The sequence below is a fragment of the Akebia trifoliata genome, unplaced genomic scaffold (assembly GCF_017979445.1).
Source record: "Akebia trifoliata isolate Shusen 1 unplaced genomic scaffold, ASM1797944v1 Contig00362, whole genome shotgun sequence".
In the NCBI taxonomy this organism is placed as follows: Eukaryota; Viridiplantae; Streptophyta; class Magnoliopsida; order Ranunculales; family Lardizabalaceae; genus Akebia; species Akebia trifoliata.
In genome coordinates, this window is record NW_028236983.1 from 1 (window position 1) to 136,046 (window position 136,046).

The 136,046-nt window shown below is 34.2% G+C and overlaps 8 protein-coding genes, 1 non-coding gene and 1 pseudogene across 14 annotated transcripts; 3 read left to right on the top strand and 7 right to left on the bottom strand.

The window, feature by feature from the left end:
- Nucleotides 1-6: 6 nt before the first annotated feature.
- Nucleotides 7-7,108, bottom strand: LOC147381545 (leucine-rich repeat receptor protein kinase HPCA1-like). The gene is made up of 15 exons (XM_086430277.1): nucleotides 6,992-7,108; nucleotides 6,821-6,892; nucleotides 6,640-6,714; nucleotides 6,477-6,548; nucleotides 6,018-6,179; nucleotides 5,710-5,784; nucleotides 4,920-4,991; nucleotides 4,746-4,817; nucleotides 4,567-4,635; nucleotides 4,338-4,412; nucleotides 4,179-4,250; nucleotides 3,025-3,159; nucleotides 2,371-2,852; nucleotides 2,111-2,278; nucleotides 7-1,008 (listed from the first exon to the last, which is right to left on the bottom strand). Exons 1-15 carry the CDS (start codon nucleotides 7,099-7,101, stop codon nucleotides 854-856), a joined length of 1,866 nt encoding a protein of 621 aa, XP_086286403.1. The 5' UTR covers nucleotides 7,102-7,108; the 3' UTR covers nucleotides 7-853.
- Nucleotides 7,109-25,036: 17,928 nt separating this feature from the next.
- Nucleotides 25,037-29,736, top strand: LOC147381546 (ferric reduction oxidase 7, chloroplastic-like). The gene is made up of 9 exons (XM_086430273.1): nucleotides 25,037-25,369; nucleotides 25,462-25,555; nucleotides 25,709-25,906; nucleotides 26,134-26,365; nucleotides 27,491-27,821; nucleotides 27,909-28,182; nucleotides 28,542-28,797; nucleotides 28,888-29,305; nucleotides 29,403-29,736. The coding sequence occupies exons 1-9, from the start codon at nucleotides 25,138-25,140 to the stop codon at nucleotides 29,570-29,572; spliced, it is 2,205 nt and encodes a 734-aa protein (XP_086286399.1). The 5' UTR covers nucleotides 25,037-25,137; the 3' UTR covers nucleotides 29,573-29,736.
- Nucleotides 29,737-30,064: 328 nt separating this feature from the next.
- Nucleotides 30,065-37,453, bottom strand: CENP-C (centromere protein C). 2 transcript variants are annotated; one of them, XM_086430274.1, is made up of 11 exons: nucleotides 37,226-37,453; nucleotides 36,366-36,571; nucleotides 36,192-36,280; nucleotides 35,983-36,079; nucleotides 35,690-35,877; nucleotides 35,339-35,586; nucleotides 35,159-35,258; nucleotides 33,816-34,126; nucleotides 32,288-32,387; nucleotides 32,067-32,174; nucleotides 30,065-30,560 (listed from the first exon to the last, which is right to left on the bottom strand). In XM_086430274.1, the coding sequence occupies exons 1-11, from the start codon at nucleotides 37,376-37,378 to the stop codon at nucleotides 30,433-30,435; spliced, it is 1,728 nt and encodes a 575-aa protein (XP_086286400.1). In that variant the 5' UTR covers nucleotides 37,379-37,453; the 3' UTR covers nucleotides 30,065-30,432. The 2 variants fall into 2 exon arrangements, with proteins under 2 accessions (XP_086286400.1, XP_086286401.1); XM_086430275.1 differs by having other exon boundaries at nucleotides 33,816-34,111; nucleotides 37,226-37,452.
- Nucleotides 37,454-55,595: 18,142 nt separating this feature from the next.
- TRNAI-AAU (transfer RNA isoleucine (anticodon AAU)) lies at nucleotides 55,596-55,669 on the top strand. Its single transcript has one exon. It is a non-coding gene; the product is annotated as a tRNA-Ile (tRNA).
- Nucleotides 55,670-55,804: 135 nt separating this feature from the next.
- On the top strand, nucleotides 55,805-70,186 carry OEP37 (chloroplast outer envelope protein 37). Its single transcript, XM_086430283.1, has 6 exons — nucleotides 55,805-56,294; nucleotides 63,261-63,350; nucleotides 63,635-63,805; nucleotides 67,418-67,512; nucleotides 68,688-68,808; nucleotides 69,886-70,186. Exons 1-6 carry the CDS (start codon nucleotides 55,902-55,904, stop codon nucleotides 70,015-70,017), a joined length of 1,002 nt encoding a protein of 333 aa, XP_086286409.1. The 5' UTR covers nucleotides 55,805-55,901; the 3' UTR covers nucleotides 70,018-70,186.
- Nucleotides 70,187-71,053: 867 nt separating this feature from the next.
- On the bottom strand, nucleotides 71,054-78,302 carry LOC147381550 (thiocyanate methyltransferase 1-like). 2 transcript variants are annotated; one of them, XR_015174484.1, is made up of 9 exons: nucleotides 78,087-78,302; nucleotides 76,450-76,580; nucleotides 74,147-74,233; nucleotides 73,746-73,846; nucleotides 73,560-73,659; nucleotides 73,380-73,426; nucleotides 73,183-73,261; nucleotides 71,408-71,482; nucleotides 71,054-71,268 (listed from the first exon to the last, which is right to left on the bottom strand). XR_015174484.1 is itself a non-coding variant. In XM_086430284.1 (8 exons), exons 1-8 carry the CDS (start codon nucleotides 78,289-78,291, stop codon nucleotides 71,215-71,217), a joined length of 804 nt encoding a protein of 267 aa, XP_086286410.1. In that variant the 5' UTR covers nucleotides 78,292-78,301; the 3' UTR covers nucleotides 71,054-71,214. The 2 variants fall into 2 exon arrangements, 1 of the variants encoding a protein (XP_086286410.1); XM_086430284.1 differs by lacking the exon at nucleotides 71,408-71,482 and having other exon boundaries at nucleotides 78,087-78,301.
- Nucleotides 78,303-85,874: 7,572 nt separating this feature from the next.
- Nucleotides 85,875-93,899, bottom strand: LOC147381551 (uncharacterized). Of its 2 annotated transcripts, none has more exons than XM_086430281.1 (6): nucleotides 93,537-93,899; nucleotides 91,641-91,835; nucleotides 90,698-90,814; nucleotides 87,824-87,973; nucleotides 86,995-87,053; nucleotides 85,875-86,226 (listed from the first exon to the last, which is right to left on the bottom strand). In XM_086430281.1, the coding sequence occupies exons 1-6, from the start codon at nucleotides 93,711-93,713 to the stop codon at nucleotides 86,091-86,093; spliced, it is 834 nt and encodes a 277-aa protein (XP_086286407.1). In that variant the 5' UTR covers nucleotides 93,714-93,899; the 3' UTR covers nucleotides 85,875-86,090. The 2 variants fall into 2 exon arrangements, with proteins under 2 accessions (XP_086286407.1, XP_086286408.1); XM_086430282.1 differs by having other exon boundaries at nucleotides 91,641-91,866; nucleotides 93,537-93,677.
- A 1,694-nt stretch (nucleotides 93,900-95,593) lies between these two features.
- LOC147381552 (FRIGIDA-like protein 3) lies at nucleotides 95,594-102,475 on the bottom strand. 3 transcript variants are annotated; one of them, XM_086430280.1, is made up of 5 exons: nucleotides 102,245-102,475; nucleotides 99,698-99,744; nucleotides 97,161-98,199; nucleotides 96,868-97,040; nucleotides 95,594-96,211 (listed from the first exon to the last, which is right to left on the bottom strand). In XM_086430280.1, exons 3-5 carry the CDS (start codon nucleotides 98,185-98,187, stop codon nucleotides 95,795-95,797), a joined length of 1,617 nt encoding a protein of 538 aa, XP_086286406.1. In that variant the 5' UTR covers nucleotides 98,188-98,199; nucleotides 99,698-99,744; nucleotides 102,245-102,475; the 3' UTR covers nucleotides 95,594-95,794. The 3 variants fall into 3 exon arrangements, with proteins under 3 accessions (XP_086286406.1, XP_086286405.1, XP_086286404.1); XM_086430279.1 differs by having other exon boundaries at nucleotides 99,698-99,818; XM_086430278.1 differs by lacking the exon at nucleotides 99,698-99,744 and having other exon boundaries at nucleotides 102,245-102,474.
- A 3,138-nt stretch (nucleotides 102,476-105,613) lies between these two features.
- LOC147381553 (ankyrin repeat-containing protein At5g02620-like) lies at nucleotides 105,614-113,040 on the bottom strand. Its single transcript, XM_086430276.1, has 3 exons — nucleotides 112,010-113,040; nucleotides 107,764-108,173; nucleotides 105,614-106,837 (listed from the first exon to the last, which is right to left on the bottom strand). Exons 1-3 carry the CDS (start codon nucleotides 112,368-112,370, stop codon nucleotides 105,974-105,976), a joined length of 1,635 nt encoding a protein of 544 aa, XP_086286402.1. The 5' UTR covers nucleotides 112,371-113,040; the 3' UTR covers nucleotides 105,614-105,973.
- A 13,588-nt stretch (nucleotides 113,041-126,628) lies between these two features.
- Nucleotides 126,629-131,702, bottom strand: LOC147381554 (polygalacturonase-like; annotated as a pseudogene).
- Nucleotides 131,703-136,046: the final 4,344 nt, after the last annotated feature.

Consider the following 136,046-nt stretch of genomic DNA (forward strand, 5'->3'; position numbering starts at 1 on the left):
AAGAATATCAAATTGAAATTCTTATCTTCTTCTTTGATAGCTTTATGATTTCCTTCATAGCTGTTTGAATATGATAATGAAACTTCTTTACAGTGTTATTCTCTGGTGGGCTAGAGCCTTATATGGTGCACGGTATGAATACAAAAAAAACTTGAAAGGTTTCTGTTGTGACAGGTTTCTTGAGTAAAGTTGGTAATTGATCACCAAGAAGGGCCTATTGGGATGTGACGTCAAACCTAGCATCATTCAAGGACCTCCATGTTATCAGATATAGTTCCCTTTATTTATGTTTATGTCATGCCATTTTTCTTCATTTCCTATTTATCATGTAACTTATGTAAGTAGGAATGAAGAAATAATAAACACAACTTTTCTCTGGAATTTCTTCTCTCTTTTTTCTCTCTTTATCTTCTCTAAACCCCAGATCACTTTCTACATAGTATCAGAGCTTTGGTGACAACTGAGAAGATCAAAGAGTGCTCCGAAACAAGTAGAGAAGTTTTGCGATCACTCAAACAGGGCTACAAGGGTTCAATCTCCACCTTTCTACAGCCCTAGTGTTGTTGCCCACCTTCCTAGGGTTATCACCAGCCACCATCTAGGGGTTGTATTCATCAAGAGCAGTCATCTAGGGGCTGTCACACATCAGCAGCAGCCATCTAGAGCTGCCGCACATCAGCAGTAACCATCTAGGGGCTGCTGCACATCAGCACCCACCATCTAGGGCTGTCGCACCACTTGAGCCACCTCCTAGGGCTGCTGCCAGACACCTAGGGTTGTTGCCACCTCCCACAGACCATCCTAGATCCATCATTTCCCTTCAAAACCTCTTCCGGGTTCTTCATCCAACCTACTAGGGAAAAAACCTTACCTTTCCATAACCACCGGTTCCAATTTCATTGGCCTCTGAGAAATTATTGGTGCTTTTATTAAGTTCATCAAAAGAGAACCATCTTGCTCCTTTTAACTGGGGAACACTCCCACTGCTTTTAGTCGGATCCCAAGAACCTGTAGTGGAATGAAGAAAGAAATCAAAATAAGACATTCTAAATTTCATGTGATTTTATGGAAAAATAAAAGAAATTATCTTACACATTAAACTTTACTTATAGCACACCAACCTTATCAAATTAAATGATTTATAAGGAAGTAGATAGCTGTTCTTGTATTTTTTCGTATGGCTCCCTTTTCTCTTGTTCTCCTAGAAAATCAGCTAATCCATTTATTCTTCTCTAAATACTCTTTTTAATATCTTTTGTATATTACATACACACATACATTCAGAGGTTTATGAAAACTATGATGCCATAAAAAATTTGGTATGAAAAATGAATTTTTTGAAATATAGGTTTCTTATAGGAATTTTTTTATATCAAATACATTCTCTCTCTTCCCATCATTTTCCCATGGATTTTGAATCCATGGGAAAATAAATAGGGTGGGAAAAGGAGTTCCACCATTTGATTGCATTTATAGGGAAAGAACTAAAAGGAGGACGAGATAGAGAGAGAAGGGGAGCCCTTACTTTGGAGAGAAACAAGGGTAGTGGAGAGTGGCAAGAAGAAGAAGAAGAAGTTGTGGTAGATCTCATTTTCTCATGAGGTTGGTTGGGAAAATGAAATCCAGAGAAGAATGGATTTTTCGAGGAAGGTGGAAATTTATATTTCACGGAAAATAAGCAATCAAACCATCAAAAATGCAATTTTCTAAGAAAAATACATTTCCTGCCCATTTTCCATGCATGATCAAACTACCTAACTCAGCCAAAGAAATATGATGGAGAGTTGACCAAAATGGGCACTAAATACTTTTCGAGAGATCTCCAAATCACTGGTATGGCTAACAAAATCTTGAGCATAGGCATGTAGGTTCCAGATCCAAGTGGTAGTATCAGGACCCTTAGCTATTGTTCTTGAGAAATGACCGGGTCTGGCCCATTCCTCGAAAGAAGTTTTTCCATGCATAATCATTATTCCCAAGTTTTTCCAAAAATATCTTAAAAGAAGACTTTGATGTTTCGTAAGTCTTATGTGATGTGTGATTTCATTAATTTTTGTTTTTAAGTAAAAGTTAGCATGCCAATAGAAGTTTTCAAAAATCGTTGTCTTACCAAAAGGTTTGCTCTGGTCAGGGACATTTTTCGCTCTCTTCCTTCGACGAAAAACATAAATTCCCACACAGATTAGTACCAGAAGCACAAATCCACCCGCACCTACTGCTCCAATAATAATTCCAAGGCTCACTGACTTTTTCGACTTTATTACAGGAGTTTGAGTTTCTGAATGACAAACATAGAGAAAAATCTACATTACAGTGGAACAACTGAAGCAAATTAGTTCCATGAGTTATTTAAGTGAGATTTCTTATTACCTGAAAAATTTATATAATCTGAAGCAATGAAAAAGAAGGGCCCAAAAGTTTTAGCGGGTTTAAAAGTTTGGTTGCTGAGCATAAACCCAATCATTGAAACATCAGATCGATTGAAACGTTCTTTGCCAGATGGAAAGACAGATAGACTCAATTCAAGGTAGTTATCTGAATCCTTGGTTGGGTTACTAAGAGAAACTGAATCTACAGGAAGTTGGTAGGTCTGAAATGAAATCATAAGCGAGTTTTCGAGAGAAACATAATGGGAGGAGTTTTCCAAGTCTGAGAATGAAGGAGCTCTGAAGAATAAGGTACCCATGTATGGGTATGAACATTTACAGTTGGGGCTGGGCTTTTGATCTGCAGAACAGAGAACCTGCACACAGTTTTTTGTGTTGGTCACATATGAAGGAGATGATTCTTGTGGAAGAACACAGTATTTGGTGGCCATTCCTGATTCTTGACAAACTGGATTGCCCACTAGTCTGCAAAACAATACAAAATGACGGAAAAAAAAAAGTGAGAAATTACAATCACCCCGAACTGGTATATCGGGTATAATCACGGGGTGGAGAAGACAATGATGAAGTTATTTTTTTAAGTCAATGAATAATAACCGAAACAGAGGATCCTGACTTGGTCAGAAGAGTGGCTTACATTAACTCATTATGCAAATCTCCCCTTTCCATGTACCCAGAGATGAAGTTATTCTGCAAATCAACGAGCTGCAGCTGATTGCTATAGTCGGTGCCCATGTCCAAGGTACCGTTTAAAAGGTTGTTTCTTAAACTCCTGCCATCACATTTTTGAACTATCAGCTTCCAAACATCTTTCTACACACACAAATATAGTTCATTTATTTGTTTTGGAATTTTTTTCCCTTATTATGGCAATCATAGTAACCAAGTTCTGATTTGGAAATAATACAACGTGCCGGGGGAGGGTGGGGGTGGAGGGGTCGGTTCAGTTTAATTTGGATAAGTCAGGGAATCAGAAAAAAAAAATCATTAAAAAAATAAAGTAAAATAAAATAAAATTGGGGATTGTACAAATCATGGTTTTAAGTTTCTTCCCAAGAACCCATAATCTTCGACCTCCCTAAAAGACCTGGTCTTGTTCTTGTGATTTGAATGTTGAATAGGTTAGGATTTTTACAATAGGTGTTGAAGACAATGGGTTTTCAGGAATAAATCAAGGTTCTTATTTAGAAATGAAAAATTCATCAGTTTAGCTGGCTGGTCCCTTGTTCGGCACATTTTTCGGAAAAATTCGTGAATTTTGTGACAGTGCTGATAATACATAGTAATTATTGCCGACCCTAAATCTTTTGGACAAGGCTTTGTTGTTGTTGTTGTTGCTCCTATTGTGGTGTTATACATTCTTATTTGTATTGAGAAGAGAAGGGGAACATCCTCAACATCCAAGAGGATTATCAACAAGGGGACAATAAATGAGGGAGACCCTCACTATATAAAGAAAATAAAATAAAACAACACTACGCCAAGAGAACTAGATAGCACCACAAATGATCTCGCCCGATTAAAAGATGAAGTCCTCAAAATGCCATTCTTTAAGGATAGACACAATCAATGAAATCTTCGAAAGTATATGATCAATGTTGCTACAAGCCTCAGAAACCAGCCAAGAAAGACCATCACGCTGTTAGGCATGTTTCAACTTGTGCCAACAATGAGGGAAAATCTAGCCCTGTAGCATCTACGCTTGGGTTCATTTGTAGACTATAGATCATATTAATTAGCATGGACTTATGCCTACTATTTCGTATTACTTGAGAGTCAGCAGATACTCACAAGGTCTGTAATTGAGGGAAACTGAACAGTGTCTGTGGTAGTTGTCCTTGAAGTTGTGTGTATTCCATGGCCCTGCATGACAAAATTCATAACTTATTGAAAGTAGATATGAACCTTCTTTTTTGTGAGAGAACTTGAGAGAGAGGTAGAGAGAGATACACTGTAGTTAAGGACTGTATGGTTGAAAACCATGGAGGAATATCTGATACATCAAAACTATTATTGCTCATGTCCCTGCAAGGCACAAATCATTTTGGGTTGGAGATGACGATTAACATTACTTCGAGGTTATTAGGTAAAAAAAAAAACAAATTGATCCATCATCAAAAAAGCTTTTTTTCCTCTAATCTTTTATCTAGATAGAATTCATAAAGTTGTTCATACTTACACATAGTTGAGGACATTCATGCCTGATAGGTTGGGTATGGAGCCAGTCAGTTTATTATTGGACAAATGCCTGAAAATGGAAAACAACCATCTTTTTTAAGAATTGCAACTTGTAGCGGAGGATGAATCTTCTTCCCTTAAACAAGTCTTAAAATTAGGTAGAAAGTTTTAAGTGCTGACAGCTCACTGACGCTCGTAAGGTTGTTGAGGTTTGAAGGGACGGGCCCAGTTAACAAATTCCTATCAAGTCGTCTGTTTCCAAGATAAAACAATGAAAACAGAAACTTCAGGCATATTTACAAACAGCAGACTGATTATCGAAAATTTTCTCAGTTAGGTGGTAGAGATACTCACACAACTTCCAGAGCCTTCACAAGTCCTAGAGTAGATGGGATGCTCCCAATGAGTTGATTCCCTTCAAAAAGCCTGTCCACCATATTTGATTAATATACTGAAGGCAGTTCAATCCACATATAACAATTTGGTGTTAATGCAGGATTGTCCTACGTCAGGATTCTCACCCTTTCATGATCTTGTGTTGTATCCTGTTGGCATGATCATAGTGGCAGAATTTTGGGGTATATTTTCACTCAATTTTGAAACTTTTTCCCATAGTGGCAATTCATCTTTGTATGGTCTATATATTTATACGAAACTCGCTTTAGGGTTACTATGAGGGATTTTCATCATCACCCGTGGACAAAGGCAATGTTGCCGAATCACGTAAATTGTGTCATGTTCTCTTTACTTTTGTTTGCGTTTTTATTATGATTGTTATATTTGTTTCTTGCACCTATTTTTCTACATACTCAATATTTCAAGCCTATTGAGACCCAAATATCTTCAGCTCTTTTATGTGAAACATTAGATATAACTCTTATATACTCTTTATGTTTTGTTTAACATATAGGATTATAATTGTTATTGTCCATATTTCCTATGTTCATTGAACAAAATGAATGAAAAACATTTTGAAATTCTGAAATTTTTTAAAAAGACATTAGTTGAATTTCAAATAATGTGGAGACCAAAAAGAATTGGTAGTGAAATAAAGCTAAAACAGTAGAATGAATCGAAATGAGGTTACAAACTGCAAATGAGAAACGAACAACTGGATCCATTAAAGCAGTTCGATGGAACTTACACATGTATCAGAACCATGTTTGAGCTGAAAAGTTTAGATGGGATTGTGCCGGAGAGCTGATTCTTGCCAAAATGACTGCAAAATCATGGAACAAAGCTTAGTGTTTGTGATTCAAAAATGTCAAAATAATTACCATCAACATAAACGATCAAAATGAAATGATGGATCAGATTCATGCTAAGATATGACGAAATTTGTACACAGCCTCCTAACCTGACATAACCCACCCGCTTTATCCTCGGCAATGCAAGTAAGAAAAATTAATAACAGAAATAATTAATTCCAAACTATGAAGACTTGGGACTTACAAGTGCTTGGTATGAATTAGCAAATCCAAACCAGGACTATTTCCATTGGAGACTGGAATGGTTCCCGTAAGCTTGTTGTCAGCCAGATCCAACCAATATAGAGAAGATAGATTCCCTATTGAAGGAGGTATATTTCCACTGAAGCTGTTAGAATTTAGAGATCTGCCAAGGAATGACAATGTCGAGATTCAGCAAAATACTCTTAAAGATTGGACTAAAACAATCGAAGAAGAAAGTAGATGTGAGCTTAAAGATTGGCACTTTTCAAAACAAAACTCTTCAGAACATAGCTTGTAATAGCGTTAAAAGATGGGCAGTTTTGATTTTGTCTCTCAGTTAAAGATTCTATCTTAACTCTTGCATAATCCATGGCTGATTTCATGATTAAGAGACTTTAAAAAAAAAAAAAAAAAATCTCTTCATTGAAACAGAAAAATTAGCTCTAAATGAAAATCTTACAAAAATATAAGCTGTTGTAGAGAGCCTATCGAATCTGGGATTGCACCAGAGAAACTGCAACCAACCAAGATTCTGAAATGCAAAGAAAACTATTAGTAACGTTACAGGATTTGAATTAAGCAAGTTAAGAGTACTAATCTACCAAACATCAGGATTTTCTCACAAGTTTGACAGTTTCTTCAAATTCCCAATTGTTTGCGGAATAGGACCTGTCAGACCCTTGTTGTAAGATAGATCCCTACATAGATCAATCGGTAATCAGATATGAATCTATTCAGAAAAATTAAAATAGAATTAGTCTTCTATTACAGGGGAAGAAAGTGAACTACAAAGAGAAGACATACAGGACTTGTAACTCGGACAAAGTCTGAATATCTCCAGACAACTGACCTTTCAGTCCCATACTCGATAATTGTCTGAGACAAAATCAGTTGGGTAAGTATTTCAAGTATTCCAAAATGAAAGATTGAAGAACCAACATAAGTGATAGAGAAGAAATTATAACAAAGACCTACATGACGATTACACGTGAATTGGTGCAACGGATTCCCTCCCAACCATCACCACAAGGATCTGATCCCTGCCAATTTGGTGGAACGTTCTGCCATAGATTCTTGAAGGACATTAGAGCAGCACCTACATCATTATAACAAGGACTTACATCGAATTAGTGAGTTTTTCTTTGTGTCAAATGTGTTCAAATTTCAAAGCAAGATTTAACTCCCTCTCATTAGTGCATGAATGAACTACAAACGCACCATATTTGAAGTTTAATGCGTATAATTGATGAAGAACTAGAGACAACAATGGTACCACATACCATCCCCAAAGTTGGTCTCTGCCATTACAGCCAAAAGTTGGAACATGAGAGCGAGCAAACAGGCCTGGATTGTTCGACCCATTGGTCGAGTAAATTGTTTCAATATCATTGCTTTGGTGAAGATCTCGTCTGTGGGAATTACCAATATCGTAGACTTAATGCTCTTTCCATTGCCTTCTCTCTTAACGGCAAATTTTTGCGGCAACTTGAAATTAATAATTATGTGAAAAAGACTTGGATGGAAGTTGTTCCTTTCTACAATGTATGTAAGCATAGTTAATCATGATCGAATAGTTTTCTTAAAAAACATAAACAATAATCTGACTTGACTTAGTCTGAGGTGGTGATGTTTACTTAATGAGATGTTTTCAAGAATTGAAGTCACCATATATACTCAATAGTTTAAGAGGCTGAGAATATGAAACTTGTTTGTTCCAAAATTATACAAAATCTCCATTGGGGCTCTAGCAATGACCACAACCTCAACTTTTCTAAAAATGTCTCCAATTTATTTTCTGGGTTATATCTTTTTCTGCATAAAAAGGAGTTTTTCTGCATTTTGCAGTGACATGTTGCATATGTAAACGCACATGTATCAAAAGGGTTTATTTATAATTTGAAAATATTTATTAAAGGGTTTTTGAAGATTATTAAAAGGATATTATTGTAATTTTGAAAATCGACCCACGTGAAATGAGTACAACCCTGATTATATCAGATTTAAATATAAAAGTGGGGACATTTATGACTACTCAAATTTTGATGTCGAAGTGGACTTGTTCTACTCCACCTTCTCACATTATATAATACTAAAGATATATTTTTGGGCAAGAGAAGGGTAGAGCATCAATATGCTTTGCAGCAAATTTCCATGATTTGAATTTTAGTTTTTCTTGAAGAACCACACGACCCAACTACCACAAAAAATAAAATAAAATAAATCAAAACGTTTGATCCGTCTATCTAGTTTTTGTTGTTTATTACAGATGGTGCTATTAGAAATAAATTGTTTAAGGCTACTTATCGTAGATGTTTATCCATAGTAATCTTCATGAAAAAGACACCAATTCAGATTATATAGATTGTAATAAAAATAAAAATAAATAAATAGATCTTTCAACTATTGGTTTTATTTTACATAAAACCAAAAGCAATATAGACTTGGTCCCCAACTTATACAAAATATTCAAAATTAACAATCAAGCCTTCAAGTAATATGGGTAACCATTGTTTTGAAAACTCGATTTTCCATCGAATCGAGTAAAATCAATGATGTCAACTTAGACAAATCAACTGAAATACATTAAATTTATAACCACTTAAAAAGTGTTGTTTTGTATTTTAAAATAAATAAATAAAAATTAATATAACAGCATAAATTTTGGTCAAAATTTTACTTTCAAGCTGACTTGGCCAAGTCAATGAGTTGACTCAACAAGTTAGTTCCATCAAGTTTTGGCACTGAGTCACCTTCAAGACCACATCCCATTTGTTCCAAAAACAAAAAAAACAAAAAAGGAGCTCTGATTATTAAAAATTAAAAAGGGTAAGTAGTTGAGATGTGCAAATCTTTTAATCCAATGTCAACTACGTACTTATCACCAACTTAACCTTAAGATTTATAATATAATACCTAAAGAAAGAACAATTCAACACCACCAATAAACAAGATAAGATAATAAGCAATTTTCTTGGTTGGTTTTCACAAGACATTCCATCCTTACGACTTAGGACAAATAAATTAACAAAACCTAAGTCAACTGCTCCCATGATCCTAAATTTCACTTGCCCATCCCCTAAACAAATTAAAATAATAATAATAATAATAATTTAAAACCCATTCCATGTGGAAAATAAGAGTCGTGATAATTTGACGCCCCCATCACAAAATCGTAGATTGTTTGCCTTGGGATACACTAGAAAAAGATTTGTGGTTCTACGTATCTAGAGGTAAATGATCTACGCTTTTGGTTATGTGATGAGGGCATATTTGTCAGAGAGAGGAGTCAGAAAATCATTATTTGAAAAATAATCCACAATCAATATCGTCTAATTCCATGGCACATTTATGAGATTGGTGTTGGATGAATTGGAGTTGCAACAAGAAAAGATAAAGTCGATTCAAAGAATGGAAAATATTGTTATTTTTAAAATCGATATCTACCCCTAATGCAAAAAAATCATGATCAACAAAATTGATTCCATAATATAATGGATTGAATCTGGATACTTGTAATAGGTTTGTTGAATCTATTCATACTCGCCGAATACCAAAATATTGATAAACTACTTTGATTAACAATATAATTGTGAGGAGACAAATAAAAGAATTATCCAATAATGCATAAAATTTGAGTGAAATCAGACCCCTTTAAATAGAATGGAAGCTATTGAATTTCAATGATTGAGATTAAGAAACAATTAGAAAAAATCGTCTAAGAACCATTTTAAGACAACAAACAAACTCAAAGATACAACTCTTAAGAAAATTAAAAACATTTGTTTAACTTCCTAGAGATTGCCCCTATTAGGACAAAACAATTACAACCCACTTTTTTAAAAACAAATTAAACCAAAACCTACCATTTGGGTACCAAAAAAAACCTTTTTAACAACACCAAAAGTCTAATATTTATAAACTTAAAAATTTCTATCAATCCTCCATAATTTTTTGAATTTTAAATCAAAGCATACGATGAAGGTGTATAACGTGAAAATAGCTTATATTTGATGGTCCAAGGCCGTCGAATTTCATAAAATTTGATGGACCAAGACATCAAAAAATTTATTGTCAGTTTTTTTTTTTTTTTTTGATGGACCAAAATCATTAAATTAATGGAGGATGGGAGAAATTTGATGGTTCTAAGCCGTTGAATTAGGGATCATCAAAATTTTCAACGGCCATAGGCCGTCAAAATTCTCTTTTTAAAATTTTAGGGCTTTGGCCCATTGAATTTTCTTATCAAAATTTTCAGTTTTCACATGGTTAAAAGACTTGGAACCTTAACCTAGTATAATAGTGCAAAGTTTGTAACAATTCTTATCGATCCAAGTCTTAAAGTAATGATCTTATATAATAAATTGAAATCATTTCATGCATATCCTTCAAAACTATTATAGTATTTAGTATAATATTAGCACATTTTATGTCCTGTGCTAGAACCCTGATTTTCATAAATGTCTATCAGATAAAATCATTTTTTTATATAAAAAATGATTGCACTTTTCCACTTTTGTAGGTAGTACAATACTCACCCTAACTTAAATTATAATGAAACTTTTTTCCCCCAATTTTGTAATATCCCTTTATCCATGACATATTTAAAATTTGATCTTTTCATTGCTCTTAACATTGGATGTATATATATATATATATATACATGGATTAGGATATGTGTATACACATATCTACTCATATATCTACAATTTGTTTTGTCCTATGTGGGCTAAAAGTTTCTGATTGAGCTGATTTTTGGTGAGGATGATCTCTATGACGAAGAGATCATCCTCACTAAAAATCAGCTAATTCTAAAATTTTTAATCTCATATTTATGAGTTGAAGAATCATGGACCGTCCATTTTTTTGTAAATCACTTTTGACGAGGTTTAAAATTTCGGATTGGGCTGATTTTTAGTGAGGATGATCTCCTCATCATAGAGATCATTCTCACCAAAAATCAGCATTTTATAAAATTTCTAACCCTATGAAAAGTGATTACAAATAAACAGTAAAAATAAACGGTCCACGATTCTTCAACTTGTAAACTAGCAATTTTAAAATGGGAGGATTTTTTCCAAGGGTGATCCGCTCACCATATAGATCATCATCACAAAAAAACAGCCCATTCCGAAACTTTTTGCCTATATAGGACAAAACACGTTGTTTACAAAACCCAATATTTATATATAGGGTCGCGTTCTGTGTACACATATATATACTCGTATCTCCACAAATTAGTTCATTCATAGGATTAAACAAAGATCCAACGGTCAAGATCTAATTTCATCTTTTAAGTGAATGACTTCCGTGTTTTAACAGTGCCCTTCCTCAAATTTTTTTTATGTACTTAGACCTCCCTCACACAACTTAGGACTTGTGAAGAAAAATTTGATCAAACCTTCTCTACTAGTCTCAGGAAAAAAAAAAAAAAAAAACTAACCCTCTTCTTGCCTCATTTCTCTCTCTGAACTCCCAAGCTCGATCTCTCTCTACAACTCTAACTCTCGAGGTGGGGGTGAAATCGTTGTAAATGGCAGAGAGGGTTGCGTTAGGATTGTTAACAAGTTGAGATGAGGGGTTTTGTCATCGTCATAATCGCAAATCATTGAGCTATTCCTAAACTTGCAGAAGAGAAGAGTGGAGACGAAAATCTGATTGTCGTCGCTATCACAAATAGTCGATGAGTGGAAAAAAAACACGAAACTAGTTAAGTTTCCATTTGGAGTCACATAAGAGAAGAAAGGAAAGGCCGAAATCAATAGGAAAAATATTTTTCCATTTTATTCTTTGTTCATCTGAAAAAGAAAAAGAACTCTTTATTCTCTAAAAGTGTTTTGGGTTTTATGTTGTTGAAAGGGTGTAACTAAATAGATAAAAGTTAAAGGAGGGTAGAATAAAAAATATTAAAACTTATCACTTAAACTTAAAATAGATTTGAATCGCTAGATCGAACGCGATCTAACGACTGAGATCGTTTGTGCGAATATGAGTAGATATATGTGTAAATAGAACGCGACCCATATATATATATATATGGGGAGTGCTAACTTCCAAGACCTTACAAGGACGTTAGCATTATCCAAGACTTTTTTTTTCAATAATATCCCTCTTTGTTTTGTTTTTTAGTGAAAAAGACATTGTCATATTAGTTTTTCACCCAATAAATACATTTATTGTCAAAACATTGATTGTCAAAGCATTTACTTTAAAAAATATATTTAATTCAAAATACTTAAATGCTCATAGTCATGAGATTTATTATGGAAACAAGCATTTATTGTGTAAAAGATCAATACACCTTTGTCTTTTCCACTAAAAGACAAAATGAGGAGTGGTATTATTGAACAAAAAAGTGTTGGACAATACTACCATCCCCATGAAGTATTAGGAGTTAACATTCTCTTATATATATATATGAGGACGGATCATAGACATATGTAAAAACAATGTAATAATAAAAAAAATTCAAAATACGGGTTAGAGGTTTTGAATCGATCTGATTTTTTGTGAGGATGATCTCTATGATGAGAAGATCACTCTAAAAAAAAAAATCAATCTAATCTGAAACTTCTAACCCCATCAAAAGTGATTTAGAATGTGGACCGTCGATTTTTTACCAATAATTTGTAAACCACTTTTGATGGACTTACAAATTTCAAATTGAGCTGCTTTTTTGTGAGGATGATCTTCTCATCATAGAGAACATCCTCACCAAAAATTTTAACCCATATTTTGAACAACCATTGTTTTTACATGTCCCACAGTAAGTGATTGTTTAGGGAATTGATTTTAAATCCATGAATTTTGTTGTCTCATCCACCCTTTCTTTCTAAAGTTTTTTGGCAAATTGAGCAATTAGATTTTGGACAAACCTAACTTTAGTAACAAAGATTATTTCATAATTTAATAATTATTTTATGTAGCTATGTCTTAAACCATTATGTCTATTATTTCCCGATATACATTTTATTATAAATCTTTGATAGTGTTACTTCGTTATCACAACAATGTATATATAAATTGCAATGATTTCATTACTAGTGGAATTTCTAAGAACAAATTGTATATCCAATTTGCCTATTTTCCTCATGTTGCCAAGGTTATGAGTTATGATTCATGGTTGATTATGTGAGCCAAGGTTTGCCTCTTCGATTCAGACAAAATTGTATCACCTAACCCACTAATAATAGACTTTAATTCTTCTTAATTAGTTATCTAATTGGCATAAGTATATCCTTCAGATACATTATGATATTCAAAATAATACAAATTATGGTTGTAATTATTTTCAAATGTCTAAAAACATGAGTTAGTTCATTCCAATGATCAGAGCTCGAATTACTGATATACCTATTAAACTTTCCAATCACATATTCATTTTTACTAAAATTAGTAAACTGTACATATAATAATTTTTATTAATCTTAGGTTTTTCCTTGATATTTACTTTGTCCAGGTTAACCAATAATGTTATTATCACTAATTGAATGTCCTTAGTTTTGGAAGTTTCATGATCTTTACTAGTTTTTTTTTTACTAACTTCAATAGTCAAATAGTTTTTTTCTTTTTTCTATTTTTAAAAGCCGGTATCCCTGTAGACAGCGACTGGGCTAGTATTTTAGCTTTACCCAGTCCATAGACCATGGTCAAGTCCAAGGAGTAGTCCAGGGCACGTGCAACTCCCGCATATCACTCTATGACACTCATCTATCAATAACATTATTATATCTTATGACAAAAGTCTAATAAGTGTTAGTTATTTTGAATGTATCCAAATAATGTACATTCAACCATAGTAACAAAAAACGATGCTTGCATCTCTAACAATTAAAAAGCATGACTTTCATTTGTGAAAAAAAAAAAAAACATTGTTTTATTCATGTTTTTTTTTTAACAAGATAGAAAAATTAAACTTAAACGATTCTTAATTTTTTTCAATGTGGGATTTGATATAAAATAGAATTTAGTGATTCATAAATGTAAAAATATGGGATTTGATGATAATAACTTGATTTATGAATTTTCATTAAATAGATATATTTTTTATAACTTTTAATATTTTTTATCATTTTTTCCCCTTTTTTCTAATTTTTTTTTTCGTTTTCAACATTTTTTCCCAAGTTTTCCCTTACCATTTTAAACCCGTACTCCAACTTTGTGACTATGCATCCAACAGCTTTAAATTCTACTTTAAGCATTTTAGGACCAGTTAACCAACCAATGATACACATCTCCATTCTTTAAAATTATTTAAGTTGGATTTTTTACTTATTAATTGTTCATCAGTAATTTTTGAATTTTTATGAGGTAGTCTGGTAGATATATGTATTGCAATTAATAATTATTTACACCAACAACCACCCCTCCCAAAAAAAAAAATTGAAGTTATTAACATAACTTCTATCAAACCCACCCATATTTATATTTTTCTCATTACTCCACTATGTTGTGGATTATAAGGGGCTGTTACTTTATATTGAATGCTATTTGTTTAACAAAATTTCGAGAATTAATTTGCATTATATTCTCCACTCCTATTGGATCTTAAGGTTTTAATCTTTTATTTAATTGATAACCAACTACTAATAATTATAAACTTTGAATTTATCTAAACACCTATTGTTAGTATCTAATAATTATACATGAGCAAACTAAATGATCATTTATAAATGTTACAAAGTATTTTTTTTACCTCCTCTAATTAGAATATAGCTTACATCACAAACATCATTAATATAAATTACATCTAATAGGCATGACCTTCTCATAAGCTAGGATATGCTTTCTAGTTAAGTTTTGGCAAATACAATGCGCTTATCATTTTTCATAAATTTAGGGTTTCAAATTGATTCTAAGTTAACCATATGTTTTATAGATTTAAAATTAATATATCCTCATCTTCATGACACAAAAGAGAAAAGAAGTAAGAAGATTAAAAGTTTCGTGACTACTTTCCATTTGAACATTTCTCCAAATTAAAGCATAGTCTTTTCTCTAATGAATACATCATTCAAGAATAAAACAAACTTATACGATTTAAACACTAACTTAAAATCTTGCTTGACAAGCAAATCGATCAACAGAAGTTTCTTTTCGAATTTTGGGTACATGAAGAACATTAACTACCATGCCACTTTGGTGAGGAGGGTAAAGTTTGGGTGGGGTAATATTGCATACTTACTCAAAAGATTAGATACAAAACCATATCAAGGAATAAGTTTAAGCCAAGGGGTTGGCCTAGTGGCAAGCCGAGCCTTGATAATCTCCTCAAGAAGGGTAGATCAAATGTTCAAAACCCCATGAAGTTATGAATTCCTTGGTGCCACCCTCCAGGATTCGACTAACCCTTGATTCAACTAGTTGCATGTAGGACTTTTCGAAGGGACGGTGCATGTGAACATAGGATTAGTCTCACCTGAAGGGTGGGGATATCCACGATAAGCAAATATATATATATATATATATATAGGGTCAGGTTCAAGGGCCATATGAGAAAACATATGTAAAAACTTTTGTTTTTAATAAAATTTTAAAATATGAGTTAGAAATTTTGAATTGAGCTGATTTTTTGTGAGGATGATCTCTATAATGGGAAGATCATCCAAAAAAAAAAAAAAAATCAGCCCAATCTGAAACTTCTAACCCCATTAAAAGTGATTTAGAATGTGGACCGTCGATTTTTTACCAATTTTATCACTAATTTGTAAATCACTTTTGATGGATTTAGAATGTGGACCGTCTGATTGTAAATCATTTTTTATGACCATCCTTGCAAAAAATCAATCCAAAACCTCTAACTCTTATTTTGAAAAACGAAAGTTTTTTCATATGTTTTCTCATATGGCCCTTGAACCGCCCCCATATATATATATATATATTTATTTATTTATTTATTTATATAGAATAAGTCATATAACATTAGATACAAAAACAATTTACTTTTTATTTTATATTTTTGGATTTTTTGAGAATTAAAATCAAGAATCAACTAGGCCAATATTCTCTCCTAAGCCGTCCATGTTTGTCTTGTTGCCCATACTACCCATGCCACTCTAACCGATGTCACAAACAAATGTTGTAGCTTTTTTCTTTTCCTCAGTGCAATTAACACAAAAATTCTATGTTAATACACATTATTTTTATAGGGATAGAGTGATCAATAACAGAGAGTAATAAAACGGCAATGCACACTTATGAATTCTTTCATTTTCTCTCAAATTTTATATATATGTCGACTTATCCTGAATTCGCATTGCCCATAAAATATATGCTCATGGTAAGAAATCCTTGAGTCTTTGATACGATCAACAGATACTAAGATCCATAGGCCCACACCTTTTTCAATGTGAACACCAGTGGTTGCTGTTGGTCAGAATGAATGGTAGCACCCCTTCCTTATGACAAACGGTAGACACAATTGAATGTGCTAAGTAATGGGAAATTTCTACATGGTGATTCGATCAAGAAATTTCTATTTTCCACAATGGCAGAAGAGAGAAATTTCCTCTTATTGCTGATGTCATTTGCACCACATGTCAAACGGCTGTTGAGCTGTTGTGAGCGAAAAATCACACCACTTCCAGGTGCCATGTCATAGGCGTCCTACATGATGGAACCAACAAGACCACCTAATGGTTGCATTGGTCAACAAGTTAAAGATAGGAGTGACATTTCGCAGAAAAGAAAATGTCGCGCAAGCTTCTCACAACACTACTCATGTGAAGTGCAAAGAGCGTCTCATAAGCACCCAAATACACTATGCATGGGCTCCGAAGCGGGGACTTCACTTTCTAAGTCCCGTAGTCTAGTATTTATTTTAGAGCATATAGAAAAAAAAAAAAAAAAGAGCGAAGTCTGTGTACCAAACAATATGAGACAACTTTTAAGTCAAAAAGGGTAAAAGAGGTATTTAAAATGAACTAGGAAGTTCAAAATTTTGTGTAAACAGCTATGAATTTTGCTGAAAAATATTGAATCAGCCATATGTCATGTACCCAATTTCATAAATATTTTAAGAAAATATTATCTGACGCACAATTTTTATTTTTTTTTTAAAGGTCAACAAGACTAAGGCAAACCTAGACCAACTACAACGGCAAAATAGGGGCACCCCTAGCATCATGACGCACGATTGATGTACTAATAGAGTTGTAATTTTTTGACACCCCCTCTGACACACTCACCCTGACGTGACATGGGTTAGAATCATAGATTATTTGTTTTCTCCTCAAGATACACAACTATACATCCCCATAAATATGTGCAATTGTATATCTCGAGGAAAATTTATGGTTTTAGCACATGTCCTATCAAGGGGTGTGTGTCAGAGGGGGGCATTAGAAAATCATTATTCATATAAATAACTTGATCAATTTACCTTTATGCCCTTGAGTTAAATGTCGATTGGCAAAATAGGGTAAATAAGTAAATAGCATACGTGACTGTAGTCTAGGGTTGGCAATGATCCGATATATACCTGATGTCTGAATCGGCCTGAACCAATCCGATCCCAAAAAAAAGGAAATTTTGGATTCTCGGATTGAAATCTTAGATCTTATACAATTTCATATCGGATTCGAATATACCTCTATCCGCTTCGAAAAAATCCGATCTGAACATGTTTAATATTTTTTTTATTCTAAATTTTATATAAATACATATAGATAAAACATTTTAGTCTTTTTTATCCCCCTCTATATTTTTAATTGAAAACTAGATTTTTTTTTTTTTAATTTAATATGATTTTTTTTTTTTTTTTTTTTTTAATTTAACATTGATAATTTGAAAATAAGGCATGTGTTCGGATCGATTGAGGATTGAGGATGAAATGAAAACTAACCGGATTCAGTTCACACATTCATTAATCAAATCAGATCGGTAATGAAGTGGTACTAATCCGGTACCAAACCAATCCATTGCCAACTCTAATCTTTGCCATGTATTCCCCTCTATATTTTTAGTTGAAAACTAGATTTTTTGTTTTTTAAATTTAATATGATTTTATTTTTTATTTTTTATTTTTTATTTTTTATTTTTAATTTAACATTGATAATTTGAAAATAAGGCATGTGTTCGGATCGATTTCGGATTGAGGATGAAATGAAACTGACCAGATTCAATTCACACATTCATTAATCAAATCAGATTGGTAATGAAGTGGTACTAATCCAGTACCAAACCAATCCATTGCCAACTCTAATCTTTGCCATGTATAATTGTAAAGGGACAATGATGCCAAAGGCCAACTTTTTGAAAATATGTACCCAAAAATCCATACATAAAAAATATTGACTCTTTAGGACATACCTTTTAAAATATTATTCTAGATAGGATCTTTGAAAATCTTTATATAGAAAATACCACAACTACCCTTTAACAACAACTAAAAAAAAGCTAGGGGAACTATGATTATTTGAGAGGTGACCCCTTGACCATAGTCTTCTCTTATAAATTAATGAAAAATCATTTAAATGACCAAAAAGCCCTTATTTTATCTTTTCAAAATTGTCATCCTACTCTTTTAGAAGAGGATAATGTTGATGATCATCAAATTAATTTTTGAGGTATAGGTAGATCAATCTAAGATCTAGAATACTTAGACCCCTTTAAATATAATATTAAATTATTTAAACATAGTTTTAAAACTCAAGTCCAATATTCATCTGATCAAACCAACAAAAAACTTGTGGGTAGACTCAAATGAATCAAATATAATTATATTAATTATATGAATATATATAACAAATAATTTTTTATATATAAGTAAATAAATATATTTATTTTTTGTTCTCCACAAAAGATATTATTATATATAAACAAATAACTCAGCCAAATTTCTAACTTGACTTAGTGCATTTTCAAGCTAACTCGGAAAGTTAGTTCCATCAAGTTTGGGACTGAGTCATTGAGAAATCCAATTAAGTTGATGGTGATGTACAGAAAAAATTTTATCAACTCAATTGGATTGCATAATGAGCTTGATCCAAAGTGTTGAAAATGAACAGCCACCAAATTGTCATATTTAAAATTAAAATTTAACAATGAAAACTAAAATTTTTTTAATCAAAGTACTTAAAATTTCATCCTCTACAATTCTATGGCATTGGATCATGTTTTTGAATGCTACAAGGTGATGCAATCATGAGACATGTTTTAGCAATTTTTGCAAAATCCTAAACTGTTTTTGTAAAATATTATTTTCATTTCCAACCAGCTATTGGGCTGTTTTGGTAAAGATTAGGGATCGAGTCAGGTGTCCCGGTCCTAACAATCAGGTGGCACCGTATTTTATGCCATGTGGCATTTTTGGTGACCCATTGACCGTATGGATATGTCGCCCATCCCTTGGTGAATATACACACAAAAGATCAGTTTGATTGGTGATGTGCATCCATTGAATATAACATTGTCTTAAGAATGATTTCTAATAGTTGGATTTGAGTTCTTTTTCAAGAGGCAAGATCTATTGCATATAAATTATCAAACACTGATTTTTCGTAGGATTACAAAGAGATCGACCACATACCTATACGGTCAATGGGTCTCAAAAGTGCCACACGGCATAAAATGGGGTGCTACCTGACCTTGGTTAGGAATTGGACACCTTCCTAGATCCCTACTCTTTGGTAATGTGATATTAGCTTGAAAACTGAAATTGGAGTTTGGTTCCAAATCAATAATAATAATGAAAATGCTGAAGTAACATTAAAATTGATATCATTTCAAACATTGCTGATGTAGATGTGCCTATAGAACCATAGATGCTTTATCGAGATATGAGTGAGAAGCATCTATGGTTCTATGCACACCAATGTCCCAAATGATGTCAATTTCAATGTTACACCAGCATGACTCTAATAATACATACATACATACATACATACATACATATATACATACATACAATATTATATTGGGAAAGGAATCAACTATAAATGTTTATCCCGAAGAAAAAGATCTATGATTCTGTGCCCTTGCCACGTCAGCCACGTACTGACCGCGCATGTTTTGCCACGTTGATTTGTCACAGCTCTATAATATCTTGGCTGTTTTGGTAAAAATATCATTTTTCATTTCTAGGTGGATATTAGGTTTTGTTTGAAAACAATAATAATAATAAGGGTGATTTAGACACCCCTATCTAGTAAATATTAGAGATACCCCTATGTTTTGAAATTGATGGCATGGCTCCCTTGACTTCAATCTTCTTAATAGATTAATAGAAAAAGATTTAAATACCCTCATCGTCATCATCTTGATAAAAGTCTTTGATTTTTCTTCCAAAAACCAATCAACTTTGAATTCTTCAATCTCTATGATTTTTTTTTTTTCTTTTCAATAAGCTACTTAATCTTCTCTTCAATTAATTGTTCTCAACTCAGGATTAACTCTTTATAGAAAATCTAGAGTTTTTTAATAAAAAATTCATCGTTTTCTTCTTCTTCTTAAAAATCCTATTTCATTTTTCTTTTCAAAATCTAAAACATTCAAGTTCTTCGATTTTCGTGTTAAAGTAACTCAATCTATTCAACCTTATCCTCTTTCCATCAATTTCTAACTTGTCTTAATCCATGGTAGAAAATCATAGATTTTTACACCCCAAGTTCATTCATTCATTCTACACTTCAAAAAATCGTTCACTCTTGCCTACAAATTTGAAGGTTGAAGTAAATAGAATTTTAAGGTTAAAGATGGGATTATAAATTTTGGAGATTGAAGGGACTGATTTTGGAAAAACAAATTAAGGGTCTTTTTACTAAAGATTGAAGATAAGGGCGTTTGGATCTTTTTCTATTAATATACCAACACGACCGAGGTCAAAGTAGGCATGTCATCAATTTCAAAACATAAGGATATCTCAAATATTCACCAAAGTAGGTGGTATGTCTAAATCACCCTAATAATAATACAGACAACACTATAACGAAAAAGGAATCAATCATAAATGTTTAAAGCGACTCCGATGGTTTTCATTTATTTAGTTCTCATTCTCACTCTCACTCTCAAGTCTTATCACTTTATGGGATAGTGGAAATAAGTTGTGGAATTGTTGTGATAATAATAGTGGGTGGCAAAACGAAGCTTTCTATACTCGACGAATGTGGCAAGGGCACAGAATCATTGATCTTTTTCTTTGTGTATCCCAAAGAAAAAGATTTGGGGTTATGTGTCATTGCCGCATAAGTCGTGCATGTATAAATCGTGTATGTTTTGCCACGTCGATTTATCATGATTTTTATAATTTTCTTGTGAGCCACCACTTTCTAAATATTAGAGATAAGCCCCCATTATTTTTCAAACTAAGGACATGGCCCTTCATGATGTATAGGTTAATAACAAGTAAGTCTTGCCTTATTTACTTAGTAAGTGTGGTTTGAACTCACCTTGTGGCATCCAAAAACATGAGCCGATGCCACCATCGAACAAAATTCTATAAACTTCAACAACAACAAAAAAATTATTTTTAAACCTCAAATTTTAATCATAAATTTGGCAGTTCAATGGGAGTTCAGTTGTCATCCATTTTCAAAACCTTTGATGAAGTCAAAAAACGAATATTTTTTTTTTAATTTATTTTGGATTTGAGTTTTTCCATGAAATCAAGAGCGTTGTGGTATTGAATTGCCAAGTTAATCACCCATTTGAGCTCAAGGGCAAGGGCAGGTGTTTCTCATTGTTCAATATGGTAACATTTTTATCTTTCATTCACAAAATTTCTCCTTTTTTTCTTAAACTTTCAAATGTCACGAACAAAATAAGATTTTTAGGAAAGTTAAAAATGAGGGATTCTGATAAGAAAACTACAATATTCTTCAAGGAGTCATGATAATCTAACTATCCCACATGGCATACTCAATCGACTCTCCTGACGTGACTAGTTCGGGAACCATAGATCTATAAGCCTAGGGATACACATTTTTATGGGGAAGTGCAATTTTGTATCCTAAGGCTTACAGATCTGCGGTTTTCGAACTTGTCACATTAGGAGAGTCGATTGAGTGTGCCATGTGGGGTCGTCAGATTATCACGATTCTTCTTCAAAATTTTTCAAATTAGAATATTTTCAAAATTTATCCGAAGTAACGTTATTGCAACCCACCAAATAATCACTCAAATCCAAACTGTGTTACTATGGTTTACATTTTCGCTTGGGCCCTCTACTTTTTGATCAATATTAGAGATACCCCTCATGTTTTGTTTGCAAACTTATGACATGCCCTTTGACCTAGGTCTTTTCTGAGAGATTAATATAAATGACCTAAATGTCCTTATCTTCAACCTCTAACCAAAAATCAATTTGTCATATTCAAGTTGTTAACCTCTAGGTTAAACTATTTTTAACCTATTCAAGGAGATAGAATCTTGATATTAAAGAGGAGGGTTAAAAAAATTTATCCTAAAAAACTGTCATTTCGAGTTGTCAACCTCTTGGGATAAACTATTTTTAACTTATTCAACCACATCTCGAATGTTTTGTAGAAAATCCTTGATTTTTTATACCTGAAAAATCTCATCTTTGTTCTTGAGGTTTGAAGGTTGATGGTTGATGGTTGAAGGAAAGAGAATGTTAAGGTTGAAAATGAGGGTAAAAATATTTACCATAAGGTGTAAGATAACAGATTTCCTAAGGGAAAATCAAGGAGTTTCCGGTTTTTGGTTGAAGATGAGAACATTCAGGTCATTCATGTTAGTCTATTAGAGAAGACCTAAGTCAAAGGGGCAAATCATCAGTTTGAAAACACAGGGGTATCTCAAGTATTTACCAAAATATGTAGGGGCATTTTTAAATCACCCCTTTTCGTTCTATGTATACGTCAATCCATCAATCCATCCCTTTCTTTCTTTGTTTGTTTGGTTAGATCTTTCTAAGAAATGCTGTGGTGAGAATTCGTACAACATGTCTCATTGAAATTTTATTGATTGATTGATTAATTTTTTTTTTTTCTTTTTCTTTTTCTTTTTCTTTTTCTTTTAGTGATTGATCATAGTCTTTTGTACAAACATTATCTTTTTCTTTTAGTGATTGATCATAGTCTTTTGTACAAAAATTAGGATTGAAAAATGTTCCAATTCAATGAAGAAGAATAACCTTTTCCGAGACAACTCGTCCGATTTTGTACAAAAATTAGGATTGAAAAATGTTCCAATTCAATGAAGAAGAATAACCTTTTCCGAGACAACTCATCCAATACATCTCGATATCGTCCACCAATTAAATGGATAGACAGTTCAAATGTATCAAACAATATTTAAAACCAGCGTTCATTTTTCTCATTGTTGAACTAGACAACTCAAACATATCGAAAAACTAATATGAGACAAGCTGATTTCGTTCATGGACGAGACGTCAAAATGAGTTTTAAAACCATGCATGATCCCAACGACTTGAAAGCAAGTAAAAAATTATCATAAAATAGACATCGGGGTATTAGTTGGTGGGACAACGTAAAAGACAATATGTTGATGAAAAGAAGAGTATTAAAGTGAAAACCACTATAAAGTGGGATTGTTGCAGAGGTCATCTGCAAAATATTTTAGTATATTATGACCTCAAATATATGAGCTTAACTTTCCGTACCACTAACACCTAAGTATTTTTTGTGTATTAGTTAGATTTGAATTAGGGTTGAGGTTAAAAGAAGAGTACCAAAGTGAAAGTCTCTATAGAGTAGACCACCACATATGTCTGTTGCTGAGTATTGTAGTATGTTCCAACCTCAAAAATAAAAATAAATAAGAGATTAACTTTTTGCACCGTTAAATACCTAGGTATTTTTTATATATTTTGGTTGGGTTCGTAAAATAGAGTACCTGAAGGAGACATGATTCTTATTGGGTCCCTAAGATAAATATTTAGAACCAAATCAAAAAATAATTGTGTCCATGATGGTAGGCCCAAAACCAACTAATCGATTGCATAATCGGACATCCTTAATTTCAAATCAGTCTACAAGATTCTTTCTTTCCACTATGGAGTTGCCTTCCATGTTCAATTTTGTTCTCAATGGTTTTGTGTACTTTTTTATTATTGGAGGGGAAAAAAATAGACAGTTGAAAAATAGCTATCGTGAGCAATCACAAATAAATAGAAAAAAATACGATACAAAATATACATGGTTTGACAAGATTGCCTACATCCATAAGCGGTGGTGGTGAGATATTTTCACTATTTCCATGAAAACCAGAGTTACAATCTCTCAATCTCATTTCCTCTCCAAAAAAAAATTCTGAAAATCCCTAATAGTAGACCTAAAGAGTTTGCTATGAATATATAAATCATACAAAGACAAGATTATCCCTAGGACAAAAATTTACAAAATTGAATAAAAAGTCACCCCCAGAGTCACTCCGTGTAGTCCATCTGCCAATATAATCATACCAATGTAATGGCTGAGGTTAGGGGCACTCACGAACTATTGAAAACTTAAATTTTACCATGATTAGAACACCCCACCTATGTCGACATGTTCATGTTGATATTGCTTGGTCAATGAAGACATGAACATGTCCCCCCAAAAAAAAAAAAAACAGGGTGCCCTGATTGTCAAAACAATTTGTTGGGGTGCCCTAATTAACACTGGTCCAACATAATAGAAAGCACAAATATAATAATAATGATGATATAAGGTGAGTGTAAGACAGCAGGCTCCTTCCTCTTATATGTTTGTATTTATTGAGGAAAAATTGATGGGTGGATTTCAAATCTTTTCATTTAGTGTTGTCAGTGACAGTTTTTTTTTTTTTTTGGTTGGTTTTAATCTTAATATTTCATTTTTTGTGGGTAATCTGCCAGTGTCACCACACAAGGTAGATAATAATAAGTGGTGTCTCTTTCCTAAATTCCCATTTTTATCAATTCAAGATAACTTGCTATTTATCTTAGTTAATTGGATGCAATTGCATGGAATATTAAGTGGTGCTAAGTTTCTTAATAATTTATGGAATTTTCATTTGTTGGTATCTGTAAACATGTGGTCTAAAATGGTGTTGGCTCACTTTTTATTCCAATTGCTTAAAGGAAATGCAAAGTCAGTTGAGTAAGTGTGCTCCTCTTTGCATTATCTGTTTACACACTTATTGTTGTTGTTGTTGTTGTTGTTGTTGTTGTTATCTTAATTCCCATGGATGGAAACTCAACTCATGTACCCCTTCTTTCCAACCGAGACGTCAAACTTGATTACGCCAAGAAGACACCCTTATTGTTGTGTTTGGTTAAATGGGTCCTCAAATATCTCATGTGGACAATTTTAATTGCATGGGTTACAATTATTTTTCTCTACCCGACCGAGTTTTTTAGGGGAGTGCTTCAGAAATGGAACAATGCCACCAGTGGAACTGTTTTCGGGATCACTGGTAGACTATTATATATCATGGTTGATTTTTCTCTGTAAGTCATGTTTGCGAGTTTTGTATAGTAATATTGTGCTTTATCTTGCAAAGTGCAGGAAGTATATTTTTGTTATTCAGCGGCCCAATTCTCGTGATCGCATTTCTTTCGATTATATATCTAATTGCATCACCAGAAGAGGACTTCCACAAGTATGTATTTAGTACAGTAATATTAATAATACACTTAATGCGACGGTGCCCACTTTTGTTGTTGTTTTGTAACTTTTGAAGTTTTAGTTTTGTTTATCGACAGTTTTGTTAGTTACCTTTCAATTAACTCATAAGCCTTTTGATTCCCTTCAGGAAGACGAAAGCACAACTTCCAAAGTTCCGCTTGTGGACGTTCCCTGTTCTTGTTGATGGACCATTTGGGGTTGTTTCCGCCGCTGAATTGATCGGGATATTCCTGTTCACGGCGTATATTCTTTGGACGGTTTCCTTTTATACCATAAAGAATCTTAATTCGCTATCCAAGTTTGAATTGCCTTCTAGAAAGGAAAGGTATACTATGAGATTGATCATTAATGGTTGATAATGTTCTACAAGTTTTACTCTCACTTTTTTTTTTCTTTCCTTTTGTTTTCTCTCCCTCTATGTAGTTAAGCATTGGTGGTTGATCCCTTATACATTCTCCCTCTTTTAGTTAGAGCATGAGTAGATGACTTGATCATGTCAAAATATTGGTTTAGTTAGCTATGACTTACTAATCCTAATTACTTATTTTTCAGTTCTTTTTTTTTGGAATTGACGGGGCTTCGTTTTGGTACAATCGGATTATTTTGCTTGGCATTTTTATTTCTACCAATATCAAGGGGTTCCTTTCTTCTTCGTCTCATAGATATTCCTTTCGAGCATGCTACAAGATATCACGTATGGTTAGGACATCTCACGATGCTGATCTTTACTTTACATGGACTATTTTACATAGTGGCATGGGCCATGAACGGTCACCTATATGAAGTGAGTTATCTCGGTGAATTTCTACATGTGTATCTGTGTATTATCGTTCTATCTTGACATATATGTGCATATATACTTCTATGTAGTGAGGGGAAACTAGACCCCATATTGTTCTAAATGGTTGGTGAAAAAATGAAATTTTATATGGACTTAATAGAGAGTGGGGAGTGAAAAAGAGAGGGAAGAAAGAAGCGTTAGGAAAACAGATAATCGAAACAAAACAAACACAAATCACACTAAGATTTACGTGGTTCTCTCAAGACTGAGGTACAGCCACCAATCACACCGATTCCACTATGAAGAGAAAACTTGCAGTTACAAATAACACCCTTTCACCAGGAAAAAAAAGAAAGAAATATAGAATCCCATTTGGCAGCCAACTCATCCTATATGGCTTAAAAGTTTCAGATTGAACTGATTTTTGTGAGGATGATATCTATGGTGAGGAGATCATCCTTTCAAAAAATCTGCCCAATCTGTAATTTCTAACCCCATCAAAAGTAGTTTAGAATTGTGGACTGTTAATTTGTAAATATCAGCCCAATTTGAAACTTTTTAAGTCATATAGGACAAATTTTGGCTCCCAACTTTTGCTGTCAAACGCTACCTATATATATATATATATATATATATATATATATATATATACAATACTAGTAAAATTACAAAACTACCCTTGGGAAATGATGAACAGTACCTCATTGATGACCAGTACCATCAAGCACGACTAACAATAACAAGAAGATAGAGGAGAATAAGAACTAGATTATGAGAAATTGAGTAACATCGACCAGTTATTGATACCTTTGCTAGGTATTATGTAATAATAAAAATTAATTTTTCAATTGCATAAGTACCCCTTTACATGAACTAGCAGGAAAATAAAATAATATGTGATTACATGATCTCAAAGAGATTACTAGTTCATTGTATCCTACCTCATGATCCAATGGAACTCAAAATGCTTCCACTACTTGTTTCATACCTGTCCAATATTGCCCATATTGCTAAGTACATCATGATGTTGAAAATATTTCCAAGGGCGAGTAGTTGATGATGCTCTTACCCATACGTGTGCAACTATGTCGAAGTTATTTATATTGGTTTATTGGTTTGTCGATGCAGTTGTTGTTCCAATGGAAAGACATCGGTGTTGCTATCTTTCCTGGGGTGGTTAGTCTTTTAGCAGGACTAATGATGTGGGTAACATCACTTCATCCAGTGAGGAAGAATTACTTTGAGCTCTTCTTCTACACCCATCAACTATATATAGTATTTGTCGTGTTCTTAGCCTTGCATGTCGGAGACTTCGTATTTAGTATAGCTGCTGGAGGGATATTTCTTTTCCTGCTTGATCGCTTTCTAAGATTCTGCCAATCACGAAAAACTGTCGAGATAACTTCAGCAAAATGCCTTCCATGTGGAACAGTAGAATTGGTCATTTCAAAGCCCGCACGTAATACTAGTGTTTCTTGAGCAAGCAATTCTCTTTAGCTTATGTTAGTATGCTTTTTATTTTAATTTCTGTTTTTCGATAATGCAGATCTACGGTACAATGCTCTCAGTTTTGTTTTCCTTCAAGTAAAGGGATTATCTTGGTTACAATGGCATCCTTTTAGTGTTTCTTCAAGTCCTTTGGATGGTAGACATCATCTTTCAGTTCTTATAAAGGTACTCGGGGAATGGACGAAGAAGCTGAGAGATAATATCTCTAGAATTCCTGAGGAGCCTCAGGAGGAATCACCTTTCCTACCGCATTCTACGATAATGGCTTCTGTTGAAGGGCCATATGGGCATGAGTTGGCATACCACTTAATGTATGTGCCCTTCTTTCCGGATTACATTCGTGTTCATTGCAGATGTTCGCATCTATGGTTTTATTGATGTATGTGCCCTTTTTTAGGATTATAAACAAGGTTATGTTTTTATCAGATGAACTTAACTTTGTAAGGCTAGATTTAGTCCAATAATGATTTTCAAATTACGAAAGATTAGCCGAATAATACCATCTTTACCCAAGTTTCACTGGATTTTTATGAACCAAGTTAGCATCTAATAATAATTTGTTATGGAATATTTCTCAATATAATTTGAAACTTGTAACATTTTTACAAAGTAACACCTATTATTTCCTTCCATCAAGTTTTTCTAGATAACTAGCATTTCTTCCGTTTAGGTATGAAAACCTTGTTTTGGTGGCTGGAGGCATTGGTATCTCACCTTTCTTGGCTATCTTGAGAGATATTCTCTGCCGAATTAAAGAGAAGAAACCTTGCCTTCCAGAAAACTTATTGATTGTTTGGGCTGTGAAACGCTCGGATGAACTTTCTCTTCTTTTATCACTTGATGCGGAGTCAATCTGTCCATCTTTCTCCGATAAACTTCATCTTGAGATTCAAGCATACGTCACTCGAGAAGCAGAGCCCCCATTGGTAAATTTAATTTCTAAGATTATCCTTCATTAGATTAATCTATTTTTGGCACGAATTAACAAAATTCTTTGTGTTTTTCTTTAATTTTAGGAAGACGGTAAAGTTTCCAAGAGCATGTTATGCTCCAACTTCCCTATTGCCAACAATTGTAGCATGTCGGGTTTGGTTGGAACGGGAGATAATATATGGTCTGGGATGTACGTTATCCTATCAACAATTGGATTTATCATCTCTCTGGCTTTGATCGACTCGTTTTACATAAATCCTTTTGGTATAACTTCTTGGTGGTTTAAAGGACTTGTATTTGTAGCATGCATGGTTGCAAGTGTAGTCGTCTTTGGCGGTCTCGTTGTGTTGTTATGGCATTATTGGGAAAAACGAGATTTGGGCAACGAGAAATGTGTCGAAGACGATAAAAGAAGTGAATCAGAGCAGTATAGTAAGCCAAATCAGTCGACTCTAGCTAATTATACTACTACTCGATATGGATGCCGACCAGACTTCCAAGGTAAGGCTCTAGCAAATGTTTATTTTGACTAACTTGACCATGTACACGGTACATTTTAATGATTCCATTGTGTTACATACCATTTTTTCTTGTACAGAAATTTTACAATCCGTGTCAGAGAGTTGGGGTCACGTTGATGTGGGTGTCATTGTTTGCGGTCCTTCAACCCTTCAGTCAAGTCTTGCAAAGGAATGCAGGTCACAGAACATAAGGGGAAGACGAAATGATGCATTTTTCCATTTCAATAGCCACAGTTTTGATCTGTAAACGCTCTCCGATTGAAGAAGCCTCCACATTAAATGCCTTATAGAACATATTCCAATCCAAGAGTATGAAGCCGCATATATGCCATATTATTAGTAGTACATGTTATGTATCAAGATAAGCTACTATTTTTACTCTTATTAATGAAGCATTTGTATTTATATGTACATATTCTGGTCAAATCTTCTGTTTAATATCATATTACTTGTTGCTTTATGTGGTTGGCATACTAATAAATGGAAAAATATCTAGAGAAAACCAAGAAAGAAATTTTGAAATTAAAGACATAGTGAAGCATCATTTGTGTTTTAATTAGCCTCATTTTCCCACCAGAGTAAGACCTAAATGTTTGGATTCCAAAACCAAATCTAGCTGTTATTACAAAGGAACCTAAGTATAAGTGCTTATCAAATGTAATTACTGCAACAACAACGACAACAAAGAAGTTTCCTTTTAATTTGATTATCTCTGGATGAAAGTATCGGTGTCCCAAAATACAAAAATCAACTACTTGATTTTGATAACGGGTAAGCTTACATTTTTATCGAAATACATAAAATCAGTAAATAGCTGAAGGTGTCCACGAGTGTTGATTCCACAACCTGGGATCAAAACCTGTGTTCAACCACTAATTACTAATCACGAATCATTTTTTTTTCTTTTGATATCTCCGGAATGATTAAAATTCACTCCTAATATAAGAGATTCAAACTGTATCAGCTCCTTACCCAAACGAGAAAAAAAAAAAAAAAAAAAAAGGTATGAATATAGTATCAACTTATAAGTGCAGCCATGATGAGAACTTCGACAACCCCAGCAAACAGAGGGACAGATAAAGGGTGCTCAATGCAAACAAGGAGATCTTAATGCAAAGCAGCTTTCTCAACAAGCTCTTTGTACTCATCAGAGACGAACGACTCCACCTTTAATGTGGTCTTTCCATCGCCCTTTGCTGGAGACCCATACTTCACTCCAATTACCGTCAACAGAGCTGCAATATGATACCAATTCAATTAGTTCCATTGCTAAAATCTGGTAAACGGATATCTTTTCCTTTTTTTTCTTTTTTTCTTTTTTTTTTTTTTTTTGTAATTGTAAATCTGACTAATGAAGAGAGGGATGCATAGGAGGTCAAGAATACTTTTCCTACCAACAAAAGGCGGGAATAACAAATACTGAAATAAGGAGGACACGAATTTGGGAAGGGAGAAAAAATTTGAGAATAGAGATTAGAAATGAAACTAAAGACTTAGCAAAAGATAACAAGAATTAATAGACGTGATACCCCTTGCAATGACATTATTAAGGTCAAAATCTCGCCCAAGACCGCTGACCATTTAAAAGAGACCTTTGAAGGAAGTTCATCGCACCAAATTGCTGATGCCAGAAACAGAGAATCATAATAGGAATTTAAGACCCTATAGAAAAATTAGGGGAAAAAAAGCTATTTCAAATCCTGCATTATAAATTTGACAAAGAAAGGGTTGAGGAGAAAATCTGAGAAATAAGATCAGTATTAGGCTCAACCTCTCAATCACTAAAGTTCACATATTACCAGATTGGCTCCCTATCAGATCATGACATGGCTGATCCATAACATGTCCAACAAAATATTGGACCCTTAATGGATTGGTTTTTATTGGATCCCAAGTCCTCGACCCATACGTAAAGTTATGGATCATTTAGATCGAATTCCAGATCTGATCAATCCATTATACAATAAAAGAGTAGAGCCATTCCCAGGATAGCTATGAAGTTGTTGAACCTATCACCATTTGAAGGTAGAGTTGAAGAGTGTAACATGTCTTTGGGAAAAATATGCTTTAACACAGTAACAGAAGAACGATGTAACTAGGCATGGAAACTGAGTATTTAAATATCTCAAATAATAAAAACAAGTCTCTTGAAAGTAGGTACAGATTTCACAATCAAACCCCTTAATGGTCAAAAAATTGTCAATCAAGGCCAACGAAAGATAATTTAATAATTGCTTAAATAATTATCATTATTTTTGTGTTTCTAGCTACTGGAAGCAGGTATGGCAACCTTCCTATAAAAATAAAAAGGTGTGGATTATGTAAGATGCTAACTTATTGTTTAGATTTTTTTTTTTTTAAAAGTTGAACTTTTAGTTCAAAAAAGAAGCAAAGAAGATAACAAGGAGGTCGAGGTGACCCACCTAAAGAAAAAGCCTAAAAAGCAAAAAATATAAGGATAGAACTACCGACTAACCCATGCTATTTCTACACACAAGCACGCGCTTGAACAAAACAACGTTCAAAAACAGCCCTTTAAAATCAGGGAATTGCTTGCACCAGCAGAAAATCCCTAACGATGTAATGATAACATCATTATCTATGTAGAAGCTCTCAGGTTAGTATATAAAAATTTCAACATGAAAGGAATACCAAAAAGAAAGACAAACTAGATGTCACTCATCAATATAGAATTTCCTTACATAAACCAATTAATAGATGAGGAAGAAAAGAAAACTCACTGTCATGTACTCTTCCATATAAGAATCGCTCTCCTCTCCAGAATTCTAATGGTCTCATCTTGATTCTGGAGCTCCGTCTCACACCAGACTCCCAAACTGTACCAGCACCTGAATATAACAAGCATCCCAGTTACTCTCAAACCACCAACTATTTCAATGATTTGCAAGGAATTTATGCTAATGATATTCAAAGTGCAGATTAAAACATAATGAATAAAAACCTGCAAGGCTTTTCCTATTGGATAGTTCTTTTCTTTTCCTTCTATTGTGTGTAGGTGCTTTGTGTTTGCCATGCTCATTCGCTGACATTCCAGAAGGTTTCTGATGTGCCCATCCACAAGACAATAAGACGTTAATTTTGTCAACAAGAACCAGTAAAAACAAGCACTTGTAATGCAAGAGTAGCTCTCATATGATTCTATTTACTAATCATTTGTAAAGTAAAATGTCAGCACATCTGCACATTCAAATAAGTAACTGGACACATATATGATAAATGGATATTCAATTAAAGAAACATATAGACAAATCAAACATATGAAAGAAATTAAAAAACAATGAAAATCTTCCATTTGCAGGCAATAAAGCACCTCTCGTTCTTTTGGAATGTATCCACACATAAAGAGGAGTGCCTACATTGGTCAATACTCAATATGATTATATAAAGGCGCAAATCTTTCTTTTGCTACCAGTCCATTTATTTCTTTAATTATGTATGAAAGAATGCCTATAACAATGGAATAACTTATATTGATTCTTAAAAATGCTACTAGCCCTTTTAGTTAGCTGGGAAACAGGGAATAAGAGTTGAATTAACCAACAGGTGTCCATGTAAATAAAACCATCAAACTACTCTTGAGTTTGGGAACAGTAACTTCAGGAGAAGATTGTTACCCAACTAGTAACTACATTCCTTCAAAAAAATTATCATTTAAGATTTGTTCTCATTATCATTAAAACCATTTGATACCAGCTACCAATTGGAACTGTTTCCTAGAAAACCACGGTGAAGCTTAAACATGTGTGGAGGTTTCTAATGGGAGGCCCAAATACAGTACTAGACTTTGTAATTCAGCAAAAAAAATAAATAAATACTAGGCTTTGTCTTTTGAGTTATGCACTCAAATTCGTCACTCCACTCTGATGTATTGAAAACACCTCAAAAAAAATTTCTTTTTTACTTCTCTACATCAACAAACCATGCCTCATGCATATGTGTGTGAATATGGGACATTGCTAAACCACTTCAACTATGTTCTAGACATTTCTCTAGGACCTTGGTTTGGCATCTAGAGGCACACAAATTGACTTTCAGCCAAGGAATTCAACATGTATTGACACTCTTACCCATTTCCTAGGAACCTACTTATAAACTAGATGCCTCTAGGAATCTCTACAAGGCTTCTAAAATACCCATAGTAGGAAAGACTAAACTACTCCACAATTACGTTTAGTTTCCAACATGACCAACCAGATATAACTCATTATCCAACATTGCGTAAATGAGTCAAAATGACATCTAGCACTATACAGAAACAGAAGTAAGATGACCGACCATTCCAAGTCAAATCCCTCTCATATCTAAATTACCATCTTCAAGTCTCCTACAGCAATACAAACTGAAAGTCATTGAGTGCACAAACTGTGGCATGTATATTAGATTCTCAACTAAACCATATCAACCACCAAATTTTAGAAGAAAAAAAAAATATTCGAAAAAGAAACTACTATTGAAACGAAATGGCCGACCTCATTTTGTCCAGGAAGGATACCCACAATTTGGCTGATCTCAGCATTTTGTCGAGGAAGTATGTCCTCATTTTGGCCAACCTCATTATTTTGGCTGATCTCAGTATTTTGTGAAACGAAATGGCCGACCTCATTTTGTCCAGGAAGGATGTCCACAATTTGGCTGACCTCAGTATTTTGTCCAGGAAGCATGTCTTCATTTTGGCCAACCTCATTATTTTGTCCTGGAAGGATGTCCACAATTTCTGAATGTCCATCCATAGGATGGTGTTCGCCAGAAGTAGGGTCTGGGTTATCTGTAAAACAGAATCCTAAGAGATATGTCAGCAGAGAGAAAATAAATCTCAATGTTGTTGTTAATTTATCATGAACAAATGGACTGAAATAACATTAAAGTTTACGTTCTAATCTAATTCCTGAATATTAGACCAAGTATCATTCATTTCAAAAGTAGTGCATGTTACCACGGGTTAAAAACAAGAAGATATTCAAATTACCTGAAATAAGAAAAGAAATGTTGAACTTTAGCAGCAAGGTTTAGAATCTTGATTCTGAGTCAATGTTTTGATCAGGATAAAAACGAAAACGGTAATGACCAAAATATTACGAAACATCTCAAAACTTCTGAAACATTCCTGACACATTCAATGTTTTGAGGTCAATGTTTCGTTCCAGTTTCAACCGAAATCGGAATGTGCTGCCGAAACATTTTGAAAAGGCATGAATTTTGAACTATAGTTAGGACGCTCTATGCAGGGTTTTAAGTTTCAACTAGTTCCCGACTTTCCCTAATCTAGAATGAACCATTGAATTTAAAGCAAGGTCATTTTCAACAAAATGATTTACTTGGTCAGCCATGTGGGCATACTGGTCTGTACGATAGTATGAACACATCTCACAGCCAACTCTTCCAACCATTTGACATTAGACTGGTTGGAAACAATAGACTTAAGCAAACACGAGATTGAAAAAAAAATATTGTATCCAGAACACGACAACATTATGATCCAGTTGAGTTGGATTACATGCTTAATGGCATTACGTGCACCTCATCTGGAAAAGATATTTGGACTTGCTTGTGGTAGGGAAATCCATTATGGGAGTGCAAAATACTATAAGTAGTGTGCTCGCAGTCACCAAAGAAAACTTCCGTCAAAGAGCAAGAAACATGTTTAGAACCATTCATAAGATCTTATGGACATGTTTACTGATAGCCACTCATAACCCATTCATAAGATCTTATGTTTTTTGTTTTTTTTAAAGGTGCTTAAGCATTGGCCTGCAACATTATATATCAAATAGCCAGAAACAGAAGCACAAGCAGAGAACCAAAGTTAACATACCCAACTGACTTGCACTGCAATGCAGAGTTCCCATGGTCAAGCCTTTGACACCAAGCTCTAGCTCTTTAGAAGCTACCACTTCTCGGTGCATATCTTTAACCTGAATATTGCAAAACAATCTAGCCATATCAGAACTAGGACAACAACCTGCTGATTTTATACAGAGAGTTAATTGTTTACCTGGGTTATCATGTTATGTATATCTGATAATGCCTTTCTTGGCCTAGTAAACTGATCCACTGATGTCTTAAAAGCACTCCTCCGGATACCATCCAAGTCAGGCAGACATAAATTATCCAATTTGATTGGTTTTATCTGTAAACGCTCCTGCAAGAAAGTGAATGCTCCATCCCCATCTAGATCTGTATTAGCTGACAGAAGCTCATCCAGAAGAGTATCAACTCTATTCTCTGTATTGGCTACTGAATCTGCAAGTATATTCACCCGTGAATCAGAACCCAGTAAGAAAAACCCAAATATTAGAGATCCAAGAAAAAAAAAATAGCTCTAGAATGGTGGAATGAAATTTTCCTTGAATAGTATTCATGCATCCATCACCATCTAGTTCCCTTTCCTGCAATGTCTCATGCTGATACGTGTTTATACCACTATTAGATGGACCAGGACTGTCCATTTCAAACATTCCTTGTGAAGGGGCAATGGCCTCATCACCATTTATAAGTACAGATGAATAACGATGTGTATAACCAACTTTCCTCCTGACGTAAAACACAAGAATGCATCAACAATTAAAATTCAAAAGTAAAATTGTAATCTAAATAAATGTGTTGAGCAAACCAATAGATGAGAAATACGCATCGTACCCCAAAATCCCAGGTCGACGGGTCCGTGCAGACCGATTATGTTGAATTGAATCAGTTGAGATTTCACCCCTTTGTTTCTGCAATTCCTTCTTGGCATCTATGATCAGATGGGGAAAAAAGGAATGAGAAAAAAAGAAGTAATAATACAAATAATTGCAGTAAGAAATCACCCAACCCCAAAGGATATTGTTAAAAAAAATGACAATTACTTTCGAGCTTTTCAAAGGCCAAGAAGAAATCCTCTGGATCTTGAAATTGACTAATGTCCAAACTCGTATCCTCATCCAAAGATAGGTGCCTGTCACATGATGGCATTAAACACTTAAATTAATTTTTTTTCTAAGCAAATGTGCTTCAAAGCAAAGTAGCAGCATTTTGTTCACCTTGCATTCGGCTTCAAAGAAAACTTAGCTCGTTTACGACCCAAGGCAGGTCGTCGTTCTTGGGGACGATCCTTACCCAGTGTAGAGGTGTTTTTACCCTTGTCTTCAGGTTGAACATGGCATGGAAACTCAGAGTTCTGGTTCTCTGAACTACTTTGTAAAATTATCTTCGCTTGTTCTAAAATCTTATTTGGACTTTTGAGTGCCTGACATTTAAGGACGTAAATTGTTCATAAATTAACTAATGAAGAAATGGAACTAGAGAACCCAAATATTAAGAAAATAAAGAAATCATGTATGATAACGTCATTTTGAAATTTAAATCGAAGAAAAAGAAAAACCACTTCAGAGAAAATATTGGGAGTCTCTCCAGCATAGAAACCAAGTTCAGATTCGGTAATTTAATTATTCGGCAGATCTGGAAAAATTCAGGAAAGTTTAGTAAAAAAAAAATAAGGAAAATTTCAGGGGATTTACAAAATGTTTCGGGGTTTCTTACCAAAACCCATCATATTCAACCTCCCTAAAAAACCTATCTTGCTCTTGAGATTTGAATATTGAAGAAAATAAGATTTTGAGGGTCTATTTAAGATAAATTACAGATTAATTTGTCGATTTAATCAACTAGTCCCTTGTTCAGAGACACACAAACAGTAAGAAATCATCCCCCAAATGCCTTCGTTTGCTTCAATTAGGGCTAGGTTTGGGTGTAAACAGACAATTTTGCATCATATATCAAACCTGTAACTCTAGGAGATCGAATACACACATTGTAAAACTAGTAACCCAAAAATTGAGCACGAACAGAGAAAAAATGGGGGATATTGAAACAGAAACTGAAATACGAGAAATGGAGGTACCTGAGATTTGAGATAGTTGTGGATGGATTCCATGTTGTCCTGATCTGAGTTTCCAGTTTTCTTCAAATCTCTAAATGTTCGAGGAAGTAAGGAGAGAACAGAGTAGCCTTCAAGAGGATCAACTACATCTGGATTTTGAAATTCGACAACCATCTCTCATGGAGATTTCAAATCTATCGAGAGTATAAACCCTAAGAGAGAGAGAGAGACGGAATAAATTGGAGGGACAAAACATCAGCACTCTTTGATTTTTGAATTTGATCGAATAACAGAATTTTCTAGAGATTAGTTAATGAAATCTCTAGGGAATATCTTCTCATCTCAGCCGTTTGTTTGACTACAATTAAAAAAAACACAAGTGTAGTTTGAAAATATTAGACATGCCCCTCCAAGTTTTGGAGAATATTTGAAACACTCCTACATATTTTAATATGCCCCTTGAACTCAGTCTTCTGTGAAAGATTAGTGCCATGGTCTTGAACTTGTAACTCAAAATTCCTAGATTTTTTTTCCCTCAAAACCTTAAGATTTTATTTATGAATAATGATATTTTAACACCCCCCTCTGACACACTCCCCTGACGTGGCATGTGCTAGAACCATAGATTATTTTCTAACCCAAGGAAAAAATCTATGAATCTAACCCATGCCACGTCAGGGGCTCATGTTAGAGGGGCGTCAGAAAATCACGACTCTTTATTTATTTAAACCTTCAAACCTCAAGGCACGATATGATTTTCGAGATATTATAAAATGATGAAATATTAGATAAAATGTCTATGATTTTCTCGTATTAAAAATAAGATTAAATGGCAATTTTTGAGAGAATAATCAAGAAAATCTTAATTTTAAAAATATTGCAAAACAAATTCAAACTTATAAATTTTCCAAAATCTCTATATTATTTAGTTAGAAATTTATGAGATGAGAGCCTTCAAATAATTTATATATTATTCTATCAAAAATGTTGGAAGAAAAAGTTCAATTATAAAAGAACATGAATCTTTTCCAATATTTATTAATAGATTAATCAATTTACACAAGAAAAAAAAATACATTTTTAACATATGGGATTATTGCTAAGTAGTTGTTAGTTCCTTAGTAAGAGTAGTTTAGATACATCTGTTTTAAATGTGTGTTCAGATTGTAGACACGGTCTACATAGTTGAAAGTAGCATTTACACAAGACTTCTGTATTTCAACTACTTTCCACATGTTTGTGTTTTCTTATTTATTCCAAGAACTACAAAACCCCTAACCCCTAACACCTAACCCTAAATATTCAAACTCAATATCATGATATGGAATAGGAAATGAAAATTTTACTTCAAAATTTAACATAAAACTAATAATATAATTTGTAAGGGTTTTTCACTCCTTGAGATCTGTGCCACAATAAATGTAGTATTATGGTAATATTCTCCGGTGAATTTTTATATCTTCGATCGTATTATTTGTTAGTTTACCTGAAAAGACATCAGTGTAGTGATGACCAAAGGGTCTTTAATGATCAAGTCAGTACTTGAGAAAATTACCAAACAAGAAGAAAAAATTTATATTAAAAGTGTTGCTCTTATTATTGCCTTGGGGGTTGAGTGGGAGAAGCCGACATCAGTGTAGTGATGACCAAAGGGCCTTTAATGATCAAGTCAGTACTTGAGAAAATTACAAAACAAGAAGAAAAAATTTATATTAAAAGTGTTGCTCTTATTATTGCCTTGGGGGTTGAATGGGAGAAGCCGCCCTCCCCTTTCCCTTTGCTAAGTAACACATAGTAACAAAAATAGGTGTTTTTTTTATGAAAAAAAAAAAATTATCTTGTACCTCTGACAATTAAAATAATTTTAAAAATTAAAAAAAAAAATTTGTTGTTGAAAAAAGTCACTTTTTCATTTTAAACAAGTTTTTCCACTTTTTTCAAAAAAAAAAGAAAAAAAAAAAGAAGAGCTAACACTCTTTTTGTAGCCTTACAGTTATTTGTATTTTTATTCAAGAATATTTTTTAATGTGGGATTTGATAAATAATAGAATTTGTCGATTTGGCAATTCATAAATTTAGAAATATGATATTTGTCGATAATCTCTTGATGTAATGATTTTTTATTTTTTCAATATCTATTATTTTAAACAAAATATATGTTGATGAGTAAACTTTTTTTTGTTTGACATCATGTATAATCATGTTTGAGAACATGTAATATTGAAAGGTAAAATAAATTAAAATAAGTGTCTTATCTATTATTAAACATATATATTCTTTATTTTTATGTTTCAATATTTTTTCTCGTATTTCACCCTTTTTGGCAATTTTACTAAAGTTTCCCCTTACTGTTTTAAACTCGTACTCAAAACTTTTGTGACTATGGAGTGGAGTCCATTTAATATGAGGCATTAAACTTAGTTGTAATCATTCCTCGTGATTCCTTGCATTTATGTTATTGATGACTCATGATACCCTATATTGATGAGCTTAACAATTCCCTCCTCATTGTGTTTGTAGCTGACACGAGGAATGGTAATTATTATGTAACTGTTTCAATTCAAATAATTGAAATCACTCCATTTTTTTAGTTGACTTACCAAATTATGTGTCTGTAATTCCTTTGAACATGATTTTCATTGAACCTTTGGCAATTAGTTTGGACTAAGTATCTTATGCATTGTGCTGCTACTTGGGTTGATTCCCAGTGTCATTCATTATATGACTTAATAGGTATAATTCTTGAAAGAAGAATGAGGGAACGATAATGAGGAAATCACTCATCATAGTAGAAGGAGAACGAGGTATATATATAGAATTGGAATTCCAACTCCCTCATTCTCCTTCCACTATATATATATGGGGACGGTTCATGGGACATATGTAAAAATAATGGTTTTTCAAAATATGGGTTAGAGGTTTTGGATTGAGCTGATTTTTTTGCGAGGATGGTCACTATGATGAAAAGATTATCCTCACAAAAAATCAATTGAATTTGAAACTTCTAAATCCATCAAAAGTGATTTACAAATTATTGGTAAAAAATCAACGATCCACATTCTAAATCACTTTTAATTGACACATGTTCCACCTTCTAGTACAATGTAAAAAAAAGAAGGAAAAATTACTTAAAGGACTCAGATGGAGAGATTCCTTTCTAAATAATCCTTGAATTTTGGGCGGTATCTTGATAGTCCATTTAGTTAATTTTTTAGTTCTCAATGCTCCCTCATTATTGTTGAGCTCACCACTTTTTATTCATTGTCGAGCTCATCACTTTTTATTATTGTTGAGTTCACCACTTTTTGTTGTTAAGTTCGAGATTTTTTATTGTTGAATTCGACAATTTAAAAAAATGTTGAACCCGACACGAGTAAAACCCACCTATTTTTTGTTTTTATTTTTGTTGTTGAGTTTTTTGACTAAAATACATGGAAAGATTGGATAAAAACTCTACATAATGACTTGGCTAGATGATTTCAAACCAGAAGAAGTATCACTTATTGATTTTCATTAAAAAATGAAGCAAATTTTTTACCTCTGTTTTCAAAATGCTTGAAAAAAACTTTTGCAAATTTTCTTCCTTCTCAAATCCTTAATGTCGGAATGGAGTCTTCAAAACTTGATTGAATGCAAAAAAAATCTAATTTTTCTTAGATGAATTGGAGCAGTTAGGATGGATTTTTTGTTTCAATCGAAAGAAATGTGGGGAGTGAGGTTTACAGATTGATTAGAAAAAGAAGTTTTACTAAATGGACAATTAAGAGAAGTCCTAAAAGTTAGGACTAATTAGAAAGAAATCCATTTGTCAAGGTCCTTTAAGTAATTTTCCAAAAAAGACCCACTTGAAATTAGGTCCAAACTATAAATAAGCCACAAATCCTCGTGAATAGGTCAGGCTTGAACATAGTTGATTTTTATTTGTCCCACCACGACCATTTGATAAGGGGCGCTTAGGCTAGGAAATTGAGGCCTAGTAGCATAGGGTAATATCCAGACCAGCCCATAGATGGGCTCTTGCATTATTTTAGGACTAATGATAAAATGATGCGCTCACAAATATGCAGTTGAAGTAGCAAGTGCACATCTTTCTCCTTGGAGTCATGATAAACTGACTCAAAAAACCTTACTCGATTGACATGGCAAGTGCACATAACCATAAATCTTTTTTTTTGGGATACACTAGGAAAAAAATCTATAGTTATGTGCACTTGTCACGTCAACTTAGTATAGAAGATTGAGTACGTCTTTTTGAGTCATCTATCATTATTCTTTTCCTTGTGTATCTCAAAGAAAAAGATTTATGATTTTGTGCACTTGCCACGTCATTCATGTATAGACGATGTCTGTGTCAGTGCATCATTTGATCACGACTCTTATTTTAGGTCTCTATCCAAGAGAGAGAAAGAGAGATCCATCGTTGAGTTCACGTACGATATCTCAGTTAGGTTTGGTTTGAAAGGATCCAAGTGGATTAGGTAAACAAGAAAGCCAAGGAGCATACGACTTAAGAATAAAGATTTAAGATGCCAACCACCCAAAGCCGGCTATAGTTATACATACAAATCAAATAAAACAAAACTCCTTCTATTTAAAATTATAACATACCCAATCAACACACACTACAAAGAATAATATTACAACATTCAAAATTAGGTTGATATACCTAAGCTTTTGATTGGGTCATCAACAACAACGACAAAAAAACAAAACTAAAACTAAATAATATTTAAAACAATTAATGTATTAGGGGATTGGTTAAATGTCATATATTATCAAGATTAATACTTTTAATATCATTTTTGGATTTTCGATCTCAAATTTTCACTATCTCATCACAAATTTGTAGGTGAAAAATGTTAGCCCCAGACAACTTTTTGACACAAGCATCGAACATATATATTATATATAAAAATGAATCCATTGTTTAATGATCAGATCTAGTCTTAATGACTAGATCTGATCATTAAACAATGGATTCGTTTTTATATATAGTATATATGTTTGATGCTTGTGTGACCAGATCTAGTCATTAAACAATGGATTCATTTTGATAGGTGTGAGATCGAGAGCAATAAGGTCAGAGTACCAAATTTATAATAAAATAAAATAAAAAAATCTTAGGGATGGTGCAACTCCATAATTTGTTAGACTTGTGATAAACACGGAATTATTGAACTAGATTTTTTTTTTTTAATTTATGAAAATGATCATATACATTCAATTTTATAATTATTTTTCTTTAAGATTATATTTCACTTTTTTTGTATGCTCTTTGTAGATTCATTACTTCGAGATACGCAAATATTTTTTGAATGATTCTATAAAGGGAACGTACAAAAAACAAAAAAGAGCGTTAGATTATCCCAGTTCTTATGGAAATGGTCAATTGCATTATTATTATTTTGAAAAATGTTGGACCAACTTCACTAGACGCATCGTTCAATACTGTGCTAACATGGTAGAGCATAGAGAATCGTTGATTTCTTAACTTATATCTCAAGAAAAGAAATCTATAGTTATCTGTGTATTGCCTCGTCAACGTAGTGTTGAACACAATGTCCAATGAATAAGGTAACACTGATGTTGGAGTGACATTGAATTTATTATGGATTTTTACATTTCTGATGTGGAGGTGAGTACATAACCATAAATGTAACTACTCGTATCACGAGAAAACAGCATTTATGATTATATCTACACCTCCACGTCCGAAGTAAAAATCCCAATAAATCCAATGTCACCTCGGCACGACTCATAATATAAACAACAATGCCATTATAAATCAAATAGTCATTTTCATAAAAGAATTAGTAAAAACTTGGTGTGCCAATAGGATCCATATTTAATTCTTTCCTGTCCTGTCCTGACTTATCCTATTTTATAATAATAAGAAGGGAAAAAAAATGTCAAAAACGCGTTTCTCACACCAACCCTCCTCCTCCTTCCTTCCTTCCTTCCTCTTCACACCTCTCACCTCCTCAAAATCAGAAAAAAAGAAAAAAAAAATACAGATAGATGGATGGTCTCATCCCCTTAGTTTACAAGACGATCAAGAGAAATAAGACTCGAAGGAACTACACGTGTCTCTCGACACAAAATTACAACTTTGCCAACTTCTACACTGATCATGATCATGATCATGATAGAAGCCCATATCAGATCCCAGTATCAGAACCAGCAGCAGCAGTAGTAGAAGTGGAAATGGTCAACGGATACCATAAAGAAGTTGAAGTTGAAGGTCATCACAGAAGACATAGCTCATCAGTGGGAGAAATCTCGAGATCTGAGAAGACTATGATAAAGGGTCCTCATTTGTCAGAATCTAGGAGTCATCGATTGTTCTCTTGTATTAGTTAGTGGTGCGTTGTTCCCAGCCTCAACCCTCTCTCTCTCTCTCTCTTCTATTGTTTTTCAAATGTTTTTGGTTTGTTTCAAGCAATTTGTAAATAAATTAAACAACTTCTACCATAAAAGGAAGAAAGTTGGGATTTTCTTAAATATTAATGTTTGGTTTTGATCATAGTAACCAAGTTCTGATTCAACAGTTATTGATTAGTATAATTTAGTTTGGTTTAATTTGGGTAAATCCAGAAAAGTTTTGGGAAAAGTTTTGATTTTTTTTTTTTAAATTATACATTTAATGTTATTGGGTTTCCTTCAATTATTATTTTTCCTTCGTGGGTATTGGGAATACGTCCAATCATAGATCTTGAAATCCACATATATGAATAAAAAGTTCCTGGAGTGATTAACTTTGCAATGAGTTGTTAGTATCAATAGCTCTATTAATAATGAACTAATCATTTGTGTGTGGTGTAAGGGAGGGGGAATGATTAATTAGTGATTATTTCGTCAATTTGTCGATTGATCCTTAGTCGTTGGATTTAAAAAAATAGAAAACTTTTGTGACATTGCTTGATTTTGGGTAGGTCTTTTTTTGGGTGATTTAGACGTAATCCTCTGTGATTTGATGAATATTTGAGATACCCCATATGTTTTCAAACTGATTACATGACTCCTGAAATCAATGTTCTCTATTAGACTAATAAATGATGTGAGGGACTTCTTCATCTTAAATCTCTAAAAAAAATGAGGGGAAATTTTTTATTTTTCTTCTCCAACCAATCATCTTCAATTTTATTCAATCTTAAGATTATATCTCTTTGAACCTTCAAATCTCAAGGTAAGATAGGATTTTAGAAGATTTAAAGAATAATAAAATTTTGGATAGAAAATCGATCAGTGGTTCTGTTATAAAAGTTTAAGATGAGATTAAAATGATGGATTAAAAATAATGTTGAATAGATTAAAATAAAAGTATCATAAAGGTTGAAGAGCTTGAATAAAGGTAGGTAAATCGAAGTTGACGATGGATTTCTAGTAAAGGTAGGTAAACTAAAGTCTAGGATATGGGGACCGGGTGATAGGATCTAGAAGGTGTTACACATTAGTCCAAGCCGACTAAAATTTGGTATCTACTATGGTTCATATACCATTTTTAGATCAATCTTATTGATGTTTAAGCATTCAAATTATGATTCAAAATAAAATATATTGAAAATTCGTAACTTTGGATTTAATTTGTTGAGTCCAATGTAGCTTAACAATGAACTTTCAAGTACTAGAAATGGACCTTACATTGTGGTCCATATTAGTATCAATGCCTTGAGTACCTTGGCAATGTATTATTGATGAAACAACAATTAATAGTGTATCTGCGCACGATAAATGCACACATTTATATCTTGACGAAACAACAATAGTGTGGGCATAATAGATGCACACATTTATATCTGTATGATAAAACACGATAGTAGCCTCCACTTTTTATTTTTTATTTTTTTCATCACAACTTATAGAGGGGTTGGGATTTAATCTTGTTATGAATCTTGAGAACAATTTTTAACTTCTCGTTTCCTATTATCTTCCTTTACAAGATTATCTTTGCAACTTTATTATCTTTCATATTCTACCTCTTATACTCCAAACCTATACATGTTACCTTGTTCATTGGTTTACTCAATTTGAATTCAAGTTCGCGGTTCAATACTCTTGAGCGAACTTGATTCATAGAAGTAGTACATGGTGGATCTTTAAGTCATTTATATTAATCTCATAGAAGAAAACTCGAGTCAAAGGGGCAAATCATTCGTTTAGAGCAACAAAAGAGTATTCTTTATATGGGTCTTGTTAACATGTGCTCAAGGGCACACATTAAAGTACAATAAATACACTTTGGAAATTGAAATCTGTATCGAAAATGCCCTTAAAAAAATTAATTTTTTACCAAAATATCCTTGGATTCCAATTTCCTAAAGTGTATTTATTGCACCTTAACTTGTGTCCTTGGTTAACAAGAACTCCCTTTATATTGGGATTTCTATGCATTATATCAAGGGGGTTCTTTAGGCTCATTGTTTTTTATGAACCCACTATAAATCGAACCTCGAACTAGTTCGATTTGCACTCATTCGTGGCTCAGTACCATATTAGCAAACCTAGTAACATAGCTCCGAATACATTTCAAACACACTTAAGAGATAATCCAACATGATTCTCACTGACAGATTTGTTTATGGATAGTGGTTGCACATAAGAAAATAAAAAGTCTAAGCATGATATTAAGGTGGTAAAAATAGTAAAAATGGACTCCAACGCTGTGTTTGGATTGAGAAAAGAGAAAATAAATCATCTGATTTTTTTTTTTTGTTTTTAGTAAGTCTAGCCTTACTAACTTGGCAAGATTTCAAATCTTAAAGGGTCGTTGAGCTACCTTGAGGCACCTAAAACCGTGGTCTGATGCCACAGGGATAGATGACAGAATTTTATGAACTTGAAAAAAAAGTTATTTTAATCTTATCTCAATAGCCAGATGTTTTCAAAACCTGTGATTAAGTCCTTTTTTATTATTTATTTATTTGAGTTTTTCCATGAAATTTACAGGGCTATGGTGTTGGGATAGCCAATTTGGCAATCCATTTGAGTACAACAACACTTAATAAGATTTGAAATCTTACTAATAATTAGTAAGGAAAGTATTTTATTTTTAGTTTTATTATTTTTATAATTAAATTAAAAGATGGTATGAGCAAACGGACTTGTATTAAAATGATATATTTATAATTTAAAATACTGATTAAAGATTTTTTAAGGATTATATAATTTTAAAAATTAACCACCTTGATTATAGGGTCTTTTGTTGAAAATTTATGATTTTTGACCAAAATGACTTTTACTTATATAAAGTTTAAACAAAAAAATGAGGGCATTTATGAGATCCAAATTCGATGCCATGCGGTAAATCATTTTCTTAGGGGGAGGCGTGAGAAAAGGCTTGCCACCTCAAACGGCAAAACTCATGCTTTTCCTGCTTTTTCTATTTGTTTTGCACTCAAACACCGTTACATTTAAATTTTCTTCGGAAAACCATTTTCCTCAGAGTTTGTTTTTTAATTAAACACTCTCTCAATGTTTGGGGAGCTAAGCAAATGGGATCATTAACCAACTTAATGACAAAAATGACCAAATGGTTTTTTCCGTTTGGGGCTGTAAAACATTTTTACAATAAAAATATTGGGTTAAAATAAGGCAATCCATCAAATAAGTTCATTAATAAATTTTACACAGTAGTAACAACTACTAGCTAAGTGAAAATCAAATGGTTAATTAAAAAAATCAATGGGTTTTCTAACAATACTATAAAACTTGGTTTTGTGAGTGTTTGTAGATTTTCAAATTTATATTTTAGACCGGCAATATTTAGTTCATAGATATAGGGATTCAAAGATTTTTCCTTGGGTAATAAAGAATGAATCATGAATGATTATAAATTCTTCAATCTCAAATTTCCTTGGGATATCCAATTTTATGTTGTCATAAACTAATCCAATGGTGGGAGTGAATGGTTCATGAATTGCGAGTGATTTGAGGGATAATCAGATGTTTCCCTTCTAACTTTATTATCTTTTCTCTTCTACTCTTTTAACTTCAGAGAGGATGTCTGTGCTGGTAAATACAAATTCACTCTAGTAGTTTATATATATATATATATATATATATATATATATATATATCCCGATCGCTGGCTAACGGATTGGCGAACAGATTGGCAAACGAAAATGATCCGTTGGATCTAACGATATCGAACGGACAGGATTTAATTTCACATGAACTGTTTTTAAGTTATAAAGTTAAGGGTTATTTATTGCGCCGTCCCTTAATTTATTGTTATTTCGTGCTTCCTCCCTCTCCTCTTTAAACCAGAGAGAACAGAACAGAGAGTTCTCTTTCTCTTCGAAGAGAACTCTCTCTCTTCAAACTCGTTGCTCTCACACGATCATTCTCTCACGCTCGCTCTCTCTCTCTCTCTCTCTCTCTCTCTCTCTCTCGCTACCTCTCTCTCTCGCCCTATTCCTCGCTGAAACCCTCGCACGAACGGCTCACTCGCTGCCTCCCTCTCTCGCACTCTCTCTAACTTTCTCTGCCTCCCTCTCTCACTCTCGCTGCCTCTCTCTCTCTCTCGCCCTATTCATCGTTGAAACCCTCACACGAATGGCTTTCGCCCTCATTCTCTCTCACACGAACACAAACACGAACACGAATGGGACCCTATTCCTCCCTGCAACTCCATCTCACGAACACGAACGGCTGTCAATCTCTCGCCCTATTTGACAGAACTGTAAGTTTTTTTTCAAGTTTTTCTTTTTCGAAAATTTCTTAGACATTGTATGGTATTATTCTATGAACATGAGTAATTTATTCATTCATTCGTGAAGTCAAAAAAATCCGGAATTATTGTGATTTGATTTTCGAATTTATTTATTGTGATTTTAGTTTTCGATTTTTTTAAGACAATAAATCAGGAATTATTTAGGGGTTTTTTTTCCGATTTAATTTTTTTGGGTTATTTATTTTCTATCTGATCATCATGTTATGATTTTATTTGTTTAAGGGTTTTTTTTTTTTTCGATTTTATTTATTGTGATGCATTTGTTTTAAATCTGGATACTTATTTCAAAAAATTCTGATTTTTGATTTGGGTAGCTAATCAATTATGGAAAAAGAATGCCACTTTTCTATGTACTGAATCAATTATGGAAAAAGAATGCGTACCTTTTATAGCTTGTTTTCTGTTTACGTTTTTATGGTGCATTAGGAATGAATTCTATGGCTTTTGCTCTGTGATTTAGGAAACTATCTCAAGTTTTAATTTGTAGAAGACCTCACTCTCTAGTATTGGACAAGACACGATATGATTTTTTGTGTGTATTTCTATATGTTTTATGAGCCTATTTTCTCTTTAATGTGAAAAATATCCAACTTCCACTGTTTATATAGTTAAACAAATGACAAGTAACTAGTGTTTATGATATGTAAACGACATATTGTATGAGTCTACCTTCTCTTTATTGTGATAAATATCCAACCTCTAGTATTTATATTGTCAAAAGATTTTTCTAGTGCTTAATTATACGTAATTTTAGGTAGTTCTATGAGTGAAAGCTTTTCTGTTACATCCCATGGTTGTGAATTAGCCACTTAGTTCTTATTTTATCCTCCACTTGTTAGTGCACCGACTTAATTATGGATAAATTATTGGTCCACAGTTTTAGCTTGATCACTATATCATTGATTTTTCTGTTATTTAATTTTTTCCGTGCTGAATTTTTTCCATATGTTCTTTTGCATTGAACGTTATTTAATTCTTTATGCTTGATTCCTTGGTGACTCGAGATATTTTGATCCTTCATGTGATGTGTAGTTGGCAGCAGATTGCAGGAACTTGCGCTCTCTCTTTCACTAAAGTGTTTGTGTTTCGATTTTTTAGGGACATCTTTGAATGAAAGTTCTGAAGAGTTTGGTTCTGTCCAGGTACAAATTAACAGTTAAATGATACATTCATTTCACTTGGTCTTCTAGTTTTAAGTGTGACAAATTGAGTCGTGAAATTTTTTTCTTTATTAAACTATGAAAGCTTCAATCACTCTGGTTATCTCACAGATTCCGTCTTCTTGGAGGCCAGTCCTGGAGGATCCTTCAACCCCGCAGATTTTTTTTGATTACTATGCAATCACCAAGCCCCCTCTTTCAAAGGAGGTTAGATTATAGTAGTCTTAACTCTCAATCTGTTTTTTGTGGTTGTTTTTCTTTCAAACTTCTTTTCTCATCTATCTAAGTCTATTAAATGTCTTAACTCTCAATGTGTTTTATTTCTAGTTTTGATTAGTTTTGGTACTTGCTTAGGAGCTAGTACAGTTAATTGATGCACTATTTTGTTTATATTTCTTGCTTGGCAGGTTATATGTGAATTGAATTACACATACTTTACAATAACTAAGTACTTTTTTTTTGTGTGCAGATTTATGGTGGGGTGTTCGTGAACAATATTCTTGGTTTATCTATTCTTCCGTTATTGATTTATGTTCAAGGATTGCAATGGGATTTCTCAGCCGAAGTGTTGATTGTTCTTAGTATTTGTGCTATAATGGGTCTTCTTACTAGCCTCCGCTCCAGATTCCCATTTTGAACATGCTTCATAGCCTACCTTTTGTACCCATTATCTTTGGTGTGGATTTATGTTTTCAACTGGTCTTAAGAGTTACAGAAGGTGAACATTTGATGGAGGAGGCGATGGTGAAGCAATGGATAATAGGCCAGCCTTCTTTTTCTTTTTCATTTTTTTCTTTAATATGTAAATTAAGGAGCATTCCCCTTTTGCATTTGTATTTTTATTTTGATTCTCATTTTGATAGAATGTTTCAGTCGAGAGAAAAATTAAGTTGGTCTCAACCAAAACGATCCAAACATTTCAAAATAGTCCAAAACATTCAATACTTCGAGGTCAATAGTGTTTTGTGGCAATGTTAGCCAAAATATAAAAAAAATTCAAATCTCTTAGAATTGTGCAGAGCTTGTGAAATTATTAGAGCCACTAACTTTTAGGCTCGTTTTAGTACAGATGAGAGAATTTTTTTTTAGAGTCCTGATAATATGACTCGTCAGGTCGCATACTTAATTGACTCACTGATGTGACAAGTTAGAGAATCGTAAATCTGTATGCCTCGGGATTTTTATTATAGTGGATGGTAATGCTATTCCTCAAGAGCTTGTGAAAATAATCTCCGATTATGTAATCTGTAACTATACTCGTGTAGTTCTTACTGAGTAAAACCAGCCTACCAAAAAATAAATAAACAAAATTGAATTGGCATGTGTTGAAGATTATTTTGTTTGGGAGATTTTCCAAAAGCTCATGACATTTAGTCCATAAATTGATTTGCCTTGACAATGTATTAATTAGAAAGCTATCATGGAGATCTTTCCGGTGCTATCTTTTTTAAACTATTTCTATCATTATATATGCATATTTCATTTTAGTTAAAATTTCTTATGATAACCTATTTATTAATTTGTTGACTATGACTTAAATGAGGTAAAAATTAACATGAAGTTCTATTTATATAACCTCAAGAGCATCATGCATGCCACCAGGTGGTTTATGTGCGTTATGAGTTTGTATCTAGTTTTACAAGCTAGAGTTTAGCATCTATTGAATTGTGATAAAAAACCATGAAATGGAATCCATCCCCAACTATAAGATAAAAACATCTCAGTTCAAATAGTAGTGGGTAAAACATCAATGTTGAAACTCCAAAATCCAGACACTCTGCTGTAACAAAAAAGGGGAATGCTCCTTAATTTACATATTCAAGAAAAAAACGAAAAGAAAAAGAAGGCTGGCCCATTATCCATCGCTTAGCCATCGCCTCCTCCATCAAATGTTCACCTTCTATAACTCCTAAGACCAGTTGAAAACATAGTTGAGAACATAAATCAACACCAAAGATAATGGGTACAAAAGGTAGGCTATAAAGCATGTTCAAAGTGGGAATCTGGAGCGGAGGCTAGTAAGAAGACCCATTATAGCACAAATACTAAGAACAATCAACACTTCGGTTGAGAAATCCCATTGCAAGCCTTGAACATAAATCAGTGATGGAAGAATAGATAAACCAAGAATATTGTTCACGAACACCCCACCATAAATCTGCACACAAAAAAAAGTACTTAGTTATTGTAAGTATGTGTAATTCAATTCACATATAACCTACCAAGCAAGAAATATAAACAAAATAGTGCATCAATTAACTGTACTAGCTCCTAAGCAAGTACCAAAACTAATCAAAATCAGAAATAAAACACATTGAGAGTTAAGACATTTAATAGACTGAGATAGATGAGAAAAGAATTTTGAAAGAAAAACAACCACAAAAAACAGACTGAGAGTTAAGACTACTATAATCTAACCTCCTTTGAAAGAGGGGGCTTGGTGATTGCATAGTAATCAAAAAAAATCTGCGGGGTTGAAGGATCCTCCAGGACTGGCCTCCAAGAAGACGGAATCTGTGAGATAACCAGAGTGATTGAAGCTTTCATAGTTTAATAAAGAAAAAAATTTCACGACTCAATTTGTCACACTTAAAACTAGAAGACCAAGTGAAATGAATGTATCATTTAACTGTTAATTTGTACCTGGACAGAACCAAACTCTTTAGAACTTTCATCCAAAGATGTCCCCAAAAAATCGAAACACAAACACTTGAGTGAAAGAGAGAGCACAAGTTCCTGCAATCTGCTGCCAACTGCACATCACATGAATGATCAAAATATCTCAAGTCACCAAGGAATCAAGCATAAAGAATTAAATAACATAAGTTCAATGCAAAAGAACATATGGAAAAAATTCAGCACGGAAAAAATTAAATAATAGAAAAATCAATGATATAGTGATCAAGCTAAAACTGTGGACCAATAATTTATCCATAATTAAGTCGGTGCACTAACAAGTGGAGGATAAAATAAGAACTAAGTGGCTAATTCACAACTATGGGATGCAACAGAAAAGCTTTCACTCATAGAACTACCTAAAATTACGTATAATTAAGCACTAGAAAAATCTTTTGACAATATAAATACTAGAGGTTGGATATTTATCACAATAAAGAGAAGGTAGACTCATACAATATGTCGTTTACATATCATTAACACTAGTTACTTGTCATTTGTTTAACTATATAAACAGTGGAAGTTGGATATTTTTCACATTAAAGAGAAGATAGGCTCATAAAACATATAGAAATACACACAAAAAATCATATCGTGTCTTGTCCAATACTAGAGAGTGAGGTCTTCTACAAATTAAAACTTGAGATAGTTTCCTAAATCACAGAGCAAAAGCCATAGAATTCATGCCTAATGCACCATAAATAAGGTAAACAGAAAACAAGCTATAAAAGGTACGCATTCTTTTTCCATAATTGATCCAGTACATAGAAAAGTGGCATTCTTTTTCTATAATTGATTAGCTACCCAAATCAAAAATCAGAATTTTTTTAAATAAGTATCCAGATTTAAAACGAATGCATCACAATAAATAAAATCTGAAAAAAAAAACCCTTAAACAAATAAAATCATAACATGATGATCAGATAGAAAATAAATAACCCAAAAAAATTAAATCGGAAAAAAAACCCCTAAATAATTCTTGATTTATTGTCTTAAAAAAATCGGAAACTAAAATCACAATAAATAAAATCGAAAATCAAATCACAATAATTCTGGATTTTTTTGACTTCACGAATGAATGAATAAATTACTCATGTTCATAGAATAATACCATACAATGTCTGAGAAATTTTCAAAAAAGAAAAAATTGAAAAAAAAACTTACAGTTCTGTTAAATAGGGCGAGAGATTGACAGCCGTTCGTGTTCGTGAGATGGAATTGTAGGGAGGAATAGGGTCTCGTTCGTGTTCGTGTTCGTGCGAGAGAGAATGATAGCGAAACCTGTTCGTGCGAGGGTTTCAGCGATGAATAGGGCGAGAGAGAGAGAGAGAGAGAGAGAGCGAAAGAGCGAGAGTTAGTGAGAGTGCGAGAGAGGGAGGCAGCGAGTGAGCCGTTCGTGCGAGGGTTTCAGCGAGGAATAGGGCGAGAGAGAGAGAGGTAGCGAGAGTGAGAGAGAGAGAGCGTGAGAGAATGATCGTGTGAGAGCAACGAGTTTGAAGAGAGTGAGAAGAGAGAGCTAGAGAGAGTTCTCTTCGAAGAGAAAGAGAACTCTTTGTTCTGTTCTCTCTGGTTTAAAGAGGAGAGGGAGGAAGCACGAAATAACGATAAATTAAGGAACGGCGCAATAAATAACCTTTAACTTTATAACTTAAACAGTTCGTGTGAAATTAAATCCTATCCGTTCGATATCGTTAGATCCAACGGATCATTTTCGTTTGCCAATCTGTTCGCCAATCCGTTAGCCAGCGATCAGGACCCTATATATATATATATATATATAGGGTCCCGTTCGCCACCCTTAGTTTTACCACACACTTTAACAAACGCGTTTTGTCTTACATGGGTTAGAAGTTTCGGAATGAGCTGATTTTTGGTGAGGATGATCTCTATGGTGAGGAGATCATCCTCACCAAAAATCAGCTCATTCCAAAACTTCTAACCCCATCAAAATTGATTTACAAAAAATGGACGGTCCACGATTTTTCAACGTGTAAACATGGGGCTAAACATTTCGGAATGGGCTGATTTTTGGGGAGGATGATCTTCTAATCATAGAGATCATCCTCACCAAAAATCAGCTCATTCCAAAACTTCTAACCTATGTAGGACAAAAAACGTTTGTTAAAGTGTGTGGTAAAACTTAGGGTGCTGAACATTTCCCATATATATATAGGGAAATGTTCAGCAACAAACATTTTGACAAACATTTTGGCAAAACATTTTTCAAAACCTGGGTTAGAGGTCTTGGAATGGGCTGATTTTTGGTGAGGATGATCTCTACGGTGAGGAGATCATCATCACCAAAAATCAGCCCATTCCAAAACTTCTAACCCAATCAAAAATGATTTACAAAAAATGGACGGTCCACGATTTTTCAGCTTGTAAACTGGGGCTAGAAGTTTTGGAATGGGCTGATTTTTGGTGAGGATGATCTCCTCACCGTAGAGATCATCCTCACCAAAAATCAGCCCATTTCAAGACCTCTAACCCATGTTTTGAAAAATGTTTTGCCAAAATGTTTGTCAAAATGTTTGTTGCTGAACGGGACCCATATATATATATATATATGGGTCCTGTTCAGCAACAAACATTTTGGCAAAACATTTTTCAAAACATGGGTTAGAGGTCTTGGAATGGGCTGATTTTTGGTGAGGATGATCTCTACGGTGAGGAGATCATCCTCACCAAAAATCAGCTCATTCCAAAACTTCTAGCCCCAGTTTACAAGTTGAAAAATCGTGGACCGTCCATTTTTTGTAAATCATTTTTGATGGGGTTAGAAGTTTTGGAATGGGCTGATTTTTGGTGATGATGATCTCCTCACCGTAGAGATCATCCTCACCAAAAATCAGCCCATTCCAAAACCTCTAACCCATGTTTTGAAAAATGTTTTGCCAAAATGTTTGATGCTGAACATTTCCCTATATATATATATATTATAGAAAATAATTTTGTGACTAATTAAGTTGATGTAAAACTACTTGTATGATTTAATCATCTAATTTGCACATTTCCCTAATATATATATATTATAGAAAATAATTTTGTGACTAATTAAGTTGATGTAAAACTACTTGTATGGTTTAATCATCTAATTTGCACATTTCCCTAATATTTGATATTCACCCAATTTAATGAGAATGAATCACATAGTGGAATCTTATAGTTATTCCAGCAGTCTCTAATAATGCAATATGTTGTACCCACTTCTAACTTGTTTCATAGGGTCAATTTAACTGAAATCAAAGTCACTAGAAATCCACTTAATAACATGAATTTTAAACTCGTTTTGATGCCTCATCTCGCCCATCAATGACATCAATTTATCTCGTCCATCAACGATACCGATTCATCTCAGACGAATTTTCCAATTTATTTGAATCGTCTCATTCAAAAATTGACTAAATGATAATGAATTAACTTAAATCATCGACTTTTGAGGATGATTTCACTGTTTAAGATGACTTGTCTATCCATATCATTGGTGTTTGATACTAAGCATGGTTTTTTAACTTGGTATTTCGTTGCATTTTGTTCAGCTTCGATATCGAGTCGTCTCAGACAAGTTTTCCAATACGTTTGAGACGTCTCGTGAGTTAATAAATTGAACTGTGACTTGTAAATCTCGATTAAAAATGACTTTGTGAGTTGGTCTCGTTTAACTTTGATATCGAGTTAACTCGGACAATACATTTTGGTCTCGATGAATTTAAAAACTATGATACCAAGACAAACCATGCTTAATAAATTATAGGATATCTTAAGACTCAAGTAGTAACTTATGTATACGAGAAGTACAATTTCTAAGCAGATACGACATGAAGGCCTATTAGCTCAGTTGGTTAGAGCGTCGTGCTAATAACGCGAAGGTCGCAGGTTCGAGACCTGCATGGGCCATCCAAATTATACCTACGTACTTTGTCTAAGGTATGGTAAATTTTTGGTGCGATTCGATATTTATTTCGAATGAATCTTAAATTTCCGCCTTTTTTATTTTATTATTTATTTATTTTCTTTTTCTTTTTGTGGGGGTTTTTTCAACCAAATCTCTCTTTCTCGTCGTTTGCCACATCTCATCTCTTCCGCTCAGTCTCTCATTTTGTCCTCACAGACTCTGAAGTAGACAACAATGGTGGAATCCTCAATCCAAAACCCTAATTCTCTGGAACAAACAAAGCCATCACCACCATTACCCACATCCCCACCCTCACTACCATCAGCAACAGCAAGAAGCCCTTGGTCTGGATTCGCTTTCCCTCGTCCTGCTATCAGATTAACCTCAGAATTCGACAGCGATAGTTCTGTATTCTTTCACAAGATTTCATGCAAGCTCTTCGATAGTCTCGCCAAGCTCAAGCTTTCCTTCCAAAACAACAAGAACGGCGACATCTCTGATCCCCAACTAGGGATTATCACCAAACATCTCTCACTCTTCTACGACCTCGAAGAGCAGAATGCCATTGTCAAGGGTTCCTTTGATGTTGGCAATAGGTTGCAGTTCCGAGCCGCTCAAAATGTCAAGGTTTGCTTCAAATCTCTCTCGATTGTAAAGTTATCTCCTTTTGTTGTGGTGTTCATTGTTTGTGTATCAGATTATGGATTTATGGTGGTTTTGAGTGGCTGAGAACATAAAAATAAGATATTCCCTAGCTTTGATTGGTGGTGGAATTAAAATTATGGTCTATTTGGAAGTACAAATCATCAAATGTTGATAATAATCTCTTTGATATAACCCCACGGATCTATTCGGTGTTTATTTTTTTGGTTTCAAAATCCCTAGCAATATCACAACGAAAGGGTGATTTCTTGAAATCCTCTTTGAGTCTCAATTTGAAGATTGCGGTACTCTAGGTTGGGATTCAGTTAGGAGGCTTATCATGTTTCATTCAAAATAAGGTTAATTTAGCTTTTTTGATTTTTTTGATTTTGGATTAGAGTGATGACTTGGTTTACAATAAAACATGATTTAAAATACCCATATGTGCAATTTTGGAGCAATTAAATAGGCTCCTAATGTCATTGCTCCATTTTCTTATTTTAACCATAAAAACTTATCTTATAACTTGTTTTTCGAATTTGAAACTTGGGTTCCCTCTTCAAGGCTAATATAGGTCGCATTTTCCTTATTTAGTCTTTCTAGTATGGGAAATGATGATCTGGCCTTTTGTTTTGGTTAAGATCTCTGGATATATAATAATAAACAAATATATCGGGCCATCTGCTAAGACAACTTATATTCCAGAGTTGTCTGCTTGGGGAGCCAAGATGTTTTCATATAGGATATTCAACAAAGTATTTTTCTGTCTCATATACTTGCGATGATAGCAGATCTATTACCTCTTGCATTAAATTGGGTAGTTTGTTCCTATACAAGTATCATCGAAAAAAGGTGCGTTTTTTTTTTTGGTATTAAACACTTATGTTTCTCCTATGTTTTTGAGTTATTCCATGATGAGCTCAATTTTCACATTTTTTGCACATTATAGGTGTGTTAGTTAAAATTTAAATATGATGGATTGCTCTTTTTTTCTTTTTTAGATAATGGAAAGGAAAATACAATAAGAAATGGAAGGTCGTGATCACCATACCCAAAAAAGAAAATACAAGGAAAAACAAAGAGCACTACTTCGAAATTTGAACTCTTTGAAGATCTTACACCATAAAAAGAGTAACCCAAGAACCAATAAGACTAACTATTGGATTGAATGAGTCTTCCCTTAAAAAACTCGGACATTTCTTTCTTTCCAAAGACTCCACGAAATCGCAAAAGGGGTTAAAACCCCAAATTGACCTTTTTGAATTATGGAAGCTCAACCCTAATTGGAGCCATTCACCAAAAACTTCTCTAACCGAACTCAGAAGGCAATAATCTATTCCAAACAATGAAAAGTAGTGGTTCCAAACATCCCTTACCACCTCACAGAGCAAAAGCAAGTGATTCACCTTTTCTTCACTTGCCAAACACACACAACAAATGTTTGGACCACAAAAACCCCTTTTCCTCAATTGATCTATCATTAAAATCCTTTCCTTCATGGTTTTCCAAACAAAGAATGTCACCTTCGAAGGTACCTTTGGACCCCATACGACAACAAATGAAAAATTAGGATCTCCTCCCAAAGCCAAATCATTATAAAACTCTCTTATTGTGAACAAACCTTTACTGTTGGTAGCCCAAATTCTCACATCTTCTCCACCCGCCCCCCCTAATACTAAGTCAAGAACACCCATCAATTCTGCAATCTCTGGTAACTCCCAATCATTCAACACCCTCTTTAAGCGCCAATCCCATCCTTCGATGCCTTCTTCCAACACATGAAAACTTGTCACAAGAAGGTTCTTTTTTCTAGAAACTATATACAACAAAGGAAATCTATCCTTCAAAGGACCCATTGCTCTCTACGAATCTTCCCAAAATCTTACTTTGTCCCTCCTTCCAATTTTGAAAGTAACCCTCTTTCTAAACTGAGGAAGAATCTTTAAAATGCCTTTCCACACTCCGCACCCATAAGGATTTTTAGCTTCATCACTTTCCCACCTGAAAATGTCTTCCCCAAGTTTAGTTGCTATCACTTTTCTCCATAATCCTTCATGTTCTACCCCAAACCTCCATAGCTACCAGTGTTGTCAAATGAGATCACATACCCAAATTATGCTATTTGCCAATATGAGATGACATATTTTTGTGTGTGATGGCATATGCGAAGTGTGCGATGGCATATGTTTTTGCATTTTTTCCTTGCAGCATATGCTAGTCACATATGCAATTTAACAACATTGATGGCCACTTCCCTAACAATGCCACGTTCAAGCTCTCCAAATTCTTGAAATCAAGACCCCCCAATCTCTTTAAAGTGCACACATTTTTCCAACTAACCAAATGTAGTCTGCTTTCTTGCTTTCTAGAGATAGTATATGATGTTGCACATAGCATTTACATTTTATCTTTTTATTTTATTTTTAAAAAAAGAAAATGAAAAAGAAAAAAGAAAAAAGAAAAAAGAAAAAAGAAAAAAGAAAAAAGAAAAAAAAGAGCTACATCATTTTTTTCCTTTGATAAGTATAGAACTACATCATTCTTAAGTTTCTATTTTTTGATGAAGTGCCTCTATTTCTTCTTTTAGTTCTTACTACGTTTGATATAAGTTTGCTTTGAGTTCACCATTATCATCGAGGCTTTATCACAAAGGTTTGGGATGGCTACAAGTCTTGTTCCTCGGTTCAGTTTTGTCAAAATCTACGTCCTCAGCTGTTGAAAGTATGTTCACATTTACTTTCACTCTTTTAATCCTTGTTCTTTTTCGGTCTTCTTCTCGCTCTTCTCGATCCTTCAACTTGTTAATCCTTCTAACTAGGGCTATAATCAACTTTCATTTAAAGTGCCCAGACCATCTCAATCGACTCTCTTAGTTAAGCACTTATTGTTGCAACTCTTACACTTTCTCAAATGTATTCATTTTAAATTTTATCCTTTCTTGGCCACCAAACATTTAGCTCCATAAAGCATCACTAGTTTAAATCTGTTTTATAAAATTTTCCATTTAATTTGATTAGACTGCAACATCTCCCTCAATTTCTCAATCTTTATATTTAATAGATCTGAGATGCCAAAAAGTGTCGGTTTGCTAAATTGGTTGAAGTGTATGAATGTTGATACCATAACCTGGGTTCAAAACACGCCTCCACGTACCAACTATTGACTGCTAATCTTGCTTGCCTACTGCCTAGAAAAAAAATCTGAGATAATGAATATGGTTGCTTCGGATTCGGACTAAACATATATTCCTATAATTTGAATTTTTTTATTATTGATAACAATGATTTTATTAAGAAGAAAGCATTTAAATGTGGAAGTTCAAGCGGCCTACTTGGGTTGTCAAGTAGACTCTCTTCCTTCTTCATAGTTGGGTCTTCCTTTGGGGACTCCATACAAGAGTAAGAGTATATGGTAGCCGATGATCGAGAAGGTTTCTAGAAGATTAGGTTTGTGGTAAGCAAATTATTTGTCTAAGGGAGGGAAGCTTACTTTGATCAAGAGTGTGCTTTATAGTATATCAATCTATTTCTTCTCTCTTTTCTCCGTTCCTAGAAGTGTTGAGTTGAAGCTAGACAAGTTATTCAGAGATTTCTTGTGGCATGGCAAGGGTGGTAGAAGCAAACTTCATCTAGTAAATTGGAAAAATGTATGCTTGATTAAAGGCTTGGGGGGTTTGGGTTTTAAGATTTGGCATATCTGAAAGGGGCTTTATTAGGAAAATGGCTATGGAGGTTTGAGGTGGAACGGGAAAGTTTATGGAGAAAGGTAATTGTGGCTAAATATGGGGAGAAATTCTTTGGTTGGGAAATCAGGAGGTGAAGAACTTATATTGTTGTCGTGTATGGAAAGGCATCCTCAAAATTCTCCCCAATTCAAAAAGAGAGTAAAATTGAAAGTGGGAAGGGGAGATAAGGTTAGGTTTTGGGAGGAGTTGTGGTGTGGGGAGGGCCCATTAAATGAAAGATTCCCAACGGCGTTTGCTTTATCGACTAAAAAGAGCTCCTCAATTGCTAGTTTCACGGAGGTGGGTGAAGGAGCACAGGGCGGGATTTAGGTTTTAGAAGAATATTAAATGATTGCGAGGTGTCGGAGATCACGGATTTATTCGTGTGCTTAGACAACATTCTTAGAGTCTCTAACGGGGAGGACTTGAGGTGTTGGAGCATTAATAATAAAGGTATTTTTTCTATTAAAGACTTTTACTATGATTTGAATAAGAGTGGGGACACTACCTTCCCTAATATCATAGTGTGGGGACCAAGGGTGCCTTCGAAGGGGGCTTTCTTTGTGTGGATAGCTATCCAAGATAAGATTCTTACTATTGATCAACTAAGGAAGAGGGGTTTTTGTGGGCCGAATGTTTGTTGCATGTGCATGCGTAATGAGGAGACGCCAAACCATTGTTAGTCCATTGCGATGTGGCTAAGGAGGTGTGGGATAATTTCCTCGCTCGTTTTGGCGTGGAGTGTTGTCTTCAAGGTTCTGTGAGAGGCGCGTTGGTTGAATAGACTCAATTGGGGACTAGCTTTCGCTTGTTGAAGATATTGATGTGGAGTCTGAACCCTTTCATGATCGCTTGGGGCATATGATGGGAAAGGAACACAAGTACTTTTGAAGCAAAGTTGAGATCTATTCAAAATATTATATTGGAGATTATGGGCTTATTGTTCTTTTGGTGCAAGATCTTTAAAGAGTTTAAAGGGATATTTTTGAAGACTTTCTAGTTCGATGGGAAGTTGTTTGTAATCTTTTAGACCCTTAGTTTCCTTTTATTTTCTTCTTGTTGTTTTTTCCTTGGTTGGTCATCTTAACCTTCCCCTTGTACTGCTTTTCTTTCCCTTATCTATCCAAAAAAAAAATAAAATAAGCATTTAAAAGAGCTAATGAAGGAAGAATGTAGAAAAACAAAGGAAGATATTTTGAATATAATTACAATAATAAGATATCGTGGATCACTAATGAAACATGCTTCAACAACATTACACGACTCTGTTTATGTACATGTATAATCTGAGCTTCTTCGCAAAAAATAAAAAAATAAAAAAATGGTTGGAGCATGGCCTTGTGCCATTGCAAAATTCATGAATTTTTTTTGATACATGGGTATCCAGACCTAGTCCGACTCTCCCCATGGACACATGAGTCACCCCTTAAGATTTTTGATTTCTTTAATTGCATATATTGCCTTTGAGGATAAGATCTGAACTCCTTATGCAGCTGATGACGTCCTAAATCTTCATTTCTCTTAATACTGTAAAGATGATTGTCAACAAAAATAGTGTTCTATTAATATGTTATTGGATTGATCTCCTCTATAAATTTGAGAATTTCAAGATTATGGAACTATTGGCTTCTTTGAGAGTGTCATCAACCTTTGGAAAGTTTGCGTGCCCATAAAAATTAATTTGAAGTTGAATTTGAGGACCCTAAGAAGGAGGAGAATCAACTTGCCAGCTATCTTACTTGCAATTGTTATGTACGTAATCACCAACGCCTTTCAAAAGATGCTCCTATATGCATCTGCCCCGTATATATCTAAAGTAACCCTATTTGCTCTTAAAGTACCGAACCACGAATCGGTTTGAACTGAACTGATTCGCAGTACGGTTTGCTCTTGGTTCAAGAAACGTAGCGAACCACACCAACTTCATCATTTTACCCTAATTTTTACCACATCCCCAGATATTAATAAGATTTGAGATAGCCCCCTAAATTTTTGAACTGATAGCATGCCCCTTTGGCTTTCATCTATGTTAATAAACTGATGAAAATTGACCAAATGCCCTCATCTTCAACCTGTAAATAAAAATCCAGATTTGTTCTTCCCAAAATCTACCATCTTCAACATCGTTTTTACCCTACTCATCACTTCAACCTTCAAATACCCTCATCTTTGTTTACCTCTACAAACTGGTTTAATTCTTGACTGGCGAACCATGAACCCGAATTCGAACCTACGAATCAGGTTACATAGTATATGCCATTGGTCTTGTACAACCACTGAGGGATGATCATATTGTTCCTCCTCACCTACAAAGAGTCAAGAGGTGGAAAGGACTCCTTCTCAAGAGCAACCTGGAGGTTCAGCTGGGAAAGGTTTGGTAAGGTGGTAGGGGCCCAAACATTCAGCCAAGTGTCAATATTTTTTTTTGATAAGTGTACATATTATTTAAATAAGGTGGGAGGTGGTTGAGATTGATTACCTTGGTGATGCCTCTGATATCAGAAGGTGTCATGGTTGTTGCTGACTTGGCTCAGTCCAGAATGTAGTTTTCCGGCATACGATTAAAACTCTGATCTTTCATTAATCAAATGAACAGTCAAATTGTAATCAAGCCCGACAGCTTTAATAGCTGGAATTGTGGGAAGGAGGTTATTTTTTGTTTGGGGGGCTTGGGTACAAGGAAGGGAGGGAGGAGACTCAGGAGAGGTAAGAGAAAATGTTTTAGATACAGAAACAACTTAGAAGGGAGAGGCTACATAAATGGATTCTTATTATAGTTGATTGGCCCCATCATGGCTGCCTGTGGACATAGTCGTGTTGGAGTTAAATCTGGCGGTAAACCACTTAAATCTTCGACTTATCTTTATTTTCTCTCTCTCTTATCTCTTTATATTTATTTTTTTAATGTTCTTGTTTCAGTGTTTTTGCTCTTTGAATTTGTGTGCTCCATGGATGATCACTGTTCAGTCATGGGCACATGAGTTGTACGATGATTGACTGCTAACCCAAGTCCATGCGTCCACACCTACATGCTTGCTTTTATGTATGACATTTATTTGTACTCTTAAGAATAGCCAGACTGGTCCTTCATGCAATTATTTTGGTAGCACAATTTGCAATTATTTTGTTAGCACTCTTTTTCTGCTCTTGTTTAGTTACACATCAAGTGTAAAGTTAAATTGTATTTTCCATTTTTTACATTCTCGTCATGTTCTATTTTTTCTTAGGCACAACAAGGTGAGGTGGCAATGGTTGCAAGCCTCCCTGATCCTGCTTATAAACTCGAATTGTCTTCTGTTGTTCCACCTAGTGGTTTGGTGAGTGCAACTCATAGCATACTTGACAAATGAACAGTATTATCTGTAAGTCTTTTGGAAATTCTTGTTGCTGTGTGCCACTAGGGCCGCAGTGTCTTAATTACTATCAAATGCCTTGATCTGTTGAAGTCACACTGGGTATTGCATCATTTCAACCAGTTAATGGTCCGAAGGCCTTGCAGTATGTCTTTGCTGCACTAACAAATATGATCTCTTGCATTTAGACTATGAAAAGAGGTTTCACTTTTCTGTTTTTTCATTTATTATCTTTCTTGGTGATGCAGCCACAAGCAACCTTCAGATTCCCTCTTGGTGAGGTTTCATTGGAGGAAAAAGACGAGGAGGACATGAGGAGAGTGTTGTCAGTAAGTGGGATCGTGAAATGTCAATCTTTGTACGGGATTTGCACTGCTCAGTACAAGGATGAGAATTTGAACCTGAGATACTCCTACAAGGTTGATTTCTTGTAACATTCTTCTTTGATGGAACTTTTTGCAGTCTTCCTATTCTCTAAAACTTCCAATGGGAGTTTATTTTTATATCCTTAGTTTTTCCTTGATAAGAAATTGTAGAGCAAGGATGGGAAAAGCCATCCCTCTTTTCCATAAACATGAATTATGTTCAGGTGGTTGGGCCCATCCACAGATTGGAAGATCTCCTGGAGATCTTATCTGTAAAAATAATTAGATCAGATCAGATGAACTTTAGCATTTAATCTAAAGATTTTTCTTTTCCTGGGACCATTGACTATAATTTATCCTAGAGATTGGTGGGATGGTTGGATTTAGGCCCAGGCAATGGGATCAGTCAAATGGTGGTTTCGGAAGTCAGAACCACATGGATGTGTGAACCATGTGTAACCAAGTCAAATGGTAGCTGCCTTTTTCCCGTCCTTCTGACATGATGACTTCTATATTTTGGAAGTACGGATCTGTGACTTTGTTTTAGTGGCAGGTTACTTAACGTATTTCCTCAAAATTCTCCAAGCAGTTCTATTTTCATGCACGATGCTGGACAATAACCAGAAATGATGTAGGACAACCTAGTGTTTACTTGTGGTGGGTTTGAGTGGAGAGTTTACTGTTTAAATTGGGTCAATTGAATAGGTTCTGGGTACTGTATTTTACTGTTTTATGGGTTGGAAAAGAGGGTTTTGGTTTTTAGTTTGTGGTGCAACGAGTTATGACTGGGTGGGGCCTTTTTTCTTTTTTGCGCGTGTGGTTTGGTTTTTTTAATTTTTTTACTTTTGTGTGGTAGGGGGGGGGGGGTACGAATTTGAGTTTTAATCGCTGAGTTCTGTAGATAAAAGTATGGAGGATAGCTGTTAAAAAATAATTTTGACTTTCAATATTTAATTTACCCACCCATGTAGAGTCTCACTACCAGAGGAAACTCATAGAACATAGTGAATTATTCATTCATTCTCATAAAATAAAGAGATTCCACTTTTTTATGGATGCATGTTCTTAAAAAAACCAACTCGTAAAACAATTGTTTTTTTTTTTTTTTTTTGGTCAGTACCAGCTTGTTAAACAATTAAAACTCCTAATCCACTAAATTATTTATCAGATGCATGTTCCTAATCCAATTATTTATAGAGATTTCCATTGGTGATTGTGGGATATTGATTACTCAAGTGTTTGGGTGCTAAAAAAAAAGTGTTTGGGTGCTAGGTGGATAGCTTTTTCTCTTCATATCATAGTCTTCTCTTGGGAGGAAATTATCTATCCCATTTGTGGTCCAATCCTTATAAGATAAACATGAGTTTGGCATCTTGGTAAACTAGATTTTCCTCAAAAGGAGGTACTATGGTTGTCATAAAAGTTGCTTTGCTGATCCGGGGGGCCCCACTTCATGTCTATGTTCTCAATGCCAATGCCTTTGGTGAAAAGATAGAGTTGTTATTTGGTGGAGGAGGTACGATGATCACATCATAAGATCATTTGGTGAAGTGGGTGCAATTTGACTTTTTGATGGCAGTTATCATTGAGAAATTTGGGTGATAGATTCTCATGGGGTATTGTTAGGATAAAATATCCCTTTGGACGCATTATATGGAATGGTATCTTGAATAGGCATGAAGACTGATAAATTTGGGGGTCCAACTCAAAACCAATTGGCAATGAATGGAGAAGCCCAGGATCTTATAAGGAGAGAGACGAGGCAATTTGTGTCCGATGTGAAACTAAACTCAACAAAGACTACAATAAAGGTGTATGCTTCAAAATAGGGAAAACCATGGGTTTGTTTTTGGGAGGATATATGGGGTGGGCAATGGGGATAACCTATTGGATCCGGATTCTCGATTCTATTCTTACTATTGAATAAAAAGAATGTGCCAATGCAAATCTTCCTAGTTGGGTTGGGGGAGTATCTTTCTTATAATTTGGTAATCAGAAGGAACCTGAATGATTTGGAAGTGAACTTTGTTGGTCACATACTTTCCCTCGTTGCAAATACCCCTGTTTCCTATAGTATTTTGGATTCAAGAAAGTAGAGGAAGAGTTAGGATTGAATGTTCACCTTCTCTTCATTTTATAAAATGCTTGACTCATCCCTTGTTCTCCCTTCATGGGATCCATTTTTTGGGGTTCAAAATGTCCATCTAGGACAGTCCTTTTTGTTTGGTCCACCGCTCTAGAAATTGTTTTGGCTATGAACCACCTAATTGCTCGCAGAAAAATTGTCTATTTTTGTTGAGCGTAAAAAACTAGTGGGGAGAATGTGAGTCACCTTCTAATCTGTTGTGTTGTAGCTAATAAGATCTGGTTGCACTTTTTTTTCTCTGCCATAGGTATTGTACTCTTGCATCCTCAGGTTTGGACCTTTTTTCAGTGGATGTGCAAGTCACGCAGTTAGTGATAGAGGCTGGATTTTTCTGAGTAAGTTGCCTTTTTGCCGTTTGTTGAGCCATCTCGGAGAAGAGGAATTAATGGATCATTAATGGGATGGAGGCGAGCTTGCATGCCATTATTCTGGCTGTCAATTCTTTTTCATATGGATTAAAATTAATTTTGAATTTAGGGAAATTTTTACTAGGATTTTGTATGTAGATGGGGCTCTATCTCTTGGAGAAGGTTAGTGTTTGTATTTATATTGGTTCCTTAGGGCTTGGAGTGTTGTTTTTGTAATTGTTTGTGCTGTTTTTCTCTTAGCCTCTCTGGTCGGTCACATTGCTCTTCAGGCCTGGCTTCTCTTTATTTAATGTCTTATCTAAAGAACTCCAAAATTCTTGTTAATAGGGTGAAAACTTTGTGCCTTTTTGGACAGCTGCAATGGGTTAGATGATGGACTTAGAAATTCTTTGGGTTTCATATCAATTTTGTGCCTGATTATGTGGTCCAGAATAACCTAAAAATCTGATTTTCAGTCACATTGCTTTTGCACATGGATCCTATGTCAATGTGAGTTCAAATGAAACATTATTGAAACAGTTCCATTTCCACAAACATATACATAAATTGTTTAAAAATATGTAGAAAATAATTAGTCGTTAGTTTAGTAGTAAATAAAACATAACTTGCTGCATGTGCTTTTCAACAATTAGTATATGAAGCCCCAATCGGTTAATTGCACGGGAGACCTAATTTTTATGTTGAAGAGATATTTAATTAATATATAACTTAAAAAATCGGAGTCTTGTAGGTCACAGATCTCTGTACGGTATCATGAGGTTGTAAAGCAATGTTTTTTTTCCCCTGTATGTACTTAATTGATATGACTGAAAATTTGGATACGTCAATAGTTGCTAATGTATTTTTTTACTTGATGTAAAATTTACCAAATACTGTTCATCTTGCGTTTCTATGTTCTCAAATGGTCATTTATGCTTGTATGATGTGACGGTTGTAATTTCGTCTTTGTTTCATCATTTTCTAATGCACATTTTTGTATTATTCTCTTAAATTAAAAATTAGAAAGAATGTGAGATTTGTGGTGATAAATTTATCTATATATGACATTAAATCTTAAAACAACTATGATCTTCGTGAGCCTATTACGATCGAAAGATTTCCATTACTAATCGAACTATACAATAAAACTGAAATTGAAAACCTCAATGGCAGGATGAAGAAATGTCATTCATCCCAAGCATCTCTTTACCATCGAATGCACTGTCTTTTGCTTTCAAGCGACGGTTTGGTCCTTCAGATAAGTTAAGGTAAGCATCCTATGCTTCATTCATCTCAACTACCTTTTTAAAAAAAAATAAAAATTCCTGCACATAGATTTCATTACATTGGTATTAGCTATGGATCTGGGTTTTTGGTGGTATACTTTCTTAGCTTGTATGAATGCATACTAGTTTATCATGTCCAATTGGTAGCTCTGCCAACAGTTAATCGAACAGTTCAAATATAAAGGATAGAAGATGAATACATAGAAACACATTTCAGCTCCATGTTTCCTTCTGATTCTGTAACAAGGACATGGAATCATTCCTGTCTGATTATCCAATCTTGAGCATTCTTTCAGTCAGAATAATTATGGTTATATGTCTTGAAAAAAGTGTGAGACGATAAGGAATACTGATATGGGAAATGGTAATTTGAGTCTTACTTCTTGGAATCCTGGACATTGATATATATACAAGTACCCCAACCAGTATATTGGTACCATGCTCTAGTATTTTTAGTTTTTCTAAGCCAAGTCTCTTTCAATATTTCAGTCAAGAAACTCATATTTTTCAAAGATAGGGTTGTTATAATATAGTATTTAACATTTTTGTTGATAAATAAAGCAACCAAAGAAATTGTTTGGATTTAAATTCAGCGAACAATAATTATCGTCGTTGTCATCACTTACACCTATTCCAATTATGGAGGTCAGCAAACATGAATCCCATGTCACCATTCAGTTCTGTCACAAACCATATCGTCAGTCAAGTCATATTCCTTGATGATGGTGATGATTTTTTCTTAAGTATATTATGCCTGATTTAGATGAGTGCTTTGCCTTGCATGAGGAGTCTTTGACGTCTTAAGTTCGCTTGTGCCCTAATTAGGCCTTTTTCATTTTTTTATAGGCAAACAAGTGGAGGATGGAATTGAAAGCATCTTTTTGTTATTAAGTCTTCAGAAAATTAAAAACTTTGAGAAAACCTAAAAGCACCTTGTCTATTTTAGATCATCACTTATTAGACAATTAATATATGTTTTTGGCATTATGTCACATAATTTCTTTCTTTCTTTCTGTTGTTGTTTTTTTTTTTTTTGTTGAGAAAACCTAAAAGCACCTTGCATTTTTTTATCACTGCTTATTAGACAATTATATGATTCCATTTTCATGTCTTATGCTAATACTTGCTTGCAATTTAATTTATTGAAATTTGGACAGCTATTGGTACAATTTTGATTCAAGTTCCTGGAGTAGTGTGTACAAGCACACAGCTGGTAAGGACCTCAAATTGAAAGCTGGTTATGATTCGGAGGTGCGGCTTGGGTGGGCATCTCTTTGGGTAATTGCTTTTCTCATTACCTTTTATTCATAGAAGAATAAATTACTAGTACTATGCCTATACAAAAAGAAAAAAGAAAAATTACTTGTACAAAAGTGAAAAAGAAAGTATAATGGTCTTGATTCAGTAATTATCGAAGTGTTATCCCAAAAATTTGGAGTAAAATTGAGTGAATCCTGTTCTTCCATTCAATTGTATCTAAAATCATATCTTCTATTGATTCAAGTATGTTAATATATGCTCTCACTACCTCAATCCGCGTCCTTTGTGGTGTTCCTCTCACACTCTTAGAACTTACATGTTCTTTCAAAATGAGGTTGTTATCATCCGTCTTTGTTGCAGTAAATCAACTCAATCAACTCTTTTTGTTTATCTCCTATTGTGGTTATTCTAACATTTTCATTGATGTGTTAAATTCTAATCTTATCATACCTAGTCTTTCCACTCCTCCACATCGACGTCCTCACCTTTGCTATGTCAATCTATGATGACATTTTATGATTGTTCCGTAAAACATAACCGATCTTACTGTTTTCTAATTCTATGTACAATATGCTCCTTTATCTCTTTATCCTTAGGGATGATAGAAACCAAGATGGTCACTTCTGGTTATTTATTACCCATCAATATTTATGGCCCCTTGCTCTTATGTGTGTAAATTCAATATGTTCCTTATTCACTCCCTACCCCCCCACTCAAAAAAAAAAGAAAGAAATGTCTGCTATTATAAATGTATAAAAATTCTCCATTCTTTCTTTCATTTTCTTTTGGGGAAAAGTGTTAGGGTTTTAGAGGGATCTTTTTCGAGGATTTGTTGGTTAGATGGGATCACGTTTGTAGCCTAACCTCAGATTAGTTTTCTTCGTTGTTGGTTTTCTTCTCTTTGCTGTTTAAGGTGTTCCTACTGGAACACCTTGTGAATTCTTTCTTCTTCTTTAATAAATCTTTTGCTATCAATTTTTTATTTTATTTTTTTAAAAATGTCTAAGGTTCATTAAGAGGGTTTCTAACATTCATACCGTACTTATTGCTGGTCGTGGGTATCGATATGCACTAAGATTAATGTTCTGGTTTCAGGTAGGAGATGAAGATGGCAAGGCAAAGGTGGCCCCCATGAAGATGAAAGTCCAGGTTATGCTCCAAGTCCCTCAAGATGATATAGCATCGTCGGTCTTAATGTTCAGGGTAAAGAAGAGGTGGGATCTTTAATTTCCCTTTGTGGGTGTTCGGTGTTCCAAATAACGGTAACAGTGATGAGCAATCCAAGTGTCGTACTGTTGTGCGTTGCTACAAAACAACACCTTTTTTTGGTTAATATATTAATTTTTTTTTTCTCAAAATATAATATATTTTTCTTCCTTGTAGGGTGATGTAGACATACTCCTGGTTTTAGTGAATATTTGAGATATCCCATTTTTTTTTTCTCCAAATTGATTACATACACTTCACTATTGGTCTTCTATGAGACCTTTTCAAATAAGTTTATAGGGGAAAAAGAATCAAATGTTGGGAAGTTAATCAGCCAAAAGATTGCAAGGTTGAAGACTAAGGAGGGAGTGGCAACAACACTGTTAAGGATTGAAATGTTCAGTACCAATGTTTCCAGATCTTGTTGAAGATCAAAGGTGGGCATCATCAGCCTTTCCTTAGGGACACTTGATGGAGCAAAGGAAGGAGTTCAACCTGGTGCATTTTTGAGTTGACGCGGAAGTTTGTTAGAACTAGTTTTGGTAAACCAAGTCAAATTTCAACCAAGTCAAGTCGAATTGATGAGACCTAATAATATGAAAATGGCCGAAGTACTTAGATTTTTTGTCATGGTCCACCTGATAGCTAAGATTAAGAATAAGTCGTTTTTAACAATTTGTTTTTTTGGGGGTTAGCACATCATGATTTCTGGTGAACATTTTTTCCTGGTTAGAAATGTGAGAAAACTATCCAGACCCAAACTACTTTGATTTGATAATTATTTTATTATATTTTGCAATATTTTCCTTTTTATTATTTGCTAGGTGGGGTTAGTAGTTAACAGTAGAAATATTAGTACAAGAAGTGGTTCAATGGGTTTGAATCTAAGACCTTCGGAACAATCTCCATACTGTCTTACCACTTAGCCAAGTGGTCCTCATTTAAAAAGCAATATATAATTCATATCTAGGAGGATATACGGATGGATCAGTATCCGACTTGGATCATGGGACATCAAACCATTTTGACCCATTTTGGGTCTTTTGAAGTCACAATGAGTCAACATAAAACATAGAGTTGAATTGCGAATATTCCAATATTTGGGCCAATCCCACTTTACTGTAAAAAATACACAAATATTTGTTCAGCAGTAACGAATTTTATGAACAATTCTGAAGGTATGAGTTTTCCCTTATTTAAGAGAATGCTATCTTTTGTTCATAGTTGAGATTGGTTTAAACACCTCTTCCACCTCCCAAGCTTTTCTCTTCCCTGCCCAAAAAAGAATAATAAAAAAAATTAGCAACAGGTAACATATTATTTTAAAAATAATAATAAAAAAGATAATCCATAAAATCTCCAACACTTGGGCTAGAAATATGTTCAGTACTGAACACTAATTCCACCTAACTGGCTGTTCTCTTTGCCTCTTCTGTACAAGTGGGACGATTCTGGGATGTGAATGACTAGGAACCATTCAATCTGTCTGACATAGGAAAGCCATCAGACAATATGGGAACACATACAAAACCTATAATAATCAATCGATTGGATGGTTGATTCATTGGTTTTCGGTAGGAGGTTCTCTTGCTGATCCGCTGACTATGTGCGCACACAAATCCCACTATTCTTGGACATGGTAGGAGATGTTGAGGGTATATTTTCCTCCACTCTCAGGTGTGTCATACCCCAGTTATGCTCCGTGACCCTCATAATATTCATAGTTCTCCCACTCTCCAATTAGATCGGTCTTTTGGAGTAGTTGGTTGGTTAACATGTTTTCAGAGCGCTAGGTTCATATAGGTCACGGTTCTATTCTTTCCACCCTTATGGGTGAGGGGGAGTGTTGAGTGTATATTTTCCTCCACTATCGGGTATTTCATACCCCAGTTAAGCCCCGTGACCCTCTTATATTCAAGTTCTCCCCCTCTCCAACAGATCCGTCTTTTGGAGTAGTTGGTTGGTTAACAGGAGGCTTCTTCACATCCTCCCATCTTGGCATGAGCAATGTCCAAAATATTGGATTTACACTGAGAGAGAAATGAGTCTTAAATAATTATAGACATAATGGACCTACATGAAAGGGTTTTAACTATACATACCTTGGTTTATGTTAATTGCAGATGACGTAGTCATATAGCATTTTTTGATGAGAGAAGTGAGGGAGTTGAAGCAAAATAAAAATTCTGAAATATGTGTTGGAGTCAAAGGACTTTAGAATAAGCAAAAGCAAGAGGCCGTGAATGTGAATATCTTTAGTACTCATACCCATGAGGAATGTCTAGTAGAAATTGATGGTCTGCAAGCAACCTGATGCGATCATTTTTATAATCTCAGATCTATTATACATAAGGCTAAAGAGATTGAGGAAGATGCTGCCCATAAAATCATAGTTGGATGACTAGGGTGAAGGTGCGCTTCTAAAGAGCTAGATGACGGACACAAACCAATCAAATTAAAAGAAAAAAAATTATAAGACTCCAGTAAAATCAGCTATTTAAGGAATTTAGGGGGGGTCTTTTTTTTATTATAAAGATTTTGAGTTTAGATGGGAAAGTGTAATTAGGGAGTGATCTTAGTCTGGATCTTTCTTTGAGGACTCCTTGTCCTCTCTCAATAAAATTCTCCTTATATATAAAAAAAGTTGCAGTAAAATCAGCTATGATTTATGGAATTGAACGTTGGACGGTCTAGAAGCACCATATTAATAAATGGAGCATATGCAGAGAGGGATGAATGAGAAAGCTAAGAAAGATGAAATTAGAAATGAACACAAGCAAGAGAATGTAGTAGTATCTCCCAATAAGCGACAAAGAGAAAGTCAATAGAGAAGGATTGGGCACATTCAACGAAGGTCGATTACAACCCTAGTTAGAAGAAATATACAAGTTGAAGGTCCTAAAAGTGAGAGACCAAAACGAACGTGGATTGAGGTAGTAAAAGTGGATATGTTCACCTCTGAACACGAAAGAACGGAGGAACGGATTTGTTTAGTCGAGCACATCTTTATGATAAGGCTTCGATGGTGATGACGACTTGTGCAGTTGGAATACAAAATGCAGCTTATACACAGATATGTGGATTTTGTACAACATTGTGACTTCAAAAGACCCAAAAGTACCACACATCCAAATACTTACGTGATGGTAAGAGAAAAAAATAATTATTTCAATCTTTTTCTCATACCTTGCGTGCCCTTATTGCTAGCTCATTATCTGCTACAGAGATTGCTCTAAAGCCCATGGGATGCAACACCTCTTCATAACTGCATGAAGGTGCCAAGTAGTATGATTTTAACAAATCATTCCAAGAACAGATGAAACTTACTTCTATACAGAAGAGCAACATTACTACATAGATAAATGTCTGAAGTGGAGAATTACTCGGCCAGGGAAACTTTATATGGGGGTCCACCAATATGATCGATTATCTGTCACCAAGAAAACAAACCTATTCAATATGACCAGTAGAAACACCTTTTCTTTGTTTAAGAACTTGTATTATAAAAAAAGGGGCCAAAAGACCCTTTTCAGAAGGCAATATAAAAAGGGCTAAACGTTCACCGGAAACATCAATGTAATGAGTTCTCCATCTGGTTTCAAGAGATCTCGAACTCGGCTTGCCCAAGCTGATCTCATGTAAGGTTCAATCGCACAGAAGAACCTGGAATTACCCTATACTAGATTGAGCATCAAACTATTGTTCCTTCAAGGGAACAAATGAATATATACTTGAAAGTGAAAACTTACGTGTAATCAAAAACAAGATCAAACAACTCAGTCGGATGCCAAGTGAAGAAGTCCTCCTTTAAGAAGGCAAAATAATTTGCTTGGGGTGATGATGAAAACAACTGGCTTGGCATTATGATCTTTCGACGTGTTAGAATTTTAACACATACAAATCTTTCAAAACTCATATTTATAAATTTCATACTCGACTTAAAGCTTCATAAGGGCCCAAGTCTAAATTACTCAACACTCAGTTGAGTACTTGATCAGGTTTCTAGGTTCAAAAGCTTACCTCATAAAAAAGAGTAGGCAGTCCTGTTTATCTGATTTTTTTTATTGAGTTTTATAATACTCAAATCACATTTGAAGTTACCAGATTGAGTTTTCTTGGTATGAACTCTGCCAGACTTCACCAATCTTACCTCTCTAGCTTTCTTGATGGCATTGTCTGAGATATCCAAACCTACGACATAGCGTTCAGGACTGGCAATAGCTACTACGTCGTGACCCTGTCATATATGAACAGATCTACTATTGGCTATAATTGCAAAAACACAAAGACAACGAATAGGTAACAAATCAAATTCTTATGATGGTCGAATACACCAAACTTCCTTTTGTTTTACTAAGCAGGTCATACAATATTTTGAAAATATTACCGTATAGAAAACACCATGCCAGACTGACGATTCAGACACATAATGGAGTTCTTATTCAGACAAATCTTAAACCCATGACCAGGTGTATGTGAAAATATTGCTTTTCCTCAGCTATTATATTCTGTAGTGTTATATAATTTTAATCCATATAAGCTTGTTTAATTATTTGACACTTCGTATCCATGTCTGACACCAACAGTAACATTCATATCTGAGTTATATAGCTTTTAATATGTATAATGTCTATTATTGAAAATTGAGAGGATGAAAAGAAAGCTAATGCAAGGGTTGAGAAATAACCATAACAAAAAGAATGCCTTAGCACTAGATCTCTTGTTGATGAATTACCAACACAACATTTGACCAGAAGATATGTATGGCACGTCGAAATGATCCTATATGTTCAAAGCCTTATCAAATGAAAAAAATCTACACACACACCTGGGCCTCCTTCAAGGCCCATCAAAACTACTGTACATACCTGTACGAACCAAAAATATCCCCTTCCTAGGGATTAGCAAATGTTACCCCCCTCTATTGTTCTCTCTAAATGGTTCGGCTACCTTGGCCGACCTCTTTAAAGATGTTTGGCCACGTTGGCCAACCCCTCACTTCTCTGTGTTACATCTAGGTGGTTTGGCTACCATGGTCAACCCCTCGCTATTTTCATCCAAAGGAGCTTCGGCCTCCTCAAAGAGCTGACCCCTTGCTATTACATCCCAAGGAGGTTCAACCTCTTTAAGAAGCTGACTTCTTGCTATTCCATCCAAAGTTGGTTCGGCCCCTCTAGGGAACTAATCTCTTATCATAACATCCAAACAAGGTTCAGTCCCCCTAAGGAGCTAACCTTTCTCTCAAACATTTAAAGTGATTCGACCAAGTTCTGTTTGCAACAACAACTACTACAGTTTTTTCTCCTACTCAATAGTTGATGCGACTGCTTCTTCTCCTGCCTAATATCTGATATTACTGCTTCTCCTCCTTCTCCTGCTCTTGCTCAGTAGCTAATACCCCTACTATTACTACTACTCATTTTCTTACTTTTGAGAATTACTCTAAGGAGATTGATACATTAAGGGAGTAGCAACATATCAAAGTATTATAACTAGTCACCATAAAGCTACCCAAGTGGTAAAGTCATTACAACATCCTTTACCACTAAGGTAAAACACACACGGTGCCCAAAAGAGTTGTGGACACATAACTTAACTGAGTCAACTCGAGGAGTAGAATAGTCATCGAGTTTGGGCCACTCATATAGGTTACAAGAATCATGAGGAGTGAGTCTTCATTATCATCAAACTATCATGGACTTTTATTACCATAAATGTTGGAAAACATGGGTGTGTAGTTATAACTGAGTTTACTACCCCCATTAAGAGTCAACTTTATAAATAAGAAGGCTTCTCTCACTCAAACCCAAAGAACAAGTCACACACAACTTTAGTGCTCATATTCTCTTATTGTGCTGGAATTTTCATCAAGTACTAACTTGATCGTCGGAGGCTCTTTGGCCGACACCACATTGATATTTTTTCAGGTAAAGGTGAACGAAGAAGACGATCCAGAAAATGAAGGTTCACCGGAAAAGGTGATTGAAAATTTAGAGGATTATCGGAGAAGAAGATCAAAGAGTCACATTAATTGTAGTGCAGATCTCGAGGAGTGGGAGATCCGAAAAATCACCCACAATCCCCAAAATGAGTTTCTTCAATCATCTCTAGAATTAAAATAATATCCGTCAAAACCAATATAATTAAGGAATAGCTGCAATCACCATAGGCGTTTGCAGCATCACCACTGTCGCTTACAATATCATTGATCGTGTCCACGTGTTGGGCGCATCTTAGGTTGTAATCTCTTTTTTGTGGAATATATTTGGTCGGGGTCTGCCTAAAGTTTCGGTAACAAATGTATAAGTCATATGATAAAGTTAGTTTGAAACTAAAGATGAGAAAATAAATTTCAGAAGCTAAATTCATTAATTTCAATGAATACTAGCAGCACAAAAAATCTAGAACCTTGGAAAACACCATGAAAGAAATAAAGAAAACAAAAAATCTTACACTGCCACATCCAGGGACTAAAAGCCTCCCTTTGGGAAGGGCTCCTGTCTGAACAAGATGTAGGATCACGGGTGTTGGCTCTCCCAAATCCCATGGTGTCGTTCCTTGCTCCCAGCATTTGTCCCATCCACCTGTTTATTCAGAAGCTAAATATTTTGAAAAAAAAAAAAAAAAAACCAAAAAGCAAAAGCATAATACTCCTAAGTGAAATCCAAAAAGTTCTGCAATGCATCCAAGTGGGAAAATCACATATATATGAATGGAACTAAGGCTTCCCTGTGTCCTCTAAAATATGAAAGTAAATATCCAAAGAGAAAGCCACATCTGAAGAAGCACATTTGACCATTCAGCTCCAAGAGCAATCAAGTTCTATTAACGGAAGTCCAAGCTAAGAAAAGTAGAAAAGATCAAGCAATGAGCTAAGACTAAGAGTAGGTTGAAAGTGCTTGCTTTGTATGTTTTATGGGGATTTACAATGGACCATTCATGTGATTCCTTTGATGTTGTTTTTTTTTACGTTATTGGCATTTTTTTTGGGTAACCACGTTTTCATGTGAGATGGGTCTCCCTTAATAAGTAGGGTCAGATTGTGTTGCATTTTCCTTGTATCTCAAATTCTCAACGAGTTTCAAACCTACACACTTTTGTTGTCATGATAAAGAAGCACATAAGAAAAGAACAACCATGACAACCCATCTCTAATGTAAAAGGAAATTAGAGTTACCAGCTTGTTACTAGTATCTCAGTATTAAGTAGCAAGTTGGACAACCGTACTGAGATGTGAACTATTTGGCTTAAAAATTGAAGGTGTTTTAAAACAAGATCCCATCTACTAGCTTTTGGAGGGAAAGCTTAGAATTAGTTAGATTCCTACCAGCTATCTTAGTTTTTTTTATTTATAAAAAAAACAATAATTACATACTACAATCAGTAGATCCTTCCAAAACAATGTTTGATAGATCACTATGAAACTCAGAACAGGCAACAAAAGAAGCTTTCCGCTGCTCGTTTTGTTTTTCCTAAACTTAAAATAGAAGGAAATGGAATCAAATTTCTCATTTTCCCACCCATACCTAATCACCCCATTTGGATTGAAACTCTTCCTAAACAAACTAATTAAAAGAAAAATACTCCCACTCAAACTACAAATAGCCTCATTTGGATTGGAATTCTTTCTAAACAAACTAATAAAATAAAATAAAAATCCTCACACTGAACTGCAAATAGCCCCATTTGGATTTCAACCCTTCACAAACTAATTAAAAAAATAAAATAAAAAATCCTCTCACTCTAACTGCAAATAGCCCCATTTGCATTGGAACTCTTTCAAAAATAAAATAAAATATTAAACATAAAAATAAAAATAAATCCTCACACTCTATCTGCAAATAGCCCAATTTGGATTGAAACTTTCCACAAACTAATTAAAAATAATAATAAAATTCTCACACTCAACTGCAAATAGCCCCATTTGGATTTGAATATATATATATAATTCTCACAATCAAGTACAAATAGTCCCCAAAACTAGTTTCAATCAAAATTTCATAAAATAAAGAACCACTAGCAACATAAAAAAGAAGAAGAGATGAAGGTAATCTAACATGTTAGAAGACTAGTGGAGAGATTCTGATTACCTGCTGGGTCATTATTTACAAATTGTTGCATCTTATCAACGTTAATTGTGTTTGAGATTCTCATATTCTCGAAACCCTTCTCTCCTCCTCCTCTGTTTTCTTCAATATTTAGCTTTGTTGCAGAGATCTTGTTTTTAAACAGAGGAAGGATTCCGAATCTTGAGGAAAGACTGGAGAGAAGCTGACGATGAGAGAGAGACCACATAATGTTCTATAACTAATAACCATAGTAGTGTACCGTACTGTTTTGTGGTTCTAAAATCTGTCTATTTTCAGATATCAGACCAGTGCAAGTGCGCCACGTGTTTTAATTTAAAGCCAAAATTGTTTTCCTCGAGATACAAGGTGACAAATCTATGATCCTTTACCTACTACCACGTCAACACAGTGTTCCTTTTCTTACCAGGAAAGTGCTCAAATTAAAATTGACACCGATTCACACATTGCTCACGAGAGTGAAAAAGCATCCGCATCAGCAATGTGAGAATCGATGTCAATTTTCATGTTGCTCCACCAGCATGACTCTTTCTTATAAAGTATTGGCTAATTTCAAAGACTTTACCAATGGAGTTTATGGCTTGTCCAACAATAAGACTATGAAAAATGTTGGACCAACTTTGTTGGACACTGCGTTCAATGCTGTGTTGATATGACAGTGCATAAAGAATCATTGATTCATTTTTTTTTAAAATTTTTATTCGAGAAAAGAAATGAGTTGGCATAAACTGACTCGAAAAAAGACACTCGAAGATATGACATGTGCACGGAGCCATAGATTTTGTTCCTCAAGATATAGAAGGGAAAATATCTATGATTCTGTGTAGTAGAGTGAATTTCGAGTGACATTTTTCGAGTACGTTTATTGCGATTCAAAAGAAATCTATGGTTATTTGTGCACCACCACGCTAGCACAATGTTGAATGCAGTGTCCAACAAAATCAGTGTAGCACGACTCATATTCAATATGTTGAAGAATCATAGATTGTCCCTTTATTTGAAAACCACTTTTGAGGAGATTAGAAATTTCAGAATGGATTGATTTTTGATGAGGTTGATCTCCTCACCATAGAGATCATCCTCACAAAAAATTAGTCTATTTCGAAAATTCTAACCCACCTATATATAACATGGGTTTTGTTAACATGTGCCCAAAGGGGGACACTTTAAAGTGCAATAAATACACTTTGGTAATTGGAATTTGAGGATATTTTGGTTAGGGGTGCAGCTATCTTCCCATAGTCCTTCATGAATTTTCGATAATACCCGGTTAGCCCAAGAAAACCTTGAAGAGATTTAACTGTGGTTGGAGTGGCCAGTCCATCATGCTTGAAATTTTGGACGGATCGGCAGCAACCCCATCTTTCGAGATGATATGCCCGAGATATTAAACTTTATCACAAGCGAATCAGAATTTGGACTTTTTAGTGTATAAGTTTTGTGATCTTAATACACTTAAGACTGTTCAGAGGTGTTGTAGATGGTCATCTCGATTCCAGCTATAGATTAGAATATCATCAAAGAAGACAAGAACAAATGTCTGCAAAAAAAAGACGAAATACCTCATTCATTAAGGCCTGAAAAGTGGATAGTGCATTTGTGAGACCAAATGGCATCAAAAGGAATTCATAATGTTCCTCGTGGGTACGAAAAGCCATTTTGTGGATGTCTGATGGGTGCACTCTACTTTGGTCGTAGGTCTAGCTTTGGGAAAATTGACTATCCTTGCAACTCGTACACCACAGGAATAGAAAAAATTTCCTTCACTGACTCATGATTTAGGGCTCGATAATCTACGCAAAATCTCCAACTATCTTCAGCTTTGCATACTAGTAGAACCGGTGAAGAAAATGGGCTTTGACTTGTCCGCACAATTCCAGTTCGAAGCATTTCTTGCATGATTTTTCAATCTCCCCCTTTTGATAATAAGGATATCGATAGGGTCGGACAGTAACTTCTTGAGTTTTGTCCAACAAAGGAATCTTGTGATCATGTGATCTTTGAGGGGGCAAGCCATTAGGCTCGCTGAAAACATCCTGAAATTCACCCATCAATTTTTGCACATCTGAATCCATTAGTAACTCTTGAGGTGTTATAACACAACTGGACAATTGCAAGAGCATGACATACCTTCCAGAATTACAAGTCTTCTTAATATTTTGGCCATCCACAACTTCAACTCCATGGTTAGACTCTCCTTTAAAGTGATAGTCCTACCCATTCAACTTGAATTCCATCTTCAAGTTGGCAAAGTCCCAAACACTAGGCCCGAGAGTTCGAAGCCAATGAGCCCCCAATACAGCATCACATCCTTCGAGGGGTAATAAGAAAAATTCGGTAACAATAGGAACTCCTTGTAACGCCATGATCACAATTGGGCATTTCCCATCGCAAGGTAACTTGTCGCCATTTGCAATCATTACCTCGAATCCTCCACCTTAGTGAATGGGTAACCCAACTTTCTTGGCCAAGTGATGATCAAGAAAATGATGAGTGCTATCAGAATCGATTACTACTATCACCGGTCATCATCTCACTTCATTGTTTGGGGTGTTAATGTGCCGGCAATTGCATGCAAAAAAAAAAATTTCAGGTGGAGTAGCATCATCATCTTCTTCTTTTTTCATATTCTTCCAAGTCTGCAGCATTTCTTTCTCTGTCATCATCTTCATTGGGCCAAGTTCCGTCCATTAAATAGAGCTTTTGCATCTTATATTTATGTCCGGGACTGAATTTTTCGTCACAATTGTAACAAAGTTCGTTATCTCGTCGTTCCCTTATCTCCACAGGAGTAAGCCTTTTAATTGGAGGGATTTGTGGCTTACTTGATCCCCCATAGGTGAAGGCTGCACTTCTGCTACTCTCTGGACGATTTTGTTTTCTACAAACTACGATATTTTCTTCTTGCAAGCGTGCCAATCCGGTGGCAGTAGAGAGAATTAGTGGCCTCAGCATTTGGAATCTTAGACGATCGCTTCTCTCAAACCCCCAACGAAGCAACTTATCATAAACACTTCATTTAGGCATTTCATCCTGTTGGCGAGCTCTTCAAATTGCGTTTGATAGTGCTCCATGGTGGTAGTCTGCCACAACTTAGTGAGTAAGGCTGTGGGATCTTCATATTCGGTTGGGCCGAATCTCACTGCCAATGCCTATCTAAATGCATCCCAGCTAGTGATAGCATCTGATTTTTTCATCCATCGGAACCACTATAATGCCCTCCCCTCCATGTGAAAAGAGGCTATGAGCAATCTTTGTGTACCTGGAGTTTGGTGATGTAGAAAAAATTGTTTGGCTCTATAGACCCACCCCGTTGGATCTGTTCCATCAAACTGAGGAGTCCAAACGAACAATGCGCATATGGATTGCTCTTTCATGCTCAACATGAGGCAGATCGATTAACTTGTTCACTGATTGTTCTCCAAACTGCTCCCCTTTCTCCTTGCTGAGTTCCTTTGACAAATGTTCATACTTGGAGTCTAGAGCAGCGAACCTTTGTATCATTTCTTTTAGAAGTTGTCTCTGCACCTTTGAATCTTCTAGTATGGTTGCAAGAATCTGTCCTTGTGCCTCTGATGTTGCCTTTAATAGTCCAATCGATTCGTCCAACTTAGAGAACCTGGTTCTGTCAGCCATCCCAAGTTTGTCCTGTCTAATACCACCGATACGTGATTTATTCTTAGAATTCAGAAATCTGAAATCAATTGACTATTTCGAGGATAGCCACCTACTAAAACAGAATTTTGGAAGGAGTTAATACTTAGCATTTTCATTGATAAATGTTATGCTTTATACAGCTGCTCCTTCTGACTGGCTGAAACTAACACATACCATGACTAACTCCAACAACTACTACCACTATTACCCTATGATAGGAGCAAGACTCCTCTAGGATAACTACCTAATTCAATCACTAAGAAAATGGCTAAAACAGAAAAGACCCACTTCCTATAACTACTCCCACATATGTACGACTAGCCCACGTACATCCCACTTACACAGGCACATATCAGGTTGGCTCAATGGCCATTTCGAACTGATAAGCGGTGAAAGTCCGTAGGTTGTGAGTTCGATACCCATTATAAGCAGTAATTTCTCAGGGCCACCCGCGAAGGTGCACTCTCACTTACCCAATGCGTGTGATGTGCAGGTGTTGAACGTGCCCTGGGACTAGTCCTTGGACAAGTCCATGGTCTATGGACTGGGCAAAGCCCAGATACGGGCTCGGTCCATTGTCTACACGGATACCCCGATTATCAAAAAAAAATTGTTGTCCGTTCTGTAACTTATGACCCAAGATCTTGACCGTGTAAACACCAAATCCAACAGTTGAGATTTTATGCGTAGCTCAACAATACATATCCCAGTGATTCTTATCTTAGGAATAATTTTCAACCATTGGATGTTGTGTTTAAATGGTCAAGATCTTGTACATATCATTTCTTGAGTCAACGGATTGTCCCATATATATGGGTTAGAAATTTCAGAATGAGCTGATTTTTTGTGAGGATGATCTTGTCGCCATGGAGATCATCCTCAATCAAATATCAACTCATTCCGAAACCTCTAACCTCATCAAAAGTGTTGAGGAATATCATGGACCGCCAATTTTTACTGTCAACTAGCAAACTAATTTTGATGAGGTTAGAAGTTTCAGAATGGGCTGATTTTTGGTGAGGATCTCTATGGTGATGAGATCATCATCACAAAAAATTAGTCCTTTCCAAAATTTCTAACGCAACGTTCGCCATTTCGTTGGCTCTTGATCTTGACCCATATATTTTATGGGTCAAGTTTCAATGACTCATGGAAAAAACACATGATCTTGATCATGTAAACACGAAATTCAAAAGTTGGGATTTATCCTTGGAATAAGGATTCTGGAGATGTGTATTATTGGGAAATACGTATAAATCCTGACCTTTCGATTTCATGTTTACACAATTAGAATCATGCGTTTTCTCATGAGTCGTTGGATCCCCACCACATATATGGGTTGGGATCTGTTGACTCATGGAAAAAACACATGAGCCCAACTATGTAAACATAAAATCTAACGGTTAAGATTTACCCTCGAAATAAGTATACTCACGAAGGATGACTCATGGAAAAGACACAAGATCCCAACTATGTAAACATAAAATCTAACAGTTGAGATTTATCCTCGAAATAAGTATCATTGGTCCCGTTCAGCAACAAACATTTTGGCAAAACATTTTTCAAAACATGGGTTAGAGGTTTTGGAATGAGCTTATTTTTGGTGAGGATGATCTCTACGGTGAGGAGATCATCCTCACCAAAAATCAGCCAATTCCAAAACTTCTAACCCCAGTTTACAAGTTGAAAAATGGTGGACCCTCCATTTTTTGTAAACCATTTTTGATGGGGTTAGAAGTTTTGGAATGGGCTAATTTTTGGTGATGATGATCTCCTCACCGTAGAGATCATCCTCACCAAAAATCAGTCCATTCCAAAACCTCTAACCCATGTTTTGAAATTTTTTTTGCCAAAATGTTTGTTGTTGAACATTTCCCTATATATATAAATCCCAATTGTTGGATTTCATGTTTACATGGTTGAGATCACATGTTTTCAATAGATTAATCTTTGTTTATTGTAGATCCACAAGTCCCTAGTGGTCTACAAATGCGGTCCCTTGAGCAATACTCTAGGAATTTTTATGTTCAACCTCCATAACCTCTTGGATAATGACAACGACAACGATGACTAGGACCACAATAACCATAGTGACAATGTTGTTGTTGTTGGTCATTTGGTGGTGGTGGCGATGATGACCATAATCATATTAATGATAAATACGGTAACCATCATTGCACATCACATCGTCATTATCATTAAGAGGTTGAAATAGTGTCATCATCATATCTCCAAGTTTTTCAATTAACCATGATCCATATACTTTTACAAAATGTTAATTATATTTTATTGTAGGTGAATGAAAATTGGCATTCTTAATGAGACTGGTGTGCCAAGGCACTCACCTTTGTGAAGATTATAACACTTATTTTTTAACTTTTCTTTTTAGGGAAGATTACTTAAAAGATCTTGGCCGAGGGATTTATTTGTAGATAGTCCCTTAGTGTTGTGCGGCAGCTTGATAGGACATTTTGTAAATTTTTTTATCTCTTAATAGTCTCTCATTATTGGCGAACTCATCACTTTTTTATTTACTGTCTAGTCCACTACTTTGGATTTATTGTCGAAGTTGACGCTTTCTTATTTAGTCTTGAGTTCACAATTTTTACTATCGATCTCACCACTATTTACTGTTAAGTTCACCACTTTTTATTTACCTTCAAACTCGACATTGATAAAACCTACCCATTTTCAATTGTCGAGTTTTTTTTGGTTAAAATACATGGAAAGATCGATTAAAATCTTGAGATAACGACTTGTTTAATTGATTTCAACCCAAAAAAATATTCTTGATTGATTTTCATCCAAAAAATAAGAAAAAAAAAAGTTAAAAAATCCTAATGTTTTTACATAAATCTTCAAATATTTGAAAAAATCCTTGAAAATAACTTCTCATTTCTTCTTAAATTCTTTCCGACATAATGAAATATCTGAAACTCAATTAAGATGTCAAAAATCCAATTCTTTTTTGAATGAAAACATTGAGTTAGAAAGGTGAGCATTCAATCATGAGAAATGTGGGAGATGAGGCTCAAGGACCGTTAAAAAAAGAAAAGTTTACTAAATGGACTATTAAAGAACCACCTAAAACTTAAGAATTATTTAGGAGAAAATCCCTTTACTAGGGTCTTTTAAGTAATTTCGCCTCTTTTTAAGGAGATATAGTCACATGGATACTGAGAGATCGTAGTAATCTTCCTTGTGTGTTGTTTTTCATTTTTCGAAGGTTTTTGCTTTATTTGATTTGGATTTGTTGACTTTCATTATTTTATTGTCACATATAATTTTAACTTTCATCAGTATTTTTTGAGGCTCAACTTAAACTTATTCTAGCAAAGGACACAATGCCCCCTAATTTTGGGAGGGACAACTTAATAGCATATTTTTTTTAATAAAGTAAATGTCTCTCAAGTCTCTAGAAAATATTTAAGTTACTTAAAATACCCTTTCTCACTCCCCCCCATTTATCTTACCTGAATTTTTCAATGACTATTATAATATTTTTTTTTTTGCTTCTTGCGAGTATCCCCACCGCCTCGAGTGAGACTAATTCCACAGTCATGTGCACCATCCTCTCGAAAAGTCCTACGAGCAACTGGTTGAATCAAGGGTCAGCTAGACCTTGAATGATGCCTCCAAAGGAATTCATTACTTCACGGAGTTTCAAACATTTGACTTATCCTTCCCGAGGAGTTTATCAAGACTCATAAGATTGACTACTATGATAAATTTCGATGAATTATGACAAACACCATACTCATCATTTTTGAAGACTTTACTCACCAAGACACTTATTTGTAATTGTGTTATCCATACCATAAGATAGATATATATATATTTTTTTTGATAAGTACCATAAGATAGATATATATATATACAACCTTCATTAAATATGCTCAAAACCATCTCAATTAACTTTCTCTTAATTTATTGACCTAATTAGAAACAACTTCATTGCATAAACCAAATATATATTGCATAATATTCTGATTTTCCTTTTATCGTGTATTTTCTAAGGTCCAAAAATGCATTTTGATGGTAGTTTGTATTTCCATTTTGTTCCTCCTTTTTAAAAATGCCAAACAAACTGCATTTTTTTTTCTGATTTAAACGAAAGATTAAAAGACATCAACATTGGGTATCACATTCATCTTTTTGTACTTTCTTTTAGTTTCTTCAAAATCAAAGAAATAATAAATTTCCTTTTCAAAATCAAATAAATAACAAATGACTCCCATCACCACTCCTCCCTCCTTTCAATCTTTCAAAGTAGAAAGAAAGTTGATCTTCTTCTCTAAATCAAACATCCTAAATGTATAAACAATATGGGAACAAAATCTGAATCTCAATTCAATCCAAGTAGAAGAGGGTCACAATCTTCCTGAGGTTCTTTGCTTCTTGGCATGTTTCCATTAGCAACTTACTATCATGGAAGGCAAAGCAAATGACTTGTTGTACATGTGAGATGATGTCCATGTTGCATAACCTGTTATTTTATTTAACAAAACACACAAAAATCCAGAATCAACCCCTCTCAATTACTGATAAATAAATAGATTACACCAAAAAAATGGAAACAATGGCTGCCTGCATTGAGCCAGGATAACTACTTGAAACCCACTAATATTGGAACTTAGATGAAGAGAAGTTAATCCAAACCAAGCCGACAAATGGGTCCTGTTAAGGGTTCTATGACACTAAGAACTCCTAACATTTTACAGTTATATGTCGACAATTTACCAATCTAACACTAAGGGGGAGCAGCGTTCAAAGGACATAAGTTAAAACAATCATTTTTCAAAATATGGGTTAGAAGTTTTGGATTAAGCTGATTTTTTGTGAGGATGATCTTTATGATGATAGGATCATCCTCATAAAAAATCAGCCCAATCTGAACCTTATAACGCCATCAAAAGTGATTTAGAATGGTGGACCATCAATTTTTTAACAATAATTTGTAAACCACTTTTGATGGACTTAGAAGTTTCAGATTGGGCTGATTTTTTGTGAGGATGATCTTCTCATCACAGAGATCATCCTAACAAAAAATCGGCTTGATCCGAAACTTCTAACTCATATCTTGAAAAATGATTGTTTTTACATATGTTTTTACTTGTCCCTTGAACGCCCCCCAATGCTAAGATATCAGAAATTAAAATATTGATTCCTCGATTGGATCTAAGTTATGGGGCACACTTTTATAACGACTAAAAAGAAAAGGAAAAAAAGAAAAGAAAAAGGAGCTCAAACAGACCTGCTGGCTTCTAACAAAGGTAGATTATCATTGTAAGGTTTCTCTATCACATTCTTCACCTGCATACCCATAAAAGGACAAAATATATATATAATGTTAAATCCAGCATTCAAAAATTGCCTAATAGAAAATATGCAAAGTCCAATAAACTTGAGGTACGTATATACAAAATTTCATAATATTTTTGCACCTTGACCCGAAGTAATTAATTTTAGTCAATTTCGTGGCTCTGTTTGGTAATTACCTCAACTGTTAAAACTTAAGGCTACATGTTCAATTTCATTTGATGTACAAAAATAAACAGAAACTAGGCACACATAAACATAGGAGTGGAACTGTTATAAGTTGTTAAATAGGACAACCCAACATGGAATTTGGGAGATTACAAGTCTAGTTGGTAATATCCAAAGTAAGTAATTATGAATGAATAAAATGCATCAGATCTCAAGAAAAAGGATCTTGATAGAAAAGCATGCAAAAATAAAAACAAAATTGGGAGCGATTAAAAGAATTAATGGGCATGATATTTTATGAGTGATCTTATAAATGCATGGTTTAAGGAATCATCCCATGGCAAGTTGGAAGTCCCATGTGAATCAGGATTGGTTCGGACTCGGCACGATTCAGTCAAACATGGCACTGACAAAGCATTTGGGATCATTAAGGATCGGCATGGGTTCGGGCGGATCTCAGGATTAGCGCCAGATGGTCCGAGTTCGGAACCTAGTCCCTTAAACCATGTGTTTGGCACAAAAAAGATTGGATGTGGAATATATAACTTCACAATAGATGCAGCAAAAAGAAAAGTATGAACTAACCAAAATCTAACCTTAGACAGTAACTCCTGGCTCTCCAAGGGTTGCATTTTCAAACTCTGAGGCAAAATTACAGTAAGAAGCTCTGGTTTTTCTGCTCTTAAAGCACCCCTAATAACAGCTGCATTAGTCCCTGATGCTCCTGATGTAAATATATGATTTTTCTGTAACAGAATTACACATCTTAGAAATTTTAAAAACTAAAAAAAAGAAAAAAGAAATATATATGGGTAGCATTCGGCAGATAACGATGGGAGACAAAATTTGTCCAATATGGCTTAAAAGTTTCAGATTGAGCTGATTTTTTGTGAGGATCATCGTCACAAAAAATCAGCCCAATCCAAAATTTCTAACCCCATCAAAAGTGATTTACAAATTAACAGTAAAAAATTGACGATCCACAATTCTAAACCACTTTTGATGGGGTTAGAAGTTTCAGATTGGGCAGATTCTTTGTGGGGGTGATCTCCTCACCATAGAGAATCCTCACAAAAAATCATCCCATTTTGAGACTTCTAACGCATATTGGACAAACGTTGTCTGCCGAATGGGATATATATATATATATATATATATATGGGAAATGTTCAGCAACAAACATTTTGACAAACATTTTGGCAAAACATTTTTCAAAATATGGGTTACAGGTTTTGGAATGGGCTGATTTTTGGTGAGGATGATCTCTACAGGGAATAGATCATCATCACCAAAAATCAGCCCATTCCAAAACTTCTAACCCATCAAAAATGGTTTACAAAAAATGGACGGTCCACGATTTTTCAACCTGTAAACATGGGGCTAGAAGTTTTGGAATGGGCTGATTTTTGATGAGGATGATCTCCTCACCGTAGAGATCATCCTCACCAAAAATCAGCCCATTCCAAAATCTCTAACCCATGTTTTGAAAAATGTTTTGCCAAAATGTTTGTCAAAATGTTTGTTGCTGAAAGGGACCCTATATATATATATATATATATAATATATATATATATATATATATATATATATATATATATATATATATATATGTTAGAGTTTGCCCGTGGCTATGGCACGGTCATCCTCTTTGGGTATAGAAAAAAATAAAGTTGAAGGGGTATTACAAAAAATTGAGGTTAAAGAGGTAAAAGATGTAAAACAATAAAGTAGGTTAAAGGGGTAAAATAGGAAATACAGTAAAGTTGGAGGGGATGAAGAGTAAAAAGAAAATAAAGTGGGACCCACAAAACAAAATTGGTACGTGCAGCCCGCTAAAGCAAAAAAATAATGTATATATACATACATAACAGTCAAAGGTTCAAATGTAAAGTGGTTGGTATTAGAGAATAGGGAAGAATGAATTTTATTGATGATAATTACATGAACCCTAATAGGTATTTATAGATATTGCATTAAACAAGATATAGGAAGTTTCCTAATATTAATATTCTAATGATTAGTAACGGAAAATTACCAAAAAGGGTTGATATTTTAATTAATTAGCAACAAAGGAATAATTTTTAAAAAAAATTACAAAAGGCGATTTCACATGTTGGACAGTCCAATGTTTTTCTAAATCGTTGAACAGTCCAACGTTTTATGCTTTCGTATCTTTTCAGATGCTAAAAATGTTCATGTTTATCTAAAACACTGCACAGTCCAGTGTTTTATTAAGAGCCGCCTTTACGCATTTAAACATTGAAGTGTCAAAACCACATAATATGTTCTCTCTCTCTCTCTCTCTCTCTCTCAATTTTCTATTAGCCAAAAAGAAAAAAGGACAAAGGTGAAACTTTGCATTCTCACCCGAGCTTATATAGAAGAGTTCAGTCTATTTTTTATTTTCTAGTTTTTTAATCAATTTCGGTAAGCTCATTTTGGTCAGCATTATCGCCTCAAGCCTTATTTTCTTTCCCAGTTAGCCAATTTGGGGTCACAAAGTCCCATCAAAGGTGGCTTTCTTTATTTGGTTAGCGGCCTTTGGCAAAATTCTTTCTTTCGATAATCTTAAGGCTAGAGGCTTTGTTGGGCCCAATTTTTTTGCTTCTTGTGTAAAGACAATATTACAATGTATCTCATGCATCTTACTATGATGCATCTAGTTCTCTAATAGTGGGGTCATCCGTACATGTGTCCCATTGAGAAAACATCATGTTGGAAAAAAAAAAAAAAAAGAGCAAAAGAAAATGGAAAAGAAAAGGATGTAATGGTCAATACCCTGATGGCATGCCCTTTTTTTTTTTCTGAGTGTGCGGACCACTGCGATTCAATGGAATGTCAGTCATCCAACAGGGGCCATACTTAACAATACAAGACCCCTACTGGGACATGTTGAATGGTATGCTCACCTAGAATGCATGCCACATGTATTAGCACCCTGATGGCATGCCGTATGTAGAGCATCCTTATGGTCTACCCATAGTGAGAGTGAGGGGGTGTTTTAAAGAAGATCTAAGGTCTAGATTGTGTGCGAAGCGTTCCTATCATGTATAAGAGAATTAAGTTATTTCAAGGGATATGCATACATGCACAACAAATTTTAGCACTTCTAGCATCTCCTAATTGGTAACCTTTTAAAGAAGTCAAATAGGGAAATGTCTAGGTGAAATGGTGAGACATGCATAGCATAATAAATAGATAAAAGAAAACAATATATGATTAACTACAAAAGTAATCATAAATGTCACAATTAAAATATTCAATTATACCCGTTCTGCATATATAGATTCAAACTTTAATATAGAGCTGTCATCTCACAAACATAAGTGGTGCTCCCTAGAAGGAAGTGTGGCAGGGCGGTTCTAAAGCGTCATGTTATGTAGGAGTTTATTGCAACTAAGGTATATCCAATGCTTACTAATAGTTCCTTGTATAAAACATACAATCAAAGTAGAGTGAATGCATCATACAGTTATAACCATAGCATAGCTGAGAATCTCAATAAGCTGTTGATGCATGAAACCCATATTTCGTGTACCAAAGAAGCCAATAGATCTTGGTCCTTGTTGTTGAATAGCCAATAACTCCTACAAAAAGTAGAATATAGTGTTATAAACCAAAGCCAAAATCAAGTGATTCTAAGTACCAGATCCATATCCTAATATATAACACCCCGCCACCCCCCCCCCCCAAAAAAAAAAAAAAAAAAAAAGATGTCATGCTCCCTACTCTAGGTTGAGACCATTGAGTGTGGTGTCCCACTCATAAGCCAAAAATTTATCAAACATTATGATATATCTGAATTATACTATTCTTTTTGGAGGTTAGAAGAAAAAATGAGAGAAATCAATGAAAATACTTCAAGTCAGATAATTAATGTCTATATATGCAGAGATCAATGAAAATAATCTGGGCTGGATCAAAGATTTGAATTCCAATAAGGATCCAATCCGATAGTGTGAAAATACATGAATAGTATATATTTATACTATATACATTTAGATATAAGATGTACAGTATATTTTATGCATACTTTACCAAATCGAATTAGATTGGATTAGAATCAGTTCAAAAATATTGATTTTTTGATCAGATTCAGAACACATACTATATTTTTTTGACCAGTACAACACATACTATATTGAAACAGATCTAGATCTTAAAATGAGAGATCTGATTGGGTCAGAGACTACTAAAATTCTTATTGGTTCAGTACCAATTTAGTGACAATCCGATCCGAACCTAATCCATTGACAGCCCTAGCATCCAACCAATTGCCTTGCATGAATTGATGACCCAATTATCCAAGTCAAACTCAGAGTTGGAGACACATAGCCAGGTCAACATTAAGTTACATGCCACAAAGTTCAGTAAAATGTATCCAATTTTTTTATAGACAAGAAAATGAGATACCTGTAAATAGTCCATGTCGGGGGCAGGTTTGAACTCTGACACCATCAATGTTCCCGATCCTTCTACAACAGATTGGAGTTGGGTTGGAACTTTTGTGGCAATTTCTTCATCAGACCCGAACCTGCACATCTTGTCCTCTGCTTCATTCCTCCAACTGCCCATATCGTGATCTCCTCTCATACATCCACAAAGCCACTATACACCAGCACATAAAAAAACACAGCCCCTGGTAGTAAATCACTGGTGAAAACCCAACAACATGAATTGATTCTTCATGTCATCTATGTCATACAGCAAAATTGCACATACATTATTTACTCTAGCTACCGAAATGGAGTATCAGTACAAATCGTGCATATGCAGGAGTGCTGGTCATCTAAAGACTTTATGAGCTTTTTTTTAATTTACAGTAGAAATCACTTATCTTGATATATGATTTTTAGAAAACAAATTTACTTATTATGTAATGTCATTAAAGTGAAAATTCTTCTTTAATCATTTGAAGGTTTCTATTACTTATTACTATGTCATATTTCCTATTTATTAACTTCAATCCAGTAATAGATATTATGAATGTCATATGGTTCATGGCTTGGGTTACCAACAGTAAACAATGCATAGTTTCGGTCCACATAAGACATTGTCTATGATGGAAAATATGGATTTGAGGGACTTATTTGAGAGCCCATTGATTTCAATCTAAGCTGCCAGAAGCATTGGGAAGCGGCTCTATTTTGTGAGTGAGTATGTCATAAAAAACTAGAAATTGAACTATTTTGTGGCCAGAAATGAGTGGGATTCCGGAGTGGAAAAGGCCTGCTGGATAGAAGATACCAATACCTGTTACAAGGATTTCAGTCTTAGTCCTCACATAACACACATGTTTTAAGAGTTTGGCACTCTAGAATCTTTGGTTTTACCAACACCATAAAATTTAGTCACTTGGAAACATTTCTAGTTGATGCAACCTAGGCCGTGTACTTCAGATTTACGAGTTATATAAAATAAATGATATAAAGGAGATTATTTAAATTGTCTTCATTTGAGTTGTTTTCTGGACAAAGACAAATAGGAGGGGTATTTAACTTTGAGGTTGTGGGTTCAAGTCCAGCTTACCCATCAAATAAATAAATAAATAAATGGGAGGGGTAATTTGGGGAAAAAAAAGGAAAATTTTAATTTAAAAAAAAAAAAAATAGTTTCTTACATGCTCAGTCAGTTTTTGAAGAGCAAAGTCAAGGCTTAAGCCTCAGGCCTCCTCTCCTTGAGGCTTAACTTTGGATAAAACTAGGTTGATGCCTCTTATAAGCAATCAAGTTTTAATCTTTGAGGCTAGAACCCTGCACCATGCCTCAATGCCGGATATTTTAAGTGACAATATGAAATTTCTACCATTTATTGATTAACAGGGATTTTTTGACAAAATCCACAAGACCAAGAGATTTTTTTCTTTAATTATTTAACCCAAAATGACTTATAATTATTTAATAAGGATTAGGAGATTTTTTTAAAAGAATAAATTAAAAGGGCATTGTTCTTTAGTCACATTTTTCGATTAAAAAAAAAAAAAACTAATCAATACTACAATTAATAAGGAAAAGCAATGTTTATGGTAGAGATAAAGTCATAACATGGACAAAGGAACACTATCCAAGATCCATGTGACCAATGCAAATGGTCATCAATCAGATGGGCTTAAATAAGTAACAACATATCAGAACAAGTACCCATTAAAGCTTTTCTAACAAATAATTAGAAACAAAAAAATAAACATCAGAGCATAGAGTGGGGAGGAACTAAAAATACCCAGTAAGAGACTTCAACAAACAAAACCCAATATCCAAAATTTCTATTAGAACATAACAAGAACAGAAAAAAAGAAAGAGAGGGAGGTACCATGTGTGTTGAAGAGAGAGTTGTTGAGTTTTGTTGGGTTCTCTTTGCTCCAACCCATCTACAGTAAGAAGAGGAAGAAGGAGACAACTTGGAGGAAAAATAGAAGATTTTATGGGGTTTTGGTGGGGAATCGAAAGACCCAATAAAGGCTGTGTTCAGGGAAAGGGGTGTCGTCATTCTCTCTCTCTCTCTCAGTCACTCTTTTTTGTCGAACTTTTGAAATTTTGATTTGAGAAAAAAGATAGGCACCACAAACACTATTTTAAGACAGCCAGGCTTCTCTACAGCAGAAGAGGGAAGAACGAGAAGTGAGAAAAACGTTGTTGGGATGTTTGATCTCTGTCTCTCAAACCGACACCTGGCAACCCCATTCGTGTTTGGTGTCCAACTTCATACTGACACACCAAAAATCTGTTAGATTGCTGATCTCTTCTTACTAGTTTGGTTTTTACTATAAAATAATATAAATTTTTTAATTTAATTTAATAGATAGTTAAAATCACAAGTTAAAAAAAAAAATCATAGTTCCTCTCTCGTTCTCTAAAATCATTGTCTCTCACTCCGTGTTGAAGTAAGAAATACTTGAACAAGAGCAACAAGATCTCTTCCATTCCTCTAATAATTAATTTTGAATCAAAAAATAAAAAAATTTATTTACCATTTGAGTAATATATTTTTTATTTTTTTTATCCAAATAAAAAATGCTTAAGTGAATTGAGTTAACACTTGGATGTCTTTTATTTTCCAGAGTGTGATACACTCAAGAGGACAATCAATGGCTCTCTGCACACTCAAGTACTACTTGAAATGTTATTTCTTAAGTCATTGTAGCAACGCTCTTCCAGATCACTAATATTGATGAAACTTTCCGTATTAAGGCAATCAATAGTTCTCTGCACACTCAAGTGCTACTTCAAATCTTATTTCTGAAGTCATTGTAGCAAGGTTCTTCCAGATCATTATTATGGATGAAACTTTCCATATTAAGACAATCAATGGTTCCCTGCACACTCAAGTGCTACTTCAAATGTTATTTCTGAGTCATTGTAGCAAGGCTCTTCCAGATCACTATTATGGATGAAACTTTCCATATTAAGACAATCAATGGTTCCCTGCACACTCAAGTGCTACTTCAAAATGTTATTTCTGAGTCATTGTAGCAAGGCTCTTCCAGATCACTATTATGGATGAAACTTTCCATATTAAGAGAGCGTGGTTACATTTTTCATCTTGTTGTCATGAAGTGCGATACGAGATTCCAACTTGAGATCACTCCACCACAACCCATTTATTTTTGATACTTTCTATCATATTTTGAATTCAAATTTGCTACAAATCGATGAGATTAATAAAAAAAAAAGACCTTTTACCTGAATTAAATTTTCTATTGTTATTTCAAGTACAGTAATGTACAATTGATGTACATTTTAAGGTTACTACAGCATTTTCCTTGCGAGAAAAATATTGATTTTTTTATTATTCAAATTATTAACAAGATCTTAATTTCGTTAAAGGATAGAAGATAAGGACCTTCTTCCTCTATCTAGCATGCATTACACCAGTACCATATAAGAAAATGATCTTCCTCTATCTAGCATCCATTACACCATTACTATATAAGAAACATAGTTCTCCGGAAAAAGAAGTATAGGGAGAACATATTTAACGAGCTCAAAATAACACTAGTAGCGTGTGTGTGTGTGTGTGTGCGTGTGCGTGTGCACGCAAGCACGCATGCCCGGATACAGATTCGTCGATTTTCCTCTGGTGTATAACACTCTCAAGAGAATATTTGTTGGTTATAAATATAGCCTCCAACTTTCATGAGGAAGCAATTTTCCTTTTTAAGTGAAGCTAATCTGTGAACACCAACCCCATCACATAAGCCTTGGAGGTTCTCTGATCCAGACAATGTGTAGATTGTCTGTGAACACCAACCATCACATTCGCCATGTCATCAATCCAGCTCTGTTAACTGGAGTTGCAATTAAGAACTACAAAAGTCCCAATTCCAAGGGGTACAACCCAACGTCTAACCAAACAGACCCATTAATGACTAGATCAAGGAGTACAACATCATATATATCACAAACGAGTTTATATGTTAAACAGAAACATGGGGCAACATTAGCTTACAATCAACAGAAATTCTTTAAAATTTAGTTTCTCCATACATTTCAATACCTGAAATGCTCCCTACTGGGTTAAGACTAAGAGAGTTAAAAAGCGAGGGTCACGATCACCTTTTACCTTCTCTACTAGTGTAGATATGGGGCTTGATAGTGATATCCATTACCAAAGTAGCTGCCATGGTTGGGTGAGAGGTTGTAGTTCGGAGAGCCCAAGAGTGAGGAAGCATGGTTGTCAGTGGGTCCAGTGTACAAATATGGCCTGTCGTACATGTACGGGGGACACCTATCAGGCCCTCTAGTATAGAAGCTCTTTTCTGGGATGATGTTAGAGACACGAGGCGCAAAACCCCCACCATTGGCACGGGGCCTCTTGGGTTGAGGCTTCGCAGCTTCGGCCACTCTCTTCTTGTCAGCCTTGGCCTTCTCAAGCTGGACTACCCGTTTTTGTATGGGTTCCACCGGGTATAGCTCCTGAAGCTTATGCTCTTCAATGCACTTGATCACAGCTTTAAGGGCAGTCAGCTCTCGCTCATTCACCTCATTCTGAAACACGGAAGATGAAAAGATATTAGCAGTTACACTCAAGATTTGTTACTTTCTTGATCAGAGCTCACCCCATTAAGCATAAATCACGTGTCAGGAACTCAACCCTCATAAGAGAGGTGGAAAAAAGGCATTTTCTTTGACTAGCAAACCAAACCTTGGTATTTGATTCCCAGATGGGGCACACCATTTGGTTGTCCATATCAAATTATCAAAGTATAGTTCACCATTTGGACTGCATCACATGATAGATTTCGGGGTCCAACTCAAAACCAATTGGCAATGAGTGGAGAGGCCCAAGAGCATAAAGGAGAGAGAGAAGGTAATGCGTGTCTGATATGAGCCTACACTCAACAAGCCCCCGCACGAGTGGGCCAGACTGGGCCAAAGCATGTGGCAATATGAACTGGGTGATGTGGAGGAGAGAAAGGCCCGCTCTGATACCATGATAAATTTGGGAGTCCAACTCAAAACCAATTGGCAATGAGTGGAGAGGTCCAAGAGCTTATAAGGAGAGAGACAGCTTATAAGGAGAGAGACAAAGCAATGAGTGTCCGATGTGGGACTAAACTAAACACATCATGCGTAAACACGACCTTCTAATTTAATGAGAGATAAACAGTACATAATATAACATTTGACGAGCTATAAAGCACCTGGGCATTAGGAGATGCGTTCCCAGGTTTTACTGGTGAAGAAGCTTTCTTTGCCTCCTTCAAGTAAGATTTCAGTAAGGATACAGGTGGGAATTTCTCAGTAAGTTCAAATGCATATACCAGGTTAATAGCATCTATTTGCCTTCCACTACTCACAAGTACTTCAATCACACCTAAGAAAACAAAGCAATGGATGAGCAATAGAGAGTTAAAGGAAAAAAAAAAACAAAAAATGGAATAATTTTAGCTAATACATGAACACGTTAAAAGTTCTATGTACAGGAAAGACCAACCTGACATTTTATCCGACAACCCAAGTGAACGACACAAATCAGCTGTTTGACGGCGACGAGAAACTGTGGGTATTAGCTTGGATAGTTCTTCCAGGTCAAAGTCAGAAGCGATTCCAAAAGTGGCCAAAAGCTGTAAGAATGCGTGAGCCTCCAAGGAGTTACCACTGCTGGCATCAACATCGAGATTATCTAACTTCGGCTTCCACTCTTCAGCAACAACTTTTGCTTGCTCCCTGATGGTTTCTGAGATTAAATCGGAAACAGAAACCAATTCGGGATCTGCTAACAACTGGACAAGACACTCCATCAACATGATACAAGTTCGGCGAACTCCCAAGAGATTGGAATCCCTCTTTGTGTCCAGCGGTGACATTTCCATGCAGTAGAAATTCTCTAGAGAGTCCAAGACCAGTTGAGCAGGCTCAGTTGCGGCTGTTAATGCAAATGGAATCTCCTCCCGAATTGTGGCAAGGTTCTTACGGTTGTCTGAGATGAATTTATGAAGCCCTTTAGAGTCCATTTCTTCACATAATTTGATCAACTGGGGACAAGGCGTGATCTCCATATTTCCATATTTTGAATGCTTTTTAACAGCTTCTGAGTCAGGTGGTTTCTCATCCACAATTATGTCAGCTCCCGCATGGCACTCACCGTTGAAAAAAGGAATATCCGAAGCCTTCTTGTTCTTCTCAAAAGCATTTCCAACAGCAATGAGAGCAGCATCTCTCTTCTCCTGAAGCCTCTCTAACAAATCTTCTTCTTTGGCCATAACTTCAGCTTCCCGCTTCTCCAACTTCTCTTGGGCCTCTGATACCTTGGTCTCATACTCCTTTTCCTGGTTTTCCAAGTTGTCAAATCTTTTCTTCAAGGACCACTCAAGCCCATGAAAGTGTTCCTCAAGTTCTTTCCATTTCATGTTCAGAGTTATGGCACGATGGCTTTCAAGCTCAGCAAATGCTTGCTGAAGCTGTTGTATCTTAGATGTTGTGTAGTCTATAAGTGTGGCAATTGATTGTGTATCCTCCATGATAGAGAAGCCCTAAAAATAAAGAAGTACATCAATTCAAACTGAGCTGAGATGGGATGCTCAAACCAGTTCAGATGCATGAACTTATGAAGGTTATAATACATAACATCATCATCAATATCGATGAGGTTTGAGAATGTTGCATGAAAAAAAGAAGAGAAGAAAGAAAGTTTGAGGAAACCCACCCACGCACACTTTCTTTCTCTTCTTCCTTAACTGATGATGTGTGATTAAATCATTTAAACAAATTATAAAGATGCCCCCATGGAATATATGTATTTAGGGGGCAACTAACATGAACAATAAAAGAAAAGGATAGAAAGTACTGCTAGCATCAGTCCTTGATGTAAAAGATAAATCCAACAATGAAAACACATTTCTATCCTTCCAGTTTTCGGGAGAACCATAGAATGACATTGGTTAGACAGAAATATGTTTTGATCATAGATGGTACAAGAATTTTCAATTACAATCAAAGCAAGTGTAAATTTTAATTGGTGTGAATATCAAGTGTTGTCTATAAATCACCAATCAATAAAAAGTGTTGTCTATAAATTATTTTGGCATCCATACCAGATGATTTTCATTTTCAAATGAATGGCTAATTTCAAAAAAAAAATATAAGTGATCAGGGAAGCTGCTTTCAAATTGACCCATTTATGAATGAGGCACTTCCACAATAACAATCTTTAACAGGAAATATCTCCTCTCACCATTCCACCCATGCATGACGGCATGGGACAAATGAATAAATTTCAATAGGTGGGTCTACGATTATAAATTTCTGTCTTTAAGAAATCTAACCTCCTTTTTATAGTGAGATCCCTAAACTTTCAAAGCACAGCTTTGTTTATTCCAAGTTATGATCTTATTGTTGTCTTGCAATATTTTCTCCTTTCGTTTGATCTGGATATGTGAGCCACATAAAACACCAAATGGGTCAATATTATTGGTCTTCCCTTTCAATTATGGAAACTAAATCTTTTAAGGTGATTGAGAACAGGTTCGGGAGTTTAGTGGATGTAGTGGAGCATGTCTGAGTTGTAGGTAGCAAAGATTTGGTGTGCAAGTGTGCTATTAGGATCCCTAAGAGTCTGTGCAAAACTGGAGATATGTTTACAATGTAATTCTTCAGGTACCATTTTTGGCGAAAGAATCAATCTGACTTCGAGGGTGGACAAAGTACTGGTCAATATCATCAAGTAAGCACTGGTGGATCATGTTATGAAGGTGATGGAGTGAAGAAGAAAGAGAAGGTTGAGGAGCTATATTTGCTTAAAAATTCCAAGAAGAGGAGGTTCAATGATGGATGTAAGGTTGAGAAGGATCTAGATGACCAGAGGAAGAGCTTACAAAAAAAAAGGTGAACGTATGGCCTGAGTTTAGCTGAAATGAGCTGACAGAATCAAGTCATAGGGGTGAATTTAAAATTGATGCAATTTTAGAAAAAAAAATAAATGTTTGTGCAAATATGTGAGCCTTCTTGAGGAGGATTAAGTTTTTAACCAACCTAACAACTTCCTCCAAGGTCAACTCTGCATCCTCTTGCTTGAAGGCCTTCACCACCACAACAGTTGTTTTCACCAAGGCCACAAAAATCAACCAAAGGCACGACAACAAACAGAAATTTTCTACGAGAAAGAGTAAAGAATAGCAATGAATAAAAAACTTGGATAAAAAGGCATCTAACACCAAAATAATTGATCCCAAATCCAGTTCTTCAAAGAAATTGAAGGACTTCGGGGTAGATACATGGAGATCAAAAGGAAAAAAAATGCTTGCCAAAATTCATGGCGTTCATCCCTAAAAAGGGATAGGCCATTTTAAGGAAGCCCTTCTGATAGGGACATAAAATCTTAAAGAGTAGATTTTAGTTTTTATTTAAATTTCTATTTTAAGGCTTTATTTTAATGTTTTTTGGGCTTATTTTGATATTTTGTTGGCCCATGGTCTTAGTATAATATTAGGAGTAGTTTAGTAACTTTAGTTTGTTTTTTATTTGAATCTATTAGGGTTGAAAAATTAGGAGAGAGAAAGATACGAAAATTAGTATTATTTATTTGGAATTTTAGTTTGACTAGGATTCTTGATTTATTTTCTTTATAGAGATTGTATTAGGGTTTATTTTTATTAATGAACAATGAAGATTTTAATGAATAAAGAATACGTTTCTTTCCTGGAGTGAAGTGAGTTCTCCACCATTCTTGGTGTGATTCCAAGGTTTTATCTTTCTACACCATCTCTTTTTTCCTCTAATCTTTATTTTTCTTTTCTATTCTTTTGTTTTTCTTGATTCTTGAAACCTATAACCCCAATTTATTTTACCAATAATCCTTTAACCCTTATTATTATCCTACTGAAATTGTTGTAATTGCGGGAAAACAAATTACTTTTGGGTTTACCTATCCTAACCCAAATCATAAACCCAATCTCAAATCCTTAATCCTTACCCAAAATCCTAAATTAAATTTCCTAGAACCCTTTACTTTATGTTATCCCCTCATCGTCCTGCATCACCTTCCCTAAGGGGAGCTTCGATGAGTAGGAATCAAATGCCTTCTAAAACACTGTTAAATTTAACGATATTTAATTTACATATTTGACGTGACTACCTGTTATTGGTGAGTTTTATTTTATCAAATAGGCAATGACGGCATATGTAAAACAAATTGATAAGAACTTTGATACCACTATGGTTTGGGATCTGATAATGACATTAAAATTGTTAGTTGGAACAAAACTTTGATAATGACGATTAACTTACTCATTTCACATCTATTTTACTTATTTATGATTCTCTATTTAGGTTATTTTAACAACTTTTGACCATAAACTTGGTCAATTCGGAGCTCATAGATCATCAAGTTTGAGCAATGTTTCATGGTTTGACATGCTGATTTAAACCTCATAGGGAATGATAAAAACTAACTACTTTAAATGTTTAACCATATTAACATTATAAATACCACTCAAATCCTTTTCTTCTAATCCATACAAGCACTAGTTAAACTTGTAAAGTTAAAACCATATCAGCAAAGTAATCAATTTATCTAAAATGTACTTATATAGAAGTCAAAATTATGAATATCCTTTGTTTTAACAAATGATTGACTTCACTAAAAAAAAAAAAAAGACCAAGTTTATGCTCAAAAGTTGAGAACAGGTAAAAATACAGTTTTCTGAATTATATAGTGCAAACTTGGTACATTAGAGATGAAAAAATAAAGCAGAAAAAGTTGTGAATTTAAGTCAAAACCTATAAAACTAACAGTCATTACGTTGTATATCACAAGATATGCAAAAAAGAGAGGAAGGAAATCTGAATAGATAGTGTTTCAATGATTTACAATCTGAGAGATTTGAAGTTTAAGTTGTCCCCAGCACAATCTAAGATCTACTCTTGAAAATGTTGCCCCCATCATATAACAAAAATTCCCACTATACCCACAAACCCTAGCAACTTAAATCTTCAAAAATCCATCTCCCTCCCCGCCCCCCTACCCACTATACCCAAAAAAGAAAAAACCAGCTACAGGTAATAAAAACCCTATCTTTATTTTAAAATTAATAAGAGAGAGAGAGAGAGAGAGAGAGAGAGAGAGAGAGAGAGAGAGAGAGAGAGAGAGAAAAGATAACAAATCCAGTGAAATCTGCAAAACCCATCACCCAAAAATGTCAGAATCACCTAGTTATCGATCTTACTGAAATAAAATCCCAAATAAACCTAGTTTTGCTCTCAGATCTTAGACAATTGTTCTTCTTTCACACATTTGCTTCTGAAAAAAGACAAAGAGGCCAGCTACAGGTAATGAAAACCCTATCCTAATTTAAGAAAAGAAAACAAATCCAAATGAAATCTACAAAACCCATCACCCAAAAAAATCCAAAATCACCAAATCAATGATCTTTCTGGAATAAAAATCCCAAATAAACCCTTTTTTGCTTTCAGATCTAAGAAAACTGTTCAACTTTGTAGTTCAAATTCACCCAAAAATAAATAAATTAAAATACACAACCCAAAAGAGGAAAAACCTAAGAGATTAAAAGAAAAACTTACAGTTTTTAAGGAATTTGGTGGTAATGATGGTGGTAGAGAGGGAAGCAGAAGCGATGGAGTTGAAGAAGAGAGGAAGACTTGTGGGATCGTAAGCGAAAACGACCCGACAACATCATAAAAAGGAGCAAATTTGGTTTCAAGTTTGGGCTTCACACTTCACTGCAATTTTTCTTCCAGACTCTCACAAAGGTAAAGCTCTCTCTCTCTCTCTCTCTCTCTCTCTCTCTCCACTCTGACACACACACTATAACAGGGAGTGATTCTTTCTAACATACGCTTGGGAGATAGGATAAGCTTAACCTACGCACTCTGTGGTTCATCTATCTGCCACGTGGCACTTGATGTGATCCACCACCAACTCGTCTTACGTCTAAATATCCTTTTCTTTTTATAAGGGAAAAGAAAACTGTTGTGTCCAACGACTTTTCGCTGCAATATGAAGTCATCCATATAGATATTGCGCCGGCAAGATGGATTTTATTTTAAGAGGGAACTATTGAAACAATTATGTACTTTGCTAAATTACTAAATTAGTTATTTTTATAATATTTATGAAAATGGCTATATATCCAATTTGGAAATTTTCATTTTTTTTTTCTTTTTTATTATATACAAGTAAATGGCAAATGTGATTATCGTTGAGGATCATTTTGATAAAAAAGAATAATTACGAAAATCGAGTTCTAGATAACAAACTTAAATCTAGGGCACATGAATCAGGTGATGAGATCTGAAAGGTGTTAGGCATCGTTTAAAGCATTTTGAGGTGGTCCAATTAGTTTAAAGCATGATACCATGAATAATGAATAGAGAGATTCTATTGCCACGCCAAGTTTGGCTAACATCACATTAATTCATACGTAAATTGGGATTACAACTTGGGCAGGCCAAATCCAAATCTGATGGGTTTAACCCTACCTTGGGTCAAGTTTGGGCATAGGTAACTAGGGTATGGGCAAAATAATTTTTTATTGAATCACATCAGGTTGGTTTCGGGCATAGATAATTTGGTTTCTTGAACCTGAACTTAATAATCTTATAATTTAAAAATATTTGCTTCTTTCTCATTCACTATTTATGTTTCAAACTCGAGTCAATTACTATCTCCAATTTTTCTTTACATTTGCTTATAATTTAATGTATATAAACTTTGAAATATATTTTTAGGACAATTAATTGTAAATTTTATATTTTTTTTACATATGACTTATCTTTATATAAGCAATTATCATTATGAAATCATCTAGTATTAACGAGGAACAAGCCAACCCAACTTGGGTTGAGCATTCCATGCCAAGTTCGGGTTGGGTATGGGCATGTGTTGGTGTTTCTCAAGTGTGGGTTGGGCGCGGATTGATCTCCATCCCGGCCCAACCTGCCCGAGTTGCAGTTCTAATGTAAATCAAGTTATGGGTGTCAAAAGCCCAAGACTGAAGGCTTTTTGAGGACCAGGCGTGTCTGATAAAACAGGGTGATTGTAAGTTTGTGCTTGGAGCGAAGGCACAACTTCGAGGTCCAATGCTTGGACCACACATTCTGTGCGTATAAGCCTTGTGCCCATGCTAGACAACATCGCTTGGAAGTGGTCCCCAAGGTTAATTCTGCTATATTGAATGTTTTTAAGATATTTTGGGATATTTTCATGCCATAATAGGAGTACCAATAATTTTGTCATTTTCGAAAAAGATGAAGATTCTTTGGAGAAAGTTTGTTTAGGTGGATTTTATAAGTCAATAATGGTTTCAAGTAGCTTGGAAATAATTCAGATGATACTTAACAAGGGTTCCATGAACATTACTAGTCACTAAAAATTAGATTTCATTGAGGTGACACAAGTTCGATACGAAATGGGGTGTTTACATAGACATGTTGCTTCTTCTCCTCTAGTTGAAATGTTGTCACTCCAACATTGATGTGATTCTTGTTAAGGACACTTTGACGATGAAGTCAAATAATAAATAGAAGAAACAAGTTGTAGAGAGTTGGGAGTATATATTGATCGCTTAGATCCAATCCCCTCTAACATGGGTTGACCTCCTTTAATAGAGTTGATTTCTCAGTTATGATGGATGGCTATTATGTCTCAACTTGTAAGAGCAACTCCAACACAAATAGGCATATATACCAGGCATTTTATTGTGGAGAGTGATTTTGCCTATTCAAGCGATCTTCACTCCAATCGTACTAAGATAAAATGACTCTCTACAAATTTAGCTATAGTAAAATATTTCACAACCACCATCATTTTTTATCGTCATGAGAGAGAGAGAGAGAGAGAAACTCACTATCTTTTTTTGCCTCTCCCACTTTCACTCTTCAAAATATTCCAGACCAGAGAGCTAGAGCCTGAGTGTGTTGGAGTGCTTTTAGAGGGTTCTAACTCTGTAAAATAACAGTTGAGAGAAGATATAGAACCCAAGCTCTAATGCATTGGAATTGCTCTAACTGTCCTCCCATCATGCCCGCACCTCCTACCACAACCAATCATCATGCCACATGGCAGCATGGATGGGGAGATAGATACGATAAATTGACATATGTATTGAAATGAACATCAAATATGAACTACATCACTTATGGGTGTGCATCCAAATCTGAGTAATATGTCTTTGCTTTTTTGGATGTGCATGCAAGTCCAAGCCCATACCTTGCATCATGGATGATGCTGCTGATTAAGCCGAGGAGATGGTAGGCAGGGGCAGCTTGGTCCAAGGTGCATACAGTTGTCTATGAAAAAAAAGGACCTTGGCTTGTAAGGGAAGTTCCGAGTAATGGAAATTATGGATTGAGGATATATTCTGAGGTGTGAAACCCATGGAAAGGAATGGAGTCTGAACCTCACGGTAATGTGGAAGGGCTTAAGAATCAAATTATGGGGAACACCTAGAAATAATGGGTTAGTGAGGTTGTAATTACTAATGTCGAAAACCCAGTTGTTATACATAACAATTACCGTCCATGGAATGAAGGTTGCCTTAATCAGCATGATTCTTCTGTGCTATGTGACTGAAACAACCGAAACAAATTAAAAGAGAATCTTATAAGATGAAAAAATCGGTTATGCTTTATAGAGCTGATGCAACGACGAGCCTATTCATAGTGTAAACGAACAATGCAACCAACCTCTGACTCATACATATATGAATGTTTTTTGAACCTTACCTTAATTGCCTAGCTCGATCCATAGATTACTCTGAATTTTGGATTGGTTTCATGATATGGAATTAATTTATGTAAGATGGGATAGTGTAGACTTGGATGACGTATCTGAGTTCCTAGTGAATTCTCTCCAAAATCAAAACCAAACAGAAAATGGGACTTAGTCTTAATGGTAAAATAAGAGAATTACAACATAATGGGTGGTGCACATCTATGAGAAACAAACATTAAAATTGTATGTTATTTCAATATTTACAGACCCAAAATTGATCATCTCAGAGAGAAAGATTCATTAAAACTCGTCACAGATGATACAATGCACCGAATCCTGATCCAGAATTGTTTCACATAAATATCCAAACAACCAAGAAAAGCAAAACAATCAATAAGCCCACTCTCTCCATTTAAAAAAAGAAAGAAAAATGTAAACAATATCAGTATAGCTTACTCAATATCTTCTCCCAAGTTGCAGAACCTTACCCATTTCATGTCCACATGACCAATGCACATTTAAACACCTCAAGCTCAAGTTAATAGGCCGAGCCCTAAGTTACTGAAAATGCAGTAAGTCTAAAGTGCATACATCTTCTTATATTCATTGTTCAACACCTCAGGATCCGAAACCATAGACAGAGAGTACGAACGGGACCGGCTTCCCGATGCTTTTCTTATACTCCTCATATTTGACTCCTCAATTCTATGCATAACGACAAAGTAGCACATGGAACCAATTGTAGAAAACATAATCAAGCAACCAATCACTGTCGCATAAATAGCCAGCCAGCGTGTATGGGGACCGACAACTACATACGAGAGAGAGATGAAGGCCACTGATATGAAGAGACAGGCCATCCACATAAGCTTGTTGATCACAAACATGAGTTGTTTCTTTGCCTTCTCTTCTATCACAACGAGTGAAGTCTGGACCACGACGACGGCCAAGGAGATGAAGAGGGCCACAGAGTCGAACACAAAGAAGATGATGAATGCTGCATTGTCCGCAATATAAGCTTGCCCAAGAGAGAGATTATCAACCTTAGTCTCAACATATTGACCAGGAACAGTGAAGATGGCAGCAAAAGCAACAGTTGCAATGAGGACAGCGACAACTGTGGCCGAGTTTATTGCATTATTGAGACCGCTGATATGGAGCTTCTTTAGCCTCTTTGCAATCTTCTGTACCCTAACCCGGGTTTGACGGGTCTGCTGAAGTTGGGACCGGACATCGTTTTTTATGTCACTAACTGTTTGCTTTAGTTGCTTTGCCGTATTTGGAGGCTTTGCTATGTCCCTAGCAACGAGGGCTCCTGATTCTTTTAGAATGGAGGCAATTTCTACGTTTTTGCATTTCTCCGCAACATTGAGTGGGCTCTCTCCAGCCTTGTTAACGACATTGATATTAATACCTTCAACTGAGATGAAACAGCGGATTATCTGGAATGATATAAAGACATTTCAGCACAGATAATTAAATCATCATAGAAGTCATCACCAACTGTTTCTACCATGACTCCATCGGATCAATCTCGATAATACCACTAACTTTGTCCGAATTGTACGTTTGTTACTTTTACATAACTACTGCATGTTGTACCACATATGTGCGTGCAAACAGACTATGAAATAGTTGATTTGTTCGTACTTCACCCATCCAAAAAGTGGCTTGTTGCTTGGATGCTCGGAAATTGACGGCCATGCACAGAAATGTGTACTAAGTCATTAAAGAACACCATGCTTTGATATAAGAATCTACTTTCATCAAGTTATCAAGCATAGAAATGCTTTTCTTTTTAATTGTAACATATATCCTTCCATATTTTAGACAAAAACACTTGAGTTGAGAATAGCTAAAATACTATATTATACTACATGTGCATGAATATCATACATTTATTCCAAATGGTGACCCCAACAAAAAATTTGTGGGCTTCTTGTATTAATGATTAAAACAAAACTTTTTAAGCATACAAGTTTTAACTCTTGATTGGATGGTTAAGATAATCAGGATTAGTATAATTTTTGACACGTGGTCCATCCAAGAGGTGACCTATTGCACAACCTATACATGAAGATTGGGTATGGTACAAAAGAATGCTGGCTTCCACTTTTGGAGCTGTTTAACTATAAACTGCTAGGCTGGATGTGGGCTCCATATTTTTTGTAATGGAATATTCTTGTGGACCCACCCCCAACCCCCAAGTAGGTAATGGCCTGTGACATGGAGCCCAAAAATTATTGACATTCCGAGCTAGCATTGTCAACAACATAAACATTTTAAGGTATAGAAGACATGTATGGCATTAGTCGGAAACTGAAAAACAGAAAAATAAAAATAATGTGAGATAAAAAATGAGATCAACCTGAGTGCGGGCCTTCTTCACGGCAAGATGCAATGCTGTATCACCCTTGTTATCTTCTAAATTGATAACTGATGGGTCAGGTTTAAGCAATTCGAGCACAACGTCTACATTTTGGCCTTTCACTGCCATGTGCAATGCAGTCTGCCCTTTCTTATCCTTTCTAAAACATGCACTTGGATCTTTGCTTAATAGAGATTTAGTGACTTCCAAGTGGCCCATCCTCGCAGTTGAGTGGAGGACGGTCTTACCGTTGCTTCGGGCTATCTTAGCAAGATTTATGTCAGTCTCTAGAAGGAGATTGACAACATCAATGTGCCCTTGAGTTGCAGCCGTGTATAATGCAGTAGAATTGGATGAATCTGTTGTCATGGCCAATTCAGGGAAAAAGTGTAGAAGCTCCTTCAGCACATCTGCAAAACCATGGAAACGATATACAAACTCAGAATTTTTTGTATGAAAAACGGAACAACATAACAATTATAAGTTGCGATAATATGCTTGGATTCTTCAGGAGAATCAAAGATAAGGAGAACAATTCATTTTAATGTCCATTGAGGGAATGATTTTTCTCATCGAATTATGCCAATTGTTTGGATAGGATATTTAGAAGATGGGATCCAACCAATGATGACTCCATTCTGTTGCATGGACATCATGTGCATCAATCTGCCTTTCGAGACATTTGGTGCAATCATCATCCTCAAGCCTTATAACAAAAATTTGGGGTCTACTGAACGAGCCATTTGCCTCAATTCATTTCTGTCTAAATACATGTCTTAGGTTAAGTTCATATCCTTTCTCCCAAACTCAACCCATGTTATTTTTGGTCTTCCTCTCACTCTTTTAGTTGTAATCTTGTTTCTGAAAAAAAAAAAAAAAAAAGGGGGCGAGGGTGGTAATTTAAAAAAATATTATTTTTAATAAAAGTAACCATTTTTCAAAATTACAAAAAAAAAACTTTAAGCAGCCATTAAAGAGTCAATTTTGGCAACCCTCTGAAAAAGACAATACAAGTGTAGTTTTTCAAGTTACCATGAAAAACCTACACTTCAATTGTAGGTTTTTCAAGTTTGCATGAAAAACTATCATTCAAGTGTAGTTTTTCAAAATGAAACTTTTTTCAAAAAATTTATCCGTTGGGTTAGCTGTTGAAATACATATTTTTTATATTTAAAAAATACTAATAAAATATAAAAAAAATGCTAGAAATAAAATAATCTGTTATTTTATATTGTAATATACTCATTCATATATTAAATTATTTAAATGATTTTTTTTCTATTTAGGTTTGATGCCTAATTTATTAAATTGTTTATGACACACCAATTAAAAATTAAAACACATTCTTAATTTCATTGAAAAAACTCAGATTCAAAAGTGTGTTTGAAAAACACACTCTAAATGGTAGTTTTTCATGCAAACTATTGAAAAACTACACTTGAATGGTCACTTTTTATGCAAATTTGAAAAACCTATAATTGAAGTGTAGGTTTTTTATAGTAACTTGAAAAACTATACTCATACTGCTGTTTTTCATAGGGTTTTTTTTTTTTTTTTTTTAATTAGCCAAAAAAGGCTCTTCAATGGCAGCTCAAGGTTTGTTTTTGTAATTTTGAAAAAATGGCTACTTTTATTAAAAATAATATTTTTTTTTTTTTTTTTTTTCAAATATCCCCTAAAAATATCATCACTACCACCAACATCATCCACTATCTATCCTAATTGTCGGGGTCAGCAACACGAATGCTATTTTTCCATTCAACTTCATCTAGAACTATAAATTCTGCCAAGGTATGTCTATCCAGATCTTTTCGTACTATCTCAACCGATGCCATTTTCGGTGTTCCTCTCACCTTAGGGCTTTCAACTGGCACCCAAGTCTTAATGGTGTTATCTAGTCTTCATTTCGCATCCCAAACCATCCTCAATCATGAGCATCATATATGCCTGATCCTAAGTATTGGATCCACAACATTCCATTAAAGATTGTGAACTAAAACAAGATGCTGAACATAAAAATAGAGAAAATAGTGATTCTAAAGAAGTTGGACTAAAACATGACAATATTCTCATCAAGGAAACTCCCAGGAAATTGGAACGGATCAAAGTGATAATTCGAGGTTCCAACCACCAGTATTCATAAGCATATTAGCCCTGCTTAGGTTATGTTTCGGTGGATTGAAATGGTTATCTAAAAATAGATGAAGGGCCAAGCTAAGAGAAAGTGAGAAGAGAGTACATTGGTTTTTTATACTCTTTCTTCCCTAATATTATTCAATCTAAGAAAAAAAAAGTTGCAAATTTAAACCCTCTAGTGAAACATTCCATGAAAGACAGAAGATGAATACAACTATGAAAGAAAGAGTACATTGGTTCTTTTCCCCCTTTTTTGATAACTGGATTACAAATGGAGACAAATGGCGATTGACTCCTCTGGTCAACAAGTCTGCTAACTCATTGGCATAAAAGAATGTGGCTTTGTCTTTTGGCAACTCACTACAGCCTGTTGTTCCTCTTAGAGGCCCAAATGACAATATTGGATTATTCACCTTTTACCACCAAAGGACCAAGAAAATTTGGCAGAGTATCTTCTATCTTCCAAAAGTGTGTTTAGCTTTGCATTGCAAATTCAAATAAATCTACTAGATTACTTCATGATCCCTGCTTTTTTTTTTTCAGAAACTCCACTGATGCCAGCCTAATTAGGACTCGATAGCAAACTCCCTCTATGTGGCGGTAACACAAATTTTGGGAACCAAGTTGTATTATTTTGAATAAGAATAAAGGGCTTTCAAATTAATAAATGTATATATCCTACAAGCTTCCAATTCTTGGGACAATTTTCAAATTCTGCTCCAAGAAACTCCTTGTTGAGGAAAACACACAGAAAATGGAGCTTTTGATGCTTACTACAAGGAGCCTGTCATCCTAGAGACCATTACACATAAACACACACACATACAGGGGAGCGTTCAGAGGCCCTAAAGAGAGCCAAACATTTTTCAATATATGAGCTAGAAGTTTCAGAATGGGCTGATTTTTTTGTGAGGATGATCTCTCACAAAAAATCAGCCCATTCTTAACTTCTAACCCCAGTTTACAAGTTGAAGAATCGTGGACCATCAAGTAGTTGTAAACCACTTTTGATGGGGTTAAAAGTTTCATAATGGGCTGATTTTTTGAGGAGATGATCTCCTCACCATAGAGATCACAAGGAGATCATCCTCAAAAAAAAAAAAAAAAATCAGCCCATTCCGAAACTTCTAGCCCATGTATTGAAAAATGTTTGGCTCTCTTTAGGGCCTCCGAACGCATATACATATGGGAAGCATTCGGAGGCCCTTTTTTATATATATATGGGAAGCGTTAGGAGGCCCTAAAGAGGGCCAGACACTGTGCCAAACATTTTTCAAAATAGGGGTTAGAAGTTTCGGAATGGGCTGATTTTTTGTGAGGATAATCTCTATGGTGAAGAGATCATCCTCACCAAACATCAGCTCATTCCGAAACTTCTAACCCCAGTTTACAAGTTGAAGAATTGTGGACTGTCCAATTTTTGTAAACAACTTTTCATGGGGTTAGAAGTTTCGGAATTAGCTGATTTTTGGTGAGGATGACTCCTCATCATAGAGATCATCCTCACAAAAAACCAGTCCATTCCAAAGCCTCTAACCCATGCATTGACAAAATGTTTGGCACAATGTTTGGCTCTCTTTAGGGCCTCTGAATGCCATATATATGGGTCCCGTTCAGCACCAAACGTTTTGGCCAACCATTTTTGTCCTACATGGGTTAGAATTTTTGGAATGGGCTGATTTTTGGTGAGGATGATCTCCTCCAAAACTTCTAGCCCCATGTTTACAAGTTGAAAAATCGTGGACCGTCCATTTTTTGTAAACCATTTTTGATGGGGTTAGAAGTTTTGGAATGGGCTGATTTTTGGTGATGATGATCTCCTCACTGTAGAGATCATCCTCACCAAAAATCAGCCAATTCCAAAACTTCTAACCCATGTTTTGAAAAATGTTTGGGCAAAATGTTTGGTGCTGAACAGAAAACAACATCGGGTTCTTATCTGGAGTGTTTTTTTTTTTGTTTCTTGATATTAAAAAAAAAAACCGCAAATTTTTTTGACAGTGATTTGAAGCAATTCAGTAAAACATAACCATAAATGCAGGATTAAAATAGATGGAAACTAATCAAAGTAGTACAAGCACAACAAATCGTCCAATAACAAAATTCTTACCAATATGACCCAGCTTGGCTGCAACATGGAATGAGTCATAACTGTTCTTGGCTTGGAGAGAAGCGGTTTGAGGATCTAAATGCTTCAAGAGCTCACTAACAATGGGGCTGTACCCATTCTCAGCTGCTGCATATAGTGCTGTCTCCCCATAAAGATTCTGCTTTGATAGCAAATCCTTCAACTCTTTACTGTTGCAGTCTTCAATTATCTCTCTAACCTTTATTAAATCTCCTCTTCGAGCAGCCAAATGAAGTGGCGTGTCGCCCCTATTTCCAGGAGATTCTTTGCTCTTCTTCTTCTTCTCCGGAAAGCTGGATTGCTTCTCTATCGCTATTCGAAAACTCTTCTGTTTCTCCATCATCGTCACTCCACCCAATACAGAATTTCAGATTCTTCTTCTAGTTGTAGCCCTAATTGGCCTGATACAACTCTAAAAACCCAGCTTTCTTTGAAGATTTGAATTGTGAAATTGAATCCCAAATCTTTGATTTCTAAAAGCTTAAACCCCAATTCCAATTTCTCAGAACACAAGTTCTATCTCAATTAGAGTTCAAAATCAATCCTTTTGTGAGTGTCTGACTAAACCAGAAAGAACCATCCAAAACCCTAAATCTCATACCAGTAATTAGAGCTCAAAGACCATTAACCAGTGAACCTCCTCAAAACCCATACACTAATATCCAAAACCCCAATTTCGATATTAAATAACTCCAAAACCCAAAATTTCAATCAACATTTAAAGCTCAAAAATCCTAAAATCTCTTCAACTTTCCAAAACCTTGAAATTTCACTAAATTTGAGGTCAAAAGTCGAAACAGATGTTTCTGATTCATCCCACTCGTTACACGTCTATGTGAGATTCTTCTACTCTAAATTATTGAAAATAGAAAGAAAAAAAAAAAATCAACCTTTTTCTTTTATTTGTTTGTTTTTTAAATTTATTTTAAGGGTGACGGCCATTGCTGTCCAACACCAGAATTTCAACATCAAATTGTGGGGCAGAAAGCACAGACGTCAAAGAGGACCCGAACACAAACCACCAAAAGAAATGAAACCAAAGAAAGTGACCTCATTGAACAATTAAGAAACATTTTGCAAGAATTCTGTTAAAAGAAATATATTAAAGAATTGTGATTATTTGACTTCAGTCTTTCATGATAGATCAATGTAAGATGGTTGAAATGTCCCCAACTTTCAATTCTCCAAAGTCCTTGATTTTTCTCTAAAAATCCGTTGTCCTTAATTTATCTTTATCAACTATCAAACGTCAAGAAAAAAATGGGGTTTTATGAGAAGTTGAAGATGATACATTTTTTTAGAAGTAAAGTCAAGGGTTTTTGTCAAGAGTTTAAAGATAAGTTTTGGAAATCGAATGGTTCGGAAAGAAGAAAATCAAGTGTTTTTCATGATTTTGAAAGTGAGCGTGTTTTCATCATTTTTTATTGGTCTCTTGTGCAAGACTGAAGTCAAGGGTTCTGTCATCTGTTTAAAAATATAAGGAGGCATCTGTAATGTCCACCTAACCCAAAAGGATATCTCAAGATTATCCTTTTTTTCAAGGCTCTCGATTCTCATCATAATGTGTATTTTAGTTTTTCATTTTCCCTGAAAACTTTAAAAAAAAAAAAGTGAATTTATTATTAAATGTGATGGACATTATAAAGAATTTTAGATGTTAATATAACAACCCTAGTTTGAATATAAATATATATATTTTTAATGAATTTAATAGTGTTTAATTCATGATGGATTAAAATAAAAAAATGGTTTTTAAAATGTGTTAGAAAAAAGAGTCAAGATGCCTTTGTAGACAAAAGTAGTTTTCACATTGGGATATTATCAGAGGTTTCGTGTCAAAAAGTCTCCAGTCCACACTTTACTTGTCAAGTTAATCCGCTCAATAGTGAGTCCAACATGCCTAGGTTGGCCCAAGGAGAGATACATTGTTACACTAGAAATAGTGGGTATGCTCTTTCGACAAGAAAATTAAATAATTCCTTTTTATTACTCTCTTATCTGAAATTACTCTTTTTATTTATTTATGTATGAAAAATATTGAAGTAACACTGAAATTGACATCGTTTCAAACATTACTGACATGGATGTGTATGTAGAACCATAGATGCTTTTCATCTAGATACAAGTGAGAAGATATCAGAAGCATCTATGGTTTTGTGCACACCAATGTCCTAAACGATGTCAATTTCAATGTTACTCTTGCGTGACTATTTTTTAATATCTAAAAAAGTGAGGAGATCATATTTATAGGGGTAACTTTTTTTTGTTAAACCACCATTAATGGGGTTGTTTAGTTGGATTGGTTCCCTTACCAAAATTCAAGTTTTATCTGATTTTGGATTGCAAAAATCTGATCAAAATTTCAATAAACGAAAAATATGCGACATATGATTTATATGTGTATTATCCATCTCATTTCAAAAATCTGAAAATCAAAAATTTGATAATATGATAGTGATACTATTGATGAAATTGATGATGGTAATAATGATGTTGGTGATAATGAGGGTATTGAGGTTATTATTTCATTGGTTTATAAAATAAAACCAAAGTCAAAGGATAATTTATCAGTTTGAAAAATTAAGATGATATCTTATAAAATGTAGAGGGACATGTTATTAATTTTTTTTAAATAAAATTTTTTATCACCTAAAAATGTGAATTCCTCTAAAATTTTGAACTATAATTGCTTCAAAGTCGAACTTGTATTACACATTACGATGTACAAATTTACACTTCACAACATACAGCATATAACAAGTTACGATATTATTTTTTTTGATCAATTTTATAAAAATTTGTAAACAAACACTTTTTATTTTTTTAAACTTAAAATACGTGAATTATTCAAAATAATTTAATAAGCCAAAGACTATTACTTTCACTAAAAAAATTGAAAAATTAATGATTTTTTTGCGAATTAAATCGGAGATGGAGATTACTAACAAGGCCTTAGACCTGCCTTATATCCCCATTGTGTTTAAGTTCACTAAGTTCTCGTGGGTTGGGGTGGGTTGGGGTGAGACTGGAATCAAATAAGAATGAGTACATAAAAATGTTAAGTTTAAAATTTTTAATGAAAAAAATTATATTTTAAAGTTTTCTTATATTCAAAAAGTATCCAATAAAATCTGAATAAGTTGTCATGTTTAACTTCCAAGGATCAGAGATAAAGTTTAAAATATAAATTTTCAATATATTTTAATTTTAACTAAGTCCTAATTAAGTCAGATTTCACTTGATTCTATCTTTGTGAGCTCAATATCAAGATTTTAAACCTTGTCTTTTCGGACTATCTTGGCTAAATAAATCCTCAATCAATGTTAAATAAGCAGACGAAGGACATGGCGGATATTTGCAAGAGTCGATAATGTATTGGTGGATCTCCCATCAGCAGTTAAAGAGAGAATTATTAGTAAAATAAACACAAATCTCTCTTGACCATGGTGAGATGGAAAAATTATTAATGAGTAAATTTTAGATAAAATAGGGTTGCCAAACTTTCTTGACTTGTTATTGTTTGGAAATTGTTATCATGTCATTTGAGGATTGGAGTCCATTTGAGTGACGTGCAAGAGAAAAAGTCCGTTCTGATACCATGATAAATTTAAGGAATCAAACTCAAAACCAATTAACAATGAGTGGAGAGACCCAAGAACTTTTAAGGAGAAAGACAAGGCAATGAGTGTTCGATGTAGGATTAAACTCAACATAGAGTCGTCAAAAATTTTTTCATCCTCTATAAATTTGATGGTTTCGGTCTGTCAAAAAAAAAAAAAAAATCGACAATGAAAAATTCAATGCCTTAGTCTGCTGAATTTTATGAAATTCGACGATTCTGGGCTATCAAGTATGGGATTTTTTCATGTTGTGAGTAACGTCTAGTGAGGTCAAAATTTTGAAAACTTACTTGGATTTACATCCATCTGCAAAGGATTTTCCTTGCCTAATGAATACAATTTCATCTTTGCTTATAATTAAGATGAGAAGTAATTCAATTATTATTATTAGTAACAGGATTCAATCTCTATACTTCTTTAAAAAAAATGATTATTGATGATTTATTTTATTTATAATATATTTTAGTTATCTTTATCATAAAACCAAATATCTATTTTATATCCATACATACATAACATAATATATACATATACAATATATTATTGGATAGGGTCAGGTTAGGTTGGCTATTGTTTGACTTTAACCTAACTCAAATTTAATTGATTGAAATTTTTTGAGCTTGATCCTACCTTTACAGTCTCAAGATCGAAGCCCTAACCCATTCTTGTGGGTTGATTGGAATTATGGGGTCAACCATTTCATATATTGAATATGAAAAAATTCTCATTCTAGGACACTGTTTATTTTAAGAGTCGTGCTAGAATCTCATATCGCACTTCGTGACATGAAAGTGGATATAAATCATATATGCTTTTTACTCGTATTTCGATGAAACACATTTATGGTTCTTATCCACTTTCACATCATGAAGTACGATATGAGGTTCTAGCTTAAGATCACTTCAGCATTATTCTTATTTTTATTCCAGAAACATGCTTTTTACAGTGATTTAGTCATTAAATATACTAGAAGGTGGCATGTGCAAATGCACATGTATTAAAAGGGTTTGTTTGTAATTTACAATATTACTGAAAGGGATTTTGAAGATTAAATAGTAAAAATGATACTTTTGTAATTTTGAAAATATAAGTAATGCGATTCCAACTGCGTGAATTGTAATTTTCTGGGTTTTAAACTAAATTAACCTTAATTATATTAAATTTAAATATAAAAATAAAGACATTTATGACGACTCCTAATTTGGCATTGAACCCCTTCTGCTCTGCCTTCTCTCATTATTATTATAACGATACTAAATTTATTTTTCAGCGAAATTGTCATTTGTAGAATAAATACATGTGCTCTCACTATCTCATATTTTATTTTTATTGGCAAGATCGTTACTTTAAACTTAAAATAAAATAAATACCTACGATCTATCAATGCATGTTTTCGGAATTAAAATGAATAGTGCACTGAAATGGGAATTAAAAAAATAAAATAAAAATTGCGCATGTTTTGAGAATTTTCTCTAAAGATAACTTAAATTATTTTGGGATTAGTTAGGTTTATAGATTTATTTTCTTTAGAAATTTTTGAGAATAGGTTCCCATCTCAATCATGGTAGCCTCATAGGTATGATGCTTCAACCCTTTTGTAGTTTCTTGGCAACTTCTTTCAGTTTGGCTGTTCTACTTAAAGTTAAACGTATTGTTCGTTCCAAAGAAAGTTAGGCAGACAGCTTTAATCAGTCTCATGGATTGTATTTGGATAAGAAAAACACTTTTCTCTCTAACTTGGAAAGTTCCATGAACCCACCTCCATTACGTGAAGAAAATATGATGGGTTAAGGCCCACAAATTTTAGAAATTGAATTTCAACGTTGTAAGACCATTGAAATTTTTTATGTTTTCTGATTTGATGGCTTAGAGTTGTCAAATTTCTCTCACCCTCCATTAATTTGACGGTTTCGACTTGTTGAAAAATAAAAATTGGCAATGAAAAATTTGATGTCTTGATCCGTCGAATTTTATGAAATTTGATAGTTTTGGACGGTCGAATATGGGTTTTTTTCACGTTTTGAAAATGATTTTCGTCTTCTTGTTCTTTTAATTTTCGTTGAATGTTATTTGTTCAACATGACAATTCAAGGGGTCATAAGTGTAATCAAGTCTGTGTGGAATGTAGAAAGCTTTGAACTCATATGTTCACACACAATCCTGACTGTGCATAAGTGAGATCCAACCCTTGAGATTTATCATAGAGATTTGTAATATATTCTCGAGATATATCATTTATCCCAACTGTTGGATTTCTCATGTATATGATCGGGATTATGTGTGAGGATACAAGCGCATTTTTCACGACTCTATGGATCCCGACCCATTAAAGAATTATATATAGTTAATATCAAAATTGTCATTTCCAAGACCCATTTGAATCAGTTTCTAAATTTTAGGTCAAGTCTTTGAAACCCCACAAAGCAATGAATTCCTTGGGGCCACCCTCTAGGGTCTGGTTGACTCTCGATTCAAGCAGTTGCACGTAAGACTTTCTGAGGGGGCGGTGTGCGTGACTGTGAGATTAGTCTCATCCGAAGGGACAGGATGCCCACGATAAGTAAAAAAAAAAAAAGATTTCTAAATGATTCTATCCACCATGAATCCATTGCACTTTAGGGATGCAAATTATTCTCAGAAAAAGAAAAAATTCTCTCATCTCTCAACTGTGGTGTATGTTGAGATCGTGTTTTTTCTTGATTGTTTTTCATTGCATCTATGTCTAGTTATAGGGATCTAAGCTCATAACTGCCTTAGTGGGCTTTAAGGCCCAAACAGTTTATAGTAGGCCGGCCTGTGAGTCAAACTGGGTCTAATTAAAATAGGTTTGAATTCTTAATATGTTCGGCCTAGAAAACCTTACATACAGTGAAGAATGGGATTCCAGATAATTACCATGCAGAGTTTGGGCCGGACTTATGTGACCCTTTTATTCAGTCCAAATCATTTGCAGGCTGGGCTTTTCGTCCAGGTTATGGGTGCTTTGAAAAACCAATATTAGGCTTTAATCCTGGACTCACTCTCCTGAAAGCAATCTTAATTTCTTCCCCCTTTTCTCTTCTTGTACCCTAAAATTTAAATTTAACTATTTTTCTTTTAAAGCCTAACCAGCCAATTTAAATCTGCTAATTTCGGGAAAACCCAATAAATGTAAAAGATGATCGGCCCATGTTATTATTGATGTCCAGTCTTACCGAATCCAATCCATTTTAATAACATTCAGATCTAAACAGACAATTTGGGCTCTGACAAGGATTCAATTTGATAACCTATTGGATTAGTCATGGATCAACCATGTCCCAATCTATAGGGGTTCAATCCAATAAAATGTGATAAAAGTAAGTAAATTATATTATACTAGAAGGTGGGATATGCAAATGCACATGTCTTTAAAGGGCTTATTTGTATTTTAAAATATTAGTTAAAGGGTGGTTTTGAAAATTACATAGTAAAAAAGATATTTTTGTAATTTTAAAAACTAATCAAGGTGACTTTAGGGATGTATCGAAACACTTCTAGTCCACCTTTTCTCATTATAATAGTAAAGATACTTTGTTTAAATAGATGGGGTTTATTTAGATTTTAAATATCAAATTGGATTTGATCCAGTTAGGACCCAATGGGATTGGATTTGGATCCAACTATTGACTTCTGTTATAGACTCGATTCTATGAGTGTTAGGTCCAATGCTCTTATCGGATTGGTCCTAGTTAGATCCAACACAATCCAGACCCAATCCATTGACAACGCTAGTGTTGACACACTGCCCACATAGTCATAAACCTAAGTGGTGTCAAGTGGGTCAATTTTTGGGCTAGCTAAACCATAAATCTTTGGCCGATTTCAAAATATTTAGCCTAATCTATTATTGGTTCCTAGATCATAAAATTAGGTGGCAACTCTAAATGTTATCCATTTTTCACTATGATCGCTAAATAAATACTGTTTTAGTCTCAAACCACATTCAATATTCTCCTTCATACAAAGCGTTGAGATTTAGAATAAACACATGTTTCTCTATGAATCAATACAAGTTTCCTAGAGATTTATTTTGTTGGGAATCCCAAATAATATATATCCCCCAATCTTGATCGTTTGTTTGATGTAGAGAGCCTCAAACTTAGGGGGGTTGGATAGTATTTTCCATTAAATAATGTAGGACTTTTCTAGCATCAACTCACTGTAGACACCTCATTTTTGCCTAGACCGAACTCGAGAGCACAAAAAACCTTTCGAGAATAGGCTTGACCAAAGGTATTTCTCAAAGAGGCTTCAAGGCCCATTAATCAAGTAGCAACATGTCCCAAAGACTATTTTTAAAGGTAATTTTAAGTCTGGCCGAATCTTACCTTTGGCCAAGTCATATTTAAGTTTGGAATAATCTCATCCACATCAAAGGGAGTTTTTAGTATGTTTGAATCTTACCGTCGGCCATGACATTTTTTTAGCTTGGTATGAACCTTAGTTTTAGTTAGACTTAATTTTTCTCAGGCCGAAACTCACTTTAGGCCAAGTCTGTAGGGTAGTTACAAACCCATATGTGCTTGAATTTTCTTAAGGGAAATGCACCTCTAACTTCTCTTCTTAATGACTATTCTCTCAAGAAATCCACCCTTTTACTCTTTTTGTCTTTGCATTAATTTTCTAATAATTCTCCCACCTTGATTTTTAAGTAATTATTTAAGATCTTCTAATAAGGATTCTTGGTCAAGATTGATCCCCACTAGAGTGTTATTACCTCCCTAACCACACCATGTTTTGTCTAAATAAGAGAGTTTTACCCTCGTGCCCATTGACATCATCTTCAATTCAACTAGATTTTCTATGATTCAATGTAATTTGACCAAGTTCCATGAGCCATGACCATTTTGTTTTACCGAAGGAATTATCTAGAACTTGTGCACAAAGACTAGATTATCCTTAGTTTGTTGGAGAGTTAGCCTAGGTAAAATATTTAGAAAGTCTAAAATCCAAATTTATATTTACATTCTATCTAGCCTAATTCCTTTTTCTTTTACTAAAAGTCAAAGTCTAGGACAACTCTATCTCTCTCAAAGATTTCTCTAGAAACTATTGGGTTTTTACCAATTTATCCCTTTATTATCTTGATTGGTGAGACTCATGAGTGAGTGAAAGACCATTAAGATCAATGAGAGGAGAGGTACTGAGGATTTTTCATTAAGATTTAATAAAAATTATGGGAAGTCAAGGTTTTAGGACCAAACTATCCTTAAGGGTCTTCCAAAATCTTATAAATTGGAGACCTATTCAAGATAAGGAAAAATAGCTCAAGTAATCCAAAATTCTGTTATTTTCTCTTTTCAAAATCCTCTAGCCTACTTAAATTATGTCCAAATCTCTTTTCAAACACCCAAGAAATTTAAACCAATAAAAAGAAAATAAAGAAAGAAAGAAGAAAAAGAGACTAAGGTGGGAAGGAGATTTAATTTTTTGATTTTTCTTTATGTAATCCCCTCTCATTCCTTAACTTCTATTGAAATCCCTCTCTTTACACTTCAAACATTTTTTACTTATACGTTCTTTCAATTCCAAGTAATGTAAACTTATAGATATAGAAGTTTAAGGCTTAGGGGTAGAGAGTAAATCCTCATTAAGGTAATTTCTCCTTATAAGTCCTCAATAAGCTCCTTGTAAGCATTTAGTTTATAATAAAAGTAGTATAGTTTGTTTCCTATCCATGGCATTTTACTTTTCTAGTTATAATTTATTCTTTATTTTCAATGATTTAAGAGTAAGAAATAAAACCTCCTAGAGGTAATATTCTCTTTGTAAGCCCATTCATGCATACACACTTGTACATATTATACTCTAAAAAGGTTGTGAGTAAATGTGTGAATCTTCATTGGTTCATATCTAAACCCCTTCAGCTAATAAAAACAATCTTAAAGATGACACAACTCATGCATAAAAGGTCTTTAACCTTCTAATGGTAGTGCCTAATCCATGGATACTTCCTAAGAGATAAACCAACAAAAAGAGGCTCCTAAGTAAGCACATAACTTTTTAGAAGTGCTTTAGTGATCAAAATGGTGTAATCCAAGTGGATTCCCACCAGAATTCCAAGCACACAAAATTTTTAAGCAAGCACCTACTTTCCTTTTAACTTGCATGTTATCATCTCTTCTCCATTTCATGAAACTAGATTATAGTTCTTTTACTTATTAATTTTCTCTTCAATTTCTCTATTTTCAAAATTCAAAAATGGTTTCTAATCTCACCACGTAGTCAATTATTGGTAACCATTCTAGGATGGGAGGAATATGATACCTAACACATTCTTTGTCTTTCAACCGAACTTCCTTACCTTAGTTTTTTAAAAAGATCTTTTCCCCTTATCCTTTGAACATGCGAGTCACTACAAGCCAAAGAAAAATAGATTTTAAAAATCATTTTATAGTGTTCATTCAAATTTTAATTGAATAGTAACGACTCCAAAACCCATGTAGATGAGCTCAAACCTTCCAAAATATTTTAAAATCCACATATCTATATTTACAATTTAAGTTATTTATCAATATCACCATTGGGATTTGAGGATAAAAGTAGATTTCCTAGAGATTATTTCCTAAGGATACATTGTTCTCGAGAATCCCTAACATCCCAATGGTCATGTTTTATGATCGTTGGGATGGTATAGATTCCCAAGAAGATGCGTATCCCTAAGAAAAGTGTATTAATCTCGATACAATCTTTTTTTTTCAAATCCTAATAGTTATGTTGATGGAGAACCTCAAACGTGGGTTGAGGCTAGAAAAGTCCATAATGTAATCACTAATTAGAGTGCTAAATATTATTCGTAGTAGTTTTAGAATTTGACTCCATGTTGATTTAGTTGAATTAAGTAGAAAACTTGAGAGTTGACTTGTGATATGAACCTACTTTTATCCTATCACAAAGATAATAAAAATAGAAAGAAAAGATTGAAATTGATCTCGTTAAAAGATATTGGACCTCCGTTAGACTAATTTGAGATGGTCAATCTACAAATCCAAATATGACTCAATAATGTTTTCTTTTGATAATATTTATTAAGACTTAACATATATTTAAATACATAAAAAGATGTAACTAATCGTAACCCAATTTCTCCTATAATATAGGAATTAGTTTCCTATGGGATGAAGTTACTAATATTCTCCTACACATTTCACTATCAATTCTTCCCATATTTTAAGTAACTAATCAAATTAATGATTCCACGCAACACATCTACTTAACTATCCCACCCACATCAGTATTTATCTTATACATCTAATGCATCGAAATTACTCTACTCCCATCCTTCACATTTACAAACATAACAACTTGGCTAAGTCACATAAAACTATATTAAATTAATAAGAACCATGATAATGTGACTACCCTACATGGCACACTCAATCGACTCTCCTAGCGTGACAAGTTCAGGAACTGTAGATCTATATGCCTCAGGATACAAAATTACACTTCCCCATAGAAATGTGTATCCCGAGGGAACCATGTATCTTGAGGGGTAGAGATCTACGGTTCCCAAACTTGTCATGTTAAGAGAGTCGATTGAGTATGCCATGTGGGGTAGTCAGATTATCATGACTCAATTAATAAATATTTAAAAAATAGTTTTCAATATTTTAAGAGGATGAATATAAATTATTATTTGTTCTCCTCAAAATGTTATATATAAATGAGTAACTTGGTCTAGTTTCGGACTAGACTTTATGCATTTTCAAGTAGCTAGTTGGTTTTGGGATTGATTCCACGAGTTTTAAAACTATAATTAGTAAACCATTAAAGTCTTTGTTAATCATTGGAAACAACCTTACAAAAGACTATTATTTTTTTTGCTAAGCAAGCAAGATGAATTGTATTAGATTTGTAAAAAAATATACATAGGGAGGGCCCTAACGAATTACAGATCTGAATTGTGGAAGATCAAGCTTATCTCCATAATAAGCATTTCTTACATTTAAAGGCAAGTCTAAAACTCGCTTGAATATTAATGACTGATGTTTGTGGGTTGCTGCTGCAGCAAGTGTATCTGCAGTTGTATTCGCTTCTCTCTAGACATGAAATACACGGACTTCTATCTTCGAAATCATAATCCTTGCCTTATGCACCCATTCATCTAGTTTCCAAGAAACTGCTTGGTTTACGAGGCCTTTCGCTATAATTGTTGAATCCATTTCAATGATGATTTTCTTCCCAATTAGATCAAAGCTCTCTAATGCAGCTAACACAGCACAGATTTCTGTCATATTATTAGTCGTCACACTGAAATTCCAATGAATTGCTTCCACAAGATCTCCATGCTCGTCTCGAAGAATAACACCTCCACCTGCTAAACCTGGATTGCATATGGCTGATCCATCAGTATTTAGCTTGACACAACCTGGGGGCGGTCTTTCCCAACAGACTCTAACTATACAACGGCGTGGAATCTGTCTTCTATGTAATCCAATCTCCAATAACTTCCAGACAACATCATCTGAGGATGGATATTTAAAAGACTATTATAATTCCATGGAGTTTCATCACATGGGCTCTCAAGATGTCTTCCAAGGCTTTATATGCTAAAAGTGATCATCACACGCTTGGTTCATTAACTTACCTACCAAATATGGGTTGCCATGTATCCTGTTTAGCTCCCAGATCCCTTTGGCTAAATTCTAAGTACTTGATTAAAACACATATACATGCCAATACACATAAAAGAATGCCAGTAATAATACATTTTTCAGTAATTAAGCATCATTTTATTTCAAGATATTAGTTTTATTATTTGAGTTCCCCTTGAAAATTGTCGATTTTATATATATTTTTTTATTATCCCAATTTAACACGAGTTGGTACTCTTCTTGTTCCATCTTCTCTTCTAAGTGATTTGTCTATGTTATATTACAATCTGTGTAATATAATAGAAAAGTTGTTTTCACTCAATGTTTATCCTATGTAAAAAGTGGTTCAAAATCAATCCTGTATATATCTCGAGAAATAATTTCAATTTTATTTATTTTTTCTCTTTTATTTCCTATATTACCCATTTAATTTTGTTGTCTTTTCTCTTCTACTTTATTTTCAGTAGTATCTCTCAAATTTTATTATCTTTCCTCTTATCTCTTTTTCTAATAATATCACTATAATTTTATTATTTTTCCTTTCTTACCTCCTTAACCTCAAAGAGGATGTTATAGTATTGTGTATTTGAATATCTTTATGAAGATCACTTAGTAATTTGATCAAACACCTATCAGGTATTTCACCAAACACCTAGTATGCCACACCTTCCAATACCTTGTTTGATAATGACAATGAAGGACAAATCTAACTAATAGTAACAAATGCAAAGAAGATAAACAACCACCCAAAGAAAGAGTAAGAACATAATACCCATAACATGAGATTTTACGAGGTTCACTCAAAGATTATGTCCACGGAGGTATGAGCATTGAAGTTTGATTTTACTATGACGAAAATATGATAAATGGATACAAAAAGTTACTTCTATCACTTAACTTCACATTTTTTTAGATCTCAATCTTTTTGAACCTTTCAACCTCTCTTCTTTTCTATTTTCTATCTTTCTCTGTTCTTTAGAAAAGACTTAGGAGGTGTTTGTTTAACGCTGATTTCAGCACTTAATGCTGAATGTAATTCAGTTTCAGCAATCATCACATTTGTTTACTCCACATTTTCAACACTTATTGCTGAAAAATAAGTGAAAAGCATTAAGTGAAGTTGAATCACTTAATTTTTTTGCTGAAGCGGTAAGCACCGGTCTTTTTCAACGCGGACAAGTATGCCCTTATACTTGAAATTATATTACCTCTTATGTCCTATGGATAATGATATAAGCACCCCACAAATTAATAAGGCAACCCACACCAATATTATCTCTCTCATCTACATATTTAAATAATATTAATTCAAATTAAAAAAATAATATTAATTCAAATTAAAAAAATAATATTAATTCAAATTAAAGAGAGAAAATTTTCACCCTTAAGGTTGAAATTTTCTCTCTCCTTTACGCATTTAAATAATATTAAATATTAAATATTTTGAAAAAATAAAAGAGGAGAGAGAAATTTCCTTTTTTCCTTTTAATTTTTTTGGAATATTTAATATTTAACGAAATATTTATATTTAATATTCTCTTTCTTTAATTTGAATTAATATTATTTTTTAATTTGAATTAAAAAAATTTAAAATTTACTTTTTAAATGATGTGGATGAGAGAGAATTTGTTCGGCTAAGTTCCCAAAACGAATTTCATTAAATTTAGTATTTTTTTAATAAATAATTTTTATTTTTGAATTTTATTAATAATTTTTCCTTAAACATACAACTGTTGAAAAGGGTAATATACTCAATTTACCAGTTTTCAGCATTAAGTAATAAACAGATTTATGTGATTACAGCGCTTAATTTGAATCAATTCAACATAGTTCAGATCGGTAAATAGACAACAATTTTAGCATTTAAATTCATCGCTTATACAGTTTCAGCAATTATAATCATTCAGCACTTATTTGTTCAGTTTAACAAACAATACCTTAGACTTACAACAAAAGAAAGCCAAAAACCCTTTTTAGAAGCATTACAAAGTAGATCAGTTACATAAGTTACAAGTACAACCCAAATTACATTGAACCTACTAAAAAACATATATACTTGGACTGGGCCTAATTTATTTTGAGCCATACTCTAACATATAGTCCATACATAAATGCTTTTAAAATGTTTTTATGAACTATCAAAGGTTGTGGAACTTGCTTTTAGAATTCCCTTTTAGATATTTGTTAGGCAACAATAAACTTTACAAACAAACTTGCATCAAAACAACTTAGGGAATCCACATATCTCCCTTAAACTCATGATTATCACGAGTTTGCCAAAATCTATAGTCACGAAAATTACCTCAGAAAAAAAAATTGTCAGTTATGTGACATGGTATATATAACAAATCATTTTTTTCCCTTTTTTACAGACAACTTTCTAGCAAAACAAAACCCCTAGCTTTTCCATCCGCATTGAGATAAGAGGATTGTGCTAGGTTATTCTAATAAGTAAGTTTCACATCTTTCAATTCAATATGATTGCAGGGATTGCTCTTACTGCAATCAAATTTCATTGCGATTTCTGTTGTTGATGAACCTTGAATATTTTGATATGTTATTTGACTAATTTTCACACCAGACTCTTGGAACAAAACAAACAATAAATTGGTGAAAAAAATGTTCAACCAAGAGAATATGAATGTCACTTAAAGTTAAATTATATCGATCTTTACTTGATGAGGGCAGCCTTCATTGCCAGGATAGTAATGTTTTGTTTTTTGCTAAACGAGTTTCCGGGCCAGCTTGCACGCACCACGACTAATCTCGGGGAGGACTACCATAGTAACCCACCGCTATGGTCCCCTAGTTAAATCATGAGAAAAATCCAAGAGGGGAATTGAATTCCTGACGTGCGCCTAACCCACACTTCACGTGCTCGCCTTTACCACTTAGACAACCGATGGGTGGGTTTTGCTTACCATGATAGTAATGTTGATCAATTATGATGGGATTTTGAACATTTTTCATAATAACATCCTTATAAAGGATTCCTCTTACTCAGTCTAACCCAAGATTTAATTCTTAATCCATTATCACTTTGGGTGAAAACAACAATTTTAACTGTCACATTTTGCACTCATTCCTCTACTAGGTCCTTACCTAGACTCCCAATGTTGCACAAAAAAAAAGTTCATATTAGCACTTACGTTGCACCCATAGGAAGAATACTAAGGAATTTCTAAGGAAAAATTCAAGATCGCAAAAAATACCAATAAGCCTTTAAAGTAATTATAAAGAAAAAGTTAGGATAGATAGAGAGAAATAGAGTATGGAGTTGGTAGGGTTTTGGAAAAAACATATAATTAAAGCTAGTGATTAATCTGTTGCTCCCTTATTTGACAATGTTTTTTTAATGATGGCCACGCTTCCTAAACTCGTCTTGTTAAATTGTTCATTTAATACCCCTGATCTAAAAACCCATGAAATTATTTTATAAGTAATACTCTTGAAAACATCTTTAATTGTGATATATAATTAAGTAATTAATTAAAATGTATGCACCCAATAAATAAATATAGTAGATAACTTAGTAGCTCAAATCATATAAGTCCATGTGATGTGAATAGTATTTGTTAAAACAAGGATAACTGAATTACTATAAAAATGATTAGTTGATAGTGGTGTTATAATGTAATTTATAATGCATAGAGAGGGTTCTTTTTATTTAATTTAAAATTGAGGACTTTTATAAAAAAAAAATTGGCGCAATCATAGGTGTTAAAAGAAATATTCAAAAGATTTTCTTAATAAAGTCAAAAATTGCTGAAATTATTTTTGGAGTACATTGAGTTTTATTTTGGTATCATTAAATCTCTAAATAGAATACAAATAAAATTTATAGAAAACTTACATATTGTGGTGGTCCTTTATAAGTGTTTTGTTTTCTTTTTTATTTTAGTAATAATATAGAAAAATAAAATAATAAGGATGAAATGAGAATTGAATTGGGAAGTTATTCAAAATTTAAAATCATTTCTTAAATGGAGTGGGCTTGAGTAGAAAATTCTTTTTAAAATTAAAATTAATATTTTATGTTCATGTTGAAGTAAGGAAAGAATTATAAAATAGTTAAAATTTTTCTTAATTTGTGAGTGACATAGATTGATTGGAGAATTAATATTTAGAGTAAATAAATGAGATAATGTGTGGGGATACTATTCCTAAAAATTTTAGGAGCACACATTTATTTTATTTTTTAAACTTAATCTCATCCTTAAGAAAGAGAAAAAGAGAAAAATGGAGAGAGGGAAAATGGACGTAGGTAGTGTGGAGACTCTCCAATAGAAAGAATAAGAAGACCACGGGGTTAAGGAGGTGTGAAGAACGCATGGCTCGATTGAAAATGATCTACAATTTGATCAAAGTAGGATTTGACTCCCTTTAACTTAGTTTAATAGTAATATAAAAAGAAGTAAATCATACTTGTATAAATGTTGATAATCATATAATCTAATTATATTGTATGCATAAATGTTGGTATGATTTTAGTGATTTCATGCTAAGGATGAATGGTTCACATGATTTTTAAATTATATAAAAAAGATACAATTTTTATGAGGACAAATGGTGGTGTAAAGTAAGTAGGGTGTAGGCCCCTGGGTGGAAGACCCTTAAGCCCTCAAGGAAGGCCCTAGAATGGGGTAGTTTGCGGTTTCGCCAGACTGGGGATAAAATGACTAAATTGAATATAGTGGTTTAACTAAACCAAGGATAAAATGATTGGTAAGAATATTATTTAGTGATTTTCTCATTTATGAAGTGACGAAATAATTATTTTATGTTATTTTACTACCATTATATCATGTGCAAGTTGATGTATTCCTTTCTATTATTTTTTGACTATGTGGAGGGGTGTCATATTACTCCTATTGGGCTTCGCCGCTCATCAGCCTTTTATGTCAAAAATTTCAAATTTCGATGAAGACACATTAGAGGTATTGAGATCGTCTTCGATGATTTGCTTTGTTTTATTTCTTGAGTTAATTTGCTTTAATGATTTTGGGAGTATGGGATTATGGTGAGACTTCTTGATGTTATTTTATGCTTATTAGAATTGTTTTAAACTAATTTGTCGAATAAACGTTTAGAATTTTCATTTTAAAGACCTTAATTATTAATTGATTTAAAAAAGAAGATTTGTAATGTTACTGATTCCTTTTAACAGGTTTCACGAAAAAGATTATAGAATTTTCATTTGTTATTAAAGTGATGTGATACCACTTGGAAGAATTTTGCAACTCGCATGTGCCTATTCATATATATTTTTTGAAATTAATTTTTTTATTATTTCATCTTTGTTGTCGCTATTAATGGACATCAGAAATGAATAGAAAACAAAACGTACTTATATCATCGCGATCCCTATTTAGACTTCTCCTTAGGTTTTGATTTTTTGAGGATTAGGTTTTGAAAGTTAACTTCGACATAGTTTTTCTCCCATACCATTTAAATGACAGGAATATTTATTTTAGATTTTACTGTCCAACTTACTAAATAGGACTGTAGGAAACCTATTTTGTACCTTTGTTTTTGAAAAAAATATTTCACATGTCAAACAATAATTTTAATATACATTTCATATTTTTCTTGGGTTCTACATTTCATTAACTTCTATAGAATTTAAAATCACTACTTTACAATATGAATTGAAGTGTCTACAAATTTTAGAAGTCACACGATGTATTGTTAAATCCTAAATTGTGTCATAGTACAGAACTTTTGTTAGGTATTTTTATACCTGAAAAATAAATATTTTATTTGGTTTAGCATTTTTATATTATGATTATTTAAACCATATTTCCAAAATGGGGTGTCACGTTAAATTCCGATAAAAATTGTGCAAGTTATGAATTTTTGATTGAAGGTGCGTTGAGCTGTCCTATGCGAATGTTTCCAAGAAATAGATTTAGATAATGTTTTTAGTTACGTTTATCATGCAATTTTTTACCGATGTGAGTAAGTGGATTATTCTTAAACTACCCCTAAGTTATGGATCACGGTTCAAATAGTGGTAATGGGTTGGGTTATGGATCTTGAAACTTGGGGCATGACAGTTCATTACTAAAGTAATTGAAATAAAACACAATTTTGGGTTGATGGATCCTACATTGATCGATTTCGAGGAAATTGGCTCACCTTATTCCATGTCCTGGTTCACAGTTGATGCGCTCGATCCATAGATTTTTGGTTCCTGGACCTATTGAGATGCAGTCATCACCTGTCTTTATACTAGTGTCTGTGATGGTTACACCCTTTAAGAACTGTACATGTATGCCATTGGTATTCGAACTGTTATCGAGAGCCACAATCTTGAGCCCTTGCACCATCACGTTCTTGCAACCATTGATGACTATATGAGAAGCCTGGCTATTGATTGATGTCAAGCCTTTGATCGTTACGTCTCTAGCGTTGTTGAATGATAAAGACTGCACACATTCATCTTAATATGTTAGCGACCAAAGGGTGAATGTTTCATATCAAATTTATTAAGTTTTAAGAAAACAATCCTAATTTGTGAAAATCACTTAATTGGAAAGATTAATATCTCTAATCCTGGAATGGATCGGATTATCAATGATTATAAGTTTTTTGTTGGGTTAGGTTTAGTAGACCTAGAAATAACATCAATTTCAGATTATTTATCTTTTTTTTTTTTCCCCCAATGTTAGATCAAAGTCTATGATTTTAGAGTTTCTTTGTGTTGGACTTCAAAATCTCTACCTAGGGGTATGCCCTTGATCCTATCTAAATCATGCTTAATTATTGTATTAACTACCCCTTTTCTTATTTAACATAACATAAAAAAAAAGACCCATTTTGTAAATAACATTGAACTCAAGGGCATAAAAGTAAATTCAATAGATATCTGTTCTTGTAAAAAAAAAAAATTAAATATGAAATTATATAAATTGCCATCTTCATAAAAAAGAAAGAAAGACTGGTTCAGTAATTAATCTTGGAAAAATACATAACTGTTTTAGTAATTCCCCCTTAAATTTACAAAGAGATTTTATAATTTAATAATGAAATAATTCACTTACCCTTGCCCCCGGTGGGCACTTCTTGACCATCCTGAGTAACACCATAGACGGTCACACCAGTGACCTTAATGAACAAAATCCAGTAACCAGAATTACCCAGTGCCCAATAATCTGAAGGGGCGACGAGGGTCCCATCTACCTGAAACGTGGTGGCATTGTTCTTACATGGGCCTCTAAATACTAGTGCTTTATTGATCAAATACCTTCCAAGAGGCACATAGACTATGACTGGTTTTGCTGAAGCACATGCAGATGCCCATGCAGCAAGGAATGCTGGACTTGAATCAGTTTTACTATTGGGTTTTGCACCCAAGTCGACGACATTGTAAGCTGCATTTGTAGATTGTAAGAAGATGAAGAGAAAAGAGAGAAGAAGAGCCACAGATTTCTCCATGAGAGAGAGAGAGAGAGATTGGGAGATTTCTGTATGTGTGTGTAAGAGAGATTGAAAGAGATGTTGATAGTTGGTAGTTGACACTTGAAAGAAGTTAAAGCCGTTGAGGTTATTTATAGTACAATGTAAAATTACTAAAATGCCCATGTTTACAATTCCTCAAACCCATTTTATTATTATTTTTAAAATTTTGATGTTAGAAGTGGAAGACATGTTGGCTGCTGGTGAATGAATCAGGACAAGTTTATAAAGTTTAAAGCAAGAGCTTGTTATAGACAATAAGTAATGTCTATCCATTAATCAGTTTGCCAACATCCTTCGCACTAGGACTGTCAATGGATCCTGTGTTTGGACTTGATCATCTATGAAATCTCAATATTTGAATCCAAGTCTTATTTAAAACATATGAATATATTGGATCCAAATATGATCAGATCTAGTTTGATCTACAAAATATAAATGAACTCCATAAATTTAAATAGAATATATCATATATTTTAAAGATGTTTGATCTAAAATCAGTCAAATAGTTGTTAAATCAGATCGTTATCAAAAACAAAATCCTTAATTAATAGGTGAAGACGGGTTTTGGAATGATTGTAAGACTGAAATTAATCATCATTATCATTGATATAAGCCCATGTAGAATTGTAGATCGAACGGTAAAGATTATACGTGGAGTGAAGTACGGGGAATAGATCGCTGCTTCTTTGACCAAAATGCCTAGTTAGTTTTAAAGTATTTAGTCCTAAATTCTTCTATATGTTTAATCTCTCTTTCTAAAAACTGTTCATTAAATTAATTTTTTTCTCGTTTTCACATGACTTCATGGATGGTTTTGGCGGCATGGTTGGACTTTTAGTTATAATGGATAATTTTTTTAGAAGTTAACTTATCAACTACCATGTGAAATCTCTTTCTTTTTTACTTGATAAGCAGTTAGAGCTGTCAATGGATCGGATATTACCCAAAATTTGATCCGATCCAATCTATTAACTTAGGGTCGATATTCTGTGTTTGTCATTTTATAGAATAGGATCCTATTAAGTATAAATTTCAATAGCTTGTGAGATTTTATATATATATATATATATATATAGGGTCACGTTATTACGACCCCCTTTTGGACCCCCTTTGCGACACACCTTTTTGTCTTATATGGGCAAAAATGTTTGGAATGGGCTGATTTTTTGTGAGGATGATCTCTGTGGTGAGGGGATCATCCTGGCAAAAAATCATCCCATTCCAAAACTTCTAGACCGTCCGATTTTTGTTGAAAAATTATAGACCGTCCAATTTTTGTAAATCAATTTTGATGGGGTTAGAAGTTTTGGAATGGGATGATTTTTTCCCAGGATGATCCCCTCATCACAGAGATCATCCTCACAAAAAATCAGCCCATTCCAAACATTTTTGCCCATATAAGACAAAAAGGTGTGTCGCAAAGGGGGTCCAAAAGGGGGTCGTAATAACGTGACCCATATATATATATATATATATATATATATATGGGAAATGTTCAGCACCCTAAGTTTTACCACACACTTTAACAAACGTTTTTTGTCCTACATGGGTTAGAAGTTTTGGAATGAGCTGATTTTTGGTGAGGATGATCTCTATGATTAGAAGATCATCCTCCCCAAAAACCAGCCCATTCCGAAATGTTTAGCCCCATGTTTACACGTTGAAAAATCGTGGACCGTCCATTTTTTGTAAATCAATTTTGATGGGGTTAGAAGTTTTGGAATGAGCTGATTTTTGGTGATGATGATCTCCTCACCATAGAGATCATCCTCACCAAAAATCAGCTCATTCCGAAACTTCTAACCCATGTAAGACAAAACGCGTTTGTTAAAGTGTGTGGTAAAACTTCTATCATCCTCACCAAAAATCAGCTCATTCCAAAACTTCTAACCCCATCAAAATTGATTTACAAAAAATGGACGGTCCACGATTTTTCAACGTGTAAACATGGGGCTAAACATTTCGGAATGGGCTGATTTTTGGGGAGGATGATCTTCTAATCATAGAGATCATCCTCACCAAAAATCAGCTCATTCCAATACTTCTAACCCATGTAGGACAAAAAACGTTTGTTAAAGTGTGTGGTAAAACTTAGGGTGCTGAACATTTCCCATATATATATATAGATATTTAGATATTAAATTGAAAATCCAAAAACAATATTTCTTAGGAAAAAAGAGGCTATATGCAGATAAATGATGATCCAAAAGCATGAATTATTTGTGTTCTTTGTGCCCATAAAAAAAATAAGAAGCGAATCCATGCAAAGAAGACCTGAGCTGTTCTGGAAAATGGTCATGAGTAATTGAATTACGAGATAAAATACATTATAGGACTATTAGTGGATGAGTTCTATTATAGAATAGACTCTGATCAGGTAGAGGAAATTTTCATTGAGGAGATTTTATCGAGATAAAGACTTGCAAAAGTTGATTAATCACAAAAGTCAGGTCTCAGTCTCCGGTGGTTTGGATGTGAGAATTTTGCAAGAGTTTTCGTGAGAGAATATCATTAATTAAGAGGTGGGAAAATCATTTTGGCCACAAGACATGTAGAGATACTTTATCCAAATCTGGCTCTAACACCACACTAATCTGGGATATCGAATTTGGCCCCAAGGGGCCACCAAACATTGAAAATATTCCCCACAAGGACGATAGTGGGATTTAGAGTGTTAGTTAGAGCTTAATTAGTTCATTGCTTGATACAATAGATTCTTAATGTTTTGACTACTATAAGATTTTTTTTCTAGTAATTAAATACAACAAAAGTCAAATTGAGCATGTTTTTCAATTAAGAATAGATTAATAGGGTTAGTTTTAATAACATTGAAAAGGTAATATCAGTTTTTATTGATTTATTCTCATGAACATGGGATTAGTTAATTTATTGTCTTAGGTATCCATGTGGATCAGTAGAACATTTTAGAATTTGGATCATATAGTATTTCACATTAACAGATCGTGAATGTGTGGTTATAATTCTACAGAACTGTTCCATTGGAGTGGTTCCTCTCCCAAGGATTTAAAGGGCAATCTAGGTAGAATGAGAAATTTGTATTCTATGTCTCCATGCTTTCATTATGACATTTTTTTTTTTTTTGTACACTCCCTTCATAGAAATATGAAAAATCATAAATATTTGTCTTCGTGTATCCTGAAATAATGGATCCATGGTTCTCTGAAGAGAACATACAGAAAAGTACATCAGATTATCACGATATATATATATTTTAGAAGACAACCTAATACAAGAGACAAAAGTCTTATACCCCTAGAACTCATTCAATGTTCCATCAAATAATAAAAAATGACTGCAACCCATGACCAAACGCCCTTGATCTTTCTTACCTTGCCTTCTTCCATCACAGAAGAGAGCCTCCAAAATTGATAAGGGGAAAAAAGAAAATAAATTGAAAATGGATTTTTTGTCCAAGACAATAACCATGAAGAACTCTTTATTATTGAATATGTACTGAATAGTCCCTTAATAAATAATTCAAACCATTTAAGTCTCAATAAAATATTAACCTATCAAAGATCTTTTAAAGATTCTTTAAAGAAAAATACCTGAAAAACCCTTTTAACAACTTCACAAAGTGGTTTGATCTAAAAGTATATTGAGTCAAATAAAAAATTTGACCAATTTATTTGATTATTAATATTTATGTGAAAAAATAAAAATAATTTTTTATTTATTTATTAAAAGCTATTCATAAACTAAATATAATTTTATTTGACTCATTTAAGTCGACTTGCTAATTTTTGAGTTGAATCAATTCGATGAACATCAAATCGAGTTTTAAAATTATATTTTAATAATTAAAAATTATTCATATATTTTAATAAATTTAACATACATAGATCAAATCAATTTGATGGCGATGATGACTATACTCATCTCCATCATCATCTTTGTTGTAGTCATCGTAATCTTATCTATATAAGTTAAATATTATTAGTTTTGGGAAGAGAAAACAATGAATTTTTTTCTTCATTTATATCTTTCTTTTTCCATTATTCTTTAAGAGATGACCATAATCAAGGGGCTTGTCATTAATTTTAAAACATAGGAGTACCTAAAATATTTGCAAATAAACAAGTTTCTTTAAACCTCAAAAATCATGGAAAGGGTAATTATGATTTTTTCACTTCAAAAATCTTTTTTAGACTAATATTTAATGAAAAGGGTACTAAAGGATCCCTATTTTTTTGGAAGGGATATTTTTATACTTATTTTAAAGAAAGGTCTTTGTGGTCATTGCCACTTTTTGTCTTCCCTTTAAAGTGAAAGTCCCATTATTACGCCCTAGTTTTTTTTCCT

What these genes read in the sequence shown, in the direction of transcription:
- OEP37 (XM_086430283.1), top strand. Translation starts at nt 55,902, where the DNA reads ATGGTGGAATCCTCAATCCAAAACCCTAATTCTCTGGAACAAACAAAG. An exon ending in TTGTTCCACCTAGTGGTTTG is followed by an intron (nt 63,351 to 63,634) that starts GTGAGTGCAACT and finishes TTGGTGATGCAG; the next exon opens with CCACAAGCAACCTTCAGATT. An exon ending in TTGGGTGGGCATCTCTTTGG is followed by an intron (nt 68,809 to 69,885) that starts GTAATTGCTTTT and finishes TTCTGGTTTCAG; the next exon opens with GTAGGAGATGAAGATGGCAA.
- LOC147381546 (XM_086430273.1), top strand. Translation starts at nt 25,138, where the DNA reads ATGGATGGAAACTCAACTCATGTACCCCTTCTTTCCAACCGAGACGTC. An exon ending in TTGCCTTCTAGAAAGGAAAG is followed by an intron (nt 25,907 to 26,133) that starts GTATACTATGAG and finishes CTTATTTTTCAG; the next exon opens with TTCTTTTTTTTTGGAATTGA. An exon ending in TGAACGGTCACCTATATGAA is followed by an intron (nt 26,366 to 27,490) that starts GTGAGTTATCTC and finishes TTGTCGATGCAG; the next exon opens with TTGTTGTTCCAATGGAAAGA.
- LOC147381552 (XM_086430280.1), bottom strand. Translation starts at nt 98,187, where the DNA reads ATGGAGGATACACAATCAATTGCCACACTTATAGACTACACAACATCT. An exon ending in GTTGTCGGATAAAATGTCAG is followed by an intron (nt 97,041 to 97,160) that starts GTTGGTCTTTCC and finishes TTGTTTTCTTAG; the next exon opens with GTGTGATTGAAGTACTTGTG. An exon ending in ACGCATCTCCTAATGCCCAG is followed by an intron (nt 96,212 to 96,867) that starts GTGCTTTATAGC and finishes TCCGTGTTTCAG; the next exon opens with AATGAGGTGAATGAGCGAGA.
- LOC147381550 (XM_086430284.1), bottom strand. Translation starts at nt 78,291, where the DNA reads ATGTGGTCTCTCTCTCATCGTCAGCTTCTCTCCAGTCTTTCCTCAAGA. An exon ending in CCATCAAGAAAGCTAGAGAG is followed by an intron (nt 73,847 to 74,146) that starts GTAAGATTGGTG and finishes ATGCCAAGCCAG; the next exon opens with TTGTTTTCATCATCACCCCA. An exon ending in TCATTACATTGATGTTTCCG is followed by an intron (nt 73,427 to 73,559) that starts GTGAACGTTTAG and finishes TCTTGGTGACAG; the next exon opens with ATAATCGATCATATTGGTGG.
- LOC147381553 (XM_086430276.1), bottom strand. Translation starts at nt 112,370, where the DNA reads ATGATGGAGAAACAGAAGAGTTTTCGAATAGCGATAGAGAAGCAATCC. An exon ending in AGCCAAGCTGGGTCATATTG is followed by an intron (nt 108,174 to 112,009) that starts GTAAGAATTTTG and finishes ATGGTTTTGCAG; the next exon opens with ATGTGCTGAAGGAGCTTCTA. An exon ending in TGAAGAAGGCCCGCACTCAG is followed by an intron (nt 106,838 to 107,763) that starts GTTGATCTCATT and finishes ATATCATTCCAG; the next exon opens with ATAATCCGCTGTTTCATCTC.
- LOC147381545 (XM_086430277.1), bottom strand. Translation starts at nt 7,101, where the DNA reads ATGTCCTTCAAGAATCTATGGCAGAACGTTCCACCAAATTGGCAGGGA. An exon ending in ATGAATGTCCTCAACTATGT is followed by an intron (nt 4,413 to 4,566) that starts GTAAGTATGAAC and finishes TGTGCCTTGCAG; the next exon opens with GGACATGAGCAATAATAGTT. An exon ending in AGATTATATAAATTTTTCAG is followed by an intron (nt 2,279 to 2,370) that starts GTAATAAGAAAT and finishes TTTGTCATTCAG; the next exon opens with AAACTCAAACTCCTGTAATA.
- LOC147381551 (XM_086430281.1), bottom strand. Translation starts at nt 93,713, where the DNA reads ATGACGACACCCCTTTCCCTGAACACAGCCTTTATTGGGTCTTTCGAT. An exon ending in CTCTCTCTTCAACACACATG is followed by an intron (nt 91,836 to 93,536) that starts GTACCTCCCTCT and finishes GCTGGTGTATAG; the next exon opens with TGGCTTTGTGGATGTATGAG. An exon ending in CCGACATGGACTATTTACAG is followed by an intron (nt 90,815 to 91,640) that starts GTATCTCATTTT and finishes TACTTTTTGTAG; the next exon opens with GAGTTATTGGCTATTCAACA.
- CENP-C (XM_086430274.1), bottom strand. Translation starts at nt 37,378, where the DNA reads ATGGTTGTCGAATTTCAAAATCCAGATGTAGTTGATCCTCTTGAAGGC. An exon ending in TCCTTCCTGGACAAAATGAG is followed by an intron (nt 32,388 to 33,815) that starts GTCGGCCATTTC and finishes TGGGCACATCAG; the next exon opens with AAACCTTCTGGAATGTCAGC. An exon ending in CAATAGGAAAAGCCTTGCAG is followed by an intron (nt 32,175 to 32,287) that starts GTTTTTATTCAT and finishes TGTTATATTCAG; the next exon opens with GTGCTGGTACAGTTTGGGAG.